This window comes from Pelophylax lessonae (assembly GCF_965119305.1).
Source record: "Pelophylax lessonae genome assembly, chromosome: 12".
In the NCBI taxonomy this organism is placed as follows: domain Eukaryota; kingdom Metazoa; phylum Chordata; class Amphibia; order Anura; family Ranidae; genus Pelophylax; species Pelophylax lessonae.
Genome location: NC_138779.1, coordinates 197,884,583 through 198,008,716, shown reverse-complemented (window position 1 = coordinate 198,008,716; position 124,134 = coordinate 197,884,583). Strand labels below are relative to the sequence as shown.

The following is a 124,134-nucleotide window of genomic DNA, read 5'->3' as shown; positions in this document are numbered from 1 at the left end:
TACATACTGCACTATACCCACACTATACTATACACACACACTATACTATCCTATACATACTGCACTATACACACACTATACTATACACACACACTATACTATCCTATACTATACTATACATACTGCACTATACACACACACTATACTATACACACACACTATACACACACACTATACTATACATACTGCACTATACACACACTATACTATACATACTGCACTATACACACACACTATACTATACATACTGCACTATACACACACACTATACTATACACACACTATACTATACATACTGCACTATACACACACACTATACTATCCTATACTATACATACTGCACTATACCCACACTATACTATACACACACACTATACTATCCTATACATACTGCACTATACACACACTATACTATCCTATACTATACTATACATACTGCACTATACACACACTATACATACACTGTACTATCCTATACATACTGCACTATACACACACTATACTATACATACACTGTACTATCCTATACTATACATACTGCACTATACTATACATACACTGTACTACACACACTATACTATACATACTGCACTATACACACACTATACTATACATACTGCACTATACACACACTATACTATACACACACTATACTATACATACTGCACTATACACACACACTATACTATACACACACTATACTATACATACTGCACTATACACACACACTATACTATACATACTGCACTATACACACACTATACTATACACACTGCACTATACACACACTGTACTATACATACTGCACTATACACACACACACACACTATACTATACATACTGCACTATACACACACTATACTATACACACTGCACTATACACACACTATACTATACATACTGCACTATACACACACTATACTATACACACTGCACTATACACACACACTATACTATACACACACTGTACTATACATACTGCACTATACACACACACTGTACTGTACATACTGCACTATACACACACACTATACTATACATACTGCACTATACACACACTATACTATACATACTGCACTATACACACACACTATACTATCCTATACTATACATACTGCACTATACCCACACTATACTATACACACACACTATACTATCCTATACATACTGCACTATACACACACTATACTATCCTATACTATACTATACATACTGCACTATACACACACTATACATACACTGTACTATCCTATACATACTGCACTATACACACACTATACTATACATACTGCACTATACTATACATACTGCACTATACACACACTATACTATACATACTGCACTATACACACACTATACTATACACACACTGTACTATCCTATCCTATACACACACTGTACTATACACACACAGTACTATACACACACAGTACTATACACATTTCACTATACACACACTGTTCTATACACACTGCACTATACAATCCTATACTACACACACACTTTACTATATACACACATAAGCACAATATACTATAATGTACTATACACACACACACTATACTATACTATTCTATACTAAACTACACACACACACACACACTATACTTTACTGTATAAACACGCTATATACTATACACTACACACACACTATACTATCCTATACTACACACTTTACTATATACACACCTAAGCACAATATACTATACTACACAAACACACACACACACACATTATACTATACAATACACACACACACTATACTATATAAACACACTATACACTACACACATGCTATACACACACAAATTATACTATACACTACACACACTATACTGTATAAACACTCTATATACTATACTATCCTATATACACACACATTATAGACTATACTATACAGTGCACACACACTATACTATCCTGTACTATATACTATACACTGCACACATGTTATACTATACTATCCAATACATACTGCACTATACACACACTATACTATACATACTGCACTATACACACACTTTACTATACATACTGCACTATACACACACTGTACTATACTATCCTATACTATACACACACTATACATACTGCACTATACACACAATACTATACTATATACACACTCTATACTATCCTATACACACACTGCACTACACACACACTGTACTATCCTATACTATACACACACTGTATTATAGAGGATCGCGATCTCAGGCAGTCTGGTCCGCCCGGGACGCCGTAGTCAGTGTAGGGCAGTTCCGTCAACCCCCCGCCCCCCCCGAGCAGCGGCGCTGTGGCCCCTCCCCCGTGTCTTCTGCCCCCACCGATGTCCGGTCAGCCCGCAGCCAGGTGAGTCCCCGCCGGGCCCTGATTAACCCCCTGCGTGCCGGACGGGGTTCTTAGGCCGCTCTCTGGCATGGGAAGGGTTAAGAGGCCGGACGCCAAGTGACGTCATGGTGCCCAATGTTCTGATGATTATTACCCTGAGCCTGCACCCCCCCTCCCCCATACTGCCTGTACCTGCACCCTGACACCCTGTACCCACACATGCATGCACCCTTGCAACCCTGTACCCCAACACCCTACAGACAGGCTTGTGTTCACCTACACCACCCCCAGCCTGCACCTATATCACCCCTATCATCCCATACATGGACCCTGCAACCAAACCTGTACCCCTATCACCCCATACATGCAACCAAACCTGTACCCCTATCAGACTGTACATGCACCCCAACACCCTGAAACCAAGCCTGCGCCCTTACCACTTGTCTGAACCCCTATCACCCCATACATGCACCCGACACCCAAACCTGTACCCCTATCACCCCATACATGCACCCCGACACCCAAACCTGAACCCCTATCACCATATACATGCAACCAAACCTGCACCCCTATCACCCCATACCTGCACCCCGTCACACTGCAACCAAGCCTGCACCCTTACCACCTGTCTGCACCCCAATCACCCCATACATGCACCCTGCAACCAAGCCTGCACCTTTATCACCCCATACATGCACCCCGATACCAAAAACCTGCACCAAGCCTGTGCCCTTACCATCTCCAACCTGCACCCCTATCACCCCATAAATGCACCTGACACCCTTCAACGGAGCCCTGACTGCTCCCCTATTGCCCTATATGTGCACCCAGCACTAAAGCCCTGCCTGCTCCTTCATCATCCCATACATGCACTGTGACATCATTCAACCAAACCTGCACCCCTACCATCATATACATAGATACACCCTAACATCCTACAGCTGCACCCATACCACCCTTTCCTTCAGCTTTATCACCCCCTGCTTGCACTCCAGCATCCTTCTACCGAGCCCTGCCTGTACCCCGACCACCTCCGTCACCCTGCCTGCACCCTGACCACCTCCGTCATCCTGCCTGCACCCCGACCACCTCCGTCATCCTGCCTGCACCCTTACCACCTCCGTCACCCTGCCTGCACCCTGACCTCCTCCGTCACCCTGCCTGCACCCTGACCTCCTCCGTCACCCTGCCTGCACCCTGACCACCTCCGTCACCCTGCCTGCACCCTGACCTCCTCCGTCATCCTGCCTGCACCCCGACCACCTCCGTCATCCTGCCTGCACCCTTACCACCTCCGTCATCCTACTGCACTCTGACCACCTCCGTTATCCTGCCTGCACCCCGGGCACCTCCATCACCCTGCCTGCACCTTGACCACCTCCGTCATCCTGCCTGCACCCCGACCACCTCTATCATTCTGTCTGCCCCTCGACTACCTCCATAATCTTTCCAGTACCCCTACCACCTCCATCATCCTGCCTGCCGGCACCCCCACCACCTCCACTCTCCTGCCTGCACCCCAACCATCTCCGCTCTCCTGCCTGCACCCCAACTACCACCCTAACCACCTCCATCATCCTGCCTGCACACCTACTTCCTCCATCATCCTGCCTGCACCCTGACCCCCTCCATCATCCTGCCTGCACCCTGACCCCCTCCACCATCCTGCCTGCACCCTGACCCCCTCCATCATTTTGCCTGCACCCTGACCCCCTCCATTCCCCTGCCTGCACCCTGACCCCCTCCACCATCCTGCCTGCACCCTGACCCCCTCCATCATTTTGCCTGCACCCTGACCCCCTCCATTCCCCTGCCTGCACCCCAACCACCTCCGTCACCCGGCCTGCACTCTGATCAATCCAGTCATCCTGCCTGCACCCCGACCACCTCCATCCTGCCTGCACCCCGACCACCTCTATCATTCTGTCTGCCCCTCGACTACCTCCATAATCTTGCCAGTACCCCTACCACCTCCATCATCCTGCCTGCCTGCACCCCCACCACCTCCGCTCTCCTGCCTGCACCCCAACCATCTCTGCTCTCCTGCCTGCACCCCAACTACCACCCTAACCACCTCCATCATCCTGCCTGCACACCTACTTCCTCCACCATCCTGCCTGCACCCTGACCCCCTCCACCATTCTGCCTGCATCCTGACCCCCTCCATCATCCTGCCTGCACCCTGACCCCCTCCACCATTCTGCCTGCATCCTGACCCCCTCCATCATCCTGCCAGCACCCTGACCCCCTCCATCATCCTGCCTGCACCCTGACCCCCTCCATCATCCTGCCTGACTTCACCTATACCCCCTCTGTCATCCTGACTGCCTATATTCCTACAACCACTGTCATCCTGCTTGCACCCGTAACACTTCCTTAATCCCGCCTGCCCACACCATACTACCTACATCATTCTGCCTGTCCCCCTTCCACTGCCGTCCTCCTGCTTGGCTCTATAACACTTCTGTCACCCTGGTATTGTACTCTGCATTCTTTTCCCCACCCCTGTCAGTCCTTCACACCTTACCTGCATCTCCTGTACCCCCTCTTCCCTCTGCACCCAGCCCTTACCTTCTGCCATAAGGCAGATAAAATACTTATTTCACTTATCAAAAAGGAAATCAATTTATCATTTTTTTGCAATGCGTTTTTCTGTATAATTTTTTTGTTATTCTGTCTCTCACCGTTAAAATTATAGACTGATCATTTCTTTGTCAGTGGGCAAATGTACAAAATTAGCAGAGGATCAAATACTTTTTTTCCCTCACTGTATAAAATTAACACAGCAGAGCAGGGCTAGAGATACACATAATGAACCTAAATGATAACAATAGCATATCAGTTCTGAAAATGACTCCACAATAGATCTAACAAAACATAGTTTTGCAATTTTCAGATTTAGGATCCTAAAATAATAATAAAAAATTTGTAAAGTATTAATAGTAATAAAAATATATAAAATATCTATAGTATTGAAAATAATAATCAATAGGTCTATTGTAAAAAGAATCAATAGTACCAAAAATGTCAGAAACTATAGTATTAATAAAAAGTGTTGCTATTGCTAGTAGCAATATAAATATATTTATGTATAGTAATAATACAAATAAAGTTTTACGAGCACTAGTACAAAAAAAAAAAAAAAAAATATATATATATAAAAAGTATCTATAGTATAAAAATGAAAAACAAAAACATATGTATGTATATATATATATATATATATTTTCTGTCTTTATATATATATATATATATATATATATATATATACAGTGCCTTGCGAAAGTATTCGGCCCCCTTGAACTTTGTGATCTTTTGCCACATTTCAGGCTTCAAACATAAAGATATAAAACTGTAATTTTTTGTGAAGAATCAACAACAAGTGGGACACAATCATGAAGTGGAACGAAATTTATTGGATATTTCAAACTTTTTTAACAAATAAAAAACTGAAAAATTGGGCGTGCAAAATTATTCAGCCCCTTTACTTTCAGTGCAGCAAACTCTCTCCAGAAGTTCAGTGAGGATCTCTGAATGATCCAATGTTAACCTAAATGACTAATGATGATAAATAGAATCCACCTGTGTGTAATCAAGTCTCCGTATAAATGCACCTGCACTGTGATAGTCTCAGAGGTCCGTTTAACCACTTGACCACCGGAGGATTTTGCTGTCTTCCATCCAGGCCACTTTTTGCGATTCGGCGCTGTGCGACTTTAACTGACAATTGCACAGTCGTGCGACGCCGTACCCAAACGAAATTGACGTCCTTTTTTTCCCACAAACAGAGCTTTCTTTTGGTGCTATTTGATCACCTGTTCGATTTTTACTTTTTGCGCTATAAACAAAAAAAGAGCGTTTATTTTGAAAAAATAACAATATCTTTAACATTTTTTTATATGAAATTCCCCCCCAAAAAATGTAAAAATCTATATTTTTTTTAATTTTTGGCCAATTTGTTTTCTGCTACCTATGTTTGGTAAAAAAAATCGCAATAAGCGTATTTTGATTGGTTTGCGCAAAAGTTATTGCGTTTACTAACTAAGGGAAAGATTTCTGTCATTTTTGGTTTTTTTTTTTTAACGCGTAATGGCGGCGATCTGTGATTTTTTTTGCGGGACTGCGACATTGCGGCGGACAGATCGGACCCTTGACTGACATTTTTGACACTTTTGGGGGTACCAGTGACATTACTGCAGTAATCAGTGCTATATATATGCACTGTTACTGTAAAAATGACACTGGCAGGGAAGATGTTAATTTTATTGGAGAGGGAGGGGTTAATGTATGCCTGGTGCTTACTGACGTGTGGGGGGGAGGTGACTGAGTGACACAAGGACAGATCGGATGTCCAGCTATGCTGAACCCTGCAATCTGTCACTCCCTGTCACTGAGGAGATCCGCCCGCTCTGTTTACACAGGCGGGCGGATCTCCTCACTAGATTCCCCGACGATCGGGGCAGAGCAGCGGCGATCGCTGCCGCTCCTCCCCTGGCCCGACTCCCGCTGTGAATGAAAACAGCGGGAGCGCGCCTCCGGCGGCGCGCGAGCGCCGCCTACAGGGGGAGGAGTCCAGCGACGTAGGTCTACGTCGCTGGACGGGAACGAGCCACTTTGCCGCAGTACGCTCTATGTGAGCGGTCGGCAAGTGGTTAAAGCGCAGAGAGCATCATGAAGAACAAGGAACACACCAGGCAGGTCCGAGATACTGTTGTGGAGAAGTTTAAAGCCGGATTTGGATACAAAAAGATTTCCCAAGCTTTAAACATCCCAAGGAGCACTGTGCAAGCAATAATATTGAAATGGAAGGAGTATCAGACCACTGCAAATCTACGAAGACCTGGCCGTCCCTCTAAACTTTCAGCTCATACAAGGAGAAGACTGATCAGTGATGCAGCCAAGAGGCCCATGATCACTCTGGATGAACTGCAGAGATCTACAGCTGAGGTGGGAGACTCTGTCCATAGGACAACAATCAGTCGTATACTGCACAAATCTGCCCTTTATGGAAGAGTGGCAAGAAGAAAGCCATTTCTTAAAGATATCCATAAAAAGTGTTGTTTAAAGTTTGCCACAATCCACCTGGGAGACACCAAATATGTGGAAGAAGGTGCTCTGGTCAGATGAAACCAAAATCAAACTTTTTGACAACAATGCAAAACGTTATGTTTGGCGTAAAAGCAACACAGCTCATCACCCTGAACACACCATCCCCACTGTCAAACATGGTGGTGGCAGCACCATGGTTTGGGCCTGATTTTCTTCAGCAGGGACAGGGAAGATGGTTAAAATTGATGGGAAGATGGATGGAGCCAAATACAGGACCATTCTGGAAGAAAACCTGATGGAGTCTGCAAAAGACCTGAGACTGGGACGGAGATTTGTCTTCCAACAAGACAATGATCCAAAACATAAAGCAAAATCTACAATGGAATGGTTCACAAATAAACATATCCAGGTGTTAGAATGGCCAAGTCAAAGTCCAGACCTGAATCCAATCGAGAATCTGTGGAAAGAACTGAAAACTGCTGTTCACAAACGCTCTCCATCCAACCTCACTGAGCTCGAGCTGTTTTGCAAGGAGGAATGGGCAAAAATTTCAGTCTCTCGATGTGCAAAACTGATAGAGACATACCCCAAGCGACTTACAGCTGTAATCGCAGCAAAAGGTGGTGCTACAAAGTATTAGCTTAAGGGGGTTGAATAATTTTGCACGTCCAATTTTTCAGTTTTTTATTTGTTAAAAAAGTTTGAAATATCCAATAAATTTCGTTCCACTTCATGATTGTGTCCCATTTGTTGTTGATTCTTCACAAAAAATTACAGTTTTATATCTTTATGTTTGAAGCCTGAAATGTGGCAAAAGGTCGCAAAGTTCAAGGGGGCCGAATACTTTCGCAAGGCACTGTATATATATATATATATACACACACACACATAAATACATATTTTGTATATATACATATACTATATTTGCAAAAATATTGGGACACCTGCCTTTACACGCACATGAACTTTAATGGTGCCCCAGTCTTAGTCGGTAGGGTTCAATATTGAGTTGGCCCACCCTTTGCAGCTATAACAGCTTCCACTCTTCTGGGAAGGCTGTCCACAAGGTTTAGGAGTGTGTCTATGGCAGGGATCTCCAAATTACGGCCCTCCAGCTGTTGTGGAACTACACGTCCCATGAGGCATTTTAAAACTCTGACATTCACAGACATGACTAGGCATGATGGGAATTGTAGTTCCTGAACAACTGGAGGGCCATAGTTTGGGGACCCATGGTCTATGGGAATGTTTGACCATTTTTCTAGAAGTGCATTTGTGGGGTCAGGCACTGATGTTGTTGGATGGGGACTGGCACACAATCTACGCTCTAATTCATCCCAAAGGTGTTCTATCAGGTTGAGGTCAGGACTCTGTGCAGGACAGTCAAGTTCCTCCAACCCAAACTCACTCATCCATGTCTTTATGGACCTTGCTTTAGATTTGTTTTACCCTTTAGGTGTGAAGGGTTTAAAATATAAAGATGAACGAACGCGTCAGTCCCGCACGCATGCATACATCGATTGTCCCACATGTGAGGTATCACTGCGACTGTCAGATCATGGGCAGTAATTCTAGCAGTAGCCCCCCTCTGTAACTCTAAAGTGGCAACCTGTAAAGGCTTTTAAATTAACGCCTATGGATAGTATAATTTAACCACTTGCCGACCGCCGCACGACTATCTACGGCGGCGGTCAGCCCCTCACAGGCAAAGTGACGTAGGTCCACGTCGCTCGCCTGTGAGGGTTTAGGGAGCGAGCGCGCGCCGCCGGAGGCGCGCTCCCGCTCCCGCGTGGTCACGGACCCCCCCGCGCGTGTGACCGGCGGACCCGATCGCCGCCGGCCACTCTGCGATCGGCGGGGGAGAGGGAGAAAGTCAGGCAGCTTGTGTAAACAAGCTGCCTGTCATTCTCCTCTCTGTATGAGAGCTGATCACATGGATCTACTATGTAGATCCATTGATCACTCTGCATACAGTTGAAGCCACAGCCAATCACAGTTAGAATCACGCCCCTAGGGACACACACAGCCCCTCCCTCTCAAATAAAGTTAACCCCTTCACTACCAGTGTATTTTTACAGTAACAGTGCATATATATAGCACTGATTACTGTAGAAATGTCACTGGTAACCCCAAAAGTGTCAAAAATGTCAGTCAAGGGTCCGATCTTTCCGCCGCAATGTCGCAGTACCGCAAAAAAAATCGCAGATCGCCGCCATTACGCGTTAAAAAAAAAAACAACAAAAATGACAAAAATCTTTCCCTTTGTTAGTAAACGCAATAACTTTTGCGCAAACCAATCAAAATACGCTTTTTGCGATTTTTTTTTACCAAACATAGGTAGCATAAAACAAATTGGCCGAAAATATTAAAAAATTTTGATTTTTACATTTTTTTTTGGGGGAATTTCATATAAAAAAAAGGGAAAAATATTGCTATTTTTGCAAAATTGACGCTCTTTTTTTGTTTATAGCGCGTGATCAAAAAATCGCACAGGTGATCAAATACCACCAAAAGAAAGCTCTGTTTGTGGGAAAAAAAGGACGCCAAATTTGTTTAGGTACAGCGTCGCACGACCGCGCAATTGTCCGTTAAAGTCACGCAGTGCCGAATCGCAAAATACCCTCTGGTCGTTTAGCAGCCAAATCCTCCGGGGCTTAAGTGGTTAAGTTGTTTGTCGCCGTTGCACGAGTGTGCGCAATTTTAAAGTGTGACATGTTTGGTATCTATTTAATCGGCGTAAGATCATCTTTTTTTACCTTACCAAAAAATCGCGCTATATATTGTGTTTTTTTGCATTAAAATTTAAAAAAGTGTACTTTAAGAAAAAAAAAAATTGCATTTGAAAAACTGCTAATATTGTGTGACATAAAAAATTGCAAAACCCATGAATTTATTCTATTTATAGGGCTTCTGCTTTAAAACAAAAATCTAATATTTGGGGCTTCTTAGAAATTTTCTAGCAGAAAATGCTGATTGTTACATGTTATTATAAAAAGGGCAGAAAAGGCCTGGAGCTAAAGTGGTTAATGACAGTGATCTCTAGCAATCTCTAGAGCAGCGATCCTCAAACTACGGCCCTCCAGATGTTGCGGAACTACACGTCCGTCCCGTGAGGCATTGTAAAACTCTGACATTCACAGACATGACTAGTAGGCATGATGGGAATTGTAGTTCCTGAACAACTGGAGGGCCATAGTTTGAAGAGCCCTGCTCTAGAGTAACTCCGGTTTCTGGTCTGCAGTCTTTAACTGTCTCCTCTAGTAGGTCTAAAGCCCCGTACACACGTACCGATCGTCGGCCGAACGATCGGCCGTCTTTTGTCCCCGGGCTGTCGTGTCGGTTGAAAAGTGCAAAAGACTGCACACGAATTTTGTCGGCCAACAACAGCCAACTGCAGAAGTGATGTCATGTGATGGTTAACTTTCCTTGTCTTTTTTCTTTTCTGAGCATGCCCAGTCTTGCTAATCTGCTGTCTGTCGGCCGAATTCTGTACTGACTGGCGAACAATCGGCCGTTCTGGTGTTGGCCAACAAAGATTTTAATGCTTGCATGACAGATTCTGTTCGGCCGAAAGTGCGCTGTCGGCTGTCGGAAGCATCATACTAACAAGCCGGAAATCGGCCGATCGTTCGGCGGCCGAACATTTTCGGCCGATAATTGGTACGTATGTACGGGGCTTAAGTCTGTCAGTGCCCACCAGTACTGTTCATCAGTGCCCATCAGTGCCTCCTCATCAGTGTCACCTATCAGTGCTGCCTATCAGTGCCATTTGTGAGTGTCCATTAGTGCAACCTCATCAGTGCCTTCTCATCAGTGCCCACTAGTGCCCCTCATCAGTGCCCATCAGTGTCTCATCAGTGCCCACCAGTACTGTTCATCAGTGCCCATCAGTGCCTCCTCATCAGTGTCACCTATCAGTGCTGCCTATCAATGCCCATCAGTGCTGCCTATCAGTGCCATTTGTGAGTGTCCATTAGTGCAACCTCATTAGTGCCTTCTCATCAGTGCCCACTAGTGCCCCTCATCAGTGCCCATCAGTGTCTCATCAGTGCCCACCAGTACTGTTCATCAGTGCCCATCAGTGCCTCCTCATCAGTGTCACCTATCAGTGCTGCCTATCAATGCCCATCAGTGCTGCCTATCAGTGCCCATCAGTGCCATTTGTGAGTGTCCATTAGTGCCGCCTATTAGTGCAGCCTCATCAGTGCTTTCTCATCAGTGCCCACTAGTGCCCCTCACCAGTGCCCATCAGTGTCTCATCAGTGCCCACCAGTTCTGTTCATCAGTGCCCATCAGTGCCTCCTCATTAGTGCTGCCTATTAATGCCCATCAGTGCCACCTGTGAGTGTCCATTAGTGCCACCTATCAGTGCCTTCTCATCGGTGCCTACTAGTGCCTCCTCATCAGTGCAGCCTCATCAGTGCCTCCTCATCAGTGCAGCCTCATCAGTGCAGCCTCATCAACGCACATCAGTAAAGGAGAAGAATTACCCGTTTGCTAAATTTTATAACAAACTATGAAAAATATTTAGTTTTTTCAAAAAAACACCAATGGTGATTAAATACCACCAAAAGAAAGCCACCAAAAAACCCCCCAAAAATTTTTTTGTGAAAAAATGATAAATTTCCTATGGGTACAGTGTTGCATGACCGCCCAATTGTCATTTATAGTGTGACAGCGCTGAAAGCTGAAAATTGGCCTGAGGAGAAAGCGGGTAAAAGTGCCCAGTTGGCAAGTGGTAATTGTTAATGGCACCCCAAACGTGCACAACATTTGCAGCCATCAAAACGCATAGTGCCATGCACATTGGTGGGGCGTGATCCGAAAAGTCACGCCTGTTGTACTTTTTACACATTCCCATGCGTTTGGCAGCTCATTAATATGAATAGGCTGTCAAAAATGTGCCATGTGGGTACACTCATGCGAGCTGGCACTAAATCTGAAATCAGGCTTACAGTAGAAATATTAGAAAAGGAATCATGGGCGAGAATTTGGTGGGCTGACAAAAATAAGAGAGAAAGTGAGAGTCACCACTATGAGGATTTTAACTCATAGGTCAAAGAGAGGGTAGGAGGTGGGGCAGTGGCTTAGAGACTGGAAAACTTTGGGGCAGAAAAGTTTCATGTCGTCCTTCGCGATTCTGTTCATTACTGGACAAACCTTTTGTATATTAATGTTAATATTTTGCATTTTGCAATTCAGCCCACCACCCGCCACCCCAATATTCACTCTCTTGCTAGGCTACAGTCACTAGGAACTTCAACATCCAACACTTCTTGGGCACGTTGGATTTCTACCATCCCTACTTCATGCTGTGATTCCACCCATTGGCCACTACGTCCCTAGTGTGTCCATGAAGATCTGCAGATACGCTAGTTAAGCAGCGGTGGGTGACACAGGAATCGGACACACCCAGAAGATTTGGAAGCTGAAAAGTTTCTAGACCAGGTATTCTCAACCAAGGTTCAATGAAACCCTAGGTTTCCTCCAGAGATGTCTAGGGGTTTGTTGAGCTTTGGCTAATGGACCTTCTGATGGTGCCCGCATAGTTCTGGCGCTACTTGGCAGATCTGGCAACCAACAATATTTTTAGCTGTTTGTAAGGGGGGCATTCTGATCACCAATATAAGGGGGGCATTCTTTCTATTGACCATCAATGTAAAGGGGACATTCTTATACGGAAAACCATTGTAAGAGGGACATTCTGCCCACTGACCACCAGTGTAAGAAGGATTTTCCCATTGACCATTCTTGTAAGAGGGGCATTCTTCCCACTGACGACCAATGTAAGAAGCATTGTTCCTATTGACCACCGATGCAAGGGAGGTATTCTTCCCACTGATCAGTGTAAGGAGCATTCTTCCAACTGGCCGCCAATATAAGGAGCATTCTTGTCCCTTACCACCAATGTAAGGGGCATTCTTCGTATTGACCACCAATGTAAGGGGAATTCTTCCAACTGGCCACCAATGTAAGGAGTATTCTCCCCACTGACCTCCAATGTAAGGAGCATTCTTTCCACTGACCTCCAATGTAAGCAGCATTCTCCCCACTGACCTCCAATGTAAGGAGCATTCTTCCCACTGGCCGCCAACGTAAGGGAATTCTTCCCAATGGCCGCCAACGTAAGGAAAAATCTTCCCACTGACCTCCAATCTTGGGGACATTCTTCCTACTTATCACTAATGTAAGGAGCATTCTTCCCACTGATCACATATGTAAGGGACATTCTTCCAACTGGCCGCCAATGTAGGGAGCATTCTTGTTACTTACCACCATCGTAAGGGGCATTCTTCCTATTAACCTCCAATGTAAGGGCATTCTTCCCACTGACCACCAATGTAAGGAGCATTCTTCCCAATGGCCGCCAACGTAAGGGCATTCTTCCCACTGACCTCCAATGTAAGCAGCATTCTCCCCACTGACCACCAATGTAAGGGACATTCTTCCCACTGACCACCAATGTAAGGGACATTCTTCCCACTGACCACCAATGTAAGGGACATTCTTCCCACTGGTCACCAATGTAAGTAAAAATCTTCCCACTGACCTCCAATCTTGGAGGCATTCTTCCTACTGACCACCAATGTAAGGAGCATTCTGACTACCGATGGCAAGGGGGGGGTATTCTTCCCACTGATCACCAGTGTAAGGAGCATTCTTCCAACTGGCCGCCAATGTAGGGAGCATTCTTGTCACTTACCACCATCGTAAGGGGCATTCTTCCTATTAACCACCAATGTAAGGAGCATTCTTCCCACTGACCACCAATGTAAGGGGCATTCTACCCACTGACCTCCAATGTAAGGGGCATTCTTTCCAATGGCCACCAATGTAAGGGGCATTCTTCCCACTGACCTCCAATGTAAGGGGCATTCTACCCACTGACCTCCAATGTAAGGGGCATTCTTCCCAATGGCCACCAATGTAAGGGGCATTCTTCCCACTGACCTCCAATGTAAGGGGCATTCTACCCACTGACCACCAATGTAAGGGGCATTCTACCCACTGACCACCAATGTAAGGGGCATTCTTCCCACTGACCTCCAATGTAAGGGGCATTCTACCCACTGACCACGAATGTAAGGGGCATTCTTCCCAATGGCTGCCAATGTAAGGGGCATTCTACCCAATGGTCACCAATCTAAGGAGCATTCTTCTCACTGGCTGTCATTGTAAGGGACATTCTTCCCACTGACCAACGTAAGGGTATTTTCCCCCACTGATGGCCAATGTAAGGAAAAAACTTCCCACTGACCTCCAATCGTGGGGACATTCTTCCCACTGACCTCCAATGTAAGGGGCATTCTTGTCACAGACCACCAGTATAAGGGACATTCTTCCCATTGAACCCTGATGAATTTATTTCAGGATTTACCCCAGTTCCGTTGGGGAAAATGTTGAGAAAGATTGCTCCAGACCCTTCCAACCTTGCATTAGAGCAATGCAGGGCATTGCAGTGGGTTTTTACAAAGCATCATTCGGTTTTCTTTCTTTCTTTTTTTTTTTTTTAACCTTATTCAAGTGTCAAAAAATAGGCTAAAAAAGACACAAGTCCATCTACTTCAACCAATAGAAAAAGCTAAACAAACAGAAAACCTCCATACGTGTTGCGGTGCTGTGCGTTGCGCTGGGTATAAATATGCAGCCATGCTGTGCCCCTCAAGCATTGTTATGCTGTGAATATGGTGTGAATATGGTGTGAATGAGCCCCCCAGGAGCAGTGTGACTAGTAAGTATTTTTACTCTATTTTTTTTTGTTTTATTTTTTATATTCTGTTTTTTTTTTTTTTTTGGGACAGTCACTTTAAGCATTTTTCGAGCGCCGCTTTTCTTCCTCCTATTTTTACCACAATCTACACAAAACACGCATTGTTCTTCCATAATACATTTTCAGGCGGATTTTCTCCATAGCAGCCCCACTATCTACTTTGCAAACTTCCTGCTTTGCTTTTTTTTTATTTGTTTTGCTAGCATTAAAACCATTGTTTTCTTATGGTCACGTGATCCGCGTTGCTGCGGCAACCTTAGCTGGGCCTGGGCTCTGGGAGAGAATCCATTTTGACCTGCAGGACCCTTAATATTTCAACCCGGCCTCAGAAAAATAGAAGAAAAAAAAACACAAAAAAAAAAAAGATTTTTTTTTTTTTTTTTCCATTAAACAAGAGAAAGCTAACAGAGACAGGAAGAGCTCCAGGCTGGGGTCTGGCTCTGTCATTGATTAAAGTGGGCTGCCAGAGGAAATTTGGGAGCGAAGCGGTTAAAGGCTGTGGGATGTGCAATGTGTTATGGTGTGGAAGTGTTATTTTTATATTGAGGCCGTAAATATCCCTCTCCGAGCCTCAGACGCGGGACAAACTGCCGCCGCTCATTTATTTTTTGCAGCGCTAATACCATTTGATTTAGGCTTATGTTTTATTTAGATGTTTTTTTTGTACATACTTACGCGCCCGGTGTAGCGGCTGTTTGTTTTTTAGGCCACAATAATGCAGCAGCACAAAGGAGATTTTTTTTTTTTAAATATAAAACTGGGTCAAGCTACAAATTTAAGAGATTGCTTTGCAAAAAAAAAAAAAAAAAAAGCTTATTATTATTTACCCAGAAAAATAGAAACGCAGAAAAAGAAAAAAAACATATCCATTGAGCCTGCCCCCTTTTTTTAAATTTTTTTTAAATTATTAATTTTTGTTGTTTTTTTTTTTTAAATATAAAACTGGGTCAAGCTACAAATTTAAGAGATTGCTTTGCAAAAAAAAAAAAAAAAAAAGCTTATTATTATTTACCCAGAAAAATAGAAACGCAGAAAAAGAAAAAAACTGATCCATTGAGCCTGCCCCCCTTTTTTTTTTTTTTTTTTTTTTTTAAATTATTCATTTTTGTTGGTTTTTTTTTTTTTCATATATAAAACTGGGTCAAGGTACAAATTTAAGAGATTGCTTTGCAAAAAAAAAAAAAAAAAAAAAAGGCTTATTATTATTTACCCAGAAAAATAGAAACGCAGAAAAAGAAAAAAAAATATCCATTGAGCCTGCCCCCTTTTTTTTAATTTTTTTTAAATTATTAATTTTTGTTGTTTTTTTTTTTAAATATAAAACTGGGTCAAGCTACAAATTTAAGAGATTGCTTTGCAAAAAAAAAAAAAAGCTTATTATTATTTACCCAGAAAAATAGAAACGCAGAAAAAGAAAAAAACTGATCCATTGAGCCTGCCCCCCTTTTTTTTTTATTTATTTTTTTTAATTTTTTTTTAAATTATTCATTTTCGTTGTTTTTTTTTTTTTATATAAAACTGGGTCAAGGTACAAATTTAAGAGATTGCTTTGCAAAAAAAAAAAAAAAAAAGCTTATTATTATTTACCCAGAAAAATAGAAACGCAGAAAAAGAAAAAAAAATATCCATTGAGCCTGCCCCCTTTTTTTAAATTTTTTTTAAATTATTCATTTTTGTTGTTTTTTTTTTTTATATAAAACTAGGTCAAGCTACAAATTTAAAAGATTGCTTTGAAAAAAAAAAAAAAAAGCTTATTATTTACCCAGAAAAAAAGAAATGCAGAAAAAGAAAAAAAACTGATGATCCATTGAGCCTGCCCCCTTTTTTTAAATTTTTTTTTAAATTATTCATTTTTGTTGTTTTTTTTTTTTTAATATAAAACTGAGTCAAGCTACAAGTTTAAGAGATTGCTTTGCAAAAAAAAAAAAAAAAGCTTATTATTTACCCAGAAAAATAGAAACGCAGAAAAAGAAAAAAAAAAACGAATCCATTGAGCCTGCCCCCTTTTTTTTAAATTTTTTAAAAATTATTCATTTTTGTTGTTTTTTTTTTTTTAATATAAAACTGGGTCAAGCTACAAATTTAAGAGATTGCTTTGCAAAAAAAAAAAAAGCTTATTATTTACGCAGAAAAATAGAAACGCAGAAAAAGAAAAAAAAAAAAAAAACGAATCCATTGAGCCTGCCCCCTTTTTTTTAAATTTTTTAAAAATTATTCATTTTTGTTGTTTTTTTTTTTTTTAATATAAAACTGGGTCAAGCTACAAATTTAAGAGATTGCTTTGCAAAAAAAAAAAAAAGCTTATTATTTACGCAGAAAAATAGAAATGCAGAAAAAGAAAAAAACTGATCCATTGAGCCTGCCCCCCTTTTTTTTTTTTTTATTTAATTATTCATTTTTGTTGTTTTTTTTTTTTTTAATATAAAACTGGGTCAAGCTACAAATTTAAGAGATTGCTTTGCAAAAAAAAAAAGCTTATTATTTACCCAGAAAAATATAAACGCGGAAAAAGAAAAAAACGAATCCATTGAGCCTGCCCCCCTTTTTTAAATTTTTTTTTAAATTATTCATTTTTGTTGTTTTTTTTTTTTTTAATATAAAACTGGGTCAAGCTACAAATTTAAGAGATTGCTTTGCAAAAAAAAAAAAAGGCTTATTATTTACCCAGAAAAATAGAAACGCAGGAAAAGAAAAAAACGAATCCATTGAGTCTGCCCCCTTTTTTTTTTTTAAATTATTCATTTTTGTTGTTTTTTTTTTTTTCAAATAAACGGTTTGAAAAGTGTTAGGGCTCGTTCACACCATACAGCGTGCATTGCTATGCGCATAAATGATGTGCATAGTATGAGTGCTGTGCCATGCGCATCGCAGTGCGTTTTCTATACCTTCTATGTAATTCTGTGCCCTGCAGCGCATCATGACAAAGCATCAGACCACGCTGCACAAAAACAGAACACTTCCTATTGTTTTAAGTAGGGATTCCGTCAAAAAATAGGGTTATTGGGGTTTTGCCGATAGGGAAAAAAAGGTTCCAATAATGGCATGCTTCGTCCTATTGCCTTCAAAGCAAAATCGCATCCACTGACTTCAAGCAAAATCGCGTCTTCAATGGGAAACCCCCCCCCCCCCCTATTGACTTTATTGCAAAATCTCGTCCCATGCAAAATCGCATCCACTGACTTCAAGCAAAATCACGTCTTCAATGGGAAAACGCCCCCTATTGACTTTATTTCAAAATCTCGTCCCATTGACTTTAATGCAAAAAACACCCCTGTTTGACTTCAATGCAAAATCGCATTCTGTTGACTTCAATGCAAAATTGCATCCCATTAACTTCAATGCAAAATTGCATCCTATTGACTTCAATGTAAAAACACCCCCTGTTGGCTTCAATGAAAATCGCGTCCCATTGAAAAACGTTCCCTATTGGTTTTAATGCAAAATCACGTCCCATTAACTTCAATGCAAAAATGCCCCCTATTGGCTTCAATGCAAAATCCCTTTCCATTGACTTCAATGCAAAATCGCATTCTGTTGACTTCAATGCAAAATTGCGTCCCAGCTACATTAACCACTTGCTCTCATTTTTTTTGTCAGAAAAAATTAAAATATGAATATAAAACCATTGAAAGCATCCGTTTAAAAAATAAAAAAATAAAAAAACAAGAAAAATAATCTAAAACCATTGTAGTTTTTTTGAAGAAAATCATTTCCTCCAGTTGTTATAAGGGAGCTCTTCTCTAGAAAGTGGCAGTTGACATACTTGATACTTGGTCAGTGTTGGGCTGTGTTTTACCCATTCTGTGGTTCGTTCTCCTCCATACTTAAGACCCCGTCTCCCATTACCCAATAGATTCAAAATTATCATCTGTTCCGGCACAAATGAAAGCAAATCCAGAAATCAAAAGGACGGAAACATGAGAACCCAAATAAAAAGCCGTTCCAGAATTTGGCCTCTAGGAATCGGTGAGGCGGAGGGATATTCTACAAAAAGAGACTAATTGCAAACATATGTTTCAGCGCTTAGATAATGTTACATGAGTATGGCTTTAATTCAATATGACGCCTGCTTTGAATATTACAGAAATTGCTTTTTTTTTTTTTTTTTTGGTTTGTTTTACTTTTGAATGAGTTCCGTATTGAAGAGAAGTTAAGATTGCAAATGTAAATCGTATATACATGACTTGGGGTGAAGCCTCCATTGCTGGTCCATGTGTTGCTGACTGATCAGTCTTTGTGAAACTAAATTATTTACATTTTAGCTTTATATATCTGAAATAAAAGACGGTTTTGAAGCTTTATATATCTCTTTTGACTTAAAGAGGAAATTAAGTCACACGCGCAAAAAAAAAAAAAAAAAGAAAATTATATATGTGTGTGTGTGTGTATATATACAGTATATATATATATATATATATATATATATATATATATATATATATATATATATATATATATATATATGTGTGTATATACATACATTTTTGAATTGAGTGATTTTTTTTTGATTAGCTAATTAATCCTTTGAATAACAAAAAGTACAGACCCCTCAGTAAGCCCCCTCCCAGTACAGACCCCTCAGTAAGCCCCCTCCCAGGACAGACCCCTCAGTAAGCCCCCCCTCCCAGTACAGACCCCTCAGTAAGCCCTCCCACCTAGTACAGACCCCTCAGTAGGCCCCCTCCCAGTACAGATCCCTCAGTAAGCCCCCCCCCTCCCAGTACAGACTCCTCAGTAAGACCCCTCCCAGTACAGACCCCTCAGTAAGCCCCCTCCCAGTACAGACCCCTCAGTAAGCCCTCCCACCTAGTACAGACCCCTCAGTAGGCCCCCTCCCAGTACAGACCCCTCAGTAAGCCCCCCCCCACCTAGTACAGACCCCTCAGTAAGACCCCTCCCAGTACAGACCCCTCAGTAAGCCCCCTCCCAGTACAGACCCCTCAGTAAGCCTCCCCACCTAGTACAGACCCCTCAGTAAGCCCCCTCCCAGTACAGACCCCTCATTAAGCACTCTCCCAGTACAGACCCCTCATTAAGCACTCTCCCAGTACAGACCCCTCAGTAAGCCCCCCTCCCAGTACAGACCCCTCAGTAAGCCCCCTCTCAGTACAAACCATTCATTAAGCCCTCCCACCTAGTACAGACCCCTCAGTAAGCTCCCTCCCAGTACAGACCCCTCAGTAAGCCCCCCCTCCCAGTACAGACCCCTCAGTAAGCCCCCCCTCCCAGTACAGACCCCTCAGTAAGCCCCCTCCCAGTACAGACCCCTCAGTAAGCCCTCCCACATAGTACAGACCCCTCAGTAAGCCCTCCCACCTAGTACAGACCACTTAGTAAGCCCCCCTCCCAGTGCAGACCCCTCAGGCTCACCTGCGATCACATGATGCTGCTGGAGTGGAGGTCTCGTCTGTGTGGGACAGTGGGAGGGATCATCGGCGTTGGAGGCAGTCTGCAGCAACAGAGAGTCAGCTCAGTTGATGCGCAGGCGCAGCCGCCCCGGGACGTCATGCCGCTCACAGCGGCTGACGTAGAAGAGCCGGACACTCTGGACTGGAGCACAGCGGGGGGCGGGACAGTGCCCGAATCAATGCAGCGGCCCGGTGTAACGTTCACGGAACACCGGCCGGCAATGTGAGCAGGGGGCGTGTGACGTGACGCGTCGACGCCTTTCACACACGTCGACGTATTTCTGTAGGTGACGTAATCGATAACGTCGACGCATCGTTGCAGCCCTAATATATATATATATATATATATATATGTATACTATGTTACCAAAAGTATTGGGACGCCTGCCTTTACACACACATGAACTTTAACCACTTCTGGACCGGAAGGCTTTGCCCCCTTAATGACCAGGCCATTTTTTGCGATGCAGCACTGCGTTAATTTAACGGAAAATTGCGCAGTCGTGCGACACTGTACCCAAATAAAATTCATATCCTTTTTTTTTCCCCACAAATAGAGCTTTCTTTTGGTGGTATTTGATCACCTCTGCGATTTTTATTTTTTGCGCTATAAACAAAAATAGAGCAACAATTCTGAAAAAAAATATATATATATATATATATTTTTTACATTCTGCTATATAACATTCCAAAAAAAAATGTTTTTAAATCAAAATTTGTAAACCTTTTAGGCCATTTTGTTGTCTGATACATATTTTTAGTAAAATAAATCGCAATAAGCGTATTTTGATTGGTTTGCGCAAAAGTTATTGCGTCTACTAACTACGGGAAAGTTTTATGTAATTTTTATTATTATTTTTTTTTTTTTAATAGTAATGGCGGCGATCTGCGATTTTTAGCAGGACTGCGACATTGCAGTGGACAGATTGGACCCCTAACTGACATTTTTGACACTTTTGGCGGGACCAGTGACATTACTACAGTAATCAGTGCTAAAAATATGAACTGTTACTGTAATAATGACACTGGCAGGGAAGGGGTTAACCCAGGGGTGATCAAAGGGTTAAATGTGAGCCTAGGGGAGTGATTCTAACTGTATGAGTGTTCGGCTTGTGAAATGATCATAGAGACCTGTGTTCCTACATAGAAGGATCGCAGGGGCTCTGTGATCATTCCAGGGAGAACGGTCAGCTGTGTTTACAACAGTTGACCGTTCTTCTCTCTCAGTGGGGAGCGATCGCGGGTGTCAGGCGGCAATCGGAGCCACCTGCCCCGTGCATCGGCGTTCCAGCTGCGGAGTGGGGGCAGGCGCGTGCTCGCCTCCTTAGCTGCAGGCGCGCGACCGACGTATACCTACAGCGGTTCGCACAGAAGGGCCAGCCTGCCGCAGTATTTCTGCGGCGGGCGGTCCGAAGGCGGTTAACAGCATCCCAGTCTTAGTCCGTCGGGTTCAATATTGAGTTAACCCACCCTTCGCAGCTATAACAGCTTCAACTCCTCTGGGAGGGCTGTCCACAAGGTTTAGGAGTGTATCTATGGGAATGTTTGACCATTCTTCCAGAAGCGCATTTGTGAGGTCAGGCATTAACCACTTTACATCTAGCCACGTAGACCTATGTCGGCTGACTTTGCGTGGTTGTACCGGGGTGATGCCTCTAGCTAGAGGCATCATCCCGGTACCGTTTTTTAGAGCCGGCGGTCGGCTTTCCAAGCTCGATCATCCATGTCTGTATGGACCTTTCTTTGTGCACTGGTCCAAATCATTTGGTGGAGGGGGGATTGTCGTGTGGGGTTGTTTTTCAGGGGTTGAGGTGGTCCCTTAGTTCCAGTGAAGGGAACTCTTAAGGCGTCAGCATACCAAGACATTTTGGACAATTTCATGCTCTCAACTTTGTGGGAACAGTTTGGGGATGGCCCCTTCCTGTTCCAACATGACTGCACACCAGTGCACAAAGCAAGGCCCATAAAGTAATGGATGAGCGAGATAACAGAAAGACGTGCAGGCGGGAAGATAGATCACTGCTTAGCCGCGGAGATACAGCCAGGAGGGATGTAACCTCCAGCAGCAACCTTCCTGGATATGTATGGGGAGATAAGCATGTGGGACGTTGTGGCATGGCAGGAGGGTGGAAGCGTGTTAAGTAGGGATGCACCGATCTGATATTCGGATCGGATATCGGCCCTGATACGGGCAAAATAGCTGGATCGGGGGATCGGTAAAATTAACAGATCCACGGGCCGATCCGGTTTTGCTCTTTATAGCTGGTGAGGGAGCAGAGAACAGCTGTCAAAGAAAAAAAAAAAGAGCCTCCTGCAAATGCCTTTCAACTCTCCCAGTTAAGTAAACACAATGATTACAATGTATCTTCTCAATTACAATGTATCTTTTCGTTCCGTCTGCCAGAGGAGGGAAGTTTAACCTCTTAAAGACTAAACCCATGACATTTTAGATTTTGAATGCACAATGTTATAAGGTAACTGCCGATACCGATCCGGAAGTATTAAGCTCACAAAACAGTACTTCCGGATCGGACTCGGGATCAGCGACTTCACAAAGCAAAAGATCGGGATCGGGACTAAAAAAGTTGGATCGGTGCATCCCTAGTGTTAAGGTGTCAGGTAGGCAAGCTGTTAAAGTAGCAGGCAAACTGTTAAGGCAGAGAGTTGTTAAGGTGGCAGGGAGGCGCAGAAGGGGAGTTAGTGTACAGAAGGGTGGGAGGCACTGATGCTCTGGGTCTACAGCTAACACCAGTTGCTGCCTCTATGCATGCCACTATAGCCGCTGCAGTGATGGAGCATTGAATTAGGGCTTGTTCACACCATGTGATCAATGTATAGGTGTCCTTTTATGAAACGGAGATGAGCAGTGATCCTGCTGATCACAGCTCATTTCCGATCATTCTCAGTTTATGAAACAGAAATGATCGCAGGAGAACATGTTCTCCGCTGATCATCTCTTCACATGGGAATCTGACATTGACTGACACAGAAATGGCCAGGCTATGAAGCTGCGATCCCAGCACTTCACTGGCGATCTGTGTCAGAATTCACACTCCTGGGTTCACCAGCCTGGAGCTTGTGAAGCGGGGAGTGAAGACAGAATCGGGGGAGAACTGAGGGGGAAAAAGGAAGATTATGGACTTCCTTCTTCCTCGTTCAGACCCCCCAACACAGTAATCATGTCCCCCTGCCATATTTATGTATATATATACATGTATATATATACACACATACATGTAGATATATATTTAATGTGTATATATATATACAATGTATGTGTGTGTGTATTCAGTGTATATATATACATATTTATGTAAGGGGACTATTATTTATAACCTCGTGTACTCAGCAGTGATAATTTATCTCTGCTTGTTAAAGCGCGCGAGGGATTTTCATACTACTGTAATCTCGCTTTGTCTCACGAGATTACAGACGCTCCATTGACTTCTACACAGATCTCCGAGAAAACCGTTCTCCTCTGATCACCCTGGGCGAACTGAAGTTCTCCGATTCATAAAATGGGTGCCAGATGTGATCATTTTCCCCAGAGAACTGTAGAGAAGCCAAAGGAGAAAAAAATTCACCCGTTCATAAAAGGACACCATAGTGTGTTACTCTCGTGCTATCAATATATGTATAATGAAACTGATAATACGGCTGCTGCTGGCACTCTATAGCATATCCACACCTATTGTTAATGGTATTATATAAAATGAATAGTGCTGCACTGCCAATTAGATCATGCAATATGCTGTGTGTATTTTATATAATGATCAAGCAAAAGGGTGAAAATAAAATGTAAGTGAATAAATATCTGTTCAAATCCACAAACCTAAAATCATGCAACTCAGATAAAATTAAAGGCACATAGATGTATAACGTGCAATGTGCAAATCCACAAATAGAGCCAGTGTGCACCTAATATCCGTAAATTCAAATATTAACAGATACCATGATATATAGAAGTAAAATAATTCAATGGGTATAAAACCTCAGATGTACATAGTCTTCATCATAAATTCATTGTGTATCCCTCTCTGGCTTCTTACCTGAAGGTTGCTTTAAATAAGCATGAAGAAATAACTCCCCGGTGGTAATGCTCCGAAGGGTCCTCTCTTTATATAGATCAGCCCGAAATGAGACAGAGGGACTTTGTTCCAAATCAGGGACAGTTGGGAGCTATGCACTGATCCAACCACATTGAAACTACCTGGAACCCCTCAACCTGCATGGGTGAAAACCCCTGAGTACTCAACATTACCTTCAAACCATCCACCTTAAGGCACCACAACCCAAATAGTGGGAAAATATACCCGCCATCTAGGACTCATCCCAGACATCCTGTACAATATATATATATATATATATATATATAATTATACATATATATATATATATCTTTCTTTTTCATTCATTGACGGACACAACTCCTGATATTTATAACCATTGGGTTATACTGCCCCCTACAGGAGTAGGACACTAGGCCGAAAAGAATTCTGGCTACACCCATGGGCAGTCCCAGGGGGTATATTGCCTCTCTCGGCTATAGCCACTCAGTTTTTTTTCTGCCTAGTCAGGAGTAAGGACCTATTTCCTTGCTGGGATCTTTGGTCCTGGCAACATTTTTTAGATAGAACATTTTTTTTCTCCTGGATTTTTTCCTGTGAGATCTGCAATCAACTGCCGGACTGGGCAATGGGCTTGATAATATAGGTCCAGTGGTCACCCCAGTCTGGCCAGTGAGCGTGCACAGACCTCAGCTCCGTGCTAGGTCGGCCGCAAGGATGGGGCTGGCCTGCGAGTTAAAAGCCTTGCAAGGTTGCATACGACCGGGTCTCGGCCTGAGTCGCAGCGTTCCTCCTGGCCGATAGCCCCCCATTTAGATGGAGAGGGGTTCTGTCCTGAGCAGTGCCCGCCTGGTTCCTGGTATGGTGAGTAGCCGTCCCCCCTCCCCCCCTGGAGGGTTTTGGGTTAGATGTGGGCCCCTCCTTGGGACGGTCAGACCCCTGAGTTACCCTCCTTCCTGCAAGCATCCCCCCTTGCCAAGTCCCTCATGCTGCCCCCCTCACGCTGGGGCTTTTTGGGTGGTCTGGCCACTTTCCTGGGATGGGTGCTGGGGGGGGGTGCGCCGCCAGCGACCAAACGATTGATTGTGCAGGGGGGAGTTGTACCTGGTGGGGGCTCCTGCCAGGGCCTCCCATCCTGCCTGGATCTGTCCTTGAGGCCTGGTCTTCTTTCTGGGTCCCTGTAATCCTTGTGGTGCCACGGGGGGGCCACCTGTGTGTTTTTATACACGGCAGCCATGTTTGTGTAGTCCAGCGACCCTTTTCTTATGGTTTGCCATTGCAAATAGCAGCAGCCATGACAGTGGAGCCCTGTGGGAGGTAATTTTTGGTGGTGGGAGCCCCTCTTCATCCCCTGGTGCTGACTCCTGGATCATTTTACTTCCTGGCAGTGGCACATGTAGTGCAGATTCTCCTGGTGGCTGTAGGTGCCTGTTTCTGTGGGTGGGGAGTCTGGTGGGGTTCTCCCCCCCCCCCCCCAAAAAAAAAAAAAACTCTTTGTCTCAAAATATTAAAAAAAAACGTATCAGCTACTAAACCATGGAGTCCAGCATTGTCTTGCTTGAAGCATAAGTGCTTTCTTCATCATTTATCTCCCCCTCCGCCATCTTTAACCAATATCATTTTTGGATGGACTTTTGAGTTACAGACATTATGTGCTACTGATTGTCATCTGTATAGGGCAAAAAATTATTAATACAGTACCAAAAAAACTAAAATAGAAGATAAAGTCGAAGTCAGATACTCCCTTGAGGAACAGTTCCTAACTTACACAGCTTGTGTTACTTCTCCCTCAGGTTTCCAGATGTCTAAACCGGATGTTTTATCGATAATGGAAAATGTAGATGAGCCGTTCGGTCAGGAAAACAATCAAGCCAGAGCAAGTCGTGTGGAAAGTAAGGATTTCACTTAAAAAGTTATAAAAATGTCCATTGTTTTTTATGGTATACAGTAAACCCCCGCTCCATCGCGGTTCAGTTTTTGCGGTCCCGGTATATTGCGTTTTTTTTTTTTGTAATGTTATTTTACTATATAAATCATTAAAAATGAAATATTTTTGTGTTTTCCATAGCTCTTGCTATGTCCTCTCAGTATCTTTTATGTGTTTAAATGAGTTTCTATTGTTTTAAAAGTTAGTTTAACCACTTAAGCCCCCGGAAGATTTTACCCCCTTCCTGACCAGGGCCTATTTTGCGATTCGGCACTGCGTGACTTTAACGGACAATTGCGCGGTCGTGCGACGATGTACCTAAACGAATTTGGCATCCTTTTTTTTTCCACAAACAGAGCTTTCTTTTGGTGGTATTTGATCACCTGTGCGATTTTTTGATCATGAGCTATAAACAAAAAAATAGCGTCAATTTTGCAAAAATAACAATATTTTTCACATTTTTTTTATATGAAATTCCCCAAAAAAAATTTAAAAATGAAAATTTTTTAACATTTTAGGCCAATTTTTTTTTTACCATATGTTTGGTAAAAAAAAATCGCAAAAAGCGTATTTTAATTGGTTTGCGCAAAAGTTATTGCGTTTACTAACAAAGGGAAAGATTTTTGTCATTTTTGTTGTTTTTTTTTTTAGCGCGTAATGGCGGCGATCTGCGATTTTTTTTGCGGGAATGCGACATTGCGGCGGACAGATCGGACCCTTGACTGACATTTTTGACACTTTTGGGGTTACCAGTGACATTACTGCAGTAATCAGTGCTATATATATGCACTGTTACTGTAAAAATGACACTGGCAGTGAAGGAGTTAACTGTATTGGAGAGGGAGGGGTTAAGTGTGTCCTAGGGGCGTGCTTCTAACTGTGATTGGCTGTGGCTTGATGTGGAAGAACAGTGATCAACGGTCCTACATAGTAGAACCGTTTGATCATCATTCTTACACAGGGAGAATGACAGGAGGCTTTGTTTACATCAGCCGCCTGCCTTTCTCCCGCTGTCACATCGGGTCCGCCGGGCACACGCGCGGGGGGGGGGTGCGTGACCGCACGGGAGCGCGCCTCCGGCGGCGCACGCTCGCTCCCAAAACCCTCACAGGCTAGCGACGTAGCAGTACGTTACTCTGCCTGTGAGGGGCTGACTGCCGACGTAAATAGTCGTGCGGCAGTCGGCAAGTGGTTAAAGACCTTAAAATGCTTTTACACGTACAGTGACAGTAAAAAAAAACATGCCTACAATGCATTTTAATAGGGTTTTTCTATTTCACGGATTTTCACTTTTCGCGGCTGGGTCCGGAACGTTACCCCCGCAATGGAGGGGGGTTTACTGTATGCCGTTTTTAGGCTTGCCATGAAATCATATTTTTGTGCTTTCTGTGTTTTTTTCTTAAAGGGGTATATAACCCAATAATCAGCAGCAGTGATTAAAAGTTGAGCACTGCCTGGAACATTTGAGTTGTTTCTCACCTCCCTAGAGAAAAATGAGTGACTTGACTAATGGAAGTTAGAGAATCTCTGTGTGAATGGGGATTTTCCTGTTTTTTTCCAAGAAAAAAAAGACAGGATGTTGTATGTTATAGCAAGCAATTTTCACTTATAGCTAATTGTTTGTATTTAGTTTCAGAATGTTGGCCCAATGGAAGGACAGAAGAACCAAGATCATTTGCTCCCCTTGTTGGAAAGATACCCGAAGAACAGTCCACTTCACAAACCACGCAAACCACACTTATTGTGAATGAAATAGATGACCAAGACAACCATTGGAGGGAGAAAACAGTCCATCCAATCATTTCCAATGAACCAGTGTGCCAGACAGACAGTGGTTCAGTTGAATATAGTTTCCCGGCTGAACAAAGTTCACCATCGGCACTGCCACTTATGGAAAAGACAAGAAGCAGAGAAGAGGACATTGTGGAGCAAGCAGCCCAAGGTGCAAAAATTACTGGATCAGGAGAGGATGCTAGTGCACCACTGGTGCTTCATGGGGTTTCTTCAATGCCAAGCAATTTTAGTAAACCTGATAAAGGAGATGCGGTAGCTTCCAGGCCTCCCGGATGGTCTAACGTTGGCCATCAAAGCAAGACCATGGAGACAGGTAGAAGAAAAGATAATGAACAAGCAGAACAGCCAAACCAGAGGTTCTGGGGTCTCTTTCAGTGCTCATTCTGCAATTTTGTTTTTCAAGATCTTTCTGAACTTCTTCAACATCAGGAAACCCATAATCAGGAGAAGTTCCAGGGCATCGGGAATGAAGTGTCTCGCCCTGATCCTCAACAGCAACAACAGCCTGTGTTGGAGTGGAGAAGATACCGCTGCATAGTGTGCGATAAGACTTTCTGCAAACAGTCCTCGTTAGTTACACATTTACGTATACATACTGGTGAGAAACCATTTTCTTGTCACGTATGTAGGAGAAAATTTAACCAGCGTACAAGCCTCACTGTCCATTTACGCACCCATACAGGGGAGGCACCATTTCCCTGTAACAGGTGTAACAGAAGTTTTCGACAACAGTCCAATCTCACCCACCACATGAAGAGTCATCAGAGACCTGAAGATGTTGACGGAGCTGAGTGGAGCGAAGAGAACACAGCTCCCGGTATCCCATTCATGTATCTGATATCTGAAGCAGATGACAGTAGCAGTGAAGTATGGGGCAGCAAAGTTCCCTTTATTAAGAATGATAAGGGAGAAGATCACGGTTCCTGTAAAAGGCCCTATGTTTGCGGCCATTGTTTCAAACGATTTACACATCAGTCCAACCTCCTGGTCCACCAACGCATTCACACAGGAGACCGATCTTACCGCTGCCAAGAATGTGGCAAGCATTTTACTCGTAGGACCAGCTTGATGGTGCATCTCCGGGGCCATACAGGAGAGATGCCTTATTCCTGTGTACAGTGTGGAAAGAGTTTTCGCCAACAATCAAACCTACTCTACCATATGAAAAGTCATGTGATGCCAATTGAGCCTAAAGTGGACACCTCTGCAGAACATGAACAGCCTGGAAAGCTCTCTGGGCAGCTAATAGGGCCATCTGGACAGTATGTAGATCGAGAAAATCCACAATTGTTAAATACTAGTGGGGAGAGACTCGAAGAAAGCCAATTGAGAGCTTTTCAGTGTACCCAGTGTGCTAAATGGTTCCCGAGTTCACACAGCCTTCTGTTGCACCAAAAACTTCATGTGGAGCAACCTAGCACTGTCATGCATCGTAGAGAAATACAGGTCCCATACCCTATTAATAGGAGCCTTCCACATACTTACACTGAAAACTTGCTGTTACCTCGCCAAGAGCATGATAGTTATCCATCACAGCATTTCAAACTATCTCCCCGAGCAGAAAGTAACTGTGTTGTGGGAACATTGAACAGTCTAGAATCCAACCTTATTCCTCAACCTGGGCATAGCTCTGGTTTTCAGAGAGTCACAAGTCACAGTTCAGAGGGAACATCTGGTAAAGGTCCTTACCATGTTCTAGGAAGAGGAAGACCAAGGAAAATCACATTGCTAGGACAGGGCCATGGCCAGATGGGAGCATTGCTGGGTGGGAAAGCAGTGCACAAGTGTTGGAAGTGCCCTCGTTATTTTAACAACAAGTCAAATTTAATTGTCCACTTGCGTATTCATACCGGAGAGAAACCTTTTCAGTGTTGGCTTTGCGAGAAGAGATTTAGACAGCAATCAAATCTGATTCAGCACCTCAAGAATCACGAAGATGTTCTTGGAGACGATCTTATACCACGTCCAAGGAAAATCTTACATAAGGAACATCCAAATGGTAAAAATGTTCAGGGTTTAGGCTTGCTTCAGGCCTCGGGCAGTCCTCCGCCTCATTTGGGTTTCCTTCCTTTCGATAGAAGCCCCATGCATCACAACGGTCAGCTCTACGAGGCCCCCCAAACCATACACCTAGGTGATATAGCATCTAGTACAGAGTGTATATCCAACAGTTTAGACTCCAGTAACTCACCAACATCAGCTGAAAGGACATACAAATGCAGCAGCTGCTTTAAAACATTTAACCACAAATCCAATCTTTTGGTCCATGAGCGTATCCACTCAGGAGATAAGACTTACCGTTGTCTGGAGTGCGGCAAGCACTTTAGCCAGCGCACCAGCCTGATGGTACATTTAAGAACTCATACAGGTGAGATGCCATACTCTTGCCTTCAATGCCGGAGACGGTTCCGTCAGCAGTCTAATTTGCTTTATCATATAAAGACAAACACCGTTCAAGGGCAGCTTAATTGCACACCAGAAAATCTGCCAAGTTCACCAATAATTCCTAGGCTAGAGCCAGTGGTTGAAGCTAGTATGAGTTCCAACATGGAGGCTTCCCCTGGGCCTCCACCTTCCTGGGTGCATTTGGAAGCCAGTCCTAAAGATGATACCACATCATTAGAGGTCGGAAAAGCCGAGTACCATTGTCCTGCTTGTGACAAAGTATTTACTCACCAATCTAACCTCTTAGTTCACCAGAGGATCCATTCCGGAGAGCGTACGTACCACTGCCATGAGTGCAACCGCCAGTTTAGTCAGCGTACCAGCCTAATGATCCACTTGCGTACCCATACTGGGGAAATGCCCTATGCTTGCCAGTGTTGTGGAAAACGGTTTCGCCAGCAGTCGAACCTTTTGTACCATTTGAAAAGCCATGTAGGACAGGGCATTTCCATGGACACTAATCAAACTGCAGAGTATGCAGTGCCCAGGGCAAGAGGTCGTCCCCGTAAAACCGACTCGAGTGACACGGCAAGAGAAAAGGGAGTTGTACCCCGCGGCAAGCGTACATACAAGTGCACAGAATGCCCCAGGCGCTACAACCTTATGTCTAATCTGGTTGCTCACCAGAAATCACATGACCTACAGCCTTTGTACAGCTGCTTGGAATGTGGAGACAGCTTCCTCCATCAGGGTTACCTTTCTGTCCACAAGAAGCAGCACTCCAAGGTTAGCACTTCTCATCATGGAGTGCAGTTCTGCTGGAGACCAAACCATGAGTTAATGGATGCTCGAAGCCCAGGTACAGAGCCCGAGAGAAGTGCTGTGTATACACAGCAGGAAAAGTAGTGACAAACAAGATCTGCCACACATATGGTAGGGCCAAACGACGTGGCAAAAGAGCAATACTTGACCAGTAGTAGACCTTCTAAAATTGTGTTCCCGAAGATGCTACCTTAGGAAATGTGCTTTTAAGGTAGTAACTGAACAATCCGGTTGACATCACTAGTAGCCAACATGGGCTATATATATGTGTTCTATTAAAATGGTGATGGACAATATTACTGCAGAAAGAGTAAGAATACTCTGAAAAGAGGTGGCCCAATACAAAAAACTGTAAAGGACCACCTGTTCTTAAGTTTTTTCCAGTCTGTTGCCATGAATAGTTTGTGGCCCTAGTTATGCAGATAAGCTGAGCAAGACCTCGACCCAAAACCATTTTTTAGGTTTTGCGTGCACATTACCAATAAAAAAAAAAAAGTAGAGCGATACCTCTGCCATCTCAGTTTTGAAGCTTCTCTAATGATCAGCTGTTGCAGGTTGCTACATGATTCGATATCAAGCCCACTAATCGTGAAGAGCTTGAAACACTCTACAGCTGTAGGAGGCTGTAGTATTGACACCAGCTGATCATGGGGGCACCTTCAGCACACTGTTGTTGGGAAATTGAGGCAGCAGAGGTTAAGTCTCTTAACACTGTCATGGATTCCATGGTGGGTTTGATGTTTTGGAACATTGAGATGGAGTCTAAAATGGTGTTATAAAATGAGAAGCACTTTGGTGGTTTTTTTAGCTCTTGCCTAAAGGAACGCCTGCACAGAATGGAACTAATAAGCGTTTGGATGGCTGATGAAAGTGTATGTAGTGTTTGTCCTCGATTTGGCAGCCATTTTGTATGCTGCCCCAGTAGAGAATGCAGCCAGAGAACCAGTCATCAGCAAAATAAGGAAGTGATTGACATTCGAATCTAGTGATGTCGCTAGTTGCTAATCCATTAGACTTTGTACTGGATGGATGAACAGTTGCCTCTTGCCACACTATAGCTACTTCGTTGCTACTGAGGTGCCCAACACAGTTTAAAGGGATTCTCTACTTTAAAAATTAATCTGTACTTTATATTGAAGAGATCCCCATCCTGGCACCACCCTTCATAAATAATAACACCGATCCTTCTCAAAGAGGTTCGTGATATCAGTATGGTTTGGCTGTAGTTTGGGGCACTGTCAGCAGGGGGCGTTCTAGGCGCAATCCAAGAGTGCAGGTTCTAATCCAGGAAAAACCAAGCCTGTTTGAGAAGCAAGGACTTCTCTTTATGGCACAGCCTTCTGCAGGGGGTCCAGTTTTGGCCAAACTTGGAGGATTCCTTTAATCTTTGGCAACAGTTTCTGTAACTCCTAATGTCAACTGTTAAATTGAGTCTATAGACTGAAAATGACTTCAAAGTGGTATTTATTTTTATAATACTCTGTGTTTGTTTTATGCTAATGACCATATAACTATTTATTCTTTTGTGTGCATTTGTTACATTCTGTTTAGCATTCGTAGAGATGAATCGGCAGCTCTATCTTTTAACCTTTCACGTTGCCTTCACAACTTCTTTTTTTGACCGCTAATGGTAGACCAAGGCCTTCCAATACTCTAGATATAGTATATAGATACTATAGACATTTGCATTTGAAAGAGGACTTCTAGGCCAAACACAAAATTCAGTTGTAAATAAATCTTCATAGCTTCAAAAAGTTCTGAGCTTGTAGCAAGCAACAAACCCTATCTCAGATGACGTGGTGCTTGTCTGTTACGGACAACAAACTAGCCATTATTTTGCCTTCACTCTTCAACCCAACATTGGCCTCTACCCTCATCCAGAAAATGCCAAAATGTAAAATCACCTTCACTTACTGGAAACTACATTGAAACCTTCTGTAAAAGCACTTTGCTCCCGTTTTTTTTAAAAAAAGCTGTAAATTAAACAAATACCCCTTAACCCAATATATGACAGGTTACTGGCAATTTTTAGTTCTACCTTTAGTTCTTTAAATAACTGCTCTTATGCATTTGTTCGTACACATGTATGCATATATTTTAGTTGATCAGGTTGGTATTGAACGTGCCTGTAGACATGAGATTCTTTTCACCTGATCTGGTCTATTATGGTCATCTTGGGAAGCACCCCACGGTCAGGTGATCTCTGAAAGAGGAATCAATCTTCCAAAATGGATTATCCCTCCTAATTTATATTCTTTGCCATATATAAGGCAGAGGCCAGGGGTGTCTTACCAGTGCTGAAAGGTTTGGCCAAATGATCCCTCCTATTTTTGTTCTTCACCATAGGTATAAGGCAGGGGCAAGGGGTGTCTGCCAAGTGCTGAAAGGCTTGGCCAAATTATCCCTTCTGACTTCTGTTCTTCATAAGATATAAGGTTGGGGCCAGGGGTGTCTGCCCAGTACCGAAAAGTTTATCCAAAATTATCCCTTCTGATTTCTGTTCTTTGCCGTATATAAGGTGGAGGCCAGGGGTGTCTGCCCAGTGCTGAAAGGTTTGGCCAAAATGATCCCTTCTGATTTCTGTTCTTCACCGTTTATAAGGTGGAGGCCAGGGATATCTGCCCAGTGCCGAAAGTTTGACCAAAATGATCCCTTCTGATTTTGCTCTTCACCATATATAAGGTGGAGGCCAGGGGGGTCTGCCCAGTGCTGAAAAGTTTGGCCAAAACGATTCCTTCTAATTTCTGTTCTTCACCATATATAAAGTGGAGGCCAGGGGTATCTGCCCAGTGCCAAAAGTTTGACCAAAATGATCCCTTCTGATTTTGCTCTTCACCATATATAAGGTGGAGGCCAGGGATGTCTTCTCAGTGCCGAAATGTTTGTCCAAAGTGATCCCTTCTGATTTCTGTTCTTTACCATATATAAGGTGGAGGCCAGGGGTGTCTGCCCAGTGCGGAAAGGTTTGGCCACTTGTTGTTAACTTCCAGCTAGCATCTCAGGTCTATAAACAGGCCGCAGTCAATATCTAACATCTATGGGCAGGCCAAGGTGATAATGAAGAGATCGAGAGCTAGACTTATTGGCCTCCAGCTTGTGATCACTTGCAGTTTGCAGTACTTACTCAACGAAGTAGCATTACCATAACATAATATCTTACTGCCCCGTACCGCCAAGGGACAACATGAGCGATGCTTCTACATTGCTGCTGAAAAAAAAGTTAAAGGGAACCTAATAAAATAAGGGAGCTGCCATTGCTGACCTGTTTTCTAAAGGTGCAGACTCCAGGGCTGTTATACTGACACTTCCCTTTACACTCCAGCCACTGACCCAGGACACACATGAGCTTAGTCTTTTGTTGGAAAACGTACATGCACATGCTTGTTCTGGGTCTGGGACCCACTATTGACAGTGCCATGGAACCTGCATCTTTAAAGATAAGCCGGCAACTTATAATGCCCGACTCCAGAATTTTTTTTTTAAGTTTTGGATAGAGCAAGAAAGTATTAAAGTTTTTTTATTGGCTTTTAAAGCTAAAGTTTAATCTGCTTATATGTTGTCTTCCCTGATTCCTCCTCCCTCTCCCCATCAACCTAATAAAATTATATAACAAAAAACTTTCTGTTTTCATTACATTCAAGTACAGCGCCACATAAATAAACCACCCTAAATTACAATGACAAAACAATGGTAAAACACTCGCATGTCAGCTGTATGATTCAGGCATGTAATAAATGGCCGCGGCTGGAAGCGTATCTGCATGGGGGCTGGCGTATCTGACGCGTTTCGTCCTACCATCAGACGTTGTCAAAGGCACGCCAGCCCCCATGCAGATACGCTTCCAGTCGCGGCCATTTATTACATGCCTGAATCATACAGCTGACATGTGAGTGTTTTACCATTGTTTATCCAATAAATTGTACATACTTCACCATGTGAGCCTCAATTGTTTTTTTGGAGGAACTTCCACATCCAACATTTGGGGTTTCAGAGGTCTTTAAAGGTGTACTGTCCTAAATGAATATTCCGTGGTGGATTGGATGCTGATTTTGAAGGGGACCATTTCCTGGTGATCGTTTTATGCCTCAAGCTCGTGGACCTTCCGTAACAGGGGGTCTAAAGCTCTGGTAAGATTACCTATTTATGCACGTGGTGATCGTCAGGACTGTGTTTTCCACTCACGGTGTTGGAATTTACTTGTATATATTTCTGCACCTTAGCATTTGCCTCTGACGGACTTCATGGACTTTGTTCACTCATTGTCATTTAGGGTCATTTATTTATGTGGCGCTGTACTTGATTGTTATTGCTTTTTGGTCTGATTATACCTTTGTACTGGCAGCCTTAACTTATGATAGTGTATTGAGCGCAGCTATCTTCTTTATTTTTTCTGTTTTCATTACATACCTTATTGTAGAACCAGTGAAGTTATCACTGGGTCTTCGTGCTTCTCTATCCAATGCAGGTAGATCATAGCTGGTGGGAGTGGCCGGTAGAGTGCCGTACATAGCTTGCTGAAAACATTACAGCACCCTATTTCAGTACTCCTCTCAACAACCCTCAGTCCTGATGCAGGCAGTGGGTTGGCTCTTGGGAGGAATTTTATGAATATAAAAATGCATTGATGGGTGGCTATCGGTCTGCAGGCATGGGCGTTCCTGGGCAGGCTGAATTTGTTATGCAGACTGCCCTTAAGTAACGCTGACATGTGATTCTGAGCCCCTTTGATTGAAAGAGCTGAAATCCAATGAATGAAGGGCGTAGGCCAGGGACATTCTAGCTGGGGAGGAAAAGGCTAGATCATTCTGGGCATTCTCAAACCAGGAAATCTTACTTGTTGCGGCTTCTAGTGCACACTGTGAAAAGCTTTAGTAGAGGAGAGGAGCCTGTATAACTGTGCACAACTGAAGGGAAGGCTGGAGTTCAGCTTTAAGTCCTGCTAGGGACCCCATTAAGGAGATTTTCTACTACATCTTATCCATATTCTCTATATATTGCAATAAACGTAGAGTTGTAGATGAGCCACTAGAGGGAACTCTCAGAGGCTTAGTGATGTCACTCTGCTGCTTGCTAAGCAACTGTTGAGATAAGACTTTTGTATTTTTTTACCTCCTTGGGGAGATTATCCCTCACTTTGTGTCCCAGATATTTCTCATCACTTCCTGTCCTTACAGGAAGTAAGGGGAAGTCCCCCCAACACCTAGATGACATTAAAAAACACTTTTCTGCTCTATCAAAAACGTAAATAAAAAGTTTTGGATGGGCCTAGGCTTGTTTAAATCCTTCTTGCCAATATGGCGATGGCCACGGAGGCGCAGAACATATCTCTTCTTATAAGGGGGCTGAGGAAAGTGCACCTGTAGTATTGGTACCCTTGTTTAGAAAATGAATATTATAAATGCGTGCCTACTGTGCATAGCGTCCATGCATTTCTCTGTATCTATATCCTAACTGATAAGCTAGAGCTGGTATTTCATGTATTGTATTTGTTAAAAATTAAGCATCACTTTTGGTCCCCCCCCCCCCTTTTTTTTTTATAAATACAGCCTTTTAGTAAATCCATAATCGTTTTACTGTAAGATTCTGGTTGTGTGCAAAACTCCTCCATTCTCTCTTTTTCGCACTACCTCTGTCTTTGCTGAAGTTTTCAAGCCACACATAAACTTCCAGAGGGAATTAAAGAATTAGTTCACCTTTTCACCAAAAATGAAAAGGCGAACTAACTCCAAATATCTTGGCCACCCCTCTGGACCCCACTGCATTGTGCTGCTGGTGTAGTGGTCTATACACCATACAGCCTAAAACACAGCCCCGAAGTGAGTATCCATGATGATGTTCGAAATGGCACCTTTTGGTCAGTGTGGTCATGTTGGAAGCGCTTCTTTCTTCTGGGACACCTTACCAGAAGTTAAAGCCTCAGGTGCACTTCTTATTGGATTATCCTCAGTGGGCTTTTATTGGAAAAATAAAATACTCACAAACATGCGATAAAATCCAGCATATCAATTACATAGAACAACGTCCTTATTATAAGTCCAATGTCTCGTGTAGACGAAGGGCTAACGAGTTAGCGAGAGGCTCTGAGGAAGAGGCACGGCCTCGAAACCCGTTAGCCCTTCGTCTACACGAGACATTGGACCTATAATAAGGACGTTGTTCTATGGAATTGATATGCTGGATTTTATCGCATGTTTGTATTTTATTTTTATTTTTCCAATAAAAGCCCACTGAGGATAATGCGCTAGGCTGGTGCGCCCTTTTCTTTGTTCTTATTTGCAGTGTTTTGTTGACCACCCCGGTCGTAGAGGGCAGCAAAGCTTAGCCATAGCGGATGCCAAGTGTGAGTTCCAGGATTGAGGCAGCCTGAGAACCTGGTTCTGAGCCCTTTTCTTTTTTCTTATTTGCAGTGTTTTGTCGACCACCCCGGTCGTAGAGGGCAGCAAAGCTTAGCCATAGTGGATGCCAAGTGTGAGTTCCAGGATTGAGGCAGCCTGAGAACCTGGTTCTGAGCGCAGGAGCAGGGTGCTCAGCATCACTATTTTCTTTTTGGAGCACTTCTTATTGGTCAGCATGGTCACATTGATGTACGAATCAATGAGCACTTGCCGTTATGATGGATACTCTCTCTGGAACTGTGTAATACAGTGTATAGACTGCTACACTGGCAGTGCGGGGCATCACGGCCCCCATGTCCAGAGGATTGTTGGAGTTAGTTCATCTTTTCATTTTTCATGAAACCTACCCTTAAGCGCAGCCATCAGGGGTGCGCACACCAAGTGCTTAGAAGACAACTGTCCCAGATTTGCCAGGACAGTTCTGCATTTAGGTGATCTGTCCTGAGGATGCTGCGTCCCGAGGGTATTCACCAGGGGGATCATGGCTGCAAGTAAGCTGAACCACTTTTATGGGCAAGTCTGCCGGAGAGCTGGCATGATTTGGGCAGGACCACCTGGAAAGTGCGTGTCATAAGGGCAGGACCACCCTGAAGGTGGGTGTTTTAATCGTGGGTGGTGGAGACAGTGTCCCCTGGAAACTGGGATGAATATATTTATGGAGATGGCTCATTCATATGAACTAGAGAATAAGTTAAGGGTACCACATCCCAATAGTAACGACAAAAAAATTGGGAAAAGTGTGGGGCAAGGTCTGGACTTTATAGGTACCGTCTGAGACCAATAAATACAAAGGATATATAAAAATAGAATAACATAGAATCAATATTGATTCTATGTACAGATCAATTGTTCCCTTGTCCTTTTGCAAATTTCTCTTTGATTCATTTTGTTTTTGAGAAATATACAATAAACTAAACAATTTTTATATATCCTTTGTATTTATTGGTCTCAGACGGTACCTATAAAGTCCCGACCTTGCCTCACACTTTTCCCAATTTTTTTGTCGGGATGAATATATTGGCACGTATGCAAGTGACAGAGAAGCAGTGCAATACGAAATGAGGAAAGGGAGAATGTAAGTGTGGTCACATGGTTTGCAGACTACAGAAATATAATATTAGCACAAAAGCTGCAGTTACTTACAAAATTACAGCTGACCGTGAACATTTTTTTACATTTAGACAGAAAAAGACAAAAAGTATTGTGGAAGCTATCAGAGACAGAAGAAATTCAAATATTCTGAAAACAGTTGTGTTGGCAGTGTATTAATTCTTAAAAATGTTTTTTCAATGGAAGTATTATGGTATAGGAACCAGTACGTGTACACAGCGCAATTTGCACCACCAGACTGAAGCAGTATTGTAACAGTTTTAATGTGCGTTAATGCTGGAAAGGTTTTCTCAAAAAGTAAGACTTATATATTTATACTTAGGACAACTAGTTTCTCATAAAAAGTGTTAAAGGGGCTTTTTTCGTGCTTTGGTACACTATATGGCCAAACGTTTTTTGGACACTGGACCATCTGATCTATATGAGCTTGTTGGACATCCTATTCTAAAATGATGGGCGTTAATATGAAGTTACCCCTCTGTGGCTTTAAAGGGGGCCTTGCAAGGTCAAATTACACTGCCTGGGCCCCCTCCCACTTCACATATCTGCTGTTAGTAGGTGCCAATTGTAACTGTAAGGCTCCATTCACACTGCCGCGACTTGTCAGGCGACTTGTCAGCCTGACAAGTCGCGGTCCATTGACTGGTACAGGACCCGTTCTAATAGAAGCGACACAAGTCGCTCCGACATAGAAAAAGGGTCCTGTACTACTTCGGGGCGACCTGGAGGCGACTTGCATTGACTTCCATTATGTGAAGTCCGTGCAAGTCGCGCCGAAGTCGCGGTGCACTGGACTTCACAGGTCGCCCCCGAAGTCGCGCAGGAGTTGAGCCGCTTCAGTGTGAATGCGGTCATAAGAAAAAAGGTCAGGTTTATACTTGCCTCACCCCCACTTGAGGTCCATAGGACAAGATGACATCACAGTCCTTTTGGCGAGGTCCTGGGGAGTCCTGAGCAGGTGAAATCTCAGAAGGTGCTCTTGCAATGGATTGAAGTGTCTTTCCATGAGAATTCTCTTGCTCTGCATTCCCCATTCAGCCAAAAGAGCATTTGTAAAGTCAGGGTATGAAGACTTGGCTTATGGTTGGTGTTTAAATACATCCCAAAGGTGTTCAGTACCGTTGAGGTTAGACCACTTGAGTTCCTCCAAACCAAACCCATCAAACTCTGTCGTTATGGAGTTGGCTTTGTGCACGGGCACAGTCATGCTGGAACAGAAAAGGTCCTTCACCTAATTGTTGCCACAAGGTTGGAAGCTCATAGCGCCCTTGTATAATGTAACATTGACAATACCCTTCACTGAAAACATGTGAACCTAATAGTTTGGAAGGGTGTCCACATATGTTTGGCCATATGGTGAATCTTACCAAAGAACATGGGGTGGTAAGCCTTTTTTTTTTCTTTAATAAATTAAATTTATTATTTTAAGGTGACCCTTTCCATCTCACATTAATTCTTATTTAAGCATACCTTTCCAGGTCTTCTAGAAAGCTCATAATTTCCCCATTTCCTAAGCATTGCGCAAGGTTGAAATATCAGTGCTGATAACTGCATGTTAAAAGGGCCTGAATAATTCTTCCAAAACCTACCATGTCCCAACAGTAAAGGATAGAGTTTGCATTTACACAGTAAGTGTATGTGAATGCAAAACACGTATTGGAATGGTAGAAGGCTCTGTGTGTCACTGTTGGGGGGGGATGGTGGAAGCTTTGAAGTAGGATTCGTTGACTCTGCAACAGACTTGCTGGCTCTGTCGGAGATGAGGATTTCTGGATGGGGTTAGGGAGCACTGTGGTAGGTTGGAGGCTCTGTAGCAGGCTGGAGGGGGCACTGTGAAGGCTGAGGGCTCTCAGGTGGCACCCTCTTCCCTACATAATAATAATGATAGGAGTTAGGAGGGCACTGTGGGAGATTAAGCGATCTACAGTTGGCTGGACTCCCGGTGTTCTGCTGAAAACTCCAACTTGCCAAGAACTCCAACGTTATTTCCAGTGAGTGTACACCAGGAATAATTGGAGATTTCGACCACTTGGTGTTTTCACAGAATACCGGCAGCCTTTACACTCCGGTAGATGCTATAAGTAGTGGAGATTGTTAGTCCGCCCGTTAGTTGTCGCCGCCTTGGAGGCGGCCATGTTTTTGGTTACTAGCAGGGCGGACTAACAATCTCCACTTATTATAGCATATACCGAAGTTTAAAGGCTGCCAGTGTTCTGTAAAAACACACAAGTGGTCAAAATCTCCCAATTATTCCTGGTGTACACTCACCAGAAAAAACGTTGTTGGAATTCTCGGCAAGTTGGAGTTTTCGGCAGAACACCGGGAGAGGGAGGCCATAGCCTGACATTGGGCCACGGGCCAATGGCTAAGAACCACTGTTCTAGAGAGCTTGTAAACACACCCCTTCCCTTATGCCCCGTACACACGTATCGATTATTGGCCGGGAATTTTCGGCCAACGTCCAATCGGCCGTTTTTCGGCTTGTTAGTATGATGCTTCCGACAACCGACTCCGACTTTTCGGCCGAAAAAAATCTGGTGTGCAGGCTATAAAATTTTTGTTGGCCAACAACACAACGGCCGATTTTCCGTCAGTCAGTACAGATTTCGGCAGACAAAAATCTGATGAGCAAGACTGGGCATGCTCAGAGAAGAAAAAACACACGGAAAGTAAACCAGAACATGACATCACTTCTGAAGTATATTTTTGTTGGCCGAGAAAGTTTGTGTGCAGTCTAGGCACATTCCAACCAACAAAACACCACTCTGGACAAAAGTCGGACGATCAGTCGGCCGATAATCGTTGCGTGTGTACGAGGCATTAGCATTGTACCAGATTGAGATATTGGTACTGATAATTGCATGTTGACAGTGCTTCACTGCAGCGCTACATTTACCCCCATGACCTAGAGAGGGGTTTAAAAAAGAAAAAAAATGTGAGCAGAAAACTGCATCAACACCCCTCATGGACTTTAAAGACAGACCAATATTAGTAAAAAAATATATTTTTATTTATACAATTATAAAATTAGAGAAGTATATAAACATTGCATCCATTAAAAAGAAATACATATCCTGACTGCATGTGACTAATGGCGACTGTGGCTGTTTAAAAAGAAAAAAACACTGGGACTACAGACAGATGATATACCTGGCTGTTGGTTACACGGGCGGTTTACCTACTGTTGGGTCCTTGTGACTGTAGCTCTGCTCCTCCTGGGACTTGCCAGCCCACGCCTATATTGGGTCTCTGACCATGCATATCCACTCTGCAGTATCTATCTTGTATCCAGCTTTCATGTACAATGTAGTGGTTGGATTTTAAAACACCAGTACCCATTTTTTGCACCTCTGAAGAAGGACTCCACAGTATTAGTCCGAAAAATGTTAGGTGGTGATTGATGATGTATGGTGGCCAGCCTGGCAACCTACCACAGGCACAGTTTCCATACTTGTCCATTATACTAATATTGGTCTTTCTTTAAAGTCCATGAGTAATGTGGTGAGTTTTCTGCTCACATTTTTTTCTGGTATTATATTGGATAAGACAGACCTTTCTTTCACACACACACACACACACACCAATGACCTCATTTATAATAGTTTCTGTTTAAAAATAAAGTATTTTTGAACATCACACAATGCTTGCACTCAGTGGTTGGTGATAGGTGGGCACTGTATTGCATGGAGGAAAGGATAGTAGGCAGATGACATCACTCTCCTCCCCAATTGCCCCTTCCCTCTCCCTATCATGAATAAGCTCTACCAATGTAATAGAAAATCCAAGGGAATGCTTTTCAGTGTTAATGCGAACACTAACATTGCAAGTTCAAAATAGTGTATGCATGCACACCTGCAAAACTGTCTTGTGGCTTCTCACAGGTCTTCAAATGCTGTGCAGACATAGTACGGTAGCTTTCACCTAGAATTCTCTATGGCCTCTTGGCTTGATCTCTGCTGGCTGCACAGATCAGAGGTCATAGACTGCATACCTCTCTCTTAAGCCTCGTACACACGCAACGATTGTTGGCCGTGAATTTTCGGCCAACGTCCGATCGGCCGATTGTCGGCTTGTTAGTATGATGCTTCCGACAACTGACTGCGACTTTTTGGCCAAAAAAAATCTGGTGTGCATGCTATAAAATTTTTGTTGGCCGTCAACAGAACGGCCGATTATTCGTCAGTCAGTACAGATTTCGGCAGACAAAAATCAGATGAGCAAGACTGGGCATGCTCAGAGAAGAAAAAACACACGGAAAGTAAACCAGCACATGACATCACTTCTGAAGTTGGTTGTTGTTGGCCGAAAAAATTTGTGTGCAGTCTAGAGCACATTTCAACCAACACAACAACACTGGACAAAAGACGGCTGATCGGTCGGCCAACAATCGTTGCGTGTGTACGAGGCTTTAGTATGGTATTATGCGCTTATATTTGCATAAGGAGCAGAACATATCATTGTACAGCAATCCTGCCCTGTGTTTTTCCTTTTCATTTAGTAAGGGCTTGTTTACATGTGTGGCCATCATTGTGGCCTCTCTGAAAAGCGATGTGTGATGGACTGCAATTCACAAGCATTTAACAGGTGGCTTGGGGGCCTTATATCCCTCTTCACCACCTGTGTTAGCCATTGAATGCCCACCATGTCACAACTGCATGCTTGACCCCATTCACATGGTTGCAAAACTGTGTTTACCAACTCCCCAAGTATAAATGGGGCCTAAAGATGGGGCAGGAGAGGGAGGATTAGGGTGTGGATAGAACTGCTTTATTACATGCCTGGTTCCTGGCATAGAATGAGTCTGTTCCCATAAAGAACTTGCTGTGAAGAAGTTATTTCTCTCAGTAGCACCATCTTCATCATTGAAGAGACAAGAACTCACTGCTCAAGGTGGTGTAATTGCCTGATGACTCACACAGGTGCATGCCCCGGCTCGCCTCCGTGAAAACTTGATAAAGGAAAAGGAATTGGCAGCACTCCAGGTTGAGTCAAAATCCAGATTTATTGACTGGACATCCAAACATGACAATCGTGGCAAGGTAGACGCGTTTCACTCACTGACTGTGTGCTTAATCTAATCATTACAAACATTACTTTTGTCATGATTAAGCACACAGTCAGCGTGTGAAACGCGTCTACCTTGCCACGATTGTCATATTTGGATGTCCAGTCAATAAATCTGGATTTTGACTCAACCTGGAGTGCTGCCAATTCCTTTTCCTTTACCATCTTCATCATGTCAACTTATTCTGAGGAACAGACTAGGCTTGATGGGCTATGGATATTATGAAATATGTATAATTCAAAAAGTAAGGCAGATTTGCAAGTATGCATGCAGAACATTTGGCACATCAACCAGTAATGTGTCTGGTCTATTATACTACATAGAAGATGAAAGTTAAGACCTGCTTGGTTGCTGTGGGTTACAGTGTTATTTTTAATCTCGTATGTTGTATTGGATACCAAGAAAATGGTGATTAAGATGCTTCAGTTTTAGTTATATTCCAAACACATATTTTTTCCTGTTGGAAAATGTAAATGTATGCAAACCTCTGTATTACGGTAATTAATCGTGTTCAGGAAACAGTGCCAGCCAAGGAAAGAAGCCAGGGCTTTCTTATGAAAGTCTTCAGGAGGAACTGTGCTTGTTGGCTTGAGAAGCCACTCTCTTGGGTGGTGAGACAGAAGAAGGATAATCTAGTTTAGAGTTGGTCTGTCTATTAAGAGTTTGTAATATCAATGACATATGAACTGGTTGCTTGTGTTACATGTAGGTAGATAGTTTATGAAGGTGGTAGTAGATAGAAGGCAATCCTCAGCTGGATTCCCACGTCTGTGTACATGGGTTAGAATCCTCAGCCTGCTAACCTTCAGAAGAATAACTATTGGCTTTGCTGGATTATTGCATTTCCTTGACAGTATGTGGCAATAGAGGTGTTTGGGCATTTGCTTTCTGACCATAAGAACACGTTTGGTTTGAGTGTGCACATTGACCGTTGGGGAAAATAAATTCTTCACTCAATTGTGCCTGCCCCTCCAACCACTTTGGAAATTCTGTAGCCATGTCTACTAAAGATAAGGCTTGCAGAGCTACCACTAGAGTACAAGTACCAGCAATATGTTTGTTAGGTATTCGGCTTTCAGAAAAAAAACAAGACAGTACACCCATATGTCACTCCCCACCTCTTCCTCTGCCCATGGATGGGTGGTAGGCTCCCACTCTTAAGCCTAGTACACACGCAACGAATTTCCGCCGACCGGTCAATCGTCTTTTGTCCAGAGTTGTGTTTTGTTGGTTGGAATGTGCCTAGACTGCACACAAATTTTCCCGCACGACAAAATTCTACTTCAGAAGTGATGTCATGTGTTGGTTTGCTTTCTTTGTGTTCTTTCTTCTCTGAGCATGCCCAGTCTTGCTCATAAGATTTTTCCCTGTCAAAATCTGTACTGACTGCACGAAAATGGGACGTGTTTTGACGGAGGACAAACATTTTATAGCCTGCACACCAGAATTTTCGGTCGGTTGTCGGAAGCATCATACTAACAAGCCGAATTTCGACACGTGTGTACGAGGCTTTAGTTAGTGACTAGTTAGTTTTAACAGTCATGTCAAATAGCTTCACGGTCACCACCCTGCTCCATACCATATTGGAGCCCTTCTTTGCAAACCTAATGTTTTTTTATAATGTGCTAGCAAAACCCAGCCTCAGCTTCAATGTGATAGGCTCAGTTGAAAGTGTTCAATCTTTGTTGCACATACTGTATATCAGTTGCAGTCTCATAAATATGGGTTGAACTAGTAAGGAGTGGCAGAGACACAATAATACGGGTGACGTTCATTTAACTACTGCAGTAAATATGCTTGGGCCTACCAGACAATTGCAAATCTTGGGCTTATTCACTGTGGCAGGGACATTGTGCAACCTGTAACTACCAATTAGAAATTCTTACACACTGATCTTGCTTCACTGAAATCTGATTGGTCACTACAGATTACAGCCTCTTGCTTTGCTTTACTGAATAAACACAAGCATGTTTGTCAAGATGAAATCAGTTATTTTTCAGTCACTGATAGCCTCCCATCAAATGGAGGCGCACTTGCAACCGTACATGAATCTCTGTCCTCAGGGTGAAAAGTGTAGTGTCTGTGTGTATTCTGCAATAAACTGATCTTAGTCTTGTAGAGACCCTTTCAGTATACATTCTCCTTAAATCTAGCAAACCGTGCTTTTGTAAAATAATGTATATTGTGTTTTTTCCATTTTGCCTATTTACTCTCGTGAAAAAAAACTGTTACACTTTCCTCACTTCCTGGTCTTCCATTGACTTTGAATTGTGACTGTAGAGTTGGGAAAACCCTTTTTTCCAGAACAGGACTTTACCTCGGTTCACATACTCCTAGGCTTGTTTGCAAAAATCAGCCCACCTGACCACATTTCCTTCAGACCAAAATGATGGATTTAAAAAAAAAATGTATGAAGTGATTATTTAGGTCAGATCTATGGGTCTACCAATGAAGAAGACTCATCAGAAGAGGACTATTGCAATACTGAGTCTGACCATATGAAGCCTCATCAGAAGAGGACTATTGCAATACATCAGATTTAACTTGTGTACAAACTTCAAAGATTAAAGTGTAATAATACTAATGATCTAAAGTCCAGGATTAACAAGTCAGGTGCTTAAATTGGAATTGCAGTTTTCTCCTCAACAAAGCCGACACTGATTTTTTTTATACCACAAACAGACCTCATATTCGTAGGACTGGTGGCCACTTTGTGAGTCCCTTGGACAGCATTGTTCAGAATCTCTCTCAGACCTAGGTGGTGGCAGCTGTTTGAACACTGTACGAAATGACATGATGGATTGTCCTCTTAACCAACTTCCTTTGAGTTACCAACAACCACAGAAAAATTAAACTCATGGCACTGCCCATTGATGACCAACTGTTCCTTCGGAATGTTGAGGATTGATAAGAACGGTAAGGAACTGAACTCTGGAGAAGTTCATATTATTGCAGTTGGGGTGGAAACTTGCCACCAATGGACTAAAATTATTTAGAGACTTCAATGTTTTGTCTCACTCAGCCAAGCTTCCAGATGTATTCTGATGTAACACTTCTAGGCTCTTTTGTAACAGCCTCCTGTAGTATGCTCTTGTTAGGTTAATTCTCCATGTGATATTACTAACATTGCATTAACTAAAGAGAATAAAAAAAAAATATTTGAGTAAACTGACGCTTGGCTAGTTGTATCTGAACCATCGCTAATGGTACCCATTGATTGTAGAGAGGACAATTGAATGAACAGGCAAAGATCTGAACATCTAAAGGTACCACAAATGTCAGATGCATAAACTCCAACAATCGGTTGGGTCAGGTAACTGTACTTTCTCTTTCATTCATTGACGTACACAGCTCCTGATTCGTCTTAATCATTGGGTTATGCTGCCCCCTACAGGAGTAAGACACTAGGCAGGTAAAAGCTTGACTATGCCTATGGGCAGTCCCAGGGGGTATACACCCACTCAGTTTTTTTTCTGCCTAGTAAGGACCTAGTTCCTTGCTGAGATCTCTGGTCCTGGCGATTTTGTCTTTTGAATGGAATTTTTTCCTATCTTTGTTATTTTGTTCCTGTGAGAATCTACAATCAATTGCCAGGCTGGGCGACGGACTGGATAATCTAGATCCAGAGGGTCCCCCCAGTCTGGCCAGCGAGTGCGTGCAGACTGCAGCTCCGCGCTAGGTCAGCCGTGACATAGCCCCACTGGACGGGAGCTGGCCTGCGAGTTAAACGTCTCGCGAGTACGCATACGACCTGGCCTCGGCCTGAGTCGCAGTGTTTCTCCTGCCCGACAGCCACCCACATTACGATGGAGCAGTGGTCTGTGCCCACCTTGTTCCTGGTATGGTAAATAGCTGTCCCCCCTCCACTCCTAGAGGGTTTTGGGGTGGACGTGGGCCCCTCCCTGGGACCCCCAGGTTCCTCTCCTTCGCCCAGCCCCTCTAAAATTTTGGTGGTCACTGCGGGTCTTTCGGCCCCCCCCCCTCGGGGTGAGGTTATGAGCTGGCTGTTGCCACATGCTCTTAAGGGGGGCTGGTTGGAGTTGCTGCTGACCGAGTTTTTCCTGGTGCGCAATGGGGGGTTGAACAGGGTTCCCGGTCACCCTGGGGGTTGGTGATTGGGGCAGGGATGTCCTCTTGGCTCCCTGCGGCGGTTGTTGGGCTGGGGGAGCGGGTAGTATGCATGTGCGGGTACGTGCCTCACGCAGGCGGATCCCGGCCCACTAGTCGGAAACTACGTGAGGCGGCCCCTGTGGGGGTGGCTGAAGCCACTGCCTCCCGTTAGGGCATCCGCCCTCCCCTCCGCTGTCCCTGGGTGGTCAGCTCCGCTGGGTCTCGTGTCAAAGCGGCTGGGTGCCCACAAAAATTTAGGCCGCGCGGCCAAGTTGGGCTCCTCTATTGGGGGGCGGCCCCAGTGCATTTAGCTGAAGCCCCCACTTTTTCCTTTGGGCATCTGCCGGGTTGGGATACGTGCACTTGCAGTTGGGCCTCCACAAGTATTTTGGCCGTGGCCTGCTAGGCCATGTGGTCAGCTTGGCACCTCCTTTGGAAGGGGTGGTACTGTGGGGGCGCTTCATTTTTTTATGACAGCCTTGCCACCATCATTGTGTGGGGCACCTGCTCCTTTTAGCGCTGCAGGACCATCAAGGTATCCTGCCTGCGTGTCTACATCACGGCCCCCTTAAAGGGGGCTATTTCCTATTATGCCCTCTATGGAGGGCGACCCCCTTTTTTTTTGCGGGGTCCAGTAGGTGGTCCATTCCTGGGCCCTTGGTTGGTATTCCCTTTGCGGGATTGCAGTTGGTGGCCTCCCCTGATTTTTATGTTTTCCTGGGTGAGCTCAGTATATAGCGACCCTACTGGGTCTGCGTCCACGCACCCTGAGTTCTCAGATAGTGAGGATGATTCCTCAGCTCCTCTAGCTGCCCATGAAAAGGTGCTGTGAATGCACTGTTTGTGTCAGTGCAAGACACATTAAAAATGGAGGTTGCGGCTGATGCTGTGTCCAAGGCGCCGGTCCCTTTTGGCATCCACAAGGCCCTCCAAAGTGGCGAGGCTGTACCCTTATCCGCTTACTTTGACAACATTCACAAAAGAGTGGGGTTTTCCGAAACGCAGTGGTTCCGAAGCGCTTTTTGCTTGCAGTGTCCTTATGAGGATTAACTGCATTAAAGGTGGACAGCCCCACCTGTAGTGAACGCGTCGGTTTCCAGGTTAAATAAAGTTACCTTCATTCCGGTTGAGGAGTCCCTGACTTTTAAATATCCATCTGATGGGAGGGCGGAGGCTCTGGCCCACCATATGTTCGCTGTGGCGTGTTCAGCACTTAGGGCGGTATTTACTATTGCCCTTGTGTAGCATGGTCTGACCGAGTGGGTCAAACTTTTACGCCGGGACCTGGAGGGGAAACAGCTTACCTTGTCTTGTGGAGCTGGTGGATCAGTTGGTCCAGAGGCTACAGTTTATCTGTGATGCGGCTCCTTTGATTTCTAGGCTGTCTGTATCAGCAGTGGTCCTTCGGCATGTTATTTGGCTAAAAGACTGGTCTGCAGCCCAGACTTCTAAGACCTTCACTGATCTCCCCCTTGTAGGGAAATGCCTGTTTGGAGCTTCCTCGGATGACATCGTTAAGGGTCTCACAGATAGGGGGGGGGGGGGGAGAGTACTCTTCATCCGCAGGCTACCAAGGGCCATTCTCCTCGGCTCATAATATTTTTTTTTATCCCTCAGGGTCTCAAAAGTCAGGGCCTCCACCAGTGGTTCCGAGAGGACCTGGTCTGGCAAGCCATGAGCGAGTTCTTCCAGACCTGCAAACAGACTGCCTCTGCATGAAGGGGCACCCTCACACGTATCTGGGGTGGGGGGACGTTCTCGCTGGTTTCTGGATCCATGGACCTCCCTGGTATAGGATACATGGGTCCACAAAGTCATTTGGTCGGGCGACAAGATCGAGTTCGGTCTTATCCTCCGGAAAGGTTTTTCCTTTCCAAGCTGCACTTGTCCCCAGATCACTTATGGGTCTCCTTGGGGGTAGTGTAAGACTTGTTCCGTCAAAGGGTGATTGTTCCGGTTCTGATTTCGTAACGTTTTCAGGGGTTTTTACTCAAACCTCTTTACAGTTCCCAGGAATGAAGGCAAGGTATGTCCAATTCTGGATCTCAAGGCGCTAAACTGCTTGTGTGAGTACAGAATTTCCACGTGGCGTCCATTCGTCAGGGGGATTTCTTCTCGCTTCATCAAGGGCGCCTACCTGCATATTCTAATATGTGCCGGTCACCAACGCTTCCTCCGTTTTGCCGTGGGCGAGGTGCATTATCGGTTTGTGGCATGGACCTTAGGTCTTGCCTCCGCTCCTCGGGTCTTGACAAAAGTGTTGGCCCCGGTGATGGCATTGTTTGAGTCAGCGGGGATCGCGGTACTGGGGTACCGGGACGATCTTCTGTGAGCGGAGTCTCCGACTGCTCTGATGGACAACTGGAGATTGCTATGCAAACTCTGAGGGAGTTCAGTTAAATTCTGAACCGTCAGGAGTCTGCTTTGGTTCTGTCCACCAAACCAGACTATCTGGGTCTGACTCTGGCCTTGGCCTCAGCCAGCGTTTCTTCCTCTGGAAAAACTCCAGACATTGCAGGAGACAATTTAGTTTCTGTTGTTCAGCAGAGGGTCATCCCTCTGGGCTTGCATGCGGTTGCTGGGTCTGATGGTGTCCACCATCGAGGCAGTCTGTTTGCACAGTTTCAAACAAGTTCTCTGCTAAAGAGATTCTGGTGAAATGGGACAAGGATCCACGGTCTCTAGAGGTGGCTTATTATTGTAATACTTTGACAGGGAAAATCCTTTCTCCCCCTATACTGGATGGTTGTCACCACGGATGCCAGCCTGTCCAGGTGGGGAGGCGTCCTCAGCAAAGATGTGCTAAGGGATGTGCTAAAGAGACTGCCGAATAATGTTCTGGAAATCCGAGCGATTGGCCTTTGTCTGGCTCATTGGTCAATTCGTCTTCAGGGGTGTCCGGTACGAATTAATTTGGATAATGCCACGGCCATGGTCTTTGTCAATCACCAAGTGGGCACGAGTAGTGTCCCGGCGGCTTGGTAAGTAGCCGGCATTCTAAGGTGGGCTGACTGATTCGTTCCAGCCCTCTCAAGTTTTTGCCATGACTCCTGTGCAGGATCAAAGCAGAAAGGATTCCGTCCAGACTGACCTCGCCGGTCTTGGTATGCCGATCGGGTACGGCTGGTCACCGATGCACCTTGGGGACTTCCTCTCAGGGAGGATCTGCTAAGGACCGATCTTCCATCCTGCTTTACAGTCGCTGGCTTTGACGGCTTGGCTGTTGAATGCCAGGTGCTGAAGGATGGAGGTTTGAGTCGGGGATTCCTATGCTGTTGACAGCTAGGAAGTCTACTTCTAGGAAGATCTACTATTGTACGTGGAAGATGTGAGTCTCTTGGTGTTCATTCTCGCTCCTTCTCGGTGGATCGGATCTTAACCTTCCTTCCACAGGGGGTTGAACAGAAATTTGCCTTGAGTACCATCAAGGGCCAGGTATCCGCTTTGGTGGTCTTTTTCCAACGACCCTTGGCCTCACACTCCCTGGTACGTGCCTTTCTTTAGGGTGTCCGACTTTTGTTTCCTTCAGTGCGGGCTCCGTTGCCCCCCTGGGATCTTAATGTGGTGCTTTCAGCTCTACAGAAGCCTCCCTTTGAAAATATTCGGGAGGTTTCCCTGCTTGCACTGCCCCAGAAGGTGGCCTTTTTTGTTTGCTATCACCTCTGCACGCAGGGTGTCAGAACTGGCGGCGTCATCCTGTCGTTCACCTTATTGGTGTATCACAAGGATAAGGTGGTGCTTCGCCCTGTCCGTCATTCCTTCGTAAGGTGGTCTCTGACTGTCATTTGAATGAAGACATTGTGTTGTCTTCCCTGGGTCCTAGTCAAAACATCCAAAGGAAATTGCCTTGTATGCCTTGGATATGGTCCGGGCAATTAGGGTGTACCTGGCAGCTACGGAGTCTTTTAGGAAGCCAGACTATTTGTGATTATGGACGGACCTCACAAAGGTTTGTCCGCTTCTTCTGGGACCATTTCCAGATGGGTCAGAGAGAAGGTGGTTCAGGTCTATTACATCAGGGCAAAGTTCCTCCTTTCCCTGTCAAGCTTTCTACTAGGGCGCTTAGTGTCTCCTGGGCTTCCGTCATCAGGCCTCAGTGAAGCAGGTTTGGAAGGCGCCCACCTGGTCGTCGGTGCACACTTTTTATAAAGTGGATGTGTTGGCATCTGCTGATGCTTCTTTTGGCCGCAAGGTTTTGCTGGCTGCTGATTAGAGGACCTGGTCCTCTTTGAGGTTGTATTGTTTTTTTCAGGTGAGCTCCAGTTGTTTATGGTTGAGCTCCATGTTACCTGGTTGGCTATGGTTAGCCTTGGGAATTTTTTCCTGCTTTTTTCCCACCCCTCACGTTTAACACTGCTTTTGGATGTCCCAATGGTTAAGAAGATAAGGAGCTGTGTCCGTCAATGAACGAAAGAGAAAATGGGATTTTTGACTTACTGTCCATTTCTCCGATATTCATTGACAGACACAGCACCCACCCCTCTGAGTGGGTGTATACCCGCAGGGACTGCCCATAGGCGTAGTCAAGCTTTTTCCTGCTTAGTGTCCTACTCCTGTAGGGGGCAGTATAACCCAATCGTTAAGAGAAACAGGAACTGTGTCTGTCAATGAACATCGGAGGAATGGATTTTATGGTAAGTCAAAAATCCAATTTTTTTGTCTCTTAGTTGTCACTATTTCTCCTGTGATCCCCTATGGCCCTGTTTACACTGCCACATTGTGGAAATGTGTTCGTTAGGCCTTGTTTACTTGGGCTTGCAACTGCGTACACCTGTGCAAGGGCCGTGCTTGTACACACAGGTGTTCCGTGCAGGCAGTCCCATTCCTGTCAGGACACAGCAGCTCCATGGACACAGCCACTGCTCCCAATTTGACATGCTGTCTGCCTGCAGTCTCTGCATCCCAATTGACATGAATGGGTCTGCTTGCACAGAACCCCTGTGTATCCCTGGTGCAGGCAAATACTGCCCTCTCTCAGGCGTATGATGTGGTACAGCCATGTGAACGAGGTCTTACTGCAACACAAGGCACCCAATGCTACTTGTTCTGGTGCCATGCATTCTGAATGGCACTCAACACACCTTGCCATCTGAGGTGCATTGTCAAAAAAAGTGCAGGTCTGATTTCTGGACCACTAAGGTGCGTGAGAGCCCATTTACTTTAAATGGGCTGCCTAACAGTGCACGTGTCCATGCTTTATTGTGCTGTACCCCAGAGGTTAGGTGTGAACCTAGCCTTAGGCAATCTAAGCTGTTAAAGCTTATACATATTAATAGCCAGCTATATTTTGTGTGTTTTAAAACACATCCAACTTTTGATTTTGTGTCCAACTTTTAATTTTCAAAGCTTAAAGTAGAACTTTAGTCAGAAAATTAAGTCCTAGATGACTTCAGGCTGGCCCATTTTGTAGGTATAGCTATGGGAAACAAAAATAAGTGTTTGTACTGTGTAAAATCCAGTAATACACTCTCACCCTGCTCTGCACGATCTGCTGACAGCCTTGAAATGGAATTAAACCCTCCTATCCTTTAAAGTCAAGGAAGCTGCTTCTGTTTGATCTGCAACTGCCATGGTGCTACACATTATTGCTTATGACACCAGCCATTTGATGGTTTGGCAGTTTGGTTGAGGACACAAGCAAATGTTGCAGTTAGCAATCCCGTCATTACAGGAATGTATCTGTTTTTTTTTTAACCACTTAAGATTTGGCTGCTCAAAGACCAGGGTCTATTTTGCGATTCGGCACTGCGTGACTTTAACGGACAATTGCGCGGTCGTGCGACGCTGTACCCCAACGAAATTGACGTCCTTTTTTTCCACAAACAGAGCTTTCTTTTGGTGGTGTTTGATCACCTGTGCAATTTTTATTTCTCTTACGTCCTCCGACAGTCACCGCCCCTTCCCAAGTCTTCACCAATGGGTATTGACCTTTGCTCCGCAGGAGTAGCTAGGCAACAAGAATTGTTAATAACAAAAGCTTTTAGCATAGACACACCCCTAGGGGCTGTCCCCTCAGTCAATACCTCCCTGCACCAGCATTCCCAACTCAGTTTGATCTTGCCTAGCTTAGGAGTAGCAGGCTTTCCTGTGCTGGGGCTTCAGTCTCAGCCTTCTACCCTTTTTGATTTTATTTCAAAGTATTTTTCTTTTCTTTACTAGCTGTTATTTTGTCAGCTTTAGTTTAGGGTTCTTCGGATGAAGATGTTCATGCGGAGCTGGGTCTCGGACTGGCCGCCCTGGATCTCAGGGCTGAGTGCCAGATGGATCCCCAGCCTGCCATCGAGCGTTCAGCTTAGGTTTGCCCTGGCACATTGAACGACCCATCCCTGTTCGCTGCAGGGATGCTGCCTGTGAGGTGGCTACCTCACTGGACGCCATGCTGCGGTCTATGGCTGCAATCCACAAGCGCCCTGGCTGCAGCACTCCCTGTCTGCCTTGATAGCGGTTTGTCGCTGGAAACGGCTCCCCACGCCATCTGGTACGGTAAGCACCTTCTGTGGGGGGACCTTCTGTGTGGGTGTCAGTCTGTGGCTGTGTAGAACCCCCCATGTCTGTGTAAATGCAGGCTCCCTGTCAGATCCCTGTATGGCTGCTTTGCCTGTGGCCTGCGAGGGCGGGCCATCCTGCTCTGCTGTGAGTTATGCTCTGGGTGCAGATTTAGGTACAGACATGTGTTGTGCGGCGGCCGCTGCTGCGTTCCGCCACCTTTTTTTTGCATATATGCTGTGACCGGCCCTGTCCCTGTACAGCGCCGTGTTTTGGTGCCATTCGCCGCCATTTTGGCGGGCCGCGATCGTTCGAGCACGTCGGCGCTATTTTCCTGTAGCCTCATCCCTCAGCCGAGCGGCCATGTTTGCGGAGCCTCATAGGCTATATCAGTCAGCCAGCTATTGCATCACTTCCTCTTTCTCTGGGAACATCGATCGGTGGCAGCAGCCTGTTGTGCTCTCTCCAGGTTTTTACCTTCTTTGTCCTGTGTTTCCTTGCTCAGTGTTATCTATCCCTGCGGGGTCGGTGCATACAGTAGTGTACGGTGGGCTGCGCTCGCCGTGGTGTTAAAGGGCCAGTACCTTTTCATTGCTGGGGCATGGATTCTCAGGATAGCAAATTTCCCCCCGCCCTGGTGGGGGACCAGGGGGCTGCTGCACCCCCCGAGGGGGCTGATCTGGCCGCGGTGGTGGCGTCCTTGGTTTCTCAGGTGCAGATGCTGATGGCTGATCGATCCGCAAAAAGGGCCAGGTTATCCATTTCCTCTGATTCAGAGGGCGATGTGGCTGCTGGGGCTGGCGTGCCCTTCTCAGGGTCTCGCTCATCTCTGGACCTCATGGGGTCCGAGGGGGAGGCAGAGGTGGAGGTGGTTGATGTTTCTCCCCCTGGCTCGCCTGAAGAGCTTGCACTCATGAATGAGCTGATTGCCTCCATTAAAGATACCTTGCACCTAGAGGATGAGCCTACTACTGCTAGGGTGTCCTCTTTTGGAACGCAGAGAACTCGAAAATCAGCGCAGGTTTTTCCCTGCCCTGCAGAATTTCATCATACTGTTAATGAGCAGTGGCGCAATTTAAAGAAGCCCTTTACTGTGCCAAGTAAGTTTAAACTGCTTTATCCGTTTGCGCCCTCCAGGTTTAATGGTCTCGGCTTTCGAGGCGATTCCCTTTGCCCAGTTTCACACGCGGGGTCTCCAAGCGGAGATTCTTGCCGTGTGGGACGGGCGGCCGCAATCCCTGGATCTGCGGATCTCGTTGAGCCAAAGCACCAGAAGGGATCTTCTGTGGTGGCTCCAGTCCCCGGCAGTGTCGGGGGGCAAGTCTTTTCGTCCATTATTGTGGACAGTAATCACCACGGATGCCAGCCTGTCGGGCTGGGGTGGTGTTCTGGGCGTATTGTCCGCCCAGGGAACTTGGTCGGAGGAGGAGTCCTCCCTTCCGATCAACATTCTGGAATTGAGGGCGATAAAGCTTTGCCTTCTGCACTGGACGGACCGGCTTCGGGGCCGTCCAGTTCGGGTTCAGACGGGCAATGCCACCGCGGTGGCCTATATCAACCATCAAGGGGGCACCAGGAGTGCTGGGCGGCTCGGGAAGTGGCCGACATTCTGTCTTGGGCCGAGACGCACGTCCCGGCGATAACGGCAGTTCACATACCGGGGGTGGAGAACTGGCAGGCGGACTATCTGAGTCGCCAGACCCTGGACCAGGGGGAATGGTCCCTTCACCCGGATGTCTTCCAGATGTTGTGCGCGAAGTGGGGTTCTCCTGATGTGGACCTGTTCGCGTCTCGTCTAAACAACAAGGTGGAAAGGTTCGTGGCAAGAACTCGCGATCCTCGGGCGGACGCCTCGGACGCGTTAGTGGCACCCTGGCATCAGTATCGTCTGATGTATGCCTTTCCCCCGATTCAACTACTGTCCAGGCTGCTTCGCAGATTGGCCTCGGAACAGCATGCGGTGATTCTGGTGGCACCGGACTGGCCTCGCCGGTCTTGGTACGCAGACCTCGTAAATCTGGCAGTCGACGCTCCGTGGCGCCTGCCGCTTCGGGAAGACCTTCTGTCTCAAGGGCCGATATTCCATCCTGATTTACAGTCGCTGGCTTTAACGGCCTGGCTGTTGAAAGCCAGGTCCTGAAGGATAGGGGTCTCTCCCCTGAGGTCATTCCCACTTTGATCAAGGCTAGAAAAGCCTCTTCAGGAAAAATTTACTACCGTACTTGGAAAGCATACTTTGCCTGGTGTGAGTCCAGGGGGTATTCCCCTCGCTCATACTCGGTGTCGAGAGTGTTGGCTTTCCTCCAAACTGGAGTGGACCAGCGTTTGGCGTTGGCCACGATTAAGGGTCAGATTTCTGCGCTGGCCGTTCTCTTTCAACGCCGGCCGTTCTCTTTCAACGCCCTGTGGCGTCTAATTCGTTGATTAGCACCTTTGTTCAGGGGGTGCGACATTTGGCCCCTCCTAGGAGGAAACCTTTGCCTCCATGGGACTTGAACTTAGTTCTATCCGTGTTACAACAGGCTCCCTTTGAAAAGATCAGGGAGATCTCGTTGTCTCTGTTGTCCAAAAAGGTTGCCTTTTTGGTGGCGATCACTTCGGTTCGCAGGGTGTCGGAGCTGGCGGCTTTGTCCTGCAGCTCTCCCTACCTGGTGATTCACAAGGATAAGGTGGTCTTGCGACCTAACCCATCTTTTCTTCCAAAAAGGATCTCGGAGTTTCACCTTAATGAAGACATTGTCTTGCCTTCGCTCTGCGCGAAGCCTAAGCATCCGAAGGAGGTTGCCTTGCATTCTTTGGATGTTGTTCGGGCTGTCAGGGTTTACCTGTCGTCCACTAAATCCTTTCGCAAGTCGGATTCCCTCTTTGTCCTTCCTGAGGGACCTCGGAAGGGCATGGCGGCGTCGGCTGCAACCATCGCCAAATGGATCAGACAAACCATTGTGCAGGCCTATGCCTTGAAGGGGAAGGTCCCTCCCTTCCCTGTGAAAGCGCACTCTACCAGGTCTTTGAGTACGTCTTGGGCTTTCCGGCATCAGGCTTCTGTGGCCCAGGTGTGTAAGGCGGCGACTTGGTCGTCCGTTCACACCTTCTCAAAGTTCTATAAGGTGGATGTTCAGGCATCGGCTGATGCCTCCTTTGGCCGTAAAGTTCTCAGTGCGGCAGTGCCTTAGGAACCCCAGTTTTTGGGTCCTTGGCTGTTGGGGTGTTTTACCCCTGGGTTACTTGTTTTTTCCTGGGTTGTTGCTCCTGTTGAGCACGTTTTTCCGGTTGCCCAGTTGGTTCTCTTACTGTGTGTAAGGTTCCTTTCTCTGATGTGGGTACTGCGTTGCTTTTCTGCGGCTGCGTCTCCCACCCCTCAGGTCTACACTGCTTTGGGATGTCCCATTGGTGAAGACTTGGGAAGGGGCGGCGACTGTAGGAGGACGTAAGAGAAAACGGAATTTTTGTAAAATCTTACCGTAAAATTCCTTTCTCTGAGTCCTCCGACAGTCGCCGCCCCCCCCGCCCCTCTTTTGGGGTTTTTGTGTACTCTTACTGCTATGCTACCAAACTGAGTTGGGAATGCTGGTGCAGGGAGGTATTGACTGAGGGGACAGCCCCTAGGGGTGTGTCTATGCTAAAAGCTTTTGTTATTAACAATTCTTGTTGCCTAGCTACTCCTGCGGAGCAAAGGTCAATACCCATTGGTGAAGACTTGGGAAGGGGCGGCGACTGTCGGGAGGACTCAGAGAAAGGAATTTTACGGTAAGATTTTACAAAAATTCCGTTTTTTTTTGCGCTATAAACAAAAAAAGAGCAACAATTTTGAAAAAATATTTTTCACATTTTTTTATATGAAATTTTCAAAAAAAAAAAAAAGTAGAAATCAAAATTTTTTAACATTTTAGGCCAATTTGTTTTTTGCTACATATTTTTGGTAAAAAAAAAAAAAAAAAAAAAAAAAATCGCAATAAGCTTATTTTGATTGGTTTGCGCAAAAGTTATTGCTTTTACTAACTACGGGGAAGTTTTATGTCATTCTTGTTTTTTTGTTTTTTTTTAGTAATGGCGGCGATCTGCGATTTTTTTTTTCAGGACTGCGAAATGACACTGGCAGGGAAGGGGTTAACTTTATTGTAATCAAGGGGTTAAGTGCGTCCCTAGGGGCGTGATTCTAACGGTGGGGGGGCGTGGCTAGTGATGTAATCACAGAGACATACGATCCTACATAGCAGGATCACATAGCCTCTGTGCTTACATCAGGGAGAATGACAGACGGTTGTGTTTACATCAGCCGTCTGTCTTTCTCCCTCTGCTGCGGGAGATCGCTAGCTTCCCAGGGAACGAGCGGGGGCGGGAGCGTGTACACCAGCCATTTGATGACGTAAGGGAAAACTGATAGAGCCTTGAAGAGGGAACTCTGGTGGGGTCCCTGAAGTAAGGGGGGACTCTGATGGGGACCATGGTGTAAGGGGGAACTGACAGGGCCTTGAAGTAAAGGGAGAATGCTGGTGAAGTCCCTGAAGTGAGGGGGGAAGCTGATGAAGACCCTGATATAAGGGGGACTTTGATGAGTATCCTGATGTAAGGGGGAACTGATAGAGCCTTGAATAGGGAACTCTGGTGGGGTCCATGAAGGGGGGACTCTGATGGGGACCATGATGTAATGAGGGGCTTTTATGGGGATCCTGACGTAAGGGTGAACTGATAGGGCCTTGAAGTAAATGGAGAACGCTGGTGGGGTCCCTGAAGTGAGGGGGGACTCTGATGGGGACCATGATGTAAGGAGGGGCTTTTATGGGGATCCTGATGTAAGGGTGAACTGATAGGGCCTTGAAGTAAATGGAGAACGCTGGTGGGGTCCCTGAAGTGAGGGGGGAAGCTGATAAGGACCCTGATAATAGGGGGGACATTGATGAGGACCCTGATGTAAGGGGGAACTGATAGAGCCTTGAAGAGGGAACTCTGGTGGGGTCCCTGAAGTAAGGGGGGACTCTGATGGGGACCATGATGTAAGGAGGGACTTTTATGGGGACCATGATGTAAGGGGGAACTGATAGAGCCTTGAAGTAAAGGGGGAACGGAATGCTGGTGGGGTTCCTGAAGTGAGGGGGAAGCTGATGAGAACCCTAATGTAAGGGGGAACTGATAGGGCCTTGTAGTAAAGGGGGCACTCTGGTGGCGGCCCTGAAGTGAGGAGGGAACCTGATGTAGGGGGGACTTTGATGGGAACCCTCCACTCAAGTGAATAAGGCTGTGCCGCATCTGTGTGCAATAAATGCAATCATGACAACATAGTGTCGGGAGGAAGCAACATATTACCCTCAAAGCCGCCTGTCAACCATTCCCAAAAATCAAACCCCTGCAAATTACATCATCATAAACCAGGGTTTCAAACAAACACTGCAGAATAAACAGACAAAAGGATATTTATTTTTACAGTCTACAAATTCGTTTTTTACAGATTAAAAATATTATTTTGCTACATATCAAACTCACAAACAGAACTGGAAACACTATCAAACCTTCACACATAGAAGAGAGGATTACACACAAATGCAGTTTTTTTTCTAATACGTACAACCGCCTATACAATTATAGATCCGGATCTGTGGTATCTCGGCCTCTGTGGAGGGAGACAAATTGGGGACAAATCAATGAACCAGTCAATCCACTAGGATTTAGTGATGTCACTGAGATAGGAAGCAACGGGTCCCACTCATTACTTCCTGTTGTCTGGCTGTATTCTGACAAACTATATTGGAAACTAAAAGTGGAAGAATCTGATTGGTTTATATAAGCAGCAAAAACCTTTGTCAGATACTTATGGAGATGATTATACGGTTTTGGTGGGACCAGGGCTGAATCTAATGGGGTCAAGATTGCTATTGAAAATAAGAACTTGGTTTTTCATAGCTACTCTCAATCTATCCAAAAAAAAAAAAAAAATATATATATATATATATATATACCTTTTTTTTTTTTTTTTTGGATAGATTGAGAGTAGCTATAAAAACAGAGTTCTTATTTTCAATAGCAATCTATATATATATATATATCTATATATATATCTATCAGGTATCAAGTGGGGGTACCTGAACATACCTGCATGGTCCTACCATTAGAGCTTTGTTGTTGCAGTGTGGTGACATACTTTACTGTGATGTGATGTCATTCATTCTTACTCTGGAGGTGAGAATAAGTAGCACTAAAACTCTAGAATTTCTTTATTGGTGTTCCTATCTAATGTCTGGATTCAGGGCTGTGGTTTCTACACACCAAAGGATCTCCACAGTTTCCTTAGTTTGTGATGGAACTTAAGAGATCTAAGATTAAAGCACCACACCACAGGTAATAGTCTAAATCAGGGATTCCCAAACTATGTCCCTGCAGCTGTTGCAGAACTACACATCCCATGAGGCATTGTAAAACTCTGACATTCACATACATGACTAGGCATGATGGGAATTGTAGTTCCTGAACAACTGCACGGCCGTAGTTTGGGAATTCCTGGTCTAAATAAAAGTGCAAAAGAAGTTGATACAGCGATACCTATAAGTGATCAAGTGTCGGGGTGAAAATGTATGTAAACTTCATAAAATAAACTCCACAAAAAAGGAAGTGACACCAATGAAATATAATAAAATAAACTAAGTGCAGTACACGTATCAATCCAATCGGATCGGTTGGATCTTACTGTGTGTGGTAAACTTGCGGCCGCTCCAGCAGACGTCCTCTGATGAAACGCGTAGGGTGGAGTCCATTGTGTCATAACGTCACATCCGGTTTCGGACTATCCAGCCGTGGAACGCGGAAGCTTCCCGGCGAACGCTCTACACTGATCCAAGGCAGCCTCACCGTGAGTCACTACTATTTTCTCTATTGTGCATAAATATATACTGCATCATGGGGCTCCCCTCTCTTTCTTTTATGTGAAACCGCCAGCCTGTGCCTGCTGGGCCGAGTAGAGGAACCCCCGGGATATACACATAACCTGCCTACCACGCTAACAGGTTCTATATTTGGTGCGACACCTAGGGGCCACACGGGTGACTGCAACCTTTTACCTACCATTGGGAATTGCCTTATACTTTCACCACTATATCACCAGGAATTCCCCTTTTGGACACTATTTTGTTTACAATAACCAGACACTATTTATTAACTTCTGCACTGCAAATAATAGTATTGGAATAAATTCATCACTTACTTTGGAATTTGTTTATTTATTTGCACATTAGCACCTTTCGCACAAGTTTACCACACACAGTAAGATCCAACCGATCCGATTGATACGTGTTTTATTATATTTCATTGGTGTCACTTCCTTTTTTGTGGAGTTTATTTTATGAAGTTTACATACATTTTCACCCCGACACTTGATCACTTATAGGTAGCGCCGTATCAACTTCTTTTGCACTCTTATTTGACTTTAACCCCTCGGGGTTTGGTTGTTGGCTGCTTACACCTATTATTCATTCACTTTCACCGCACACTCCATAGCGCTGGTCACCTCTATTTTTTCCTCCTGGTCTAAATATATACTTATTTAAATACAAGATCAAGGTATTTCCAATGCAATGCAGCTCTACATGATTCTTGCATTGAAATAAATGTATAGCTTAGAACTAGTTTAAATATATATATATATATATATATATATATATATATATATATATATATATATATATATATATATATTCCATACCTGGCGATCCCTATGGAAGCAGAAAGTCACTGCAGTGGCTTCCGCTACTAGTTATCCTTGCGGTCTTCCAGGTCCCATGCCAAGCGGCTGCCCTGCTGCAAAGTAACCGCAAAGGGGTCGCTCGCTTGGCATGGGCACCATTCAGAGAATGCAAAGTGTTTTCTGGTTGGAGAAGATGGAGAGGCGGGGTGGTGATGCCACAAATTCCACCTCCTGGAGGTGGCTTTTCTCGATATGGGTCTTCTTAAAAGTGAGCCTTCCAAGGTAAACAGACCCTGACCCCCCCACCACCCCCAAAAACACAAATGGCTCTCTAAAGCCATTTGTAAACATACCAACACCCCCTCCCTCTTCTGCTCCTATGACACCTCTCCAAAAGAATACAACAGATCTGTCTTGTATCTGCTTATGAGTCTTTTAAAGCACAGTCAAAATTTTTGAGCCCCGATAAAAGGGGAACACGTTTGGTCCCCCCGCAACTTGTTGCTTGTTGTATATGATCATTTAATGAACAATTAAAGTGGGAAACAACTTCCTTGTATGATTTTTATCTATAGGTAAGCCTATATCAAAGGCTTACCTATAGGTACAGTAAATATCTCCCAAACTTGCATCGTTTAAAAGATATTTACTTTATATGCAGCCGGTGACGTCATATCTGTGCTGTAAACAGTGATAACCATATGTATGACGTCATCACCAGCTCGGCCATTCATATCGCCGAAGCCCACGAAACCGGAAGACTGGGTAAAGATGGAAGTGCCTTCAGCAGTCACAGCGCACCACTGGAGGGCTTCGCTTTCCGGTAAGTCTGTCATAATGTGCTAGTATGTGATGCACACTAGCACATTATGACCTAAACTGCCCCGTGCCTATTTTTTTATGTGGTTTACTACCACTTTACAGCATTCTGAACTCTCACTATTGGGTCGGTGCAAGTGTTGTATGTACATACATTGAGTTACTTTTCCGGGTACCCAACAATGGGGAGCCTTGTTCCACGTGAGCAGCCTCACCACTGTAAGTCCTTTTGTGTTCTGGAACAAATAGGTGTTGAAGGGCCTCTCAGATATAGGTCTATGCAGGAATAAAGCTGAGAGGAGCAGTGGGGTCAGTCTTGCACTGTCGGAGCTTACTCATGAATGAGAACGTTTGTGCGCGTGAAGAAGCGTCCAACTTGCAGCATCATCATCATGCACATGTAACTAGAGGGGGAAGATGCAGAGGGCTGACAACAGCAGCAATATACCATTGTTGGCCCGGAACCGGAGTATTGAAAACAATACTCGGAGTTCACAAGAGCAACAGGTAAGTTGAAAATATAATAACCGGTTTGGAGGTACTGCATGATATGAAAGTGGATCATTATAGGACACACGGGGTGATTCTCATTTTTGACTGGAATTCCATTTTAAATAAAGAGAAAAAACAAAACAAACTGAGGCATGTACACCATACATACTGCACTCATTCAATAGACACAAACCACTGCTCACTTATGGGTAAAGGAAGGATCACGCTTGTCCGTTAGGTGTTGAGTTAGCAGGACACGGTTTAGCTTGGGTGACCTACAATTGACCATAAAGTACGGTGTACCGTCAATACCACACGGCGAACTTATATCTATACAAAAGCTCCACATTCGCTATGCCTGTGGCACCACAACATATGGCTGGTGGGGGACACATTTCAGTCGCTCATTGCAGGTGTAGATCCAGCGTGGACGGACAAATGACAAATTACAGTTATCATTGAGAGCCTGCCAAGGAAGAAGAAGAGGTTAGTGAAAGCCATTACTGAGCATTCTAAATGACACTAACATACTAGGGGTGCACCGGATACCGGTTCTTTTTTTTTACCAGCGAGTACGAGTATTGATACTTGTGCTCAAGTATTTGCCAATCCCAATTAGCGATACCTTTGCGGGGCAATTTGAGCCCATACAAATCGAATAGGCTCAAATCGCCCTGCAAAGAATCGCTTGTGATTTGAATAGGAATGTGGCGTCAAACCACGCCTCCTTCATCAGCCTTCTGATTGGCCTCAGCATCCTGGACATTTGACAGCTCTTTTGACAGTTTGAATCTACCCGTCCCGTGGCCTGCCTGGATTCCTGCTTCGGCTTCACAGCACTTTCTCCAGCGGTTCTAGTGGGGACTGAACTCTGGACTGGGGTCTCCACACTGAGCTTGTTACCAGCGATGTCTGAGTGCAATACAGGCGGTCCCCGGGTTACAAACAAGATCGGGTCTGTAGGTTTGTTCTTAAAGAGGAAGTAAACCCTCCTCTGCAACTTTTTACTATAGGTAAGCCTATGATAAGGTTTACCTATAGGTACTGTAAATATCTCCTAAACATGCACCGTTTAGGAGATATTTGCTTAAATGCAACCAGTGACATCACTGGCACGTGCGCTCTGATGAAACGGCCGCTGGTGCCGTTCCTTCAGAGCCCCGTGCCGTGACTGTCGGCGCATGCGCGGGAGTGACGTAATCGTGGGTCCGGCCAATCAGATGGCCGGATGCCGCGATCCCGGAAGATGGGCGACATATTCAGTACAGGTAAGCGGGCGGCACGGCGGGGGCTTCGTTCTAAGGTAAGTATTTCATAATGAGCTAGTATGCGATGCATACTAGCTCATTATGTGTTTCTCTTTCAGGTTGGAAAAAAAAATAATAATTTTAATGAGTTTACAACCTCTTTAAGTCAAATTTGTTTGTAAGTCAGAACAGGTACATTTTTTAAGTTTGGCTTCAGCCAAAAGAATCATTTTTACGTTTTTTGGATAGCATAGAAAAGGGATAACACCCCTGTACCATTTTTTTTTTTTTGCTGTCTGTGCCCCTATTCAGGAGATTTCACCTCACTTTCTGTCCCTATGACAATTGGATTTTGAAAATTTTGGGTTGTTGTGGAAACAAGGATTAGTGATAAAGTTTCAGTGGAGACACCTTTTTCCCATGAGAACTCTTCCAGGAGTGAATTTCCCTTCCTAGGGGGATATTTCTCCTCACTTCCTGTTGTCTCTCTGCGTTTGGATGTAGGAGTCGTTTTTAAGTTGGATGTTTGTTAACAGCGGAACCGCCTGTACGGTTTCATTTTAACCCTTTATCAAATTCACATTGCTACACTATTGGCGCCTTGGCGCCTCTCACCCTCCCCCCCCCCCCTCCTCTCTTGCAGTGCGGGAAACCGCATGTGATCTGGACAGGAATGGCACTAGATTTCTGTTCAAATCACATGCGCTACTTTGGAGTGCAATTTGAGCCTTTTCATTCAGTATGGGCTCAAATCACACCGCAAAGGTATAGATTTCCGGTATCAAAATGTTTGCACGAGTACAAGTGCAAATGCTTAGTGTATCAGCACAGATATCGGAGCAACCCTACAACAAAAGTTTGCCTGTTCCATGAATGGGTGTCACTGCAGGCGGGGACCACAGAGATGCACATTTGTACAGTGGGAGTGAGCTCTAAAGCATGTGTCAGTGCAGAGGAAGCGAGCACAGAGGCAGGTGTTGGTGCAGTGGTGAGAGCAAAGAGGTAGGATGGGGGTCAGGCACAGCGGTGAGTGTTAAGGTTTGTGTGCAGGTGTAGTGTGGAAGTAAATAAGGATGGGGATCAGCTGCGGTGGTGAGACTGCAGAGAAAGGGGTTTGGCATGAAGGTGAAGTGTTGAGGAGGTTTCAGATTTTAGCATTCTAAATGACATGATGACACAGTATGTAGAAAGACTCACATCTTCAAAGCTGTCGTCCCATTCCTGAGCCGTTATCACATACTGGACCTTGTCGTTCATATATTCCTCCAGTTCTCTGTACAGACAATATGGCACAAATGGGATTAAAGGAAGGCCACATGTATTAACCATGAATGCTATCTAGGTGGCAATTAGGAGCTTTAATAATACTTATTTAAATGAACACTTACCCATTAAAAGCCACAATGTACCGCTGGAGCGTCCTACGCTCAGGTGGAGGAAATTCTCCATATAAGAAAAAACGTTTACCAGCAAACAGATCTGTATTACAAAAGAAAAAAAGGTGGAAATTAAAAAAAAAAAGAAAAATTGGTGACCTCCCAGTGTTACAGCAAGGAGGGGTCAGAACACTAAAACAGAATCCAGCCTTTTTTTTAACATAGGGCAGGGGGGGGATTAAAAATAAGAATTTATGGATGAAGTTCACCTATTAAAAAAAACCCATAAAACCCATTTGCAGGAAAAAAAATGTGCATTTACTTTCTTTTGTTTTTTAGGAGCCTGGAAAGCAATTAGTGAACGCCCGATATCGTTTTTTTGTTGCTGAAACCGATATTTTGGTCATCGCATACCGGTATTGGCCGATATTTTCACACATTAAAAAAAAATGTTTTTTTATTTTTTTACAAGTACTGTTGTGGAGGGATCTGGGGGGTCTAAAAGACACCCGATCAGAGCAAAATGCGGCTTTGATCGGGTCTTCTCTTCAATGGCCGTGCAGACTGGTTGCCCGGGTCTCCCGATGGGACAGGAGACCAGGGCCGGCAGTGGGAGGGATGTCCCCTCCCACTCCTTGCAATGACAGCCGAGCGGCTTCTCCGCCCCATCGGTTGTCATTACAAGACAGCCAACCGTCAGCTATGGACACCGGTACCGGAGTGATGCCTCTAGCTGCAGGCATCACTCCGGTACAAACACTTTCCCGAAATATCGGTAACCTCAGGGGCCGAATCCGATATATCGGGAAAAGTGCATATCGGTCGATCCCTAAAAGCAATGCACCCGCGATCAGCAGATTGCTGGTGCGATGCAGGTCTTTAGCAGTCTGTCAGTGAGACAGGAAGAATCAATGAACTACCACAGCACTCAACAGCACCGTGGTAGTTCACTGATAACTACAAGTCTAAAACCCCAAAGACTGTCAGTACTTGTAATTCATATGATTGCAGCCATGTGGGCGGAGCAGCGCACAGCCGCACTTTTCAAAAAGAGACCGCTGGTACGGGGAACTTCTTTTCCTACTGCTGTCACAGAGAAGGCACGGATCACCAAGCCTCTGCAGGAGCGGGAACACGTTACATGATCCACCCTAAAAACAGGTGCAACGTGTAACATGTTCCCGAAGCTGAACTTATTCTTTAATTTAAAAAAAAAAAAATGGACTTGTACTTTAAAGCTGAACTTCAGAAAAAGACACAAACGAATGCAGCTCTGTATTTATAAAAGTGGAACTAAAGCCCCGCTGTAAAAAAAGACAGCAAATAGGCAGGGTTTATTTTTGCAGAAGAGACATGCCATCTTCTGCAATAAATTGCCTCTGCTTGCCTGCTCGCCATCTTCTCCAGAACTGTAAACTGTAGCCTACAACGCCAGGCCAGTCTCCGAGTGCTGGGGAGATGGCCTCCTGCAGGGAAAGGAGTGACGTCAGCTACTGCCGGCCAATTAAGAGGCCCGAAGACTGGCTCACAGAAGAAGATGCCAGCGTAGGACCGTTGGGTAGGTAAGAATGGAAACTTTAGTTCCGCTTTAATAAACCATTAGATGTATTTTTTTTTTTTTTTTTGATTCAAGCAGTGTGTTCCTCAATTTGACTTTGCATCAGCTTCTTGTTGTCCCCTGAACAGCAGATATTGGACTTGGAGAAGGAGGGGCAGAAATCAAACCAATACAGATGTTGTGAATTGCAAATGTGCTGACAAGGAAAGTGCTTATGGGAGGAGGGAGTAGAGAGATGAGCCCATCAGACTGCTGCTGCTCATTCACTGTCCAGTCAGCAGGCTGGGGGGAAGAGAGGGGACACCACTGCATTCATTTACTGTAAGCAGTGTCATCTACCAGGCTGTGCTGTGCGAGGTCTTCATGTAAATCTCAGAACTAGATGGACAGAAATACAAATGCTTTGGCAGGTAAAGATCTCTCATATATGTATTTCGACTGTTTAGCGCAGGGGTCTTAAAACTATGGCCCTCCAGTTGTTCAGGAACTACAATTCCCATCATGCCTAGTCATGTCTGTGAATGTCAGAGTTTTACAATGCCTCATGGGATGTGTAGTTCCGCAACAGCTGGAGGGCCGTAGTTTGAGGATCACTGGTTTAGCGCATTGCCAAGAGTTCAGCTTTAAATTACAAAATGGGTAATGCTGCATTTATATTTGGTAAATCAATTTTAACATAATTGAGGTTACTCTTACCAATAGAAAACATGTCTGTGTTTCAGGAATTTGTTTTTAACTGTGAAGAGAATGAATATGTAGTGTAGTCAGTTACTTGTCCCTATATGCTGCACCAACCTGGAAGATCCGGAATGGGCAGGTCCACTTCTGGCTCCTCCTCCACATCCGTGTTCTCATCCGTAGACCCAGCATATGGATCGTCCTCTTCTGGAGCCGAGCTCTTCTTTTCTCTCTTAACCTTCTCCTCCTCCATCCTGAATGTAATCAGACATTACAGGTGGGTGAGACAAAACACTATCTCCAGGATGCCATACTATGGCGCCTTTCACACAGGCTTTACCAATAGGTCCGCCTGTCGGTTTTTGCAGCAGACCCGATTGGAAGCTCAATGCAGGTCTATGGGCAGACAGATGTCCATTTACCTCGGAGTCAACCTCAGGGAGTCTTACAAAGTTAGTCAGGTTGCAAAAAAAGACACAAGTCCATCTGGCTCAACCAATAAAAACAAAAAACAGTAAAGAAAACCCAACCATACAATCCCATATGCACAATCCTATAACCGGTTGATCCAGAGGAAGGCGAAAAACCCCAGCAAAGCATGATCCAATTTACTACAGCAGGGGAAAAAAATGTCTTACCGAACCCCCGAGAGGCAATCAGATATTCCCTGGATCAACTTTACCTATAATTATTAGTACCTAGTTGTATTATGTACACCTAGGAAAGAATCCAGGCCTTTTTAAAGCTACTGAGCTGGCCAGAACCACCTCTGGAGGGAGTCTATTCCACATTTTCACAGCTCTTACGGTGAAGAAACCTTTCCGTATTTGGAGATGAAACCTCTTTTCCTCTAGGCGTAAAGAGTGCCCCCTTGTCCTCTGTGATGACCTTAAAGTGAATAACTCAACGCAAAGTTCACTATATGGACCCCTTATGTATTTGTACACGGTGATCATATCCCTCCCTTAATCTCCTCTTCTCAAGAGAGAATAAATTCAGTTCCTCTAATCTTTTCTCATAGCTGAGCTTCTCCATGCCTCTTAAGCTGGATATACACTATACAACTTTTGTTGGTAGATTTCCATTAGATTTACCTTCATGTAGTGCAAGGGCCTGCCTGACTGCATACAAATTTGAAAGTGTTTAGGTCTGACCTCATATTATATGGTTTTGGTAAGTCTGAAGGAAAAAAATCTAAAGAAAATTGTATAGTGTGTATCCAGCTTTTGTCTTTCCGAAAAAAAATGGAAAAGGACCTCTTCTGTTTTTCCAGACCCAAACGTGATGGATTGGAGGCAGCCTGATGTAAACAGATACATTTACGTTGGCCATAGTTCACTGCCAAAATGTGGACAAAAAACTGAACAGGAACGGATGTCGCAAAACTGACATCCTGTCCTGTTCTGCTCTGATTCCCCACTGGATGAAGCAGAGCGCCCCCATGTGAAAGAATCCTATACAGAACAATTGTCACCTCCCGCTGTCCTCCCCCAATAATTTTGGCTATTATCAGGTCCTTCATTTACCCAATAGGATACCTGGTGGTTACTTTGTAGGACAAGACAGTTAAATATGTGTGAAAGTTGCGCTGTCCTTTTAAATGTCGATCGAAAAAGACAACCACCATAAAGACATTCGTCAAACTGCAAAAATATGTGAAAATGCAACGTTGTCCAATAATTGCTCAACTTTATAAAAATTCCATGTGACGTAAAAAAAATAAAAAAATCTATGTATATCAAAAAATGTCACGTGGAATTTATACAAGGTGGGGCAAGTAGTGCACAACATTTTAACATCTTTTCGCACTTTGATTAAAGTCTTTATGGTGATTCAATCATTCACAATCTTTTTTGGTTGACTTTTAAATTTTCATCTAGTCTGTATCAGTTTCTGTATTATGGACAGTTACTGCTGTCCTTTGTATTTATTTTTTTAATTTGTTACACTAACTTATAGTTTATGCCACAGTCCACACATATGCGGTGCAGGAAACACTCCGATCACTGTGTTTCCCGCACTGCAATTGCACTGTGTTTTGCGATCTGCTGTTATGCACTTCCCCGCACCAGATCACATGGTACAGAACGACCATCAAATTCCAGCGTGGCTCAAATAAAAGGTGCCTGCACATTTTTTGCAATATGCCATTCAATTTGAGCCCATTCAAAATGAATGGGCTCAAATCCCATGTGAATTGCACAAGAGCGTGGTGCGGTTCTTGTGTGATTCACATGCGAGCTATAGTGTGAACCCAGGCTTATAGGTATCTTTACTTTAAAACAGACCTTGCACCTTAGTAGCAAAGTCCACTTATTCAAGGTGCCCCCCTTCCCCTCCATGAAGTGCTGCAGAACCCGTGAAGGGGGGGGGGGGGGGGGGGATAGTTATAAATTATACTCCCCTTTCCCTGACTTTTCTAATGCAGGTGGTAACATCATCCTATTAGATGTCATAACCAATATTTAAGGAGATAACCCCCAGATTCTTTCCTATAGTGCCAACACTGTCCATCAGAGGACGTTATACTTACTTCCTCAGCTCGTCTTCTGTATCACCACCTGAGTCCTCTTCATCATGGCGTCCTCCACCTGTAAACAATGAGAGGCCTGAGAATAAGAATCTCAATCTGAGGTAACTGAGAATTTAGTTACCATGATCTTTAACCACTTTAGCCCCAGCCCTATTTCGGACACTTTTTGTTCACAAGTTAAAACCAGTATTTTTTCCTAGAAAACTACTTAGAACCCCCAAACATTATATATATTTTTTTAGCAAAGACTCTGGAGAATAAAATGTCGGTCATTGCAAAATTTTTTGTCACGCGGTATTTGCGCAGCGGTCTTTAAAACGCCATTTTTTTGGAAAAAATTTGAAAAATCACATTTCACTGCATTTAAAAAATACTAAACAGTAAAGTTAGCCCATTTTTTTTGTATATTGTGAAAGATGATGTCACGCCGAGTAAATAGATACCAAACATGTTACGGTTTAAAATTGCGCCCCCCCGTGGGATGGCGACAAACTATGGTCAATAGAGATCTCAATCTGCGACGCTTTAAATTTATTTAACGGTTACCAGTTTAGAGTTAGAGTGTAGCTCTTTTTTTTTAATTATTGCCCACGCTCTGGCGATCGCGGCGATACCTCACATGTGTGGTTTGAACAGCGATTTCATTTGCGGCTCGACTTGCGTATACGTTTTTTTTTGTGCGCGAGCTAACGGTGACGGGGACGGCTAAATTTTTTTTTTTTTTTTTTTTCCTATTTATTTTTTCTTTTTTTTTAAACTTTATTACAGGTTTTTAAAAAAAAAAAAATCTGATCACTTTTATTGCTGTCACAAGCAATGTAAACATCCCTGGTGACAGCAATATGTCGTGACAGGTACACTTTATGGAGGGATCGAGGGTCTAAAAGACCCTAGACCCCTCCACTACACTTCCCTGTATGCAAAACGCCGAAAACGGCATTTTTGCATACAGCCGTTTTTCAAATCTGCCGCCTTTTGCAGCACAGTAACCCGGAAGTGACGTCATGGACGCCGCCTCCGGGTTACGTCATCGGAGACCCGATCGATGCCGTTTCCGGCATTCATCGGGACTCCATCCAGCCGGCGGACGTGCCGGCTGGGTGCTCGGGGCTCCCGGTGGGACGGTAGCCCCGAGCAAAGCCGCGGAAGGCGGCGGGAGGGGGGGGACGTCCCCTCCCGCCCCCCCGGGTAACGATCGAGCGGCTCCCGAGCCGCATCGATCGTTACCGACGGAAAGCCGACCGTCGGCTTCAAACAACGGTACCGGGATGATGCCTCTAGCTAGAGGCATCATCCCGGTATAACCACTCAAAGTCAGCCGACGTAGAGGTTACGTGACTGGTAGTAAAGTGGTTAAGGCTGACGTGAGAGGTACTTTAAGTGCTGGGGTGGAAATAGACATTTATCAAGGCCAGTTCATCAAATACCCAATAGACAATTTATTTACGCACCCAGTGTAACATAAAAAGTTTCATCAAAGTCATGCATGAACCACTTCCGGACTGCCCCATAGTAGATTTACTGCTACAGGGCGGCTCTCCTGTGCAGAAGCATATATATATATATATATATATATACACATACACACACACGTGATTCTGCACTTCACAGCAGAAGCCAATCTGCATGTGCCGGTCACTGGATGTCCGCCGGCTCCCAACGATCTTCGGTGAAACACACAGAACTAAGCTCTGCCTATGTCAACAAGGCGGATCGCCATTCTGACAGGAGGGAAGGGGGGTTGGATTTTGTGTTCCTGCAAAGCAGGGAATACATTCCATCTCTTCCTCTAGTAAAAGCACCACCACAGTACACAAAAACACTGGTTAGGCACACAGTTAACCCTTTGAGCACCCTAGATGTTTAACCCCTTCCCCAGCCAGCGTCATTTTTGGCACTGATCACTGTATTAGTGTCAATGGTTCACGCAAAGTGTCAGATTGCCCGCCGCAATTTTGCAAGGGCCACTATAAGCCGCTGATCGCTGGCATTACTAATATATATATATATATATATATATATATATATATATATAAATAAAATCCATAAATATATACCATAGTTTGTAGATACTAGAATGTTCATGTAAACCAATCTTATACGATTATTGGGATTTTTTTTTTTTAACAAAATATGTAGCAAAATACATATTGGCCTAAACTTATGAAGAAATTTGATTTTTGACATTTCCTTATTGGGTATGTTTTAAAGCTGAAAAAATGTTGGTCTTTTTTGTTAATAGCACAAAAAAAAAAAAAACTGGTGATCAAATACCACCAAAAGAAAGCGCTATATGTGGGGAAAAATGAAATTTTATTTGGGTACAGCGTTGCATGACCGCTCAATTGTCAGTTAATGTAACGCAGTGCAATATCGCAAATAAAAAAAAAATTGCCTGGTCATGAGGGGGGGGGGGGGTTTAAATCTTCCGGAGGTCAAGTGGTTAATGAATGCTGAGCTAAAAAGAAACTGAGTTGTAAATATAGTGAGACGTGCTTTAAGAACGGGGAGAATTATAAGTAGTATAAGAAATCTCACCCATATCCTCCTCATCTGTGGACGCTCCAAACAAATCCTCCTCTGTTGGTCTCTTGGGTTTCTCATCCTCCTCTTCTTCACTATCCTCCTCTTTGATCGTTATTTTAGCAGGCTGGGCCCTCGCCGGGCTGGACCCCTGAGTCTTGTGGTTTGTCCGGCTGTTGTCTGGATTCTGATTATTAGACAGAAGATAGGAAGACGACATAAAGGATAAATTAAGACGGCAGCTGATCATGTCCGCTTCCTCCGCCTACATTTAAAAAAAACATTCCATGTCCCTTGGTGACTTTAAAGAGAACCAGTCATGACTGGGCTTGTGCAAGAATCTTAATATTGTTTTTAATTGAATTTGTATAAATATTTCCAAGTTTTAGTAGTCAGGTAACTATGAAACATTGCACACGTATTTTGTTTTTATAGACCTTAGTAGCTCAAGCAAGAATTTACACATCATATGTCAAAGCAGTGACTCCTCCCATATAGCTCCGCCCAAACATTCAACCAGAAACTTACAACCAGTCTTTAGAAAGCTCCTTAGTGCTCTGGGGATGCTTTGTCGTGGGTTTACCCTGTATTAAAACTTAACTCCAGCTTTTGTTACACTTTGTTTGGGCCAAGCTGGTTCAAATAATCTATGTCTATCACTAACATGTGAGGCCACTGGATGTGCTGTATAACCACTTCCCGCAAATGGATGTAGCTGTACATCGGCTCGGAGAAGTGGTTGTGGTGGTGCCTGCAGCTAGAGGCATCATCCCAGGTACCATTTTTAAGAGCCGCGGTCAGCTTTCAGGTGATAACGGGCAACGTAGCTTGGGAGCCGCTCAGCCGTTACCCCAGCGAGCAAGAGGGGCGCCCCCTTCCGCGGCTCTGCCCGGGTCTCCTGTCCCACCGGGAGTCCAGAGAAACCAGCCGGCATGTCCGCCGGCAGGTTGGAGTCCCGATCAAAGCTGAATTCGGCTTTGATCGGGTTTCCGATGTACTAACCCGGAAGCGGCGTGATGACGTCACGTCCGGGTTACTCGGCGGCTAAAGGCACCGAATTTAAAAAACTGTCAATATTAAAAAATGCAGATTCTGGCATTTTGAATATTTTGAAGTGCAGTGGAGGGGTTTGGGGGTCTTTTAGATCCCCGATCCCTCCATAATGAGTACCTGTCACTGCCTATTACTGTCACAAGGGATGTTTACATTGCTTGTGACAGCAATAAAAGTGATCAGATTTTATTTTTTTTAAAAACTGTGCCAAAGTTAAAAAATTAAATAAAATAAATAGGGGGGAAAAAATAAAAAATTAAAGCGCCCCCGTCGCCGTAAGTTCGCGCACAAACGAAAAAACGCATACGGAAGTTGCACCTGCAAATGAAAGCGCTGTTCAAACCACACATGTGGGGTATCGTCGCGATCGCCAGAGTGAGAGCAATAATTCTAAAAAAAAAAAAGAAAAAAAGAGCTACTCTGTAACTAAACTGGTAACCGTTAATTTTTAAAGTGTCGCCTATGGAGATTTTTATTGACTGTATTTGTTCGCCATTCCGCGGGTGTGCGCAATTTTAAACCGTAACATATTAGGTATCTATTTACTCGGCGTGATATCTTTCACAGTATACAAAAAATGGGCTAACTTTACTGTTTAGTTTTTTTTTTTTTTTAAATGCAGTGAAATTTATTTTTTCCCCAAAAAATGGCGTTTAAAAGACCGCTGCGCAAATACCACGTGACAAAAAATATTGCAACGACCTCCATTTTATTCTCCAGAGTCTTCGCTAAAATATATATACATACATACATACATATATATATATATATATATAATGTTTGGGGGTTCCAAGTAATTTTCTAGCTAAAAATACTGATTTTAACTTTTTTAGCATTAAATACAAAGCTTCCTTTGACTGGATGGGTCAGAGAGAACCGGCTGATGTCACAACTTCTGACTCTGCCAATCAGAGGAAGTTTTGCATTCATTGCTGGAATTGCTTTCTATGAGCGGCTGAGCGCCGCCTTGACAGACTCTATTGTGTTCCAGGTATGAGACAGAAAATCTCGGCTCACAACCGGAACACAGTATGGAGCCTCAGCTACACACAGTTTATACCGTACATCCAGTGGCCTCATGTTAGTGAAAGACATCGTTTGTTTGGGCCAACAAACTAAGTAAAGTGTATGAAAAGCTGGAGATCAGCTTTAAATATTTATTTCTAAAACAAAGATTATTTCATTTTTGCTATTAAAAAACTTGCTTAGGAAATGCCTACTGACTGATTTTCTTCAGATTAAGGTTTAAAGAGCCAAAGATAAAAAAAAAAAAAAAAAAAAAAAAAAAAAAGCTTGTGTGTACTGGACATATAAAGCAAGTTGTCAGCAAGAATGGGGGATACTTACTGGTCTGTGTGCTGGGGCTTTTGGTCGGGGTGGAGAGTCTTCCTCGCTGTCATCGTCAGTGCTGCTTTCAGCACCATTCATCAAATATCTTAAATGAAAAGAGTACATTAAATATTCTCTGCACCTCTGCTATTAGGGATTTTTAGGTCTATTAACCACTTGCCTTCTGTGCACTTAAACCCCCTTCCCATCCAGACCAATTTTTAGCTTTCAGCGCTCTCACACTTTGAATGACAATTGCACGGTCATGCTACACTGTACCCATATGAAATTTTTATCATTTTTTTCACACAAATAGAGCTTTCTTTTGATGGTATTTAATAATCTCTGGGTTTTTTATTTTTTACAAAAAAAAAGAAAAAAGACAGAAAATTTTGAAAAGAAAAAAAAGTTTTTCTTATTTTCTGCGAGTAAATTTTGAAAATAAATACATTTTTCTCCTTCACTGATGTGCGCTGATGAGGCGGCACTGATGGGCACTGATAGGCTGCACTGATGAGGTGGCACTTATGGGCACTGATGAGGTGGCACTGATGAGGAGGTACTAATATGCCGCACTGATGAGCACTGATAGGCGGCACTGATGAGCACTGATAGGCGGCACTGATGAGCACTGATAGGCGGCACTGCTGGGCACTGAGAGGTGGCACTGCTGGGTACTGAGAGGTGGCACTGCTGGGCACTGATGGGCACTGACGGGTGGCACTGATTGACACTGACGGGCGGCACTGATGAGCACTGACGGGCGGCACTGATGAGCACTGATGGGCAGCACCATCAGTGCCCACACTCAGTGCCCATAGTGCTGCCAGTCAGTGCTCATCAGTGCCTAGATGAGCAGGCACCGATAGCCACTGACTGGCAGCACTATGGGCACTGATTGTGGGCACTGATGGCGGGCACAGTGGGCACTGATGGTGGGCAGTTAGTGTGTTTAATGTACCCTGGTGATCAGTGCCCTGATTACATTCCTCTGTGTCCCCGAACGGTGATCGGCTCTGCTCCTTCCTCACACTGCAGTCTCTGTGTGAGGAAGGAGAGCTGGTGATGAGAGATGATCTCATATGTTTACATATGAGATCATCTCTCATTGGACGATCCGATCACGTGGTGAATGGCCGCTGTGATTGACCATTCACCATGATCTGTGATCGGCTGTGTCCAAGGGACACGGCCGACACAGATTCTCCCCGATGCGCACTCGCAGGAGCGCGCGGGGAGCCTGTGTCTGGGAGGCCGTTTAAAGACGGCTTCCCGAAAATGTGAGTCCGCGCTGCAGCCTTACTTCGGCTGTAGCGCGGATGGGAGGAAGTTAAAGTGCTACCAAACCCAGAACCTGCATTCACTATATCTGGTCTCCCACAGTACACAGAACATGGAAATGCAATGATTTCAGTAAATATAAACTGCTAAATACCTTTTCTCATCAGCAGTATATAGCAGCCTTGTGACTTCTATCAGTTCCTAGTAAAGTTTGTAGGAGGAGTTTTCACTCTACCCTGACCCTCTGTCTGGACAGCCCTGATTGGCCCTGTGCTGATCACATGCACTCTCCCAAGAAAAAAAGAAAAACTCTCTAGCCATACACACCAAACTAAGCATGTGCAGAGTGACTACTAATGCTCTGTTCTATCACAAGATGGGTTGGAGTGAGTTAAATAACAGGAGGATCAGAGAAGACAGGATCATACAGCCTGTCTAACCCCTTAAGTTTCACAGTGAGTATAACAAGCATGCTTTGCTGCATATACACACTGATTTTGCTGTTGTGGGTTTAGTAACACTAATGCAATTACCTAGAGAGATCTTGCCAAGTGCCCCCATAGCAAGCAGGTTGCTATGGGTGCCCACGTGCGTGCTCGCTCCCGAGCTGGTTCTGTGTCCATAAGACACACAGAGCGTGGCTCACCCCTGCCTCCCACTCCCTCCACACTGGCTGTGATTGACAGAAGCAGGAGCGCATTCAGAAGACGCCCCCCCATCCCGCCACTTGCCAGTGTCTTTGGTCTTACAGTTTCCGTCGGTTCCCACTAGAAACGATCCGATGGTGTGGCCAAGTGGTCCCATAGGCGATCAAAGAGTAGATCCTCTTTGATCACCTCTATGGCCTTGGAGAACCACAGCGACGTCATGACGTCACTTTCAGTCCAGGCTGGAAATATATATATTTTTAAGCAAAAAAGATCAAAAAAATGTTTTGTTTTTTTTTGCTTTTAAGGGTAAAAAGGAGATTTCGGGTCTTTTTGACTCCAGATCTCTCCATAACGAGGACTGGTCATCCTTATTTCTATTTCAAGGGATGTTTACATTCCTTGTATTGGAATATAAGTGATGAAAAATTTTCTTTTAAAAAGGGATAGTGTAAAAATAAAAAGTAAAATAAATAAGAAAAAAATGTAAAGTGCTCCCATCCCTCCGTGCTCGCGCACCAAAGCAAACGCATACCTAAATCGCGTACGCATATGTAAACGGTATTTGCATCACACATGTAAGATCTTGCCGCAAACATTAGACAGAACAACAATTCTAGCACTAGACCTCCTCTGTAACTCTAAACAGGTAACCTGCAAAGGCGTTTAAAGCGTCGCCAATGGAGAATTTTAAGTACCATAGCTTGTCGCCATTCCACAAGCGTGCACAATTTTTAAAGCGTGACATGTTAGGTATCGATTTACTCGGCGTATCATCATCTTTCACATTTTACAAAAAAATGTGGGGGGTTGCAAATCTGCTGCACAAATACCATGTCACATAAATTGCAAAGATCGTCATTTTATTCTTTAGGGTCTCTTGCCCTAAAGAAAAATCAGGGGTTGTAAGTAATTTTCTAGTAAAAAATACGAATTTAAACTTGGAAAAAAAGGGTCAGAAAAAACCTGGTCTTCAAGTGGTTAGGGTAAAATACCTTCTACCTTTACAGCCACTTGCCGTCTGCTCACTAGAGCTGTACTGCGGCAAAGTGGCTCTTGTAGGTCTGACGATGTAGACCTACGTCGGCAGACACTCCCCCTTCTCGGCGGCGCGTGCGCTGCGCCTGAGGCTCGCTCCCGCTGTATTCAGTTACAGCGGGAGTCGGGCCAGAGGAGGAGCAGCGGCAATCGCCGCTGCTCTTCCCCGATCGTCGGGGAATCGAGTCTGGAGATCCGCCCGCTTGTGTAAACACAAGCGGGCGGATCTCCTAAGTGACAGGCAGGGCCAGATTGCAGGATTCAGCATAGATGAACATGCGATCTGTCCCTGTGTCACTTAGTCACCTCCCCCCACACATGTCAGTAAGCACCAGGCATACATTAACCCCTCCTTCTCCAATAAAATTAACCCCTTCTCTGCCAGTGTCATTTTTACAGTAACAGTGCATATTTATAGCACTGATTACTGCAGTAATGTCACTGGTACCCCCAAAAGGGTCAAAAATGTCAGTCAAGGGTCCGATCTGTCCGCCGCAATGTCGCAGTCCCGCAAAAAAAAAAAAAAAAATCGCAGATCGCCATTACTCGTTAAAAAAAAAAAAAAAACACCAAAAACGACAGAAATCTTTCCCTTAGTTAGTAAACGCAATAACTTTTGCGCAAACCAATAAAAATACGCTTATTGCAATTTTTTTTACCAAAAATATGTAGCAGAACACAAATTGGCCTAAAATTATAACAAATTTTGATTTTTACATTTTTGGGGGGGGGGGGGGGGGAATTTCATATAAAACAAATGTGAAAAATATTGTTATTTTTTCAAAATTGTCGCTCTTTTTTTGTTTATAGCGCAAAAAGGAAAAATCGCACAGGTGATCAAATACCACCAAAAGAAAGCTCTGTTTGAGGAAAAAAAAGGACGTAAATTTTGTTTGGGTACGGCGTTGCATGACCGCGCAATTCTTAGTTAAAGACGCACAGCGCCGAATCGCAAAAAGTGGCCCAGAAGTAAGACAGCAAAATCCTCCGGTGGTAAAGTGGTTGAACATTTTAATTGCATGTTGATCAGGGGGAGTGGGGAACAAGGGAAAACATTTGCATATATTACACTTTAGTTTCAAAGTCCATCTAACAAAACGAGCCAAACTTACTTTTTACAAGGTAAACGTTGCTTTGCCCGGTAACAGTCCATTATCCATTCTTTCCTCACAATGATTCCTCCTGCTGATTTTACCTGGCTGTATTTTGGAGTATTGGCAAAGGCACATCTAGAAATGGATAAAAAAAAAAAATATATTGGTAGTAAAAGTACTGATGACAAGTAACACAAATTAATAACAGTCATCTTGTGTATGCAAATTACATGTTTGCCTGAATAAACGTTTTTGGGGGGGGGGGGGGGGGGGGGGAGCGGATACCTTGTTTTGACCCACTCTTATTTCCGGCTGAGTTCACCGCGGCAAACTCAGCCGGAAGTTCGGGCCCATCCTCCTTTCCCTGCAGCCAGCCCATTTACAGGGCGTAGTGCGCTTCGCAGGTGCGCAGTAAGGAACCAGCTGTGAAGCTGCAAGGCTTCACTGCTGGTCTCCCTTAGAGGAGATGGCGGCAGCAGCACCCGAGGACACCTATAGATTCCTGCAAAGGTAAAGGACCTAATAATAAAAGTCAGCAGCTACAGGATTTGTAGCTTCCGGCTTTTAATTTTTTTTATAAAGGAGCCTGGAGCTCCTTTTTAAAGTGGAACTTTCACCCAAAAGAAGAATCAGCTCAGATGAGGACATCGCTGGATCCCTGAACAGGTAAGTGCCCTTATATTAAAAGTCAGTAGCTACAGTATTTGTAGCTGCTGACATTTAATTTTTTTTGGCAGGAGACTGGAGGTCCTCTTTAAACAGAGACAACTAATCAAAAGAAAGCTTAAAGCACAGAAAGATTTAGTATTTTAAAGAGGAAGTAAAGTCACTTAAAAAAAAAACGAGAAAAAAAAAGCCCTGTAAAGAGAACGGCATAATGAGCTAGTATGCATGGCATACTAGCTCATTATGAAGTACTTACCTTAAAACGAAGCCCCCTCTGTGCCGCCCCCTCAGCGACAGGACAGCCGACATGTCCGGCCGTCCTGCTTCCGGGTTCGCGTCCTCCGGCCATCTGATTGGCCGGAGGCGCGATTACATCCCTCCCGCGCCGCCGTTCACAGCATAGGACTCTGAAGGAAAGGCACAGGTGGCCGTTCCTTCAGAGCGCATGCGCTGATGACGTCATCGGCAGTATGCACTCTAAATATCTCCTAAATGGTGCATGTTTAGGAGATATTTATAGCACCTATAGGTAAGCCTTAATATAGGCTTACCTATAGGTAAAAGTTTGTGAAGTGGGTTTACAACCTCTTTAAATGATTGCAATGTTTTTCCTGTCCATAAATTATTTTTTATAATTCACGTGCAATGTGCCTCTGAACTTGCTAGAAAATGTGACTACTCCAGGAAGAATTGATTCCCTAGTACTGTCTCCTACCTCCCTGTACATCATAACTTCTCTTCTAGGAGTGTCCAATTATGGTCTGTGCTGGACCAGCTCCTCCTCCCCTCTCTACATAACCTTTTATGTAAATGCTGGGGCACTATAGACTGCCACCTGGGGAACAGCGCTGAATCTGCTGACATCACACCCAAGATGGCAGCACTTAGAAGAAGTCTCAGGGCTTTTGGATGTCTGCACAAAGGAGGCTTTTACAGGTAAACAAAATCCATAAAATGCAATAAAATGGACACCTAATGTGAGAGGAATTGTTCAAATAAATGGTCTACTAAGTCTCCTTAAAAAATATTTGTCAATTTGTCTATTCAGGGTCTCTAAAACTCACCTTTGCATGCTCTCCTGTTGCTCCTATAACCTTTGAGAGAACAGAGTTTTAAGACCTGTAAACATGACCAGAAAATCGGACGACAGATCGTCCATTTTTTTTGCATGCTAGTCCCATATTGAGCAAGAAGAGTTTACTAAAGTTTTGAAAATTCTCGTACGAAAGATTAAAAAATCATTGTTGTCATGTATTTGTATTGTATTTTTGAACAACTGTACACATAAAATGAAAATCGTACGATCTGGTATCATACGAGAAAAAATTTTGTGCTTGTCCGATCGGATAATAATTGGATGAACTGTCCTGATCGGCTCTCGAAAGCTGTGTACTAACAACCAATTATCGTACGATTGATTCGAAAGCGGTATTTTTCATCCAATTTTCAGATGACACATGAACTTATGGCATCACTTCAGAATGTTTATTGTCGTACGAGAATTTTCATACCTTTAGTAAACGCTTCATGTTCGATATGCAACTAGCATGTCTTCCGATTTTCGGATCGTGTGCATGGGGTTTTAGCCCTTTGTAAGCTTTGTCAGAACTCACACAAGGCCAATGACCTTCTCCCTGCCCCTACATAATAGTGCTTTAAATCCTGGTAACTGGCCCTCAGGCTTAAACATTGTATTTTGGGAGGAAGGGGAGGTCACACGCCCCATGCCAGGAAATACCACATATTTCTCAGTGCTCCCACAGAGAGAATGGTGATTGGGGAGTTCCTTATTCTTGAATAAGTGACAGATTTGCTTTAAGACTATGAAGCATTATAAGTGTGCCAAGATAAACGTTACCTATAGCACAAATTTAATACCTCACACATCAAAAAGGAAAACGCCACACTCCAGACAGCAAAAGCAAACGTTTTTACCTGTTAATGCTCCACAAGATGAATATAGTATATTAAGCAACGCAATAATTGTAAGGTGATAAAGAACAGTCTCTGCCACTGTACATACATGAGGTGAGTGCTGTCTGGGGTCCAGTCCGGTCGGTACTTGGCACCCATCTCCAGAGCTTTATCCCTGAGGTCCGACCGGAAAGGGTTCTGGAAACCGCTCAGTACAAAAACTGTTCCCTGTAAGATCCGATTCAGCTCCACTGGCTGAGAACTGGAGGAGGAGTTCTTCTTCTTGGCGGGTTTTTCAGGGGGTGGGGTCTTCTTAACCGGAGGAGGAGCTTGGGGCTCAGCTGAAAAAATTCACCAACAGAAGAGGTAAATAGATGAAGGCCATGGACTGCAGTTGAGTACACATGGTCAGGTAACACTGAGGTCAAGAGATCAACTTCCATACATTACCCAGACAGTACCTTTAATTTTCTTGGGTGCTGGCTGTGAGTTGTTCTCTTTGGAACCAGATGGTGACACCTTAGCAAGAGGACGGCCAGGGGACTCCTTGTTGAACTCAAATTTGCGTTTTCCAGATGTGGGTTCCTGTAAGAGAAATTTTTAGCATTACTAAAGAGAAAAAAGATTGCCTGTCGATGTACAAGTATGCTAAAGTGGATGTAAAGTTAAAACGTTGTTTTACCTTAATGCATTCTCTGTATGAAGTTAAAAAACATTTTATGTTTCAAAGTTTTTATTAAAGTTTAACAGTTACAGACGATCAAAGGTAAAACATGCTATCAACGAAAAACATAACAATAATTGACAGCAACGAGTAAGGCATTCGGGTTATTACAGTCAATGATCCAAATGACAAGGTATTAATGTTAACCAACGGGGTGTCAGAAATACGAACGCAAGTTATTTGCTAGGGGGGGGGGGGACCTCTGGGTGAATCTAAGATGGAAAAGGACCTGGGGGTCCTAGTGAACAACAGGCTTGGCAGTGGCATGCAATGCCAAGCCAACAGAATACTGGGATGTATAAAAAAGGGGATTCACTCCAGAAATAAAGAGATTATTCTCCCGCTCTACAAGACTCTGGTCCGGCCACATCTGGAGTATGCTGTCCAGTTCTGAGCACCGGTCCTCAGGAGGGATGTGCTGGAACTGGAGAAAGTCCAGAGAAGGGCAACAAAAATAATTAGGGGAATGGAGGACATCAGCTATGAGGAAAGACTACAAGCACTGAACCTATTCTCTCTGGAGAAGAGACGATTGAGGGGGGATATAATATCAACGTACAATTACTGTACTGGTGACCCTAGCATAAGGAACAAACTATTCAGAGTAAGGGAATATAAGACACGTGGCCACTCACTAAAACTAGAAGAAAAACGGTTTAACCGTAAATTACGTAAAGGGTTCTTTACTGTCAGAGCGGTAAGGATGTGGAATTCTCTTCCACAAGCAGTCGTATCAGTAAAAAAACTATTAGATGGACACCTTAAAGACCACAACATAAAGGGGTATACAATGTATGGGTTAGCAGCAAACACACACACACATTATGGGTTGAACTGGATGGACTTGTGTCTTTTTTTAACCTCACTAACTATGTAAAGCCTATGTAACTAAGAAAAAACAATAAACACTGGTCATCATAACCAGATATAGAAAGCTAGGTAATTACTTTGCAAACTGTCTACATAAATCTAGAACATACCTTAGGAGTAAGAGAGGGGGAGGAGGGGAAGGTAGTTAGGAAGGAAATAGGGAGTAGTGTTGGATTTTCTATAGTCAGGTAGTATTGTATGGGTTTTAGGAGGCTAGGTGTGTTAAAGAAGGGGAAGGGAAAGTGAGAAAGTCTAATCCAGAGTGATAGGGCTAGGGAGTATCACCGATATCTGTTCCCTTTTTTTATGCTCCACTTTTCCTCTCTCTCTATTCCCAAGAATCAGGCTCCTACTGATTCCTAATATTGGTATTGTTCAGTATTCTGGCGAATTACGCTGAATCTACGAAATGTAGCCAACGGGCCCATTTTTTGCAGAAAAAGTCAGGGGTATCTCTAGCCTGATGGATTAGTTCCATTCAGTTCCTCCATTTCAGCAATTTTCTTAATGCGCTGGAGCCATTCAGCGGTGGCCAGTTAAAAACATTTTTTAAGTGCAGCTCCCCCTAAATACCCACCCGAGTCTGATCTCCATTCAGCGCTGTGCACATTCTTCACAGCTCTTCTTCCCTCTCCTGGCTTGGCTAAGAGCAGCGGCAGCCATTGACTCCTGCTGCTGTCAGTCAAAAATTGTGAGCAGTAAGTGGGTGGCGGGGCTGAGCAGGGCTTTGTGTCTGAATAGACGCAAACAGCATACCTCGCTTCTATGGGGGCACTCAGTGAGAGGGAGGAGCCAGAAGCGCTGGCGGGGGGCCCAAGAAGAGAAGGATCAGTAAAAAGATGGAAGAAAAAGAGGGCGCACCAGCCTAGTGCATTATCCCAAGTAAATGTATTTTGTATAAAAACTACTCACAAGCATGTGGATATAAATACGCTTATAGGGGCCACCAGCATGTGACTATACGGTCCTGGGACCAGCAATCTCCAGATCGCAGGGGAGACAATGCAGGGGCCTCTTGCTGGCTTACACGTTTCAAAGGCATACCATCTACCTCAGAGCCTAACAGCAGAAGCTCCTGCAGCTCAATATTAGAAGCATTTGTACATGTATTTATTGAGGTGAAGGAACTTTCTGCTGTTCGGCTCTGAGAAGAAGGTATACGATCTGAGGAAGATGATCTGCGATCTGGAGATTGCTGGTCCCAGGACCGTATAGTTACAGGTTGAGGTAGATGGGATACCTTTGAAACGCGTCAGCCAGCATGGGGCCCCTGCATTGTCTACCCTGCGACCTGGAGATTGCTGATCCCAGGACTGTATAGCCACAGGATAGTGGCCCGTATAAGCGTATTTCTATCTACATGCTTGGGAGTAGTTTTTATACAAAATAAATTTACTTTGGATAATGCACTAGGCTGGTGCGGCCTCTTTTTCTTCCATCTTTTTACTGATCCTCCTCTTCTTGGGTTCCCCGCCAGCACTTCTAGCTCCTCCCCCCTCAATGAGGGTCCCCATAGGAAGCAGCTTCCTATGAGGTCACTCGTGGGCTCGCTCCAGAGGCGGGCCGCCGTTTGTGTCTATTCAGACACACAGCCCAACCCCTTCTTACTGCTCACAGGCTTGGACTGACAGCAAAAGGAGTCAATGGCTTTCTCTGCTCTCAGCCAAGCAGGAGAGAGGAGAAGAGCTGCTGTAGACGTTCATAGCACTGGATAGAGACTCAGGTGAGTATTTAGGGGGGTTGCGGGGGGAGCTGCACTTAAAAGTTTTTTAACCTAATGCAGAGAATGCATACGAAATTAATTTACTAGGAATAAAGCACTAGGCTGGTACGCCCTCTTTTTCATCTTTTTAGTGACACAAAGGGACACCCCCAGTCCCTAGAGGGCAGCAAGGCCTGGAAATATTACCCATTGAAAAGTGGACCATCACTCATATTTAGGCTGGGCACTACACTAATGCACAAGAGTGTTTGTTTCTCTGCTGTTCACCAAGAGGAGAATCAGGGCTGCTCTGTGCAAAACCATTGCACAGAGCAGAAAAGCATAAAATGTTTGGTATTTTCTGAATAGGAGGAACTGCCGTCTGCTCACATCATTTGTAATAAAAACATCTTTGCCATTTTGAAGCTTCCCTCCAACCACTTTGCATATCATTTTATATATACTGTCAGGGTGGATTTGATTTAAATCACTAGTAAAAAGGCTCGATTTAAATCATAATTTTTAAAGAGCAACTGTCATCTCTGTCCTGCAGCGGCTCCTCCTCTGACCCGCTGTTGACTCACCGACAGTCCTATTTAATTTAATGGGATGACTGGTAATGCGGCAGTGACACAACAAGGTGAGGGACGTGGCGGCAGCAGATGAGCGGATGTCCGCTAACAGGTCCTGCCATGATGGATCTGAAATGACAGGTGCTCCCTAAATGTAAGGACTTGTTCTTGCTGGTATTTTGAATCTTGAATTGTTTAGTTGATCCAGGGAATATCCGATTGCCTCTCGGGGGATCAGGAAGGAATTTTTTTTCCCCTGCTGTAGCAAATTGGATCATGCTTTGCTGGGATTTTTTCCCTTCTTTTGGATCAACTGCGGGTATAGGATTGTGTATATGGGATTGTGTGGTTGTTTTTCTTTACTGTTTTTTGTTTTGTATTGGTTGAGCCAGATAGACTTGTGTCTTTTTTCAACCCGACTAGTTAATATTTGCAAACAAAATGAAGGTTGCCTATTTAGAATAATAAGCTACCAGGTTAGTAAAACATCGATATCAGAACCAGTTCAATCCTACAGTTTGTAGTGCACATAGATTTGCAAAACAATGGGATAAAGGAATATTCCTCAACTTTGTTTTATCTCATGATAACTGTGAAATTGTGTGAATGCATCAATGCAGTGCATGTTATCTCATGGATTCATTGAATGAGTTTACCAAGAATGTAAATATTGCAGAATATACAGCCTCATGCTACATAACTAAGCTCCATTTTATTTTGAATAAACTAAATTATTATTCTATCTTCAATAGAAAACTATCTTTGGATAGATTTTTATGTCCACAAGAACTCCTCCAGTTCTTAGCCAATGGAGCTGAATCAAATCTTTAATTAAAATAAAAAAAATCAGATTTTTTTTAAAACAATCTTTTGATTTTTATCCACCCTGTATACGGTGATCCTGTACTTGCCAAATATGCTGCAGAAATCTCCCTAAACTAAATTTGGCTGCAGCAATTTTAACTGTGGGCAGCTGAAGCTGCTGCCTGTTCACTTCCTGGATTTACACAGACATACGCACACACACACATGTGTATATATATATATATATATATATATATATATATATATATATATACACACACACACACACACACACACACAGACATATAAGACATATATACACACAGACACTCACACCACTATTTGCCTGCACATTTCTCCTCTCTGGATGAATACTCTTGGATCTCTGCAGCCTCCTGTTTTCTCCGCCCTCATCCAGCCCCCTCCAGCTCTGCAGCTCTCATTGGTTCTCCTGTGATTTATCCCTCCTCCACTCTAATGTCCTAATGCCGCCCCCCCCCCCCCCCCCAATGGCAATCTCTCACCAGAGTTAGAGAGAGAGCTGTGCATGATGAGGTTAGCCTAGGCCAATTACCAGACAAAATAGAGGAAGTGGGTTGTATAAGGTATTTACTGGCACAAACATTTTTTTTACTATCCTAAGTTAAAACAACAAGGAGAGAGGATTTAATAGATGGAAAGATGAAAAAATGAGTATGACATGGGGGTATTAGAAAAAAAAAAGCTAAGCTACAGGCGTATAGCAGACCTGTAATCATTTTTTGTTCAACAGACAGTTTCCATGAATTAAAAGCTCCAAAAAGAGCTCTACCGCAGTTTTGGTTTATGAGAACATTAGCCTCTGCGTTACCTCGAGTGAAGCTTTCAGCAAGCAGGCTACCAGTTGTGCAAACTCCTCTATGGTTCATGCAAAACCAACCCCTGCGGCACCAGCTTGCACTCAAATTCTCTTTACTTCCCTGCTGCTCCACTTCCAAATAACGATCCATTTCATGCATACAGTATACAGTTATATAAAAAAAAAAACGACATTACCTTTGGTGTGGCATTGCTGGGTGGAGTTTTGGTGACTGGCTTATCACTGCTGGAATCTGTGGAGCTTGTTCCCTGTAATGCCACAGAGGCATAGCTTTGTGAGGGTGGGGGCGCTATGGGACAAGTACAGAGAAAAAATATATCAACCAAAAGCAAAATCATACCCAACAAAATTCAGTATTGTTCTACAAAAAAAAAATGTGTGTCACTATTATTCACAAAAGTTACAGACCAATGTGAATTGAGCTTAAATCGGTTGTATCCCCCCCCCCAAAAAAAGAAAAAACAAAACCCTGCAGGACAATGGCATAATGTGCTAGTATGAATCGCATACTAGCACATTATGAAATACCTTAAAACGAAGCCCCCATATGGTCGCCCGGACACCGCTGAGGGAGCTGACATGTTCCCTCGGCGCCTCTTCCAGGTTCGTCGGCTCCGGCGCTGTTGAGTGGCTGGAGTCAGGATGACGTCACTCCCGCGCATGCGCGTGGGAGTTCACTTTCCGGCAAGGAGCTCTGAAGGTCCGGTAACATACGCCGGACCTTCAAAACGCATGCGCCACTGGTGTCAGCGGCTGCATGCAGGGTGAATATCTCCTAAACCGTGCAGGTTTAGGAGATATTAATTTTACCTACAGGTAAGCCTTATTATAGGCGTACGTGTAGGTAAAAATTAAAAAGCGGAGTATACTACCGCTTTAAAACATAACAACCCACAGGGGGAAGTTTCACTTGTTTGCATCCTCTTCCCCTCCACTGCCACATTTGGCACTTTTTGGGGGGGGGGGGGAGGCACCTGGTTTTGACAAGTACCCACTTTCACTTCCAGTCAGATCGCCATTGTGATCTGTGTGAAAGTCCAGCCCCCCTGCCCCCTGAGCCTTCTGGGAAACATCACACGTCCCAGAAGACTGCAGGACCATTAAAGCGCAGCACGGCTCGCGCATGTGAAGTAGAAAGCCCGAAAGCTTCACTGCTGGTTTTCCCTTACAGCATCTGCATCCAAAGCCGACTAAAGAATCGTCTCAGGTGAAGACATCACTGGATCCAGGGGCAGGTGAGTATCTTTATAATAACAGTCAGCAGCTACAGTATATCAGTATTTTTTGGGGGGGAGACTGGAGCTCCTCTTTAAAGTGTATTAAACCGAAAAACCAAAAATGTAATATTGCCGCTTACGAATCCTTAAGTGGGGTACTACACACTATTAAAAAATTGGGCGAACGATCGCCCGATTTTCCTTGTTGTTTCACAGTAAATCTGAACCAATGAAAGAAAATTCGTATGAAAACTGTTGTGCGACAAAGGCTTTTTTTTTTTTATTGTTTCTGATTATGCGAAGTCTTTCATTTCTGATTTTCTCATACAAAACCGGTACACATTAAGCAAAAATCGTTTGTTCTTTTCCCGTACAAGAACATTTTTGGAGCTTGCCCCTTCGGAAATGTTCGTTCAGAAGGTCGAAATCCGCTGTAGAAAGTTGTGCACACACTATACGAAAATCGTATGAAAGCTCTTTGGACGAAAATTCTTGCCCAATTTTCTTATAGTGTGTACAAGCCTTTCGAGGTGGTGGCTGTTTTTAATTTTCTCTTTTTATGCTTTTTTGTCTTTATTTCACCTAGTAATACGACCAGTAACTCTTTGTCCTGGAGTGTCTGCATTTTGGATGAAGTAGTGAATCAAACACCTTAAGACGGCAGCATTGCCAAATAATGATTTAGGCTCCCACGCTTAAGGGTTGTTGTGCGACTTGATCTTTTTGAAACGCGACTCACTGGTTTAGTCGCCATTTCGGCTGTGCTGCCACTCCCAACAGGTCAGGGAAACCCAGATAGAACTCTGAAAAAATGAATTTTTGAAAGAACGTACCGTAAAATCTCTGAAGTCCATTGACAGATGCAGCCTCCATCATTAGCCATTGGGTTAGAACTACTCCTGCAGGGGGCAACATAACCCAAGGGCTAATGAAGATGGGAGGCTGCATCTGTCAATGGACGACAGAGAAAGAAAAAAAAATACAGAGGGCGCACCAGCCTAGCGCCTTACCTTTGCAGCAATTTATTTTTATAAAAGCATATACATCATACTCACAAAGGAGATGAAATAACAAGAGAAATAAAAGTGTTAGTCCACCGGAAGTCTCCACTTTAGCATAGTCCGCTGGTACAAACAGTAGTGGGATGTAAACCTCCAAATATAGCTTATGCGTTTCGGGGTGTCCCCCCTTCCTCAGAGCTCTGTAATGCGCTGGGTGGCTGCGCCCTCTGTATTGTTTTCCTATTACAGCAGCATTGCCAGTCTGGGGAGAGGGCAGTGCTAATAACAGTGTTGTAAGGCATAATACGAGCAGAGAAATCATATAGGCTGCCTCTCAGATCCTTCTGCAATGCTTGGGGAAAGGCTGTGTTACATCCCAGACATTTACCAAGCGTTTTTCCCAGCTATTGTTTTAATTTATTTGGCGATTTATTTGTACATGGGAAGTCAAGTTTATGGCAAAAAAAAAAAAAAGCGTGAGTCAAGAGTAAATTTAAAAATGATGTCAGATTCAATGAATTCCTCTACTTTTTTCAAACATAAAGAGGGGGTTACCTTTTGAAGGGGTACCTTCTGGCTTGCTGGGGCGACTGAAAAAGAGACTCCCAGGACGCATTGATGGTGGTGAGCTCTCCTCCTCCTTCACCTTAAACTGGCCCAATTTAGTGACTTTCTATAGATAAAATAAACATTAGAACACAATTTTGCCAGCAGCAACAGGATGCCAGCTGTCATTTTTTCTAAGGCAGGTTACAAAAATAAAGCAGGAACCCAAACATTTATATTTTTCTTGACTCTTTAACCACTTGCCGACCGGTCACGTTGACCGTACTGCGGCAAAGTCGCTGGACTCCTCCCCCTGTAAACGGCGCTCGCGCGCCGCCGGAGGCGCGCTCCCGCTGTTTTCATTCACAGCGGGAGTCGGGCCAGGGGAGGAGCGTCGGCGATCGCCGCTGCTCTTCCCCGATCGTCGGGGAATCGAGTTTGGAGATCCGCCCGCTTGTGTAAACAGAGCAGGCGGATCTACTAAGTGACAAGGAGTGACAGATTGCAGGGTTCAGCATAGCTGAACCTGCGATCTGTCCCTGTATCACTCAGTCACCTCCCCCCCACACACGTCAGTAAGCACCAGGCATACATTAACCCCTCCCTCTCCAATAAAATTAACCCCTTCCCTGACAGTGTCATTTTTACAGTAACAGTGCATATTTATAGCACTGATTACTATAGAAATGACACTGGTACCCCCAAAAGTGTCAAAAATGTCAGTCAAGGGTCCGATCTGTCCGCCGCAATGTCGCAGTCACGCAAAAAAAAAAAAAAATCGCAGATCGCAGCCATTACGCGTTAAAAAAAACCCACCAAAAATGACAGAAATCTTTCCCTTAGTTAGTAAACGCAATAACTTTTGCGCAAACCAATCAAAATACGCTTATTGTGATTTTTTTTACCAAACATATGTAGCATAAAACAAATTGGCCAAAAATTTAAAAAATGTTTGATTTTTACATTTTTTTGGGGGTAATTTCATATAAAAAAATGTTAAAAATAGTTATTTTTTTTTTTAAATTGTCGCTATTTTTTTGTTTATAGCGCAAGAAGTAAAAATTGTACAGGTGATCAAATACCACCAAAAGTAAGCTCTGTTTGGGGGAAAAAAAGGACGTAAATTTCGTTTGGGTACAGCGTCGCGCGACCGCGCAATTGTCACTTAAAGTCGCACAGCCCCGAATCGCAAAAAGTGGCCTGGACGTAAGACAGCAAAATCCTCCGGTGGTAAAGTGGTTAAAAATGTAAACTGAAATCAGAGCATATATATAAAAAAAATATGATTGAACCCAGGCCATGTATGATTTTTTTTTATATATTTTAACATAAAACTGGTATAGGAGTCTTGATACAAGCCCCCTGGAAGCCTCACATTGAGAGATGGATGGGCAGCACACCGAGTCAATCAGGGCTCTGCTGCATTTGTCATGTCAGTTTACCTTCATCAAGATGGTAAAGCAGAGTGATGACCTCATCAGTGTGCTTCTACTCCTTATCGATCAAATCACAGACTGGTGACCAAGCAGTAGAAGAGAAAGGTATGGTCACCGGCCAGATCACAAGTTTGCTAGGAGTTCAGCTTTAACATTTCTTTTCATTTGCCCAATACTATTCTTTACACCACACACATAATACCAATTGATCTTCATACCGGAGAAGTAGGAGTTGGTTCATCTTTGTCCGGTGGAGAGTGAAAGCGAATAAATGACAATCCGTACGCCAGATTCTAATGTAAAATAGAGAAATAAAAAGATAACGTGATCACATATATAAAGTACTATTAAACCATCATTAACCACTTCCCGCCCACCATATAGCAGAATGACGGCCGCAAAGTTGTTAATGCGGAGTTCCAGCCATTTCACTCACCTGTCCAACGGTCCAGCGATGCGGCCGTCCGAAGCCTCGATCCTCTCCCTCGGCGCCGGCATCACTGATGTGGGCACCCGGCTGTGACAGTTTGCAGCTTCACAGCCGGGTACCCACTGCGAATTCGTGAGTCGCGTCTTGATTGGCCGGCAATCTTCTGGGACCTCTTACATGTCCCAGAAGATTGCAGGGAGGGAGGGGAAGAGGAGAACTTCCATTCAGGGCGCTGCAGCGCTCCGAGCGGAAGTGGGAGTGGGTACCTGTCAAAACTAGGTACCCGCTCCCCCCCCAAAAAAAATGACATGCCAAATGTGGCATGTCAGGGAGTTAGAATACATAAAGCGGAAGTTCCATTTTTGGGTGGAACTCCGCTTTAAGTTATCCGGATTGGGCGTCATATGGCATCCAGCAGGATAAGCCGCTCACGCGCACAGGGGGGGCAATCGGTGGTGCGGTGTGTCACTCTGACACACAGCATCTCCTATCTCGGTAAAGAGCCTATGACGTAGGCTCTTCACCATGTGATCAGCTGTGACCAATTACAGCTGGTCACATCATCGCCAGGAAGTGCCATTTATCAACCTTCCTCAGTTCGCGCTGACAAGGCGCGAGTAGAGGAGAACTGATCGGTGGCTCTCCTGACAGGTTGGGTCTGCATTGATAATCAGAGCATTGATTATCAGTGCAGACCCATCAGGGATGCCAACTAGAGCCCATGAGGAATGCCCACTGGAGCCCACCATGGATGCCAACCCATGCCACTAGGGATGCCAACCCGTGGCCACAAGTATTCCAAACAGTGCTCAAAGATGCCAATCAGTGCCCATTAGTAATGCCTGTCAGTGCCTTCTCATCAGTGCTGCATATTAGCAGTGTTAATTTTGACAGCAAATTTCGATTTCGTTTAAGTTATAGTCTTTTGACTAAAATGCCATTTTAGTTTTAGTCATATTTTAGTCATCTGAATTGTTTTAGTTTTAGTCATATTTTAGTCGACTGAAATCTCCAGTACATTTTAGTCAACTATAAATCGAATAGGTTTAGGTTAATTGTAATGCATTATTTAAACATTTCTCTAGCATGTACCATGTGATCACTGTGACCTGAAAGGAAGCCATCCGTTGTTTACAACTGTCATGTGACCTGCTGAGATTGGTTACAGCGGTCACATGGTATCGGCAGCAGGTCAGTACAGTGATCAGTCATCGGCTGTGTTTCGTGGACGCAGATGGTGACAGATAGCGCCGCGCTCCAGGACAACGGCATGTGACATCCACCCTGATCGACAAGTGGCCAGCCCCAACCTCATCCGCAGGTTAAAAACTGTTACTGCCTTGTAATTAAATGCTTTAAGGGTCCTTTAATATGGGATTGACTCCGTTTTGCTCGCTGAGCAGGCGGATGACAGCTCCGTCTCTGCTTACTTTGCAGAGACGGACCAGTCAGATCCCTGCTGCTCTCCTCTATGGGACTGCCTGTCCGTTTTCACCTGATCCTCCAAACAGATGGAAAATAGGGTTTCCATCCGTCTGGATTTCACGGACAGGATCGGATAGCAGTGGAGATGTCACCGCTGACATCCGCTGCTCCATACAGGTACATGGAGCATCCAATCAGGTCCACCTGAAAAACTGACAGGCAGACCTGATCGGAAAGCCCGTCTGAAAGGGGCCTAAGGATTATTAGCAAATCTGTCTGTATGTACTTTTATGCGTAAAGAGGAGAAATGAGAAACAAAAATGAAAACTTTTTTTTTTTTAGTTTTGATTAGATGGGGGGCAGTTTATAGTTATCTTTGGTCAAAGTGGGATTTTCCCTCACTTTTGGAGAGATTTCCTCTTGCTATCTGGCAGGCACACTGTCCCAGAGGCTTCCATACCTGGAACTAGTCTGCAAATCAGAAGCTGTGACTTCACTCCCAACAAAAGTTTGCTGCATGCTTGCTGCAGCTCAGTATCTCCTAAAGTACTGAAGCCAGATACAGCCAGATGAAGGTCAGAAATAGCAGACTACATATTTCCCTCAACCCAGTTTCATTTAAAATATAAAAAAACAAGAGCACTTTGGTAAAGCTCACCTTTGCGTATGGCTGAGTGCAAGCGATCTTCACTCTGTCCCATTTCTTCTCAGCTGTTGCCTTCACCAGTTTATCTGGCCCGAACATCCTTGTGCGATTCAGGTTGGTTCCACCTTTGCTCTCGCTAGGCGACATGAATGAAGACATTCCCAGGATCACCTGCCCAGAAAGTTAAAGCCTTACTGCACATTCTGATATGCTGCATGATGTATACTGCTGTGGGTTTTTTTGCCTACATTAGCTGTCAAAAAGGGGGATTCATAAAACCCCCAAATGCATGGATATCAACTTTTTGTAAAATACATTTTTACTTTATCTGAGCACCTGACCAATCCAACCCAATGGCACCCCATTACCTGCTGTACTTTATATTTTCATACAACACTCCCCAGCTTTTGCCGGGTGCCTATGGCCCAAACAGCTGCCTAATAACCACAATTATGTTACAAGTCTAAAACATTAAAGTAATTGTAAAGTCGCGTTTTTTTTTTTAAAATAACAAACATGCTATGCTTACCTCCTCTGTGCAGTTGGTTTGCACAGAGCAGCCCAGATCATCCTCTTCTCTGGTCCCTCTTCGCTGATTCTGGCCCCTCCCCTCTGGCGAGTGCCCCAACAGCAAGCAGCTTGCTATGGGGGAACCAAAGATGAGCTGCAGCTGTGTGTGTGTCCATTCAGACTTGGAGCTGCTGTTTGGCCCCACCCCTTCTCTCTCCTGATTGGCTAACTGATTTTGATTGACAGCAGCTGGAGCCAATGGTGCCGTTGCTGTGTCTCAGTCAATCAAGAGGGAGAGTTGAGGGACTCATGGACATTGCTGGGTAAAGATGGGATAAGTATTAGGGGTGCTGGGGAGGCTGCTACACACAGAAGGCTTTTTATCTTAATGCATGGAATGCATTAAGATAAAAAACCTTCTGCCTTTACAACTCCTTTAATCACATGCTCAGCTCCTGCGCCACTTTCTATTACACTTGAAAAAAACTCATGGCATTATGTGCTATGGCATTCATTGACTAAAACCCCCCAAAAAAAAAAAAGCCAATTGGGGGGCAGCTGCTTGCTGAGCTAAAATGTATCCATAGCCAGCTTTTTCATTTTGACTCACTTCCCAGAGACACGAGAAAAACTGAGAAGAATTCCTTATTTAGACAGTTGTCACAGCAACCAACATCCTCATAGAAACATAAGAGAGGTGGTAGAAAAAGACCAAGTGGTCCATCAAATGTTTTTTTTTTTTTTTAACCTTTTTGTCTCAATATAGATCTGGATTTCTCTGTTGACTGGATCCCTACTTCTGCTGGAAGTCTGTTCCAAGCATCAACTACTCTTTTGGTAAAATAATACTTTCTAAGATTTGTTTTGAACTTTTCTCCTGCTAGTTTGAGGTTATGTCCTTGTACTCTTGATCTTAGCTTCATATTGAAAACCCTGCCTTCCTCCATCCTTCCCCCTGATCGGGATCCTTCTAGCGATAACTAAAAATCAATGTAGAGGAATCCGGGACCTTTTTCCCCTGCTGGTGATCCTTCTAGTGAAAATTAAAGATCTACAGTGGGTATAGAAAATAATCACCCCCCCCTTTTAAATAAACAAATTTTGTTGCTTTACAGACTGAAATGCAGACAGATACAGTTTTTGTTTTATCCAGCTGTATTTACTCAGTGCAGCTTATAAAATCCAAGTGACACCAAAATGTCAGGAAAAAAAATATAAAATCAAAAACAGGATCACTGAGTTGGAAGAAGGATCCCCCTTATGTCAGTATTTTATTGAACCAGCTTTTGCTTTAATTACAGGATTTAGTCTATTGGGATAGGTCTCTACTAACTTTGCACATCTAGATGTTGCAATATTTGCCCACTCTTCTTTGCAGAATTGCTCAAGTTCAGTTAAATTTGATAGTGACCGTTTGTGGACTGCAGTCATCTAGTCGTTCCACAGATTTTCAAAGCGGTTTAGGTTGGGGTTCTAACTAGGCCAAAAAATAATTTGACGGTATTTTTCCCCATCCATTTTGAGGCCAAATAATTAAATTTTAGTCTAATCTGACCATAACACCTTTTTCCATGTGGCCTCAGAATCTTCATGGTGCGTTTTGGCAAAGCTCAGTAGTGACTGTGTGGCCTTTCTTGAGGAGGGGCTTTTTTCTTGCAGCCCTCTCATACAATCCACATTTGTGGAGAATTTGTGATATTGTTGTCACATGCACACAATGAACACTCTTTGTCATAAATCCCTGCAACTGCTTCAGAGTTGCTGTAGGCCTCTTGGTGGCCTCTCTGACCAGTTTCCTCCTGGATTTTTCATCCGGTTTGGAGCGATGTCCTGGTCCCTTTAAAGTCCTAGTGATTTGGAGAACACCACAGAGAGGCCTCTTTGACCCCCGTTGTTGCTCCCTGTTCTTTTTCTTGGTCTGTGTTGTACCAAATACCGTCCACTTCCTAATAACAGATTTCACTGTGCTTCTAGGCATTGATAAAGCCTTTGAAATGCTTTTGTACCCTTATGACTTTTGCCTGTCCACAACCGGATCCCGGTGACAATGCCACCCATAGTTGATGGTTTGCTTCAGTTGAACTACCAGAGACTGAAATGCTCCAGGATAGCTCTTTTCATGCTGAGCTAATCACAATGATCACAGCTGAAAGTTAAATGGCCTTGTGTGCCATTGAGAAGGTGATCAGCTAATACTGATGAAGTTTACAAGTCGTTTTTAGGAGGGCGTGATCCTTTTTTCAACTACTTTTTAAAAACATTTTCTGACATGTTGGTGTTATATCTTTCACTTGGATGTTATAAGTTACATTGAGTAAATGCAGCTGGATAAAACAAAAAAATGTGTCTCTCTTTATTTTAGACTGCAAAGCAACAAAATGTGATTATTTTAAAGAGGGGTGATTCTATACCCACTCTATATAGGGGAATCAGGACCTCCTTCCACCTGCTGGGTATACCTCTAGTAATATAAAGATATACCGTATTTATCGGCGTAAAACATGCACTTTTTCCTCCTGAAAATGGAGTGCAAAACATGCGTGCGTATTATATACCACTATTTAAAAAAAAAAAAATAGCCAATTGGGGGAGGATGCCAGGCAGGGCCAATCCTGGGTGGGTGCACAGGGTGCGCCGCACCCTGATGTAGATTTGAGGGGGCCCAGGGCCAGGCCTAGGGGAAGGGAGGGTGAGCACCGCCTGAGTACAGAGCGGGGATCTCCCGCTTACCCGGTGGTCCCACAAAGTCCCACCTCCCATGATAGAAAGCACACTGGTCCAATGCCGGGACGTGTGACGTCTATCATAGGAGGTGGGACTTCAGAAGACAGAGACCGTAAGGTAAGCGGGAGATCCTCGCTTTTTTTAATCCCACGGCTCTCCTCTCCCAGCACTGATGGGACACTAGGGAGGCTGCATTCATGGGCACTGGTGAGGCTGCATTCATGGGCACTGGTGAGGCTGCATTCATGGGCACTGGTGAGGCTGCATTCATGGGCACTGGTGAGGCTGCATTCATGGGCACTGGTGAGGCTGCATTTGATTAAAAAAAAAAAAAGTTCTGAGCTACCCTTATTTTGCTTCAAATTTCTTTATTTAAGCTTTAGGATTTTTTCCTGAAACTCCCCTCTTAAAATGAAGGTGTGTGTTATACGCCAATAAATACGGTATATAGGGGAATCAGGATCTCCTTCTGCTGGTGATCTCTCTAGTGATATAAACCTCTTTATCGTGAAATCAGGACCTTCTTTCTAATAATATAAGGAACTTTATAGCGGAATCAGGACCTCCTTCCTCCTGCTGGTGATCCCTCTAGTGATATAAAGATCTATATAATGGAATCAGGACCACCTTTCACCTGCTGGTGATCCCTCTAGTGAAATAAAGATGTATATAGAGTAATCAGGACCTCCTTCCTCCTGCTGGGGATTCTTCTAGTGATATAAAGATGTTTATAGAGGAATCGGGACCTTCTTCCTTCTGCTGGTGATCTCTCTAGTGATATAAAGAGCTATATAGTGGAATCAGGATATTCTCCCTACTGCTTGTGATCTCTCCAGTGATATAAAGAAGTATAAAGAAGTATATAGAGGAATCAGGGCCTCCTTCCTCCTGCTGGTGATCCCTCTAGTGATATAAAGATCTTTATAGCGGAATCAGGACCTCCTCCCTTCTGCTCTAGTGATGCATCCCAGAATTTGGTTAGCTTTCCCCACTGCCAGGCCACAGTGTTTGATCACTGGAAAATTTCACTTTCTGTACCAGTGACAACTGTAAAATGTTTGATTTCCCATAACTTTCTGTCCTAGTGACACAGGTCATCAGGACAAACTTCAGGTGTTTTTCGAGTCTACCTCTGACAAAATACCGAAAGCAGCAAAAAAAAAAAAAAAAAGCGAGGGAAAAAAACACAGACACCTTTTCCCTATACAAAACTACAAAAGTTCAAATTTCCACATTAATATTCTAAACTCACCTCATACTCCTGTTCACTCACAGAGGTTGAGTGGCCGACCAAAACTTCCACAAAGGCAGAGCCTTCATTTCCTATGTCAATACTGTGGATTTGTTCTTCCTTTTCAAACTACAACACAGACGAGAAAGCACGATACAAATCAATTATCAAATATACGAAATCACATGTATGTTTTAGAATCAAAATGGAGAAAACAAGTCAGCCTGACTGTCCCTGGCCACCCCTTCCATTCTACATGCAAATGCAGCCTGCCTAGGAACTCCCGCTCCTCCAGAGTGACATCTACCCATCAAGGAATTCTGATGTTTGCTCCTCCCAAAAGCCATCCCACTAATTGCATCGGGGCTGAGAGTTCTCCAGAGTACCCAGGGAGGGTGATATGATGTTTTCAGGAAGCTATGTGCAGCACCCTGCTGAAACCTCCTACTAGCCATGATCCGTCTGCATTGCACAAAGACCTGGTGATGACTTCAATAGGTCTGAAAACAAAAAAATGTAACCCAAAAATGTCATTTGCATGAAGTTCTGAGTTTGATGACACTGGTTGAATTTTCTGTGAGCTCAAGCTGTAGTTAACAAGCTCTGCCACCACCTGAGGGGGCTTCACCATATCGGCATTGGGCTTACAATGCAATACTGCAGTGCAGTGCTGAATTCATAACGTGCCGTTGCCCTCTGCAGTATTGAAGATCACCCATGAATGATGTCTGATAAAGAGGAAGAGCACTTTCTCTTATAGACTCAAAGAGGTTCATTTACTAATGTGTGCAAAATCTGGTGCAGCTCTGCACAGAAACCAATCAGCTTTGAGGTTTTTTTTCTTCTCAAAGCTTAAAAAGATTGTAAAGTCTTGTTTAAAAAAAATAAATAAACGTTATACTTCCCTCCTCTGTGCAGTTGGTTTTGCACAGAGCAGCCCGGATCCTCCTCTTCTCGGGTCCCTCGTTGCTGCTCCTGGCCCCTCCCTCCCATCGAGTCCACCCACAGCAAGCAGCTTGCTATGGGGGCACCCGAGCCGAGCTGCAGCTCCAGATAAGGAGTTGCCATTCGGCCCCACCACCTGTATCTCCTGATTGGCTAACTGACTTCGATTGACAGCCTCAGGAGCCAATGGTGCCGCGGCTGTGACTCGGCCAATCAGAGTGATTACCGGACGACCGAGGGACTCGCGGACATCGCTGGAGAAAGAAAGGGATCAGGTATTAGGGGGGCTGCTAAACCCAGAAGGCTTTTTATCTTAATGCATAGAATGCATTAAGATAAAAAGCCTTCTGACTTTTCAACTCCTTTAACTGAACAAACTGATTGGCTACTATGCAGAGCTACACGAGATTCTGCACTTTCCAGTTTTAGTAAATCAACTCCAGTATCTTTCAAAATATTTTTCATGCACAGCTGTATGGTGCTCCCCTTATGCAGCACTGCACTTCTTATATCTCTACTATACTCAGATGTTGGAGTTATAGACTCTGATATTGCTAGGGCATTGGTCCCCACCCCACCGCCTTATAGGTGTTGGTTTATGTTTTGTAATTTCTTTTATTCATAAAGCCAAGCGGGTTGTACTTTTGATATTTGTATTAGCCTGGGTTCACACTACTGCAATGCGGGAACCAGCGCGATTCTAGTGCGGGTTCCCACATCGCCTCTTACCTTCAGGCTGTTCACACTGCCCTCTGAAAATGGCTGCGGGTGTCAATACAAAGTTAATAACACCCCCAGATCGGTTTGCAGATCACAGTGTGAACTGTGAATTTGGACAGGAATCGGATCACATGGGTATGAACACCCTTGCGATTCGATTCCAGTGCGGGAAAAATAAAAAGTTTCTGCAGCATTTTCCTTTGAATGGGATGCAATTTCAGCCATACAAACTGTATGGCTGAATTCGCATCGCAGACATCACATGTGATCTGCTCAGCAATGAGGTGTGACTCACGTGCGATATCTGTGTTCGCAATAGTGGGAACCAAGGCTAAACAAAAAAAGAAAAAAAAGAGAGGAGAGGACCCCAGGGCATCACATGACTAATCAGTACTTGAATGGGTCCATTTTCTAAAAACAAATCAGTGCAGGAGAGTTGTGCGGTAGAACCTTTTGCTATAATACTTCAAACTTTTCAAAGTTTGTTTCTCACCTGCAGAATGACAGAGATCTGCTTCTCCCCAACTTGCTTAGCTTTCCACTTGCGATATGTGTCAGGTTTCAGCAAGTTCTCTGCTGTATGAGTCTGAAATGCAGAAAGAGAATAAAAATTTAACCCAACTAAAAAAGATTATTTCAGCATTTTTTGATAAGTGCATTTTTGCTTAGAGTGTTTTGAATTTCCAAGGGTTACATGTGTCCGTGATCACCTGGTTCTTTTTACAAATGATGGTTGCTGCAAAGACTGCGATTTATGTAATTTTCTAAGTTAAGTGTGAAGCAAAAAAAAAATTCAGGAAGGACGCACAGAGTGGGAAACTCCACAGGAGAGAAAAGTCCGGGATCACGTTAAAAGTGATCTTCCCCACCCACCAATTAACCTGAGAACAATAAAGCAATCTCAGTTTGGAAACACAAAGTTATAGTTACCCATCCCTCTTGCTTCGTTCGCACAGGGTGTGTCAATGCGTACACCAGTGCAAAGCCGTGTTTACTTGCACTGGGATGCACAGGTTTTCCATGTATCCCTGTAAAGGCAGTCCCATTAGTTTCAGCTGGGATTCAGCAGCTGCACAGACAGAGCCGCTGCTCCCAATTTGACATCTATGCAAGTGCAATGCCCCAAATGCACACTGCGTGAGTTCAGGGACATGCACTTGCATTCACATGGATGAATTGGGAGCAACAGCTGTGTTCATGCAGCAGCTGCATTCCAACTGACATCAATGGGACTGCCTGCACAGGGATGCACAACCTCTGCATCCCCATGCAGATAAACACGGTCTAGCACAGGCTTGTGTATTGATATACCCCATGTGAACAAAGCCTTTTAGGGCCATTTCACATACAGTGTGGTGACGAGCATTTTTCTGGACTGGAAGAACACGAGTCACCACTAGGTCACACAGAAAGCAATTGTTTTCTATGTATCCTATTCCAATTGTAACATTGCGCAGCAGTGAGCTGCAATAAAATGCAGACATGCGATAGATTGCAGCGTACAGGATGGGCTCATATGTCAGCGTACAGCAGTGGTGCGCACCACATTGATATATAGTGACATGAATGAAGTGTCACTTTGTACACTGTAAGTTTAGTAAAAAAAGGGAGCTGTGTGATACGCTGAAATGCAGTCAGAACAGACTGCTGCGGTTTAGTGTGCGGAAGCTGTCTTCAGCAGTGTGAATGGGCCCTTAAACAGGCCATAGACGAGTCGAAAACTGATCAAAAATTCTTGTCAATCGTCAAATCGTTTGTTTTTTGCATTATTAGTGTGCCATCTGCGACATGCAATTTTCGTGCTGCAATTGAACGTGCCTGATCCAACATGCTGGATTTGTTTTTAGAAACAAATGATGGCACAATCATATGAGCTATCTTCCTTTTTAAATCGACAGAACGGGAGAAAAACACAAGTGCCCATTTAAAAAAAAAAATGCCTTTTCCCTAAGATGTTGTAAAAACTCAGAAAATAATTTATTTCAGATGCGGTCTCCCCGGAGGGCACTGGAGGCGTAGCCTTCCCAGGGGGCAGTTGTGAGACATTAAATCAGATGTAAATACACGTTAAATCAGTTGATTTACATAGACTTTTTGACTGTTTAAACGCTAAGCATGCCGAACTGCATGAATCTGGGCTTTTTAGGTATGGGATTGGGGATCCATTGTAAAGGATAAGTTCACCTTTTTAAATATGTGGCCTTGCTTGGTGCAGAGGGGCTTGGCGCATATTTGCGTGAATTGCTGCCCAAACAGATGTGCCGAGAGCACTCGCGCTCCACAGTTTCCAGCGCCAAACCGAAAGCGATCGGAAGTTTTAGGATCATGTGACCGCTGTGACAGCCAATCACGGCGGTCACATGCTCTTAAGCTCCCAGCGTCATAAACCTCTTAAAAGGCCGAGAGGCGCCGGCGTGAAAAGGTTAATAAAAGCACATCTTTTTGAAATGTGTGTTTATTATTTCTTATTATTAGGAGCCCGGAAAGCATTGCACCCATGATCAGCAGATCCTGGGTGCCATGCAGAACTCCTGCAGACTTGTCAGTGTATCTGTCTTCTCGTACAGACATACTGACACACACTGACAGCAAGAGACAAGGAACTACCAGAGGGGCTCAACAGTGCCATGGTAAATCATTGAGAACTACAAGCCGGCAGGTGTCAGTACTTGTAGTTTCCCATTCACAGACCTCTGCGAATGAATGAATGAATGAATGAATGAATGAATGATGTAGCCGGGCAGCAGAACGTTTTTTTTTTTTTACAGGGACAGCAAGCGGATGGAGAAAGGATGTCTTTGATAACACCCCTTGTAGGCGGGCGAAACGCGTCAACGTACTTCCAGTAAATGGCAACCGCACTACGTCACTTCCTGTATCTCGTGGAACGCATGCCGGCTGCGTTCCCGGAAGGAGACTGTGATCGTTTTTTCTGATGTGGATTTTATGTCTTCTATACGCTTTTGTCCTTTATCGTTTGTGAGTATTTTTAACCCTTTATTTAAATAAAGATATTTTGCGGGCTTCACTATATTGGTCTATTCCTTTCCTTTGAGTGACACCAGAGGGATTTACAGCATCTGAGATCTATTGGTCCACCTATTTCAGAGGCTCACCTGTCCCTTGGGCAACTCCAGAAGGGGACATACTGTGCTGGAGAATCATTGGTTTACCCACTTCCAAGGCCCATTAACCTTTTGGTTCTGGTGAGTGGATCCCCAAAAGGGTTTTTGAAGCACTTTTCCACTGTTTGGAGCACCTCAGCACCTTTTGGCTTCAGCACCTTATTGAGTAGCTGCACCTATAGTGGGACTGTTTACTTAATTTTGGACATTTATTCGTGTCACCTTTTGCACCTTAGCACCAGTTATTGCATTTCGCTATTTATTGTATTTTGCATTAAGCATCATTGCACTTTATGCACATATTTTGAATTATCTAGTCCTGGCACCATTGCACTTTAATTTTTCCATGAATTGATGTTATTTATCTGTTGATATTTAGTCCAGCACGATTGCACTTTATGAATATTTATTTCTTATTGACACTTTTTACACCTACCTATTTTTGATATTTACACTATTGCAAGCGCTGTTTTTGCCATCTTTTATTTTTTCTTGGTTTTTACCTAGTGAACAGCAGCTGCAAAACACATTTATTAACACTTTCATTTTAAGCGCGAGTTATAATAATCTTTCTACACATGTTACATGTTTGACCCTAAGAAGGGGGCGGATCATGTAACATGTTCCCGAAGGTGAACTTATCCTTAACATTTCCAAATGACATCTCAGAAGGATACTCACAGTGTCTGCACTGCTGCAGGAGACCACGTGCTTCAGATTGATCTCAGGCATTGTCCGCTGATATCGGCTCTCCCACAGAACACCGAATACTGCTTCAGCTGCACACGGAGTGCGCCTCGCCTACCAATCCGCCTTGCTGTGTTAACGGGTGACAATGCATGCCCACTGCAACACACAATACAAAGGAATTCAGGATCAAGCTTCAATTGTATAATACATTTCCTTATAACATTTATGCTACTTTTGTTATTCCAGTCCATAGAACTAAAAAGCGTCCGAGAAAAGCGCTTGAAAGCTGAACTCCAGCCTTCCCTTTTACAGGCTCCTCTGGATTGAAATGGTTTATTCTGATTTAATTACACACTGTGAGCTTCTCACAATGTGCGTTAGAAGCTGCAGCAACTCAGATACCGCCTCTATTCCTGGCTGGAGGATGCCCTTTCCTACCCGGCCCAACTGTCCCTGGCCCATTCCTTGTTGGATTTCTTTAACGGAGGTTCGTTATCTTCACATGTGGGCATTGCCTAGGGTGGTCTGCATAAAAATGGCACCAGCCTAGGAACACCCACATCTCCAGACTGACACCCATCCATCAAGGTATTCTGACATTTGCACAACCCCTCCTAAGAGCCCACCCGCTGCTTACATCAGTGTTTCTCAACTCCGGTCCTCAGGGCACACTAATGCCTCGTACACACGATCAGATAAATTGTACGAAAAAAGTCACTTTCGACTTGATCGCACGATAATCTGATCCTAAGTACACAGTTTTCAATAGCCGATCACGACATTTCATCCAACAAAATCTGAAGGGAAAACTTTTGTCGTACGATAGCCTAGCAAACGACAATCGTTCAATCAGTACAGTATGCGTCCGCTAAAAATCGATCGACAAAGACCACGCAAGATCAGAAACACGAAAATAACCCGGAAAAAGCCTGGCTGCCATTGTTTTTGTTTTGCACCATCCGATACGTAGCTAAGCAACCAGGAAGCTTTTCCAGAATCGTACGAAAAAAAAATCATACGTTTAGTACGCATTTTTGAATTCGATATTAGTATCATGCAAAAAAATGCGAACGATAAGTCGTCCGATTATCTGATCGTGTGTACGAGGCATAACAGGCCAGGTTTGCAAGAAAACTGAAATACATCACAGGAGATGTCATTTGCTACTCAGTGATTGCAGTATTCTACAGTGGCGGCTGGTTCTCCATGGGCAGGGGGGCACAGACTGACCATACCACCCCCCCGGACAACACCAGCTCCAGCCCACACTGTCCCCCCAGTCACTGGCTCACTCACTCTGGGCAGGCAGCAGCGGCCCTCTCAGTCTCCTCCCTCCTCTCCTTGGCCAATAGCATGGCTTTTCCTTTCGGCCAATCGGGAAATGGGTCTCAGGACCTGCTTCCTGATTGGCCAGGAGGAGAACCAGTGTGGCAATTGCGAATATTCATTCACTATTGTCACACAACTGGGTGGGCTCAGGGTGCAGAGCTCTGCGCCCTGAGCCCACCCTTTTTTTGAAGCCTATTAGTGCTTCTGACTCTAATCACATGCTTCAAAAAAACAAAACCCCATTGGAATCCATGCGTCCGGCGCCCTGCATGTAGATTAGGGGGCTGGATGCATGGATGGGAGGGGGGGGGGGCGGCGCCCCTGCGCTCCCAATGGACGGGCCGCCACTGGTATTCTAGTCTGCATCTTCCCAAGGTAATATTTAAAATCTGGCCTGTTAGTGTGCCCCGAGGACCGGAGTTGAGAAACACTGGCTTAAATCATTCATTGGATTTCAGTTCTTTCATTATTGGAGGTGGAACATCTCATGTGGTCTACATGAAAATACACATTGGCAGCACACAGGAAAACACCTGTGATGATCCAAGGAGGATTCAGATACGGTAATCGGTAAATGGAAACGTAGTTTGATTAGATCAGGAACATAAAAGCACATACCACACCGGGTCCCGGTTGAGGCAGGGGAACTGTCCGAGGTGGGGGAAGTCAGATGGAGGATATCAAATGATCCAAATACCGCAATTGCCAGAGATGTTGACTGTGGAAAAGCCTCGCCGGAACCAGCCGGCGCGAAGATCAGCCATCACTGCGGCGCACAAGACAATTGTGCGGCATGCGGATGGAAAGCCGTTCACCTAGCAGGAACCAGTGTGGAAGGCAAGCATCCCCGTTGCCGTGATTACGCATTTCACACTCATGCGCTGACTTGATAAAGCGCATGCGCGCAAAACACGTAGTTTTGGCTGATATTCACGCCGGCTGTTCCGTCGAGGCTTTCCCCACAGTCAACATCTCTGGTAATAGCGGTATTTGGATCATTTGATATCCTCCATCCGACTTCTACACCTCGGACAGTTCCCCTGCCTCAACCAGGACCCGGTGTGGTATGTGCTTTTATGTTCCTGATCTAATAAAACAAACTACGTTTCCATTTACTGATTACCGTATCTGAATCCTCCATGGATCATCACAAGTGTTTTCCTGTGCGCTGTCAATGAATGCTGTACACTTTCCCAGCACCTTATCCCATGCTTCTTGGCTGGCAGCATAAAGACACTGATTGTGGGATATTGGAGAGCGATTGCATTCACCTTCCCACACAAGGGGAACATAGGGAGCGCCTGGAACTTTTTGTTTTACGTGCAAATACAGCCTGCCTAGGAAACCCCCCATCCCCCCCACTCCTCCAGACTGACATCTACCCATCAAGAAATGTTGATGTTTGCTCCTCCCAAGAGCCAGCCCTCTGCTTACATCATCAGGGCTGAGGGATCTTGAGAAGAGTACTGAGGCAGGGTGCTGTGATTCAGTATCCTGCCAGGCCCCTCCCACCAGTAATGATCTGCCTGCATTTCATAGCGAAGCAGAGACTCAGCGATTACAAAAGATATGTAATGAAGGCAGAAAAGTGATATGTAAGGTGTAGCACAGCAACGCTTTTGTTCATAGGTGCCCCTTATGTGTGCATTTATGGCTATATGTAGGTGAATGGGGCGGAGGACTCAACACTTTTTTTTTGGGGGGGGGGGGAGGTTTTTGGGCTTGAGTGTAACTTTCGTTTTTTTACACTTTTTTTAAAATTAATACATAGGGGACAAAAATGTCTCTGGGTGATGATTTCTTGTTTTTTTGGGGTGACGGGGCTCTCTTTATTGAGCCTCCAGTGAAGTGAATGGAGAGCAGATCCATCAGCTTGTACCCCGGCCATACTTGTTGGAGAAAATGACACCAGGACCCAGGAGTGATATTTTACTTATCGCTTCGGGGTCATTAGCAGGAAGGGAGGGGAAGATCAGCGAATGGTGGCACCTGTCACACCAGTCTTAGGCCTACCATCGATGGGAGTGTGGAGTATAAGAAACATGGCAGGGCTGGGGGTTGGGCGATCTGACGGCTGGATCGCTTCCATCTGACAACAGTTACAAATCAAATTTCTTCTTAAATTTAGACCAATATGTATTCTACTACATATCCCAATAAGCGTATATTGATTGGTTTACATCGGGGGGTCTTCAAACTATGGCCCTCCAGTTGTTCCGAAACTACAATTCCCATCATGCCTAGTCATGTGTGTGAATGTCAGAGTTCTACAATGCCTCAGGGGACGTGTAATTCTGCAACAGCTGGAGGGCCGTAGTTTGGCGATCCCTGGTTTACATGAACGTTATAGCGTCTACAAACTATGGGATATATACTGGAACTATTTTTATTTTTTTATACAAGTAATGGCAGCAATCAGCAACTTCTAGCGGGACTTCGATATTGCAGCAGACAATCGGACACTGACACTTTGTTGGAAGCAGTGACACTAATAAAGTGATCAATGCTACAAATATGCACTGTCACTGTACTAATGACACTGTCTGGGAAGGGGTTAAACATCTAGGGGTAATCAAAGGTTTTAATGTGTGCCTAGCCAGTGTTTGTGTATGTACACAGTGTGGTGTTTTTACTAATATGCTGGATTTAATGCCCTGCTTTGCAGGGAAAGAAAATCCATCAGATCCCTGCTGACAGAACAGAGCACTGCATTATTATATATATTATTACATAGGCAGAACTCTGCCGTGTGTCTCTCCTGTCAATCAGTGAGTGTCGGCGGACATCCATTGGCAGCCACCCGCTGATCGGCTTGTGCTGTGTCTAATCACAGCACAGTGGCGCACGCCCCCCTACCCGGAAGTGCCAATTCACGTGCCAGGTGCGTGATCCAGCGCAGGAGAGCCGCTCTGCCGCCATATACCGTATTTTCCGGCGTATAAGACGACCCCCCTAATTTTCATCTATCTGTAATACTTATACTTAGGTTACCTTGGAGATATTATACTCGGCGTATAAGACGACCCCCCATTTTTGAGGTTCAAAAGTAGTCTTATACGCCAGAAAATACAGTAACTAATTAATGCAGTCAGCAAGTGGTTGCCCTCCGGAGGATTTACCCCCCCCCCCCACCAGGCAATTTTTTGCGATACGGCACTGCACGTGCCCGATCCTGCCAGTGGGACATTTCCTGAGCAGTGCAGCTGCAGACCGGGAAACGTCTCACTGCCTGTGATTGGCGGTGTGCAATGTGGGTGTGCATGGACACACCATGATTGGTTACCATTCAGAGCAGCACCAAATAAGGAAGGGTCCTTGCACACAGGCTTTCTGCCCGGTGGACTCCGTTTTGCTCAGCGGGGATCAATCCGCCGATCCCCGCTGAGCAGGACGGATGACAGCTCCGTCTCTGCTTACCTTGCAGAGACGGAGCTGTCAGATCCCCGCCCTCCTCTACAAGCACTCAGTTTTTATCCGATCCTCCAGGGGTCTTCAAACTATGGCCCTCCAGTTGTTCAGGAACTACAATTCCCATCATGCCTAGTCATGTCTGTGAATGTCAGAGGTTTACAATGCCTCATGGGATGTGTAGTTCCTTAACAGCTGGAGGGCCGTAGTTTGAGGATCCCTGTTCTAGACGGATGGAAATGAGGTTTTTCATCCGTCTGGATTTCACGGATCGGATAGCAGCAGGTGTCAGGGAACATGCCACCGCTGACTTCCGCTGATCCATAGGGGTGCATGGAGCTTCCGATCAGGTCTGGCTGAAAAACTGACAGGCGGACCAGAGGAGGGCTGGAGTCTTCTGAATGCGGAGACCAGGGGAGATGGAGAGGAGAGGGTGCTGCAGCTGCACAATGAGGCGCAGAATCTGAAGGAGGAGTTCTGTCCTCCTCTCTGCTGGCGACTGCTGAGACAGGGGATGGTGAAAATGAGGGGAGTGCTGTAGCTGAGGAGAGAAGTGTGAGGGCCATATAAAATGACCTGGAGGGCCGGATTTGGCCCGCAGGCCTCGTGTTTGATACATGTGCTTTAGAAAGTAGCACAAAGTGTAGTAAACTGCATCCTGGAGTACCTCCAACCCCCTTGTAGGCACTGGTCCTAGCTCTACCAACTGCAGGAAATGCCAACCCACCTGGCTGCCTTTTCACCAGTCTACCTGACTGAATCTTAAGATCTCCCAGGACCTGATTGGAAAGCCTGTGTGAAAGGACCCTAAATCAACCCCAGTATGTCCATGCACACAGACATTAGAGATCAGCTCTGGCGTGTTCGGGATCGTAGTCCTGATCCCACCAGGAAGCGGACACTCCACACAGCCAATCACAGGCAGTGAGACATTTCCTGACCTGTGCAGCTATGGATGGGGAAATGTCTCACTGCCTGTGATTGGCTGTGTGTGGTGTCAGGGATCGTAGTCCTGACCCCGCCAGCAAGCGGACACTGCACACAGCCAATCACAGGCAGTGGGATGTTTCCTGACCTGTGCAGCTGCGGATGGGGAAATGTCCCACTGCCTGGGATTGGCGGTGAGTGTCCGGGATCGTAGTCCTGATCCCACCAGGAAGCGGACACTGCACACAGCCAATCACAGACATTGAGACATTTCCTGACCTGTGCAGCTGCGGATCAGGAAATGTCTCACTGCCTGTGATTGGCTGTGTGCAGCGTCCGCTTCCTGGCGGGATCAGGACTACGATCCCCAACACGCCAGATCCCATCTCTAATAGGCATTTAGAGGCAAAAAAAATACGTCCAGGCGCAGCAGCATCACGGCAGATAAATACGCCTGACTCATCTAAACGCACATTAACAGGAGGAGCATCCAGCACTCCATCGTCAATTAATTTCAATGGGCAGAATAAATGATTCTGGCCAATTAAATGAACGTCCAGGTGTTTGGCACGATTAAACGCATTTACGAGCGTCACGCATTTCTTTTTTCCTGCCAAAACGCCACTGCCGGGGAGGAAAGGGCGTCCGGGAGAGAGGTCCAAAGGATTCCGCGAACGTACGCGAAACGCGTCCTGTGCTTGTGGCGCCATAAATGGGTAAGGCGGCTCAAACGCAGCACGTGGACGCGTCAATACGCACAACACGCAGGCGGTTACAGAACGCATAAACGGGCAGTGAGCTACTTTGGCGTATTTATCGCACGTAGCGCGGGCCAATGAAATAAAGGGGCTGCCCTGTGCAGATTGAGCGAAAACACGCCTTCGCGACACAGCGTGAACATCACATTTAGTGAAATGAAGTTGTCCTGCTCATGTTAGGGGTATCACTACCGCCCCCCCCAAATGCCATTCCCCCTCTATAGAAGCAGCACACACAGAGGCTGTCCATAGGGGCCAGAGGACAGGTCCGGGCAGCCCTCCTCTACATACACTGTGTGTGAGAGATAGTCACACTTCAGTCACACTCCGCTCCTCTAACCCCCCTAGACAGGTCCTCTTTATCACACCCTCTCCTCACACACACCGGAACATACCATCCGTACACGTTTCCCGGGAAGATGCCGCGAACAAACCTCCCGCCCCGGAAGTGACACAGTGCGCACAGGAAGCCAGCGGCCGCCATGTTTGAGCACCCGGAAGTTGCTAAGGAAGGGTGCAGCCATTTTTGTACACCCATTGAGGCTGTATAAGAAAAGGAGTTCAGCAGCCGTAGTGGGCGCCATTTTTGTACTCCCTAAATAACAATTGTGAGAAAGAATGAGTGTGTGTGCATTGCAGAGTGTAAGACACAACCAGTATAATGAAATGACTAGTTTATATTACATTGTGTTTGATGTTATTTTTTTATTTTTAAAGCGGAGTTCTGGGCTCAAAAACAACTTTGGCCCATTCGCTTGCTGTGAATGCCCTGAAAAACAAATGGATGCTCCCGGTTTATTTTTCTTTACTTACCTTGTTTTTGAAGAAAGTATACTTACCTTCCTTCTACTTCCTCCCTCTACGGCCGCAGCCCGCGCCGTCACTTCCTGTTTGCGATGACTCCTGGGAGCTGAACGTCATCGCTCCCAGGAGTCAATGCACTGCACCGGCCCCGCTCGTCAGTTGCGGTGCAGGCGTGTCATTGCCTGCTAAACAGCTTCTGGGCATGCCCAGATTTTACCCCCTTCCTGACCAGGGCCTATTTTGCAATTCGGCACTGCGTGATTTTAACGGACAATTGTGCGGTCGTGCGACGCTGTACCTAAACGAATTTGACGTCCTTTTTTCCCCACAAACAGGGCTTTCTTTTGGTGGTATTTGATCACCTGTGCGATTTTTTGATCATGCGCTATAAACAAAAAAAGAGCGTCAATTTTGCAAAAATAACAATATTTTTCACATTTTTTTATATGAAATTCCCCCAAAAAATGTAAAAATCAAATTTTTTTAACATTTTAGGCCAATTTGCTTTATGCTACCTATGTTTGGTAAAAAAAATCGCAAAAAGCGTATTTTGATTGGTTTGCGCAAAAGTTATTACATTTACTAATTAAGGGAAAGATTTCTGTCATTTTTGTTGTTTTTTTTTTTTTTTTAACGAGTAATGGCGGCAATCTGCGATTTTTTTTTTTTGCGGGACTGCGACAGATCGGACCCTTGACTGACATTTTTGACACTTTTGGGGGTACCAGTGACATTATTACAGTAATCGGTGCTATATATATGCACTGTTACTGTAAAAATGACACTGGCAGTGAAGGGGTTAATTGTTTTGAGAAGGAGGGGTTAAATGTGTCCCTAGGGGCGTGCTTCTAACTGTGATTTGATGTGGCTTGAGGTGTAAGAACAGAGGTCAACGGTCCTACATAGCAGAACCGTATGATCTCCATTCTTACACAGGGGAGAATGACAGGCGGCTGTGTTTACATCAGCCGCCTGCCTTTCTCCTGCTGTAACAGACAATCGCGAGTGCCCGCCGGGCACACGCGCGGGGGGGTCCGTGAGCGAGCAGGAGCACGCCTCCGGCGGCGCTCACTCGCTCCCTAGAGCCTCACAGGCTAGCGACGTAGACCTACGTCGCTTTGCCTGTGAGGGGCTGACTGCCGACGTAAATCGTCGTTAGGCAGTCGGCAAGTGGTTAAAAAAACCCTACCTCGTGAAAATTCCCTACCCTCGTCACTTCCTGTGCACATACGTCATGGAACAGCTGAGCAGCTTACCAGTGCGCATGCTCATAGCTGCGGAGGGTAAGGAATTTTCACGGGGTAGGGTTTTCTAACATCAGCTGTTGCCGTGGGTACATTAAATCATCTCTGCTGCAACATTAAATCATGTCCGCTCCAACCCTTCTGACTTCCCTGATCTCGGCTCCAAAATATAAAAGCGGCGGCGGGTGTATGAAAATATAACTCGCGGAGCCGAGATCAGGGAAGTCAGAAGGGTTGGAGCGGAGATGATTTAATGTTGCAGCGGAGATGATTTAATGTACCCGCGGCAACAGCTGATGCGGTGTTCCGTGAAAAAACCCTACCCCGTGAACATTCCCTACCCTCCGGAGATGTGAGCATGCGCAGTGGTAAGCTGCTCAGCTGTTCAATGCCGTAGGTGCACAGGAAGGGACGAGGGTAGGGAATTTTCACGGGTAGGGTTTTTTCATGGAACACCGGTGCAGGGCATTCTGGGACGAAGAGGACACGGAAGAGGACACAGAAGAGGACGCGCTGGCTTCAGCTGCCCACACCTGAGATGGCAGCGCTGGAGAAGAAATTTTCAAGGTAAGTATTTCTTCTAAAAGGTAAGTGCGACCCGGGACACTTCAGAGGCTATCCATTATGGAATGTACTAGCCCTGACTGTCCCTGGGGTATTTTTATCTAAATTTCACCCCCAAGGCCGGAACTCTGCTTTAAACACAGTGCATCCAGAAAATATTCACAGCACATACAGCAAAAGTATGAAGCATTGGACGCCCCCTGCCACGCCCCCTAAAGAAGAATTATATAAAAAAAAAAAAAAAAAAGATTAGTTAAAGCGGAGTTCCACCCTATTTTACAACTTTGCAGTTTCCGTTAGTTTAAAACAACTTGAAAGAGAATTGGATAGTTATAATTTTTTTTTGTTTCACTTACCTTATTTTTTCTGAAAATATACTTACCTTCCTTCCACTTCCTCCCTCTGCAGCCGCGGCCCCTGACGTCACTTCCTCCTTTGCATTGACTCCTGGGAGATAAGCGTCATCAATCCCAGGAGTCAATGCGCCTGCACCGGTGTCACTCGTCACTTCCGGTGCAGGCATGTCATTCCCTGCCGATGGATTAGAACAGCTCCTGGGCATGCGCAGAACCAGCTGCAGGATGACACGCTTGCCCAGGAAGTGATGAGCAGGGCATTCTGGGACTCCGACATCATGGAAGAGGACACGAAGAGGGACGCTACGGCTTCTGCTGCCCACAATGCAGATGGCAGTGCTGTAGAAGAAATTATCAAGGTAAGTTTTTCTTCTTACAGGTAAGCTAAACAGGGGACAGTTCAGAGGCTATCGTTGCTTAAATGCACTAGCCCTGACTGTCCTGGGGGTATATTTAGTTAAAAAATTTATTTTAGGGTGGAACTCCACTTTAAACCCACAAGTGCTTTATTTTACCACTACCATACCTTTACAAATACAGTAACCTAGAAATTGTAAACTGCCTAGGGATCTGCCTAGGATAGGGGACCACTCCAGAAGGTCAGAGGGATCCGGGAGCTAACCAGGAGTAGGCTTAGAAAGGGGGTGCCTGAGTCTAAGCCCTGAAGAGAAGTGTGGGAGTAAAGAGGGCGCTGGTGCGGGCCCTGAATTGTTAAGTGTTGCAGCAGATGTTCAAGTAACTATCTCAGAGCAAAGTGTAAAGGGAGCTTCTATAAGGACTCTGTACTACAAGGAAGTGACAGGAGTCAGTTCAGTGCTTTCAGACTGCAAGTCAGCGTTCATTAGCGCCAACTAACGTTGACCAGCATTCAGCCGGCGTCAAGTCAGCGTCAGCAGGCACTTTTCAGTTGTTCCCCTAATTCTGTGCATAGTTGAGCCAGAAGAGTATCCCACTCATCCCTTCTCCCATCCATGTTCTCAATAAACCAAAAAACCCAAAGATACCGGACTGGTTCTTGTCTCAGTGCTCACACTTGGAGAAAATGCCTAATTGTGCTGTTGTTGCTAGCGGTAACCCTGGCGGACCCATATCCACCAAAACGGCTGGGAATTCTGCTACATATGGGAGTTACCATTTAAAAGCCAACTTTCCCTCTTTCGTCAAGGACGGTGTTAGTGTGTATATAGTACATATAGGGCTGGTTTCTCCCAGACTTTTTAGCTCCCATTTCCATACTACTAGATTATATATTTCTATTCCTACATTATATTAATAAAAGAACATATAATTTCAATCATATAACAAATATATTACATGTTACATCTTCTTACAATGTAATTGGTTGGATACCAATAAAGATAGTCCTGGTGAGGTGATCATAAGCCGTATGGATTAAAACCAAAAGACAAGGGAAAAAGGAAAGAGCATATGGTTGTCTCTGCTGCACAGTAAGTGTCAAAATGGGGACGTTGGTGTCACCGAACCCTTATCAGTGTCTCAGGGGGGTCCTCACTAAAGTAGTGGCCCAATGGTGTCCCGGTGCCCCAGTAGGGAATCTTTCTATAAAACATCAATACATATTATATATCATAGCTTATTATGAAGGTGTGTCTAATAAAAGTATTATTTTAAACAGCGGCGGCTCGCGGCTTCTCCGGCATGGCGGCGTCTCCTTGAGTCCTCAGTCCTCGGCTCCCGGCTCCCGCCTCCTCCCCAGCCAATTGCATGGGGTTTGCCTTTCGGCCAATCAGGAAGCGTGTATCGGACGCGCTTCCTGATTGGCCAGGAGGAGGATCCGTGTGACAATAGCAAATTTTCATTCGCTATTGTCACACAATGGGTGGGCTCAGGGCGCACTGCTCTGCACCCACGGGTCCACCCTTTGCATCACCCTATTAGAGCCTCTGGCTCTAATCAGGTGATGTAAAAAAAAAAAAATCCCATTGAAATCCATGCATCCGGCGCCCCGCATGTAGATTAGGGGGCCGGACGCATGGATAGGAGGGGCGGCGCCCCTGCGCCCCCAACACACCAGCCGCCACTGATTTTAAATGACAGAGGCTCAATGTATAGCGGGACTGCCGGGTCCCTACATAAAAAGCACAAGTTAGAAGATGGGTGGAAATGGTCGATACCTGTATAATAGAATGCAGGGGTGTTACATTAATTGCTCCCTCTGTATATTAGTTATTCCTGATAGGTGGTCCAAAAGATTTCCAAACACTTTTGTTCCTGAAAACAATGCATAGGGGATTGGGTTAATATCTATCTGGTTTTCATAACTTTGGAAATATCCCAGAGAGGAAGCAACCCTTTATTAATGAACCCCTAGTTCAGTACAGGTATATGTGAGCTTACCTTCGTAGAATGTGGACAGTATGTGTTATGGTGGTGTCTGCGAATGAACCGGCAGTATGCCGATTTAAATAGTGCATTGGACACCCGCGCATGCGCACCATCCGAAGGGAGAGATTCCCTTCTGGGACGCCGGGACACCATTGGTCCACTACTTTAGTGAAGACCCCCGTGAGACACTGATAAGGGTTCGGTGACATTAACGTCCCCATTTTGACACTTACTGTGCGGCAGAGACAACCACATCCTCTGTCCTTTTTCCCTTGTTTTTTGGTTTTAACCCACACGGCTTATGATCACCAGGACTATCTTTACTGGTATGCAACCAATTACATTGTAATGAAGATGTCATATGTAATATATTTGTTATATGATTGAAATTATATGTTCTTTTATTAATATAATGTAGGAATATCCAACTCTCCATCTACTATACCCCTGAGGAAAGTTTTCACCTGAAACGCGTTGGTTCATTTGGAGAAATCGATATATAGAGATGCTCCTCGCATTCCGATGATCACCTAGTTTAAGCCGTGATACAGTTTTATTTGTCTATACACTTATAACTTGCGCTTTGTACTATTCAACCACATTATTAATCATTGTACTTGACTTTAACACAAATTAATAAATACATGATTTTATTATATTTGATGTTTGGTTGCCTTTGAAATCCCACCCACATAGGGGGTTTATGGCTATACATGATAATATTGGAACGATGGCCCCCAACATCATGGATTCCGAATAGTGGGGTACTCCCTATTTATTATTTTTAGATCCTGCGTAAATTCATAGGTTGGGGGGAATGGGGGAGGTGGAGCACTTTTCATAACATTCAAATATACACAGCATGCCAACACACTTTGGCAAATGTAACCCCTGCCGTGATGCCAGCTCTACACTCCCAATGCCTCTGAATAGCTGCTGATGTCCTCTTCTCCATCACTTCTTCCATATACCACGTCTTCCTTCTGTGGCCATTGGAAAGCCTCTAATGATGTAACATCCATGAATGTAAAGATTAGATGCCCCTGGGACATTTAAAGAGGTATACCTGCACAACAAACATATAAAATCGTTTTGGTATATTAAATATCCACTTAGTTAAAAATACACTCCATACAAAAAAATGAAAAAAATATACAAAAATAAAAGTAACACCACTATATTCCGATATAGACAGTAACTATACAGATGACATATTTCAGCAATCTTACAGCATGCTAAAAAATGCAATTACTTGCCAAATAAATGGATGGACGAGTAACATCATAAATCTCAACATGTTTCATGAACATTAAAGTAGAACTATAGGTAAAACTTTTTTTTTCAGTTTGGTTGAGCAAAGGAGGGTTATACCCCATCAGATTTTTTTTTTCACCCTCTGTGTCCTATTGGGGAGATTTCCCTTTACTTCCTGTCCCATAGCCAAACAAGAATTGAGAGGAAATCCTAGCAAACCCCAGCAAATTAAAGGGAATTTCTGTGGGGACCCCTAAGGTCACCAGAACTAGTGTCCCCATTGATAAATATCCCCTGTATTACTTTTCTATGGACAACCCAACATTTAGGATTTTCTTTTATTTTTATATTATATTTATTTATTTATTATATTTGTGACAGGAGTCACTTTGGCTGGGGGCTCATGGAACCCAGATTACTTTAGAGAAGTCGGTAAACTCCATGTCCAGCTTCCCCGCCCCCTCTTATGTGTAAGTCACCCTGTGTCTATTAGGGGCACAGGGTGACCAAGAACCCCAGTTGGGTCTGCACTAATCAGACTCGCTGTACAACCACACTGGACTCAGCCCTTCGTGTTACCCTGGTTATCCTGGGTTCTATAGGTGTGGTTTGTGTTGAAAGAGTCAGGGGCTCTTTTACTTGGGACAATAATATTTCTGAACAGTGTCCCTCAGGAAATATATGAAGATGAACGGTTTGACTTTTCAGATTGCTAGAATATTGCAGGAGTGTCTCATAGACCCTTGCTAGATAGTGAGGTGGGGTGGGGTTTGTTATTGTTAAGTACCTGTATCCCATTGTTCTATTGTTTCTGTCTGCCTTAAGATCAACCTAGTATAGGATGTATATGTGTATGTCGATTGGCTGCTAAGGGGGAGGGGTTGTCCCACAGTGTATATCTCTTTGTCCCTGTGTTTGAATAAACAGTTTTTATTATGTTTCACTCCAAAACTAGCCAGATTCACGGATCTCGTGTTCCAGAGCTTAGGAAGCAGCTTCTTGGTGGAGATACCCAGTTGGGTGTCCGGAGTCTGTCACATTGGTGGCAAGCGGTGGGATGCTTCCTGCAGTCTGGGACATCCAAACCTCCACCGGGATCCAAGGTACGGGGAGCAGAAGAGGAGAGATTCCAGTACAAGCTAAGTTGTCGGCTAGCTTTTTATGAGGGCGGCTGGGAGGAAGCCGTATACTGATGGAAGTGTACAAGTACAGTGTGGGTTGAGGTTCCGTTACAATATTTATTTATATTTTTTGCCTTTGTTTGTTTGGAGGAGGTTTGTCTACCATTAAAATCATAGCTATACACAAATATAAGTATATTCTATATGATTTATAAATTACTAATATTGTTTTTGTTTATTTCAAGAGTATAACTGTCTGTATACTCATACGGTCCTGATGAAACTTACTGTGAAACGCGTTGACCTTTGAACAGACGAATTTTGATACCCACGTATTTCTTATATGTATTGTATCTCTACTATGTACATATGATTCATACCTAGTAGTTATATTCTTTTGTATGCATGTTTGGTGAGCTGGATCCTTTGGTCAAGCTTCATCATTTTTTTTTGCCAATGTTTTTAACATTGAACTAATAAATGTCTATTTTATAGTTTTATGTATGTTTATCTGTCTCATGTCTTCTCATTCAACATCAGTGCCTGACCTCACAAATGCACTTTTGGAAGAATGGTCAAACATTCCCATAGACACACTCCTAAACCTTGTGGACAGCCTTCCTAGAAGAGTTGAAGCTGTTATAGCTGCAAAGGGTGGGCCAACTCAATATTGAACTCTACAGACTAAGACTGGGATGCCATTAACCACTTGCTGACCAGTCACGTTGACTGTACTGCGGAAAAGTGGTTAGCTATCGTCCAGCGACGTAGACCTACTGGAGCGCCGCTGGAGGCTCACTCCCGCTGTATTCAGTCACAGCGGGAGTCGGGCCAGGGAAGGGGAGGCGGTGATCACCGCCACTCTTCCCCGATCGTCGGGGAATCGAGTCTGGAGATCCGCCCGCTTGTGTAAACAAAGCGGGCAGATCTCCTAAGTCTGACAGGGTCAGATTGCAGGGTTCAGCATAGCTGAACATGCAATCTGTCCCTGTGTCACTCAGTCACCTCCCCCCACACACGTTAGTAAGAACCAGGCATACATTAACCCCTTGATCACCAATAAAAATTAACCCCTTCCCTGCCAGTGTCATTTTTACAGTAACAGTGCATATTTATAGCACTGATTACTGTAGTAATGTCACTGGTACCCCCAAAAGTGTCAAAAATGTCAGTCAAGGGTCCGATTTGTCCGCCGCAATGTCGCAGTCCCGCAAAAAAATCGCAAATCGCTGCCATTATTCGTTAAAAAAAAACACCAAAAATGACAGAAATCTTTCCCTTAGTTAGTAAACGCAATAACTTTTGCGCAAACCAATCAAAATATGCTTATTGCAATTTTTTTTTACCAAAAATATGTAGCAGAAAACAAATTGGCCTAAAATGTTAAAAAAATTTTGATTTTTACATTTTTTTGGGGGGGAATTTCATATAAAAAAATGTGAAAAATATTGTTATATTTTCAAAATTGTCGCTATTTTTTTGTTTATAGCACAAAAAGTAAAAATCGCACAGGTGATCAAATACCAGCAAAAGAAAGCTCTCTTTGTGGGGAAAAAAGGAAGTAAATTTTGTTTAAGTATGGCGTTGCATGACCGTGCAATTGTCAGTTAAAGTCGCACAGTGCCGAATCGCAAAAAGTGGCCTGGACATAAGACAGCAAAATCCTCCGGTGGTAAAGTGGTTAAAGTTCATGTGCGTGTTAAGGCAGGCGTCCCAATACTTTTGACAATATAGTGTATGTTTAATTACTAATGAACACCTTGTATGTCTTAACCAATCTGGTGACCCCAGTTACACTAATAGTTGAGCTGGTCACTGGCAGCCCTATTTGTTTAAACATTTAATAAAGTGTTGATTGCGTCAACCCAAACTTGCATCTTCTGTGCTGTTTGATTTATTGATAACCGACAACATGGAGTTTGCCATAAATGGGTGAGGGTCAGGGCATCTTGACTGCTCAAGCAGTAGTTTCTTTATCCAGTTCTCAACCGCCCTATAGCAGATTTACTGCTACAGGGCGGTCGTTCTGTACCGAATCACATAAATATACATGATTCGTCACTTATTTAATTTAATGTAAAGTCAATTTTCTAGAGGTGCCTTTTTTTATCCACAGAGAACAGGCCCAAGGATCTAACAGCCCCAACAACATGATTAGCAGTGACACTGTTTAGGATTTTGCATGAACAGCCACAGACAGCACTTGCTGACACTTTTTGATTAAAATAAGGATTGGCCTGGTTAGAAACTTTGATTCCTGTTGAAAATAAACTGAAGTTGGTGGCATCTGGCTGCCAGAAGCATCAACCGAGAGCTACTTCGCCAGCACTGACACCTTTCATCTGGCTTCTTCTGGTTGAGGGGTCTAGGCTGTTTTAATTGGCACCCCCTAATAGGGGAATAACATAACTCCTGTGCATGCACCTGGGAGTTCATTTTATTCAGCACTTAGGAGTGCTGAGAATGTACATGGAGCTGTGCATGCAGAAGACCTATACTCAAGTGTATACTCAAAACTAGGATAACAGTCTTGCTGCTTGTATAAAAAAAAATCACTTTAAACCACTTGAAGACTACAATACGTATATTTATGCTTTCAAGTAGTTCACTGAGATAAAGGTATTGTTTTTTAATAGGAGGTGATCCGCTTTTATTTATAAGCCATCCGAGCAGCTAATTAGCCGCTGCCTGCCGGTGCCTCTCTGGGATCTTCATTCCCACCATCACACCTCCTGATGATGTACGTGTTTCGTCACTTAAAAAGGACCTCATCAGGAGGCATCACGTCACACCTCCTGACAATGTAAATGTTTAGTCACTCCAAAGGACATTATCAGGATGTGTTATGTCACGCCTTCTGATGATGTACAGTGCATTTGGAAAGTATTCACAGTGCTTTACTTTTTCCACATTTTTTTATGTTACAGCCTTATGCCAAAATGGATTAAATTCATTATTTTCCTCAAAATTCTACAAAAAATACCCCATAATGACAACATGAAAGAAGTTTGTTTCAAATCTTTGCAAATTTATTAAAAATAAAAAACAAAAAAAAAATCACATGTACATAAGTATTCACAGCCTTTGCCATGACACTCAAAATTGAGCTCAGGTGCATCCCGTTTCTACTGATCATCCTTGAGCTGTTTCTATAACTTGATTGGAGTCCACCTGTGGTAAATTCAGTTGATTGGGACATCATTTGGAAAGGTCCCACAGTTAACAGTGTATGTCAAAGCACAAACCAAGCCATAATGTCCAAGCCATTTTCTGTAGACAGGATTGTATCGAGGCACAGATCTGGGGAAGGGTACAGAAAAATGTCTGCAGCACTGAACGTCCCAATGAGCACAGTGGCCTCCATCATCCGTAAATGGAAGAAGTTTGAAACCACCAGGACTCTTCTTAGAGAGGGCCGCCCGGCCAAACTGAGTGATCGGGGAAGAAGGGCCTTAGTCAGGGGAGGTGACCAAGAACCCAATGGTCACTCTGACAGAGCTCCAGTGTTTCTCTGTGGAGAGAGGAGAACCTTCCAGAAGAACAACCATCTCTGCAGCACTCCACCAATCAGGCCTGTATGGTAGAGTGGCCAGGCGGAAGCCACTCCTCAGTAAAGGCACATGACAGCCCGCCTGGAGTTTGCCAAAAGGCACCTGAAGGACTCTCAGACCATGGGAAACAAAATTCTCAGGTCTGATAGAACAAAGATTGAACTCTTTGGCCTGAATGGCAAAGGTCATGTCTGGAGGAAACAAGGCACCGCTCATCACCTGGCCAATACCATCCCTACAGTGAAGCATGGTGGTGGCAGCATTATGCTGTGAGGATGTTTTTAGCAAAAGGAGCTGGGAGACTAGTCAGGATAGAGGGAAAGATGAATGCAGCAATGTACAGAGACATCCTTGATGAAAACCTGCTCCAGAGCACTCTGGACCTCAGACTGGGGGGAAGGTTCATCTTCCAACAGGACAACGACCCTAAGCACACAGCCAAGATAAAGGAATGGCTATGGGACAACTCTGTGAATGTCATTGAATGGCCCAGCCAGAGCCCGGACTTGAACCCGATTGAACATCTCTGGAGAGTTCTGAAAATGTCTGTGCACTGACACTCCCCATCCAACCTGATAGAGCAAAGAGGAATGGGAGAAACTGCCCAAAAATAGGTGTGCCAAGCTTGCAGAATCATACTCAAAAAGACTTAAGGCTGTAATTGGTGCCAAAGGTGCTTCAACAAAGTATTGAGCAAAGGCTGTGAATACTTATGTATATAGTTTTTTTTTCGTTTTGTATTTTTAATAAATTTGCAAAGATTTCAAACAAACTTCTTTCATTATGTCATTATGGGGTATTATTGGGTATTGTTTGTAGAATTTTGAGGAAAATAATGAATTTTATCCATTTAGGAATAAGGCTGTAACATAAAAAATGTGGAAAAAGTGAAGCACTGTGAATACTTTCCGAATGCACTGTACACGTTTCGTCACTTTAAAGGGCATCAACAGGAGACGTCACCTCATGTCACACCTCCTAATGATGTACGTGTTTCGTCACTCCAAAGGACATCATCAGGAGACGTCACATCACACCTCCTGATGATGTCCTTTGGAGTGACGAAACACGTATGCATAGATGTAGCTTTATACACTGGGTTAATAAGCCGCTTACGAGGAAAGGAATGAACGCCAGCTTTCACATGATGTAGCAGCGGTGGCGAGTTATATGCTAATCGGCAGATGATCCTGGGGTGCCAGGAGGGGCACCGAAGATTGTCAGTGTTATTTTAAGTGTTTATATGAGTATTTTATTAAGCACTATGAATCCTTCTTTGTTTATATCCTTCTCTACATGTGAGCGCTGCTATGGACCTCTGTTTTTAAAGATTGCAACTACAGGATTTTGCCATGCACAGTAGAGCTGTGGAACAAGCTCGAGACTTACCTTGGTATCTGCTAAGGGGGTCATATCCATGTGAGCGTGGCTTCCATTTTGAATGGATTTGTTAATGTCAGTACATTATAGCAGCTGAAGCTACCCATATTTACACTATTATTATCATTGTGCGGGTTTTTTTTTTTTTTTTATATTATTTTTATTTTTTCATGGAGTTCAGTTTTAAAAAATGTATCCACACCTTGATTTTGCTGCAGCACGTCACCTTTTATCACCCTATAAGCTGCTTTTTTCAGATTGACATCTATAGCAGT

At 44.4% G+C, this 124,134-nt stretch overlaps 2 protein-coding genes across 3 annotated transcripts; one reads left to right on the top strand and one right to left on the bottom strand.

Annotated features, from left to right (window-relative positions):
* Positions 1 to 2,286: 2,286 nt before the first annotated feature.
* Positions 2,287 to 33,204, top strand: LOC309568235 (uncharacterized protein). The gene is made up of 3 exons (XM_082273900.1): positions 2,287 to 2,352; positions 26,420 to 26,518; positions 28,184 to 33,204. The coding sequence occupies exons 2-3, from the start codon at positions 26,428 to 26,430 to the stop codon at positions 31,636 to 31,638; spliced, it is 3,546 nt and encodes a 1,181-aa protein (XP_082130026.1). The 5' UTR covers positions 2,287 to 2,352; positions 26,420 to 26,427; the 3' UTR covers positions 31,639 to 33,204.
* Positions 33,205 to 63,696: 30,492 nt separating this feature from the next.
* Positions 63,697 to 111,691, bottom strand: XRCC1 (X-ray repair cross complementing 1). Of its 2 annotated transcripts, none has more exons than XM_082273104.1 (18): positions 111,635 to 111,691; positions 104,809 to 104,973; positions 101,496 to 101,588; positions 99,359 to 99,466; positions 94,885 to 95,043; positions 92,590 to 92,664; positions 90,945 to 91,062; positions 88,348 to 88,460; positions 83,102 to 83,225; positions 82,750 to 82,981; positions 80,079 to 80,195; positions 76,019 to 76,106; positions 73,634 to 73,805; positions 71,096 to 71,153; positions 68,680 to 68,816; positions 66,339 to 66,429; positions 66,148 to 66,223; positions 63,697 to 64,169 (listed from the first exon to the last, which is right to left on the bottom strand). In XM_082273104.1, exons 2-18 carry the CDS (start codon positions 104,857 to 104,859, stop codon positions 64,056 to 64,058), a joined length of 1,926 nt encoding a protein of 641 aa, XP_082129230.1. In that variant the 5' UTR covers positions 104,860 to 104,973; positions 111,635 to 111,691; the 3' UTR covers positions 63,697 to 64,055. The 2 variants fall into 2 exon arrangements, with proteins under 2 accessions (XP_082129230.1, XP_082129231.1); XM_082273105.1 differs by having other exon boundaries at positions 111,625 to 111,687.
* Positions 111,692 to 124,134: the final 12,443 nt, after the last annotated feature.

Excerpts from the sequence above, each read along its gene's own strand:
- XRCC1 (XM_082273104.1), bottom strand. The coding sequence starts at position 104,859 with ATGCCTGAGATCAATCTGAAGCACGTGGTCTCCTGCAGCAGTGCAGAC. Across the intron at positions 73,806-76,018 it reads AAGCCCCAGCACACAGACCA|AATCCAGACAACAGCCGGAC; the intron begins GTAAGTATCCCC and ends TCTAATAATCAG. Across the intron at positions 71,154-73,633 it reads CACAGATGAGGAGGATATGG|GTGGAGGACGCCATGATGAA; the intron begins GTGAGATTTCTT and ends CATTGTTTACAG.
- LOC309568235 (XM_082273900.1), top strand. The coding sequence starts at position 26,428 with ATGTCTAAACCGGATGTTTTATCGATAATGGAAAATGTAGATGAGCCG. Across the intron at positions 26,519-28,183 it reads CAGAGCAAGTCGTGTGGAAA|TTTCAGAATGTTGGCCCAAT; the intron begins GTAAGGATTTCA and ends GTTTGTATTTAG.